Genomic DNA, 144,179 nt, shown 5'->3' with positions numbered 1-144,179 from the left:
CTGCCCTGGCTGGTGTGGCTCAGTGGATTGAGCGCCCACCTGTGAACCAAAGGGTCGCTGGTTTGATTCCCAGTCAGACCACATTCCTGAGTTGTGAGCCAGATCCCTAGGAGGGGACGCTCAAGAGGCAACCACACATTGATGTTTCCCTTTCTTCCTCCCTCCCTTCCCCTCTCTAAAAATGAATAAATATCATCTTTTAAAAAAAAGAATTCTATGAGATGGATGCTTTCCCCTCCATCTGTAACAGGTGAAAACACGAAGAAGGCATAGAACATCTAAGTATATAATTTGTCCAAAATCTCAGAGCAAGTCCGACCAAGCGTGTGTGGGTCAGGAGCTGGGCCACATGATCTCACACCATAAGCTGATTTTGTGAATCTCCTGAACGTTTAAGTCCCCTTTCTTTTCTTCAACCCAGGGGTTCCCTATGGACTGCCCAGAAAAGCAACCTTCAGCTTCTTGTCCTGAGCTGAGGTTAGAATCTTTCAGCTCCATCTCCTCTTAGGGTAAATATTTAAAATGGATTTAAATTTTTCCTCTTCAACCTTTCTAAATGAAAATAAATCTTGCCCTCTGGACTGTGTCTGCAGCTTCCCGTTTACTTAAGAACGCCCTTTGTCACACAGCCTCGAGTGCCAGTGAAGTGGAGCACTGGCAATGGTGGAGTGCCATGGTCGAGGGCGCGGGAGGAAAGCCCCGCAAACCCGGGTGGGCCCCTCCTGCAGCTGGTCAGGCAGAGCTGGGCCTCAGGGCTGCCTGGTCTCAGGGGCCACCGGAGCCGGATCCCCTTTTAGGAAAGCAAGGTTGCTTCCCAGCTCTCCCACAAGCTTTAATTTAGCCAAGGTCTGCCAGCTGCCCCCAGGTGGAAACCTGGGGAGGGTGTCATGTTCCGCACCAGCTTCCAGACACCGGGGTGAAGGCCCACAGTCTCTGTCAGAGAGCACAGGTTGTAAACGTTTTAGTAACACAGAGAAAGGCAGCTGCTTGCTTGGTTTCTTATTTGTTCTGTTTTTTAGGAATTGGATTTCCTGGGCCCTCGGACACAAAGCGACTGAATGAGAAATTGACACTGCCCATTGAACTCCATTTGGAGTCATTTCAGCCCGTTGGATTCCAGAAGATTCCATCTTTCCTACCTCAACTCATACCTTCCCTTTATTCATAATGTAGCTGCAGTTCACCAAGACACGCAAGCAGTGAAGATTCTTGCCCAGAAGGCGCTGCAAAACCAAAAATGAAAGAGACCTTTTCCTCTCCACCCTTCCTCAGATGTCCTCTCTCTCCTCTGTTCTGCCAGAACCCCCACCAGTTTGCCAAGAGCCACCCAGGAGCAGATTTCCTCTCTAATCTGTAGCATCTGTTCACCCACTCCCACTCCCTGCTAATCCCTCCAAGTGCGCTCTTCTTCGCTGGAGAAGACTGGGAGCCAGACCAGGGCGCTGATTCACAGGGCCCCAGCCACACTTGCATTTGTCCTGTTTCCTTCAGAAACGGAGAGGAAGCCACCTTCACTCCACCCAGCTAGGTGACACTGGATGACTCTCTTTCGTCACGGGGCCAGTTCCCAATTCTCAGGCTGCTCAGCCAAGCCTTCCTCATGCCTGTTTGTGTTCATCAATTTCATGCTGGTGACTCAGTTATATTTACATGGGAATGGTTTCGATTCAAGCCATGGGAAAGTCGGGAGGCCGGGGTGGTATTTATGGTTCAGTAAGTGCCTTGTTGTGGGGTCCTGGCCCAGGGACTAGTCCTCTGCGAGCCTGCGCTTCTCCGTTTTGAAAACAGGGAGAAATCTCCCATGCGGCAGCTCTTTGTCAAGTGCACTGGAATCTGCTGATAAAAGATAAATCTTCATTTGAACAGATAAATCTCATGCTTTATTTTCTTCTTTCCCTGTTTCTTTTTTAGTTGTGCTGTAGCACCCCCATGTATCCTGGATACCCCAGCACCTCTACAGACAGTTGGTGCTTATCTGTTATGGACTGGATGATTCTGTCCCCCGAATTCCCATGTGGAAGTCCCCACTCTGAATGTGACAGTATTAGGACATGGGGCCTTTGGGAGTGGATCAGGACTACCCAAGGGAATGCGGGTGGAGTCCCCAAGATGAATTAGTGTCCCTGTAAGAAGAGGAAGAGACATCGGGGCCTCTTCTCCTGGCCATGTGAGGCCAGAAGGCAGCCATCCACAAGCCAAGAAGAGGGACCTCACCAAGAGCCAAATCTGAGGACACCTAGGTCTTGGACTTCAGTCTCCAGACTGTGGGAAATAAATGCCTGTGATTAAGACACCCCATCTCTGTTGTTTTGTTACAGCAGCTGGAACAGACTACAGCATTATCCTTCCACCATTTTTTCTCTACGTTCATATAACCACCTATAAACGTCAATGCACATGGACATCCATGCAGATACATAATAAAATGTTTACCATCATTTTATTATTTTTATATTTTTCTGTACTGATTTTTTCCTCCAATAGCTAATGGACTGAATCCCCCTTAATTCACCCAATTGAGCCTCAACTTATTCTTTTCAAAGGGCACATATGAGGTTACAGCGTAGCAGCACTATAATTTATTTAGCCATCCTCATATAGATGACATTCCCTCTGTTTCCAGTTTTGTTTGTCTACCACTGCTTACAATTGAATCCACTTCTGTGTGAATACGTCCTTAGGTTTTATCCCTAAGGAATAGATTCCTGGGAGTGGGATTTTGCGGTCAAAAATGTATGTATTTTTATTCACAACAAGTGTTGCCATATTGCTTTCCCAAAATTTTCATTAATATGTATTTCTAACCAGAAATTTACTAAGGTCCTCACATCCTTAGTAAAGGATGGAGCCTGCCACGCTCTCATCTTCCCATCTGGTCACTCCCTGTAAACTGATGTCTCATGTTGACTACTTCATAGCTCCCGACTGCACACGAGTTTGAACCTCTTTTCATACATGTGCTCATCACCTGGAACTGCTTTTCTATGAACCAGATTATTAGAAAAAAACTCCACTTGATCATGAAGTTAGGCTTTTGATTCATTGCTGGAGTCTATTGGCTGATTTTTTTAAATATTTTGCATGCCAAATTGATTAGTTGAGTTTTTAAGATACTGAATGGTAGAACATTTACATGCTTCTGGCCTAGAATTGACATTTAAATGTTCTTTTTTCAAAATTATTTTTATTGCGATATAATTAACATGAAACATTCTGTGAACTTAAGGCGCACAGTGGGTTGATCGGCCACAACAGTGTTGGTTGATACTAACTCGCCATTTTTAAACTTAAAACTCAACTGAGGCACCATCTAGCGCTAGTATCTGTTTTGACGGTGGTTTTAAAGTCACTTTTTCCATCTCCTCTATGATAAGTAATGTTCATTTGATTTTTCTAGTTATCTTATGGTTAATTTGGACATTTTATATTTTGTTTAAAAGTTACACATCTTTCTTTTCAGTTGCGCATCCATTTATGTTTGATTTTTAATATTCTGCATGCGCCATGTGTCTCCACTTCTACTTATAAACTCACATGTTTTGTTCTCTTCTATTCTTAATAAAGGTCATTCAATTTGTTTATTAGTCTTTCCAAATAATTCAACATTGGATTTATTTTCCCTGTCATTGCTTTGTTGATTTATATTTCAATAATGTTAGATTCTTGTCTTCATTAATTTCACCTTCTTAGTTTGATTTTTTTTTAATTTTTACAAAGTTAATTTCAAGTTCCAAAGAATTAACAAAATAAGCCCCCAAAATATGAATAGCTAAGCAACAGTAATTCTTGACTAAAATAAGAATTTTTTTTCCCAAAAGTAAATTGAAATTAGTTGTGTAAAATCGACATTGATATTTACTGTGATTCCTGTAATATGCATCTCTCTTTTTCTTTGCAACAAAACATTAATTTCCCTCTGGGGACAATCTCTCATCCTCAGTCTACAGGATCCAAGATCCAAGCTCAAGGTGAAGGCATGTGACTCAGGCATAGCTCATTGGAGTTCTGCATCTTCCTGCCCACAGTGATTGGTCCAAGAATGGGCACATGACTCAAGATGGGCCAATTAAATCTCTTTCCAAGGTTTGCTAGAACTATTAGTAAAGGCACTCTCTTTCCTTCTGAGATTTTAGGTGCTACGAAGCAAGGTCTGGAGGGGCTAGAAACTGCCTCTATTGGCACTGGAAAGAGTCTGCCAGAGAATGAAGTCAACACGGAGGAAGAACAGAGAGAAAGAGATGGATCCTTGATGATAACAGCTGGACCCTGGATCATCATGTCTGGAGCTGAGTCGCCCCCTTTGAACATTCCAGTCACATGAGTAAATTCCCACGTTTGTTCCTTGTGTTTGAATGGGGCTTCTGCCACACAGCACAGGAGGAATCCTGGTAGACACAGACCATGTCGGGCTATTTTCCACCAGAAGCAGGCTCCTGCGTGTCTCTTGGCAGAGTGTGGTCAAGTTACCAGGGGCAGTTACTCTACGCACTGTAAGCCATGAATCTCTGGCTTTCTTAGCTGCACCCCTCACTGTTCCTGGCCCCCTCCTTTTTGGAAACGCTCACTCCCTTGGGCCCTTCAGCATGTAACTCCCACAGGATTTGATTCTCCAAGCCTTCTGGTTGGCTGTTGAACCTGGCTTCTCTGAATGGAACATGCATATTCTCTGTGGTATTTGCAGGGCAATAGGACGAATACAGCATTTTGGGCATGGGGTTGGGGGGGGGGTGGCAGTTAATTTTACTGAAAGATTTAGGGAGGATAGATTACTTATAAATTAAAACAGATATTCTTCAAAACAGAAGGAAAAACTGATGTCAATCTCTAAGATTTCAAAGAAATGTTATGCTTACAGCAGGTGGCTTTCTCCAGCGCACCCTCAGTTTTCTGGTGACATACACTTATGAAGTGATGGCTCCTGGTTTAAGGAAAACCCTCCCCTGACTCATATTCTCCCCTGACTCATGTTCAGCAATGGCCCCTTTAATTGACTTCCTGTCCGGCCATGAATTCCAAGAGTTGTGTCTAAATTTATTGTCTCTACTTCTCTTCATCCTCGTCTCTCCTGAACCTATCCCTCTGGCTCCCACATTGCACTTGCCAAGTCCCTAGTAGCTTCCACGTGGCTAAATCCAACGGGCAATTATCTGCCCTCAGCTTCTTTGGCTCCTCCAGAACCAAATGCACTTTATCAGCCTCTCTTCCTGAGAGCACTCTTCACGTGGCTTCCAAGACACGCATTCTGCTCGGCTCTCGTCTCCCACAGTGGCCACTCCTTTCCAGCCTCCTTTGCTGGTTCTTTTCATTCCCCAGACCACTTAGTGTGGGGCGGGGAGCTCGCAGGTCTCAGCCCTTTACTGCCTGCCCTCTGCATGTGTTCTGACGGGGTGATCTCATCCAGTCTCACGGCTTTATATACTGTCTACATGCTGACAACTGCCAAATTCATGTCTCTGGCCTGGACCTTTCCCCTGGATTCCAGCTGCATACTTGCCATCCCCACTTGGATATCCAATATGCATCTCAGACTTAACACACTTAAAAAAGAAACTCTTAATCTTTCCACAACCATCCTGCTCGTCTCCCATCTCATTGAATGACAATTCTACCTTTTATGCTCTTAGGCTTTGTACTATGGAGTCACTATTGATTTCCCTTTTACGCTTACGCTCCACATATGATCAATCAGAAAACATCGTAGTTCTGGGTCCAGAATTTTCACTGGTCCCACCCTGGTCTAAGTTGCCGTCATCCACCATCTCTTGCTCATATACTATCTTAGGTTCCTTACTAGTCTCCTGGCCTCCTTCTCTGCCCATTCTAGGCGATTCTCTGCCTCGCAACTGGAGCGATCATTTCAGTACGTAAGTCAGATCATGCTGTTCTTCTCTTTGGAACCTTCCAGTGGCTTCCCAGTTCACTCAGGGTAAAAGCCAAACTCCCTCTGATGGTCCTCAGCTCTGCCCTTCATCTAGCCCCTTCTTTCTCCCAACGCACTCCACTTCAGCCACGCTGGATTCCTTGCTGCCCCTCCCACCCCACAGGCCTGCCCTGGCCCAAATCCTTCCTTCTACAACGGTCTTCCTCAGCTCTGCACATATCTTGCTCCCTCACCTTCTTAGTTCTTGGCTTAAATATCACTTTTCCACGAGTCCTTCCCTGGTTACCTTATTTAAAACTGCATTCTTCCACTCTCAATCCTGGTACCTACGATTTATTCATCCCTGACTTTTTTTTCTTAATGCTTATCGCCATTTAATGTCCCACGATTTAACTTATTCATTTAGTCTCTATCTTCCTACACTGTACATGAAACTGCATGGGGGCAGAAATTTTTTGCCTGTTTTACTCACTGTGGTCTCCCCTGGTTCACAGTAGGTACTCAAAAATGTTATTTGGATACAATGAATCAATGATTAAAGAATGAATGACACCAGTTCATCCTTCTCTACCACAATGGCTCTTCTCCAGAAAAGTGTGAGGTTTTCTGCAGGAAGCAGCAAGGGCGATGCAGGACTGGAGCAAGAGAGACAGAAAGGTGATAAAGCAGGGTTCGGGCAATTGTTCTGGAAAGAGTGTGCTGGGTGGACTGGAGTGTGGGCAGGGAGGCATGGGGAAGAAACTGGGGGCAGGTTGGCCAGCAGGAGAACATTTTAATAATCAAGGAAAGAACTAGTGCTGGCCTTGGAGTTTAAGCCTTTGAAATTGGCACAAAGAGAGAAACACAAACATCTGCAGAGGGAGCTACGTCGGAGGCAGTTCCCATTATGACTTTCCTTTCCCTCCCTCCCTCCCTCCACCCTTCCTTCTTACTCCCCATATAAACAAATGATTTTAATAATTATTTGAGTAGAAAAGTGAAAGTCTTACTTTTGTATCAACACTATATTTGGTTGAAAAAAAAAATCTGTCTGTCTTATCCAGACTTATCTTTTTGAAGAAAAGGGTAGTCTTTTGTTTTTCAAAAAACAGGAATGTACTAAAAATGCTTCCATGTATTTTTCTGCAATGCCATCTTAGGCCCCCCCAAATGCAAACCCTGCAGCTGTACAGTAAGGGTGGGTTTTAATGTTATCTTGGTGGTAATCTAAGGAGCAAGACCCTGGCCTAAGTGAGATAACTCAGAGAAAGACACATCCTGTATGATTTCACTTATGTGTGGAGTCTAAAACAAAACACAAAACTCATAGAAAAAGAAATCAGATTTGTGGTTACCAGTGGTGGAGTTGTGGGGGAGGGAGAACTGGATCAAGGTGGTCAAAAACTATCAACTTATTTAGTTATTTACTTATTAGGTAAATAAGTACTAAGTACTAGGGATGCAATATACGGCATGATGATTACCATTAACACAGTTGTACGATATATTTGAAAGTTAAGAGAGGAGATCCCACGAGTTCTCATCACAAGAAAAGAGGCACGCATTTTTTTCTTTTTTTCTATTTCTGTGTGATGCAGACGTTAACTAACCCCGCTGTGGTAATCGTGTCACAGTACACGTGAGTGAAATTACGATGTCACACACTTAAACTTACACGGCGCTGCATGTCAATTATTGCTCAACAGAACTGGGGAAAGCCTTCCGGGGCCAACGACCTTCACCATCCTTAAAGATAATTCTCACAGACTCCCTCTCAATATCTACTTGTCTTCCCACCTGTCCATCTGTCATGACAACAGCAATCATGTATATAGCTCATACATACATATATGTATATGTATATGTATAATATATATATATATATATTTTCTAGGCCCTGTTGAAGGAGCTTTGCATATGTTAATTCATTTAACTCTCACAACCACCATATGAAGTAGGCTGACTGCTGGAAACCCATCCCAGCAATAGTTCAGTGCAGGCATTTGGCAGGCAGCTTTCCGCATGGTGACTCGGGGCCCTGGCCTCCTTCCTTTTGGGTGGTTCCATCAACCCCCAAGACTGCAGGGTCCTCTTAGGGACTCTTCGCCAGGGGATGGGATAAGAAAAAATGTGGAGGATCCCCTGGGAAGTTCTTATGTCCAGGCCTGGAATTGGTGCACGTCGCTTCCCCTCGCATTCTGTTTGCTAGAGAATTCAATCACCCAGCAGACCCAAGAGCAAGGGGAGAACAGCCTGGTGTGTGAAGAGTTGGCATATATCTGTCTTTGCCAAACGTGGGTACTCGTATGCTGCTTTACACACAGGAAAACCAAGGTCGCCGAGGTCAGGAAGGTTAAGAAGCTTGCAAAAAGCTGTATCACTAATCAGTGAGGGAGCCAGGATTCAAACCCCAAGCTGTCAGCCTCTGGGGCAGGTGCTCTTTATCGCTACACCTGTGACGCTGTGCCGTGGAAGTCAGATCAAAGTGACAACTGATCATCCACATCAGTGAAAAAGAGCAGCAATGACTCCCAGGCCCCACAATGCTCCCGTTTTCCTGCGCTCTCTCAATCTGCTGTTGCGCCTGAGTAGAGAGCCAATAGGGCCAGAAACTCAGCCACAATCCCACCCCGCTTCATCCCCAGGTACGTGATAATCAGCCTCAGCAATCCCCCCATCGCCAATGCCTGTTCCCTAGCGCATGTTGCATTGTCCTCTTAGTAGAAAGCCAGCCTGACAGGTTGGCTGGGGCCAAGGCGGAGGGGTCAACTGTAGGGAGGAGAGGGGCTGGTGGCAAAAAGGACTTCAAAGTAATCCTTCTTAGCACATTTAGTTTCTGTCTAGGGGGCCATGTTCAGGATCCTACAGAACAGGAGCGTACCTTAGGTTAGGCTCTCTCGTTGGGCCAGGGCAGCGGAAAGGGCCCCGGAGGCTCGACTTCCGCTGCCTTCTTTACTCCCCATTGGTGGACTGACTTTAGGCAAATCACCCAATTATGTTTTCGGGGCAAACTAGGGGGACATGTAGGGCATCTTAGAACCAAAATTCTCTGATGAAAACTATGGGTCCTCTCCCCACAAAATGCAAATACCCACCCAATTTTACAGGAGTCTACAGACTTCCTGAAGGGTACCTGTGGACTACTAGTTTAGATCAGCCAGACTACAGGCACTCTTAGCTCTAGTGCTTTTGTCTTCCCCAGGAGCAGTGACAAAAGAATGGCTTCCTTGCACTCGGCTGCCTCCCGTGGAAGAAAACCTTCTAGGCAGCAGCTAGGTAGGTCCCCGTGTCAGCCTCCAGGAGGTCTGCACAGCCCCTCCCCGCGGGCCCGAGGCCTGCTCCGGTTGCCTAGAACCGCACCCCCGATCGCTGGCAGATGGCCTGCCGCACAGAGCCTTGTGAAAGCATGAGTCACGGCAGATCGCTCTTCTGATTCAGAGGGAGCTTTTATTTGAGGAGGGAGGTTTAAGGGCCTTGTTTCCCTTTGTGCCAGCTAGTCTTTGAAAATCATTTGCTTCTGAATGGTCAGGGGAGACTTTCTGTGCACGGGCTGCTGCCTTTCGGCTGCTCCGCCAGAGAGGGACTTGAGGCTGGCCCGGACTGGCCCACAGCTGTCCCAGGCACAGGAAGTCCAGCCGCTATTGTCAAGGGGAAGGGGAACTATAAATACTGTAAGAAATGAGCGCCTCCAAGTTCAGAGGAAATCCGGATGTTGTCAAGTTCAGGCTGAGGAAGAGAGGGACCCGAGGGAAACTTTCTGCTTCCTTCTGAACCTTTAGTATTCCCTCCTGACCTCCGCGGAAAAGCCAGAACTCCCTAACAGTTCAGATCCTCAAACGCCAGCCTCCGACTGGCCTTTCCAACCCCACAGACCTCAGGCTCCAGTTGGCCCCCCTCAGGGCCCCCAAATGTGCTGCCAGCTTTCCCAGGCACATGCTCTCGTGGCGCTGTTCTGTCAGATTGCCCTCTTCCTCCTCTCCATCTGCCTCCCTCCCACCCTGTCTCCAGGCCCGCTTCCAGCTCCGAGTCCACCTGGCGGCTCTTCCAGACCGTTACTAACACAAGGGAGCCTAATTGCTCTTTATGGAGTGCCTGCCCTGTGCCAGGTGCTTCACGAGGCTTACCACACTCAATTCCTTCAACAAGCTTGCAAGGCAGCTATTGTGGTCGGTGTTTTGCAGGTGAGGAAATTGGGTCTGAAGGGGTTAACTACATATCCTAAGGTGATGCAGCTAGTAAAAGACAGAACAGCAGCTCGCATCCAATTGCCTTCAAAACCACCCAGGCTTGCCCTGAGCCTGTGGGCAGGCTGGGAAGGTACCTGCCATGGCCCTGGATGACCAGGAGCCAGGCCACCATGTCTTCAGGTGACCAAGCCCAGGGAAGGCCTTTCAAAAAACAAAAATCAACAGATGAAGGGCCTCTTTTCAGATTCTCGAGCCAGAGTCTCCGGGAACCCAGAAGAACCCGTTTTATATCTCTTTCAAAACCTTTTGACAGGTGCACACCACTGTCAAGAAAATCCTGCAGCGAGCGGGGAACTTCAGCCTTGGGAATGCAAGCACAGGAAACGTAGTACTTAGTTTCCTAAGCAACCAGATTGTTGTTCTTTCCACCCTGCCTGTCCCTCCGAATTACAGTGGGAGCTCTGACAACTGGAATGCAAATTCAGAATAGTCTTCAGCAGCATCCAATGCGGGTTTTTTAGGTTTTTTAAACAAGCTCCTGGAGACCCTGGCCCTCTGTAGCACAAGGGAAAGGAAACGACCCAAGCAGCAGTGGTCTGAAGCTCATTCTGCTCCTCCTGATGCAGGCAGAGGGGCGGGCCGGTGGTCACTCTGCAGTCATGCACCCTCGCACACACTGGACACCTGCGTGTTGACTGCAGGCTGTGGTCCCACCGGGCGGCCTGCCTGCCCCACTCTAGGTTGGGATCTCTCTCCAGTCCTGGTCACACTTTGTGCACTATCCTTACCTTGCTCTCCTAGGATTGACTGCTTCCTCCACCAGACTGTGAACTCCTTGCGAGCGGTCACTGCATGGTCATGGTCATCATCATCCTGGTGATAGTTAGCATTCTTCAGTGCTAACTGTGTGGCAGACGTTGTGTTAGGGCCCCGTGTGCATTATTGGAATCCAGCCAAGACAATCTTGCCAGGCAGGTGCTCTTAGAGGTCCCTGGGGACGTGCGGCTCTCTGCAGTCCCCACATATAGGTTCAGCAAGGTCTGTCTCAATGTAAAAGCTCTTTTAAAAAAAGCTCTTGAGGAGAAATAGCTCCCCTTTGGCAGAAGAACTTGTCACTTCTGAGATAGAAACTTTTTGAACAGAATTATTAAAGATCTCCAGTGCAGCCCTGGCCAGGTGATCGAGTTGGTTGGAGTGCCTTCTCTTACACCAAAAAGTTGCACGTTTGATCTCCAGTCAGGACACATGCCCAGGCTGTGGGTTCGATCCCTGGTCAGGGCACATACAGGAGGCAATCGATCTACGTTTCTCTTTCTCTCTCCCTCTTCCTCTCTCTCTAAAATCAATAAAAACATAACCTCAGGTAAGCATTAAGAAAAGAAAGATCTCCAGGGCAATGACAAAATAACAACTAGGGGGTGTAGGGAGATAAAAGACAGGCAGACCTAGATGGGAAACTCCCTCTAACACCATATCCATGACCTTGGGCCAGTTCACTCACCATGATGAACCTCAGTTTTAACAAATGCGAAGTGGGGTAATAATACCTGTTCTGTGGTGTTGGGAAAACTAGGGATACTGTAGGCATAGTATAGCATGGTGCGTGACCCAAAGTAGGTGTTTAATACATTGTGATTATTATTAACATTATTTTCAAGCACTCACCCTTGACCATTAGAGAGTAATACAAGCTGGCATTTAACCTGAACTCACACCAAGGCCAGTTTTAGTTCTCCACAAATAATTAGCCATGTTCCCTAAGGCAGAGAACTATTTCTTCCCTCATAAATTCAGAAATTGCTTGGCATTAGAACATGAACTTGCCATACTAGAGATATGAGGGTACTTGAAGATGCTGTTTTGGTCTAGGGCTATGATCTTCTACATCTTCAGAGGATTCGCGGGACCTGCTTCAGACTAGAGTCGCCTCGCACGCGCCTGCGCCGGGTCAGGAGTTACACAGCCACACTGAGCCTGGCCCCGCAGTGGCCGTAGGCCGGGTGGGGCGGGGGGAAGCCAGGGCGGACTGAGAGCCCTTGGGAATGTCTCCTGGGTACAGCCAAAGACGAACTTTGGGAATGCTCACAAACAGTCATTTCTGTTGTGTTTGGGGCTGCATCCGGTGGTCTGCCTGGTCGTTCAGTAGCCCAGGCAGGTGCCCATAGCCCACAGAGGCGAGGTGACGATGCAGCCGGCCCCAGCCTGGGATTCCAGACTGGGGCCATGGGCTCCTGCCAGCTGCCTTGGGTAAGTCACAAGATGACTTTGGGTCTGAGAGATAAGAGGCTTAGACAAAGGTCTTTAATCCCTCCCTGGCCTCCCCACAAGATTTAGGGAGCACTAGCAAAGTCACAGCCCCCAAGATTCTTTACTGGGGGAACCACTTGGGACTACAGGACCCCTGGGATTCTTGGGGATCCTTGCTCTGCTGCTGTCGGTCACCAAGCCTTTGTCTTGGCGTGGGCAGAGGAGAAGGGGCAAGGTTAGTCTCCCTGCCCCCAGCTTAGGGTGAACAGGTTTTATTCAGGTTGTTTTCTATACCTGGTAAGGAGTTTGGAGTTCTTATTGAGGCCACAACACAGGACAGGCGATCTGAAGCCAAAGCCATAGAGCAGCTAAAAATCTTAGTGAGGTTAGCACCTAGGACCTTTCGGAAGGAGCATAACTGCGCTCTGATGTTGCACGTTTGAGGGGCGTGGGCGGGACTTCCTGGAGAGGGCGGGACTTCCTGGAGAGGGCAGCCACCAGAAGGAAGGGCTGGCTCCAGACGCCATGCTGCCAGGGCAGGTGAGCCACCCCTCCTGGGGGACGTACCAGGAGCACCAAGGTCTCTAAATTAAAACCGGCGAGGAGCATTCCTTCTGTTTAGTCACCCTGCCTCCACCCTCCTTCCCGTCTCCGTTCTCACCCATCTAGCTCTTATTTTGACATTGTATTGTCAATCTTTACACTTCAGTTCAAAAGGCATACCCACTAAATTTCTCAGGGATGACAAGTTCTTTTGCACTAAAGGGGAAAAAATAGGATTGGCTGATGTTTCTACCAAATAGCTTTAAAAAAAGAGGGGGTGTTTTTTTTTGTTTTGTTTTTAATCTCAGAATATAACATTCCACTTTGTTCTGATCTTCCCGGTCCATTCAAACTGTTTTCCAGTGGGCCTTCACCCTGACACCAGATTGCTGCCACTCACACATTTCAATAGAAGTCGTTTCTCCAGCACACGGCCAGTCCTCCTCAGTGATCAGCATCCAGAATCAATCACTCCTCGTCTCCTTAATTAAATCTTGGAGTTGGAAACTATGCGGTGAGATCCTCTATTCAAAATACCAGGAGAAAACATAAGCAGGCTTCGTTTCTTATTGTCACAATGCCAGTTTTCCGTCATCTGACCTTGACTTGACATCGGTGGACCAGAACCTTCCTTCAAAGCTCTGTCTATATTTGTGTAATCTAGATGCACGAGATGACGACAGAGGATTATCTTCGGTCATTAAAGATGCTGGAACGTTCTTCACTGCAGATGGAAAAAAATAGCCCCGCGGCTAGTTAAGATTCCTGTTTGAATCTGACTCGAGTTGTCTTCTGTTGTCGTAAGGTGTGGGCTCTCACTGTAGGATTACAAGCACCTCTGTTATTTAGGACCAATATTTAAAAGTAGATTAGGTATGTGACTCACAGGTTCTGCAGTCATATTTTGCAGAACAGTTGAGAGTCGCATGTGATCACAGAAAATGCAAATATACTCACAAACAAGAAAACGAGCTGCATTCTGTCCTCTGAACAAGCTGTATTTATTATCAGAGTAAATTTATTGATGCTTTGCCTTCAGAATATACGCTATGTTTTATTCTTCCATGAACTTTTTGTTGTTGTTTTGTAAGAAAAATTTTGTTTTTAATCCATACATCCTTATAAATAAATAAATGACCAGCTACAGCGGAAACTGGCATTGCCACAAGATGCCATTGTGCAAACACATTTGACAATAAAGCTTTTCGCCACCCTTAAGCATAGAACTTTCAATGCGAGATTTAAGACAAAGATGCAAAAGTGGGCAAGTAATGAAGACTCTAACTCTGGTTCTGATGTCTGGCTGTTGACAACTCCCAAGCCCACTGCTCCCCTGATCCTGTCGGCCCCGCCTCTGGACAAGCTGCTGAGGGAGCCCAGGCCCGTCCTCAGGGCTCCACCACATGTTCAGAGCCACGAGAGGCCCGGCAGTGCGCAGCTGTGCAGTGACGCTCACCCAGCCCCACTCACCCAGCCCCACTCACCCAGCCCCACCCGCTACCACAGTAAAACCCCAGCCAGTCTCCTTTCCCTGCTCTTCCGAGACATTTACAGGCCTCTGGGAAAGCCTGCCTTGCCCTCCCCGGAAAGCCTCCTAATGTGTAACGAACCCGCTCATATCCTGTCGGTGTGTGCGCAGCATCACCAGTTTTGACAACTGAGCTAAATTTTGTGTGTGTGGGTGGGGGGGGGGCGCGGGCCGTCCTGTCTCTAAAGGGCAAACATACAGCATGATCCTATTTAAAAGGTTTATATCTGTGCACATAGTAATTACACCAGTGAGCAGAAAACAAAACCACAAAGCAACGGACTGAAACACTGAGAGCGATGACCTCTGAGCAGCAGGATATGGGCCTTCTCTTTCCTCTTTACATTTCTCTGTTTTTTCTAAAATTCCTGCTATGAACATATACTTCTTTTTATATAACAAAAAGCAATAGCACACAATAAATAGTCAAAAACATTCTGCCTGAACAGAAAGGAAGGAAAATGCTCAAATCATTTTGATTAGCTTTGTTAACTTGACCAAATTCTGATGTACATACACAGAAAAAGCAAATCAAGCCTCATGCAATCAGTTCTTCCAGTCTCTTAAAAAGAAAAAAAAAGCATCATTGCACAAAGTTTCACTTTTTAGGAAAGTTTTCATTTAATCTTTGAAACTATGTGGATGGAAGTCAGCACGATGAAATATATTTCTGCTGAAAACAAAAAAAGCACCCTTATCCTTGGGACTCAAAGGCTGAACTGAATTCTTGTAAACCTGAAATCACTCAAGAATGTTAATTAAAAATGTATTAACATCATCATCTCTATGTGTGTGTGGCCATTCTGTCTCTCAGATTTTCACTCTAAGGACAGTAGGTCCTGTTCTGTAAATTTCCTTAGAAAGATTGTGGCAGCCCTGGCTGGTGTCACTCGGTGGATTGCGTGTTGGCCTGCAAACCGGAGTCGTGGGATCGATTCCCGGTCAGGGCTCATGCCTGGGTTGCAGGCCAGGTCCCCAGTACAGGGCGCATGAGAGGCAACCACAGGTTGATGTTTCTCTCTTTCTTTCGCTCTTCCCCTCTCTAAAAAAAATCTTTTAAGAAAAAGGAAGATGGGGATAGGGAAGCACACTCATGACCCCCTGTGGGGGCGTGTGTTCCTCTCCATCTTAAAGCCGGGGGAGCGGATGCGCAGGTCCTGTGACTGGGAAGGTGCAGAGCGAATGATCAGAACCAGCAATCTGACGTGAAAGTCCCACTTTGTGACCCAACCCCTTCCCCTTATCTGCAGCCGGTCCCGATTCAGCCTGATATAAAGGGGCTGCACAAATTGAGTTTTCTCGAGCCTGCACCAGAATCACCTGGTAGACTCGTTGAGACAGATTGCTGGGTCCCGCTGTCAGACACCTGGACTCGGCAGGCGTGGGATGGTGCCTGAGAACGTGCCTCTCTAACATGATCCAGGCTGGCGCTGAGGCTGCTTCCTGGCGACTGGCGGGTGAGAGCAGGACCCGAGTTCTAGAGCTGCGGCCTGGATACCAGAGCCCTTGCGGTGTTCCTCTGATTTATGGGATGCTTCCAGCTGCCAGACGGCGAGGGGCCCTGCTATCTTGGAAGTGGCCAAGTCTCACATAGTGGGCTATCTCCCTTGCGGGGCCTTCCTGCGGAATTGCTTAGCCTCTGCTCTCTATTGGTCCAATAGCTCCTCCCCGCTGTGGGGTTTCCTTAGGCCAATTGCCCACATAGGGGCCAGAAAATGTGTTTTGTTTCAGTCCTCAAATACCTACATTTAAATAGTGCCTCCATGGGGTGTCATGGGACTTGGGGAAGATGAGAGAGGAATGTCAAGTCTACTCAATCTAGTCATGGGAGACCAGGGGCTGATCCTGAGAGGCGGGGCCCAACCCACAAGCACTGTGGGGACTTGTGCGCTTAGTAGCTGGGACCAAAGTCTCGGGGAGATGGCTGAACTACCTCGTCTGTCCTTTGGGGAACAATGAGGATTGGTTATGCTACCAGCAGAGAGGAGGAACTTGCTCAGGTTTTGAGCTGAACTGACTCTTCGAGGACCCGGGGTCACTTACTCTGAGTCCTTAGTAACTGGCAAGAAATTAGAGTCTCAAGAATCTGGGGAGTGGAGAAAGAGGTGTTATTCTGTAGGATAAACAGATTGTGTTCGGATGCCCAGTTTCACCTGGCATGCGATAAAATGCCTTGTAAGTAGTGCTTAGAAAAATGTCCATGCACAAGCCCCAAATGAAAAAGCACCGGTGATTCCAATGTAGAACTGAGATTTAAAGAACCCCTCTTTCGCTGCTTTTGCATGAGATATCCTGAGGCACAGGTTGCAAACACAAGGCCCGCGGGCTGTCGGCCCCCCACCTTGTTTTATCCAGCCCGGCACCTTGTTTCTACCTGGTGGCAGCACCGAGCTCACTTAACTGTTAAGGAACAGTTAGATTTACAGTCCTAAAATTGCATTCGGCTCTTTGAAGGCAACCACGAGGCTGATGTGGCCCCCGGTGAACATGAGTTTGACACCTCTGCCCTAGGGTCTCAGCTGTCCTCTTCCCTTCCCATGGTTTGTTTTGTTCTGTCAAACCTGAAAAAAGGTGAATTAGGTTGCTGTGTTGTAGAGGTTACCTTCCGGCCCATTGGGATTCTGGATAAGCCTCACACCGTCTCAGAAACAGGGCTGGGTAAGGCTCTTGGGGACCCCTCGGCCTCCAGGTATCTGGAGGGAAGCCCTTACTCAGCCTCTGCTTCACAAACCAACCAACCCCCCCCCCACCCCCCGCCGCCATCCCGCTCCACCCCGCCCCACTCAGCTGCAGGCCAAGGGATTTGAGTCACAACTCTGGGCACCAGGCCCTGGCTGTGTAGCTCCTGGCTGTGTAACCATGATTAGAGCATCGTGGTTATTGGTTTGATCCCCAGTCAGGGCACGTACAAGAAACAGCCAATGAATGCATAAATAAATGGAACCACAAAATCGATGTCTCTCTTTCTCCCTCTCTCTCTCAAATTAATAAAGTAAAAAAAAAAAACCTTCTGAGCGACAGCTGAACCTAATACAAGCCTGCCTCGCATGCAGACGGGTCCACACACCCTGCTGATGACAGTGGCTGGGTGCTTGCCACGGGAGAGAACTATGTAAATTATAAGCTCAAGTGAGAACGGTGCGTGTTAAGTCCTGTCAAGCCACAGTTGTCAGACCGAATCTTGCATGTCACAGATGGAGCCAGGGTGAAAACAAATCGAGTCCCGTCATGCCATGTCTCTTAGGCACTCACCCGGTGGCCTTGGTGTCCTGGCTGTGGTCCCTCAGTGTTGGGGCTTGAGCTTTTGCAGTTTTGACTGAGTCCAGAGCCCGAGTAAGCACCCAGGGGAGACTGAGCAAGTGCTCCAGGGACTGCCAGGATGCCCAGACACAACACTCCAGAGCCAAGAGAAGCGAGGGCAGGCTAGGGACAGATGGGGCACAGGCACCCAGAGGGAAGTACGTCCTTGCAAAAAGCGTTTCCCAGGGCTGCAGGAGAGCAGTCCTGCTGGGTAGCCCGGTGGCCCCAGGAACCACAGACCTGCTCAGCCCAGCACCAGGTGCGAACTCACCTGGAAACCCCAGAAGAGCCTGCAGCACCCCCTCACCTCCAGGACTGTGCCTCGGGGAAGCTGGGCTCATTACTATTTGTACTTATTGGTATTAAAACTACCCCAAGTAATTTCACTTTACTTCAGAAAGTCCTCAGACCAGCAGAGTCTGTCATCTGGGGACCTGGCAGGAATACAGAACCTCGGGCCCCACCCTGGATCCATGAGTCACCTTCTGTACTTTAAGATGCTCTCAGGTGACTCCTGTGAACATTAAGAATTGAACCAGTGCCTTAGTCATCGGTTCCCAACTTGGCTGTACTTTTGGGAAGTTTTAAAATGTACTGATGCCTGGGCTCCGCCTCCATAGGGTCTGACTTAATTGATAGGGGTTGTGGCCTGGGTACCAGGATTTTTGAATGATTCCACGGGGATTCTAATGTGCTATAAAACTGGAGAACCGATGCCTGAACTGCCTGCGAACTTTCCGCCTAGACCAGTGCCAGAAGACACCAGTGCTGCTGGTCCAGGCACTTTGCTTTGAGAAGCACAATTTTAAGACATCTCAGAGTGACTGTCTGGAAGGACATGCAGTGAAATCAACAGAGGCAGTAGGGTGGTGTGGGAGAAAAGACCTCGGACTTGGAGTTAAGCAGACCAGAGTTCTAGTCTTCCCCCCACCAGCTGTGGAAGCTTCAATTACATAGTCCTTCTGATCATCAGTTTCATTACCTGAAAAACAGGGGTAAGAAGGTCTATCCAGTAGAACTATGTAAAGATATAAGGTGACCTACCATTCCAGGGTTGCCTATGGAAGACCAAAACAAGGAAGTAAAAACAAACATTAAAAATTATATTATAAGCAATATTGAAAAACAAGAATAAAGCTGGAAATATCATGCTACTCAATGTTAAACTGTACTACAAGGCCATAATAATCAAAGCAGCATGGCACTAGCATAAAAACAGACATATAGATCCCTTGAACAGAATAGAGAGCCCAGAAGTAAACCCACGTTTATGTGGTCAATTAATATTTGACAAAGGAGGCAAGAACATACAATGGGGTAAAGACGATCTATTCAATAAGTGGTGCTGGGAAAATAGGACAGATACATACAAAAAATGCAACTATCCACTTTCATACGCCAGGAATAAACTCAAAATGGATTAAAGACTTAAATGTAAGACTCTCTGAACCCCCTAGAAGAAAACATAGGCAGTAAGATCTCCGACACTTCTCTTGGCAATATTTTTTCTGCTACATCTCCTCAGGCAAGGGAAACAAAAGAAAAACAAATGGGACTACATCAAACTAAACAGCTTTTCCACAGCAAAGGACACCATCAACAAAACGAAAAGACGACCTCGTAAATGGGAGAGCATATTGGCCAACGATACATCTGACAATAGGTTAATATCCAAAATTTATAAAGGACTCATACTACTCAATACCAAAAAACTCCCAAATAATCCAATTAAAAAAATGGGCAAGGGACCTGAATAGACACTTCTCCAAAGAGGACATACAGGGGGCCAGTGTGAAAAGACAGAACCTCAGGCCCCGTGTGGTCAGCCACCCACACATCCGTTTACTCCACACTGCATCAGCGCGCCCTGCTTCCCAGCCACCCACAACCTGACCTATTCCCACCCACCCTTCCCTGTCTCTCCTCTCTAGTAAACCATTCCCTTCAGCCTCTGGAATTCCCAGTTCCCAGTGCAAGGTCAATAAACGCCTGTATTTTTCCATCTCTTCTCTGAAGGTCCCCGTCACCTCCTCACTCATCTAAAAGCAGGGTGTATCCCAGGGGCTGGGTTCCTCTGCAGCCCTTTCAAACGGATGACCTATTTGCTCTTGCACCCAGAGAGCTTCGGCAGCCTCTGTCCTCAAAGCCAGCTGTAGAGTACCGTCCCCCCTTCCCTCTTGCAACCCCCTTCTGCTCCTTGGAGGCTCACCCCATCTGGTGATAGCACTCTTCCTCCTCCTCCAAGTGGCAGTCACCTATGAGCAGCTTCTGGGTCTTCCCTCCTCATTTTCAGTACAACTGACTTTTATAAGTCACTTGGTTTTCTTCCTTATCTCCGCTCCTGTCCTTCTTGGTGACTTCGACATGTACGTTGATGATCCGTCTGACACCATGGGCTCCCGGTTTCTTCCTCACGTTTTCAGTGATGCGTTCTTCCACTTCAGCTCAGCTACCCACCATGCTGTGGATCTCAGCATCGACAAGAATGGCACCAGAATTTCAACTGCAGGTGTCCCATTCTGACTACAAATATCCTTCCACGTTGCTTCCACAAGTATTCTTCCTTCAAAAGTGCTTTTACATTTTTGTGGTCACTTTCAACCCCTCCCTCCCCCTTTACTCTTATCTATCGCCACCCCTTGTTACCCTTCATTTCTCCTTTTCTGTCTTATATCCCATGGCCCACTGCAACAGTTCGCTCCTTGAGACCCCTAACATCTTTGCCTTGTCGAGTGAGGTTTACAGGCCCAATAAACAGCATCCTCCTTCCTGCCTGAGTTCTGAGTTCTTGAGAGGAAAAATTAAAATCTAGGCAGATGAAGATGTCACCTTTCCTATGGATAAAGTTAATCCTAGGGAATCTGACTTAGTTTTACAGCAAGGATGGGCTTTTCAAAAGCAAGTTGTGGGTGTACACACTCAGCCATCATCCCGTCCCCACTGCGGCCTCCCACACCATGGGGTCCATACTTCCTGGAGCTCAGGGCACGGAGGAGCGGCACAAAATGGGACTGCTCTGGGCGGCTGGACCCCAGGAGAAAGGTGAGAGAAAGGGGCTGGCGTTGCGTGCCCCCTCCCTGATCCCAACCTTACCAGTAGTATCAGTCACTCCTCTGCACCAGAGGAAGGAGGAACATTACCTCAGTGAATTCTCCGTGGAAAGAAACGTCACGACTTGGTGATGTTTCCCCTACTCCTCTTCCTCCGTTACACTTGTCTCATAAACAAGCCCAACTTTCTGGGGTCTTTTCCCTGTCAGCACCAGAGCAGTAGAAGGTAGTGTTCAACATACTTTTACACATTCTTTTATTTGATCATTACAAAAACCACAGAAGAAAGGGAGAATCACCTATTTTTATAGGTAAGAGAATGGGAACAAGGTGAATTTGCTGTCCTATGTTACAGGTGATATGCTAAATCCAATTTATCTGAGAGGAGGTTAATTACAGCATAGTACCTTGTCAGGTCAGGTAACATACTCACAGGATTCAGGAGTGGGGATATGAGTGTCAGTAGGGGACCATTATGTTTCTTACCAGAGGACAGATAACACCATTACTTCAAAAGAGAGGTGTCAGTATTCTATTTCCATAAAAAAGTACTGTCTTTTCAAACACCTGGTGCCGACAGAGTAAACATACAAATATACTTATATAAACATTGAATTCAGAGCACAGTACCTCCCTCAGAGCAAGCATTTGATGTTTGTTGAATATATGCACACCACATACCTTTTTTAAAAAGTTGTAAAGATACAGAGATAATACAAAGACAATGATCTAATTGTCATTGATAACAAATTATCAGTACCTTTGTCACGTTACTTAACATGATAAAGGCATTGATAATACCTGACGCCAAATGGTTAAAAGGTTAATTTGGCCCTGGCTGGCGTAGCCCAGTGGATTGAGAGCGGGCTGCGAACCAAAGTGTCGCAGGTTTGATTTCTAGCCAGGGTACATGCCTGGGTTGCAGGCCATGACCCCCAGCAACCGCACATTGATGTTTCTCTCTCTCTCTCTCTCTCTCTTTCTCCCTCCCTTCCCTCTCTGAAAATAAATAAAATCTTTAAAAAAAAAGGTTAATTTGAAGAAGCCATTTGAATGATTAGCAACAAAAAAAATTACACAATTTATCTTGCATATCAACATCTCCCTGCCCCTCCTTTTGCATGTGTCCTTTCCTCCCACTGTTTCATCCCTAACTTGGCCAAACTTTTAAGTTGATACATATTTAAAGTATTTGTTGTACTTATTCAAAAAAGAAGTATATTTAATTTAAAATTAGGTGAGCTGTAACACTTCCGCGTATTCTATTGCAGGTTCTAGTCAGTGAATAAAAGGGAAAAAAGAAATAAAAGGCATATAGATTTTTAAAAAAGAAGTAAAATTGTCTTTATTTACAGATGACATTTATATGTAGAAAATCCTAGAGAAGCTACAAAAAAAAGATACTAGAAATAGTAAGTTTAGCAAGACCTCAGAATACAAGATTAATATAAAAAATCAACTGTATTTCTACATATTAACAAACCATTAAAAAATGAAACTAAAATACCATTTATAATAACATAAAAATGTAAAATAACTAGGAATAATTTTAACAAAATATGTGCAAGACCTGTACATGGAGAACCGTAAAATATTGAATGAAATTTAAAAAGACCTAAAGAAACAGAGAGATACACCATATTTATAGAAGACTCGATATTGTTAAGGTGTCAATGGTCCTCAAACTGATGTTGAGATTCAATGCTAGCTCAGTAAGAATCACAGCAGCTTTTTTTAAGTGCAAATGGAAAATCTGATTTTAAAAGTGATTTAGAAATACAGAGAACTGAGAAAAGCCAGAATCCTTTAGACACAGGTAAAGAAAACTAGGGGACTTACACTGCTTGATTCCCAGACTTCCCCCAACGCTGTAAAAGTCAAGGAAGCGTGGCGCTGGAATCAGCACAGACATCGGCACATGAGACAGAACAGAGTCCAGAAATAAGCCCCCCCCCACACACACACACGTATGATCAGCTGACTTTATACAGAGGTGCTGGCGTAAAGAGGAAAGGTTAGTTTTCTCAGCAAACGATTTTGAACAATTGTACATCTACATGCAAAAACATGATCCTCAGCCCTTACCTTGACTTGTACACAAGAATTAACTAAAAATAAAAGGATCACAGGTGTAAAAGTAAAAGCTAAATGAAAAAATTTCTAGAAGAAAACAGGAAAAAAGTCTGTGACTTTGATTTATGCAATGACTTCTTAGCTAGGACATACAATATGAATTGTAAAAGAAAAAAGTGGACCAACTGAACTCAACAAAATGAAAACTTCTGCTCTTTAAAAATAGTTAAGAAAATTAAGAGACAAGCCCTAACCCTAACCCTAACTTACAAACTGTACGTGTTCCCAGAATAAAGAATTAACAACTTAAGATACTGACTAAAGATATGCAAAAGATTTGAACACTTTCCAAAAGAACATGTATACATGGCAAACAAGTACAAAAAGATGCTCAACATCATTGGTAATTAGGGAAATGCAGATTAAAATAGTGCATCAGAATGACTAATGCGACAACAGCAAGAGTTGGCGAGGAGTCAGAGCAACTAGAGCTCACACCTGCCAGTGCGGGCGTGAGATGGTCCGACTAACCACTTCAGAAAGAGCGTGGAGCTCCCTTAGCAGGTCAAACTGATGCTTTCACGTGACCAGCAATTTTACTCCTAGGTATTTACCCAAATGAATGAAGATATATGTCCACATGAAGGCTTGTACACACATGTTTATAGTAGCTGTGTCCATAATACACCAAAACACAGGAACAACATGGGCATCTATTAACAGTAACACATAAATAATTTTTGAAATCGTCATACACTAGAATATTCAGTGATAAAAAGAAATGGACTACTAATCACACAACATGGATCAATCTCAAAACATGCTGAGCAAAGGAAGCCAGAAACAAACCAATATATGTAAACAATTCCATTTACATGAAGCTCTAGAAAAGACCAATCTCATCGTTAGGGACAAGCGTATCGGTGGTTGTCTGGCGTGAGTGTGATTATGGGAAACTGAAAAGGAAGGGGCACAAAGGGAATTAATTTAGGTGGTGGAAATGGAAACGTTCTATATCTCACTGTGATAGTGCTGATGTGGGTATATACATTTGTCAAACCTTAGAGAACGGTATGCTTAAAATGCATACATCTTATTTTATGTAAATTATACCCTAATAAAGTTGATATAAATAAAAATACTGAGTGAGCTGAAGCATTGACATTGTTTTCCCTCCCAAAATATTCTTCCCTTTTGGACTTCTCCGGGCAACTCCACAAATCAGCTGAGTGGGTACAATAGTTGTGTGACACTGGACAAATAAGTTATTCTTCTGAGCTGAGCAAGTTTCCTTATCGGTGGAATGAGTGGATTATACTATTAAGTGACTTCATTCACTCATTCATTCATTCATTCATTCAATAATCAGTTATGAAAGCCCACTGTGGGGCAAGCGCTACACCAGGTGCTACCACACAAAGCTGAGAAACCATTTTTGCCCTTAAGGAGTCACAGTCTAGTAGAAGAGGAGGATACCCAATATAATTATGGTACAACTTGTGCCTACTTAGGGTTTGAGGAGCGTTCCTAAGAGAAGCAGTCTTCCCTGGTGATGCAACACCTGAGCTGGGTTTTGAGGTTACAAGTACGAGTCAGGTTGAGAGGGAAGAGAAGGCATTCTAAGCTGAGGGTACTGTATGGGTGCAGGACCAAAGGAGAGAGACATACTATGTGTTCATGGTATTTCAGGTAGCTGAGTAGGTCTGGAACATAGAATTCATGCTTGTAAGGTCAGGGTGTATCTTGATTTTGAAAGTTAAAAAGGATTTCTTTTGTTTAAAGTATACAAACAGGGGTCCTACCAGATAGTGATACCCATGATGCAGTGGACCACCTAAACGGTGAAACAACTCTGCCTTCAGTGAAGGTCCTTCCTGTTGCAAAGAGAATCTTTGGGCTCACATGATGAACAGTCCGGGGGTGCCTTGGGGATCAACAAGGCCAACAGAACAGCTTTCCATTCTCTCTATCCCTAGGCTTCCGAGGCTCCAGACCCCACACCCTCTCCTTTTCATATCCAGCTTCCCTGGAGATGAAACGAAGCCTCGCAATCCAGCTACACCGGCCATCTTTGGTCTCGGACTGCGTACTGACCCTGAAGTACAACCCCTCTGGCCAGGAGGCCGGCATACGGAGACTGGCCTGGCCAGGACCCAGACATCCTGGCGCTGGGAGTCAGCCTCACCTGAAGTTCGTGGGTGCGGAGTAGATTACCAAATAAGAAACTGAGCCTTTGTGGAAGAAGGGGACTAGATACTGAGGAGAAATTATGTGTTAAGAAAAACAGATCCCAACCACTTTCAGAGTAAGTCAGGAGCTACAAATGCATACATATGGACAAACTTCTTTTTTCATCTCCCGTATCAGGACTTGTCAATGAAGATGGACTGAGGTGAAATAATGTGAGACCCAGAACATGCATACAGAAGGCTACCACTCAATATTCTCAGCACCACATCAGTGGACGAACAGCTGCGTAAGAACAAAGACAAGGGCATACTTCTGATTTACAGCTCTAGGGTATCGTCACGAAAGAGGTCTTTTTTACTGGGGCCTTGGGAAAGGAGGTCCTTCTGGCAGAGACAAAGAGAATGGGCAGAGCTGGTGGCGGACCAGCATGTGACTGGGGAGGCTGAAGTTCAGGACACAGGCGTGGTGTGGCAGCACAGCAATGGGAAAACCGAGTTGTGGAGAACTCCCCCGCCCCTTTGCCACAGAGCCCACACTCTATCTGTCACACAGTGGGGTGCCGCGTAACGTTTTAAGCTTGTAAGTGACCCAACTGAATCTGTATAGAGAGAGCTGTAGGAGTTGATTAGAGATTTCCTGAGGTAAGAAGGAAGAAGATATGTATACAGGGGGTAAAGCTAAGTTTCAAGGTGGAAGGTTGAGAGGGAGTTCAAGGCTAATGGTCCCTCTCTTCCCTATGAAATATGGAGAGTGCCTGCTGAGTGTTAAGGGGGCGCCATGCAGTGAGAAGAGCTGGAAATGTCAATCAGCCTGCATGCTGCATTACCAAAGCATCACGATCAAAAAAACTGTTCAATGAACTCTTCTAAAAGGTCATGCACATGACATTGGTGGATGAATTGAAATCCATAAGATTTCAATTTGTCTTTTAGTCTATGTCACCATCAGTGCCAACGCCATAGGCAGAATAATGACATGAGCATCCATGGTCACCCAGGTCCATGTGGAGCACTGGCGGAGCAGAGGAGAGGTGCCGGAGGATGGCAGGGCCTGGTGAGGAGAATGCAGGAGAAAGGAAGCCGACAGAGGCAGTGTGAGGAGGTGCCATTAGAGTTAAAGATGGAGTGGGCAAGGCAGCTGACTGCCCTCGATGCAGCGTCTCCACAGGCAGCTCAGGGCAGCACACGGCCGAGTGCGGTTTGTGAGCGGGGTAGCAAATAGTGTGGCAGCCTCCAGGCTTGGCTTTGGGACTCAGATCCTGAACTACTGGCTGGAGCCACTTGTTCCAAATGTGAGCATCTGCTGTGCCAAGCTACATTCTTTTTTTAATAGATACAGTCTCAAATTACCAAATCAAGTCATGCGGACGCCAATGAGGACAGATAGTCTTCATGCGTTCTCTTCTGCCACTGGACCTCACAACGCCACCCTTAAAGCCAATTCCCAGTGCTTTGTATTTGCTTGGTGCTTTCGCAGTTAAAAAAAATCCCTTTCAAATATGTTTTCCCATTTGGTCTTACTGAGTCCTGTGAGGTAAACAGAGCAGATAAATAATTTCCTGCCGCCTGTCCGCCCTCCCCCCGCTGCGAGGGCAAGAGCGAGAATGCTCTCCGGACTCACAGCTGGAAGCAGATCCGCCTGGCCCAGCGCGCCTGTCCGCTGGGTCACTGGGCTGCTGCTGTTAACAGGCGTATGAATGTTCTCCTCAAGAAAGAGGCCACAGATGGGCGTGTCTGCACAAATTTGGCCCTGATCACTTAAAACTCTCTCTTCCGGACACATTTGTCTCCTCATTTTCTCAGAGCGAGGGAAGGAGGGAGATTACAGTCACAGACGCGCACATAACCATCCTCGTGAGGAGCGTGCATCTGCACACACACGACAGCACAGCATACGATCTAAGTGCATGGCCTGCAAACACAATGAAGTGGAGTTTATTAGGAATCAATTGCTGAATAAATTATTTAGTCCTTAATAAGTCAACAAGTGCTTGATGAATAAAAATGTATATTTTCAAATTAATACCTAGTTATAGCAAACTCTACCACACTTGCAGTATTATGCTAACCCTCACATCATTCTTTATACATACTCTATAAATAAATGACTCATGAATACATTTGGATAAAACCATACAATTCTAAGCATTCAGTAAGAGTATCAACCTATTGATTTAGAGTTTTGTTAAAATGATCAGCATTTGGAATTTGAGCCCAAAATCAAGACAATGGTTTTTGGACTTTTTTCTTTTCCTCTACTATTACTCCATATTACATAAATGGTAGGCCCTTAGGAACTAATATACAATAATATTCACTTACAATAAAGACCAAATAAGAGCAATGCCTTGCATAATGTCTTCAGTTCTGGAACGAACATCTAGCATCTACTTCTAGTCTCTCTGAGATGCTCTTCCCTAGAAGTAAATCTCATTAAGCCAACTGTCTGCAAAAGCGAAAACGGTTTGGGTTTTTCACGCCCTTCTTTGCCTCCTTAGGTGTCCTCTTTGTACAACTTGCAAAGTAACAGATTCTGGCAACTGGCCTCGGCAACGTCAAGTCTTGTAACCAAGAGATGGAAGGTTGAGAAGTTCGAACAGATCACTCCATCATTTTGACTTCTTTTTCAGAAAATAACGAGTGTAATATTGTCAGAGGGACCCAACTGTATCTGACGCTCCCCAGTACAAAACATTGAGGGAGAAAATAAATAGACAGAAAATCTCTGATGAGAGAAACATTGTTAAAGACACCAGAGCACATCTGAATCTCTACTTAAAAGCATTATCTTTTTCAAGTCTTCCCCACATCCTACCCCACGCCTGGTTCCGAGGAAGAGCAATTTATAAGACAAAACAATACAGTATCTAGAGATAAATTTACAAACTGACATAAGAGAGTTGTCCCAGAGGCTACATTACCTCTTCAAGTTTATTACAGTATCTTTAGTTCTTATTGCATATATTGTTACATGCTTTTTCCAAGTCAGGATTATATACAAAGTATGCTCACTTTAGCAGAAGTTTAGTCTATTGCTTCTCTCTTGAAAAATCAGCAGCATGCAGTGCAATATTTGGTGCGCTGAGTTATTTTCTCAAAAAGTGAAAAACTACCTAGGTTTAAGGAGGGAACATGATCTTATATTGGCATATATGCGAAGTTTAATTTTGGTTTTATGCAGACTTTGCATAGTTCATGATTAGTTTCTATTGAAAAACTAGATGTGTTCTCAGTGACCTTGAAGAAGATCAGGTAACAGTGGCAAACAAAAAAATTTGAAGAAGAGGCATAACTTTTAAAGTAGAAAGGTCAGCAAGAACTGCCTGAAACAAAAACAAAGAATTATTAATGTCAGTATTCTGATCAGCAAAGTGAAGCCTACACAATAAGGTACAGCAGAAACACCATTACAATGTAATCCTGGCATCAGCACACACTCGAAGCTCTTCAGGTTTGTCCTAACCCTCCGTAATAAAGCTACAACTTTCCTTCTCCTTTCTGAGTATCTTAATGTTAGAACACGTTCAGAATGCTAACAAGGACTGCAGCCTTGAGCCTTCTTCAAATATACAAGGTAGCATGGGTTTATAAGAGGTCTAACATTTCAACTTGCTTCTATAAATAAACGCACGCTATGAGTCCTAGCTCTGTTGTAGTAGTATGAGGAGGAGCTGACTTCAGGAAATCATTCTGAGATGGAACTGATGTTTATTCAGTTGCAAGATGCATAAACATCCTCTTCCCTTTAAACAAAGAATGTAGGCAGCTATTTTAAGGATAAAATTTAGGTTTATTTGAGAGATAACTAAGTAATACAGTAAGCCACTACTTAATTTACGCACATTTCAGGTCTGACTTTTACTATTAAAAAGAAAGCAGCTTTAAATAATTAACTCACAATTAAAAATAACCGGAAAAGCTCATGTGTCTTTACTGCATCATCCAAATGCATGCCCTCCCACTTTCTCGGCCGGTTTTTCCTTGTTGTATGAGCGTAACACATGGATTGGAACACTTAATACGAAAGCACAACCTAAGACCCAGTGGTTTCTGTTAAAACTACTAGGTTTATTGTTTCCCATAATGGTTGTAATGGTTTTCTATAATAGCCTTGTTTATGACTCCCTCACAAGAAGACTACTTTCAAGTCATTAAAGAGCTTTGAATACTTAATATTACTTAGCTCTGAACTCGCAGGTTTCACCCAAGTTAAAAATCAGGCTGCAAGTGAAGTGTGCCTTGTGCGTCTGGGCTGAAGTGCCCAGGCTGGCAGAGTCTCGGGAGCTATTTCCATCCACAGGAGTGAAACTTATCCTTACTTCAGCTGCAGCCAGTGATGTCACCTCCATCAGGTTGACCGCGCGGAAGGCAAACACCGCAGCTGCCAGGACTGGAAAAGAACGCACACTGGTTTGACTGCTGGCCTGCACGCATCGGGCCGACAAAGTCACGGCTGCGCCCACACGCCCTGCGCGAGCTGTGGACTAGTGCTTCGCCCGGCCACACGCCTGCATGGGGAGTGCTGGTCTGGCCACGAGTGGAGAGTCTGTCCTTTGGAGAACAGCACCTGGTGGCTAGGTGAACCCGATCTCAGAGTGGCGGGGGAGGGGGGTGGAGAAAGGGCAATGCAATGGCCTGAAAAAAGCCATTTGAGAAACTGTTCCTTTCATGCTTGCAAGTTAAACTGTAACAAACAGTTTTTAAATGGCATGAAGCTCTAATGACCATCTTAAAAATTACAGTTTATTTTGATGCAGGTGTTTCTTATTCATGCAATAGAGAAAGTTACATGGAGACTGAATGTATAAACACAGCACATCATGTTTCCCATGTATTGAGGTGGCATCCTGATAAAAATGTGGCAATAACACCTTTTCTTAAAAATATCCTTGTAATGTGTCATATTTCTCTTTTTATCCCTGGCATTGAGCCTTCCTGAGGTGTCACAAATGGATGCGTCTGCGGGGAGGGCTGCTGTCAGTCTGACCTGGTGCTTGTTTTCATGTTGGCTATAGGGACTAGTTGAAACTTTGGAAACAAACAGTAGAGGTGAACATTCTAGTTGGAGTGGAAGACAACACTTGGATTTTTGTTTCCATTAAACATGTGCATTTGAACAATAAGCAATGCTAACACATGAGGGAACGAGCCAGCACGAACAATGGAAGGACCCATGTAAGAGGCTGGCAGCCCTGACAAGGAGCCAGTCCTCCCTGGGGTGACTAGACTTCTGCCCCACCCTTTCATTTCCTCACCAGTGGTGGCGATGCACGGACTGCCCAAGGAGTACTGAGTTTTAGGAAGTGAAATCTACTCCATTATCTAGAAGACTGGTTCCCAACATGCTGCAGAGCTAATGCAAATACATGAGCATATGCATACACACATACTTTTACTAGGGGAATACTGATCATAGCAGTTAACCCTTATACCAACTCTATGAGTTAAATACTGCTATCAGCACCATTTTACTAACATGGACACTCACTGAGGCACAGTGAGTTTGGGTGGCGTGTGTGAAGTCACACAGGTTGAAAACAGTGGACCTAACACACCTGGCTCTGGACCGAGCACCCAACTACTACGCGATGACACTGCTTGGATGGAAGGTGAGCGGCCACGGCTTATTCCTGACACGGAAATCTGTGTGCCTTCCCAAGAACGGTCTCCTCAGCTGCCCCTCAGAGTGGTCTGCTGGGGATGGCATGCAGGTGATGCCCCCGTGGCCGGGCTCTCACGGGGAGTTTGCTGTGCCTGAGGAGGAGAAGGCAGGACCCAGGCCTCCCGGTTTCCCCTGCACAGGCAGAGTGCAGCCAGCGACCGGGAAGTGCAGGCGTTTTTCTAGGGGACGACAGATTTTGGAGAGCTTGGCAAAAAAAAACATTATAATTAGAAAAATTCTGGGGGAAAAATAGTAGTGATAAAACAAAAGTTTTAAAGTTAATCAGCTGGGGTTATTTAATATGTAACAAGGCATTCAAGAGATCTGGGATGAAGAATTTACCCTTTGACTGAAAAAGAGGAAACTTAAGTAGTTTGAAGTCACTGGGCTTCTCTGGTTGCAAGAACATCGACGAAAACCATTTACGTGGACCAGCCACTTCTTTACAGCTCCCTAATACGCGGAACTGTACTTGACAATGGAGACACTCCAGGGGCTGAGGAGCGTGAGCACTACTTCCTGTTCTGTGTGTAACTGAACAGAGTTGGTGAAAGCTTGGCAGGACGGTCACATTTTCTGCTGTGGCAGGAAAGAGTTTTACGTGGCGGGAAATTACTTTTCCAAGTGCAGATAAGAGGAGGAAAAGAGAACAGCTCACTAATTGACCTCGGCATCCAAAGGCTCATGTGCTCACGACCTCTGATTATCTTGGTGTCACATCACAGGAGTTCCTTTCCGACTGCTGCGTGCTGGCTGTGCCCTGCCCTGCCAACAGAACAGGCTGCTGTGCCAAGGAGAAAAGGTCTATACTTGAGCATATTCTCAGCTGAAAACATGTTTCACATGAAATATAGAAATGCTAATATTTACTTTGGTCTTTTAAACTATTGTTATTACTTTTATTTTAAGCAACTTCTATCATGAACATTAAGGCATCTTTGCTTTAAACCAGGGGTATCAAACTCATTTTCACCAGGGGCCACATCAGCCTCGCAGTTGCCTTCAAAGGGCCGAAATAATTTTAGGACTGTGTAAATGTAACGACTCCTTAACCGTTAAGGAGTTAAAACTACATTTGGTCCACTGGGGGCAACCACAAGGCTGATGTGGCCCTTCAGTGAAAATGAGTTTGACACCCCTGCTTTAAACTGTTCTTCAAAAGGCTCTAATTAATTCAAAATGAAGCCAGTAATATTTACTAAAATATTTCTAAGGACTATACATAATAACTCAATTAAGAAAAGTGAGCCCAAAATATGTAGGCCAAAAAATAACAGCATATTTTAAATAATCAAATCCCTGTGGCTCTTTATTTGAATGTATCTGAGTTGCATTTCTAGATGTTCTAAAATTCTTCCCTGTTGATTTTTAAACATCATACAAGGAGAGCGGATGGATGCAGCACTGTGGACTGAATCTCTACCCAGTCATCAGTAACGTTTTCACTAAGGTACTGAGTTCACAGCACTGTGCCTGCTTAGAGCAAATGTAGTATTCAGTATTTATTTATTTCTGTTTCAATTCAGTTTGCTGAGGGGTGAAGAGTCACAGAATGAAAGAATTTAAATTGGAAGAGGTCTTCAAGGTCTTCTGATTCAACATTTCTTTCATGGTAGAAAACCCCTTAATCCTTCAGGTAACAATCAGAAGGTTCCATTCTACTTTGGAAAAGTCCTAGTTATTGGAAAGTACCTTCCTATAGTGAAACCCTTTCTTTAACATACTCCAGTACCTTTTTGGAATGAGACAAAAAGCTACATACAATACTTTCAAAACTTAGAACACACCCTGAGGAGAGGTATTCGGTGGAATGTCTAAAATCCTGAGACATTCCTGAGACATCGCTGAGAAATGGTAGCGGCAAACAAATCTGTTCAGCCGGGAAGACGGAGGACTCTGGGGAAAGGAGGGATCTGTGTGAGCAGAAAATAACGTGAGGCTGATGCTGGTCTCGGACGATGCTGGTCTCAGACGTGTGTGTTTCAGCAAGTCCTGCCACCCAGAAGGGGAAGGGAACCGGTGACCTGCGGAGCCAGGAGTTACTCCACACCGGGGTGTTCGAGCCTCGGGTGAGCACTGCCGGCCAGACACACGCCCAAGGGGTTAAACCCGATGACTTCTAAGGTTCCTCCTATCTCTAGCTTGTGCACATCACTGCCATTCGGCCCAGAGAGACAGGGCAGGTCACTCTTTCCTAACTCACATTTGGATGGGCACTACAAACAACTGAGATGGGAGACTTCAGTGTGTGACACTGCTGATTACACCGGGGGGGGGGGGGGACGGGGACTTATCTGCTCGGCGTTTTATTGTAATTCCAAATTTCCTTTTCAAAATCCCACCCAATTACTCCAGACCCCTTGGTGTTCGACAATGTGTTAACGTGGTACCTAGAGAATCTTCTACAAGAAAAACGTCTTCTTCGTTTCAGCATTACTTCCACAATACCCCAGAAAAGTGTCTTTATAATAATACCAATATATGGTAGGGAAACAAAGGCTCGCACAGGTTAAAAAATTTATCCAATACCACACAACTGGAGAAGGTCGGACCCAGCATTCTGCCAAGTTTCCTGCTTTCCATCCATTGTTGTGAAATCCATGTGATGTTTATTTTAATTTTTCAGATAATCCCAATGATAAAAATAACTGAGTCTACTTTGTACTACAGAAGCAAAATCATATAATCAAGAAGAAATCTGTGCCCTATGTGTTATCATGCAGCTGTTTTGCATGACATCTCTTGTAAGAACTGCTTAATTATTAAATAAGAGGTGAATCTGTGGCTTCCAGAAAAAAAACATGAACTGATTTTGGCTTAAGAGAATACCTGAAAGAGTAAGTGCAGCCACGAGGGCAGTGGGCAGCCCGGGGGCAGAAAGGCAAGGGCGCTGAGTTCAGGACAAAGTGCAGTGCTGAGCGCCGGGACGTCAGTTGTGCAGCGGGGCTCGGTGTCAGACCGGACTTCGGGTGGAAGCCCCGAAGGGCACAGAACAAACACGAAGGCAGTCAGAGGAGTCCCGGGTGGAACTACACACACCCACGCGCTGTGGCACAGACCTCCCGGGCGCTGAGGGGCAGTGAGCCCGGGCTGCACTAAAGGGGGGGGGGGGAGAAAGGGCCCTTTTGGGGGGTGGAAAAGAAAGACTCGGAAAAGACTGTAGGGCAGTAACACAGAAGTACAGTATCCACATCACAGCATCTCAGTACGTGTCTTCTAAGGCAGATAAGCCCACTAAACGGTCATGAATTAGCAATGATAGGTAACTGTAGACTTAAACTCCAATCACAGATGCTGAATGTTAGGAAGGTAAAGGGCTTTACTACAGAAACCACACGTGTTTTACAAAGAAGCACTTACTCTTACCAGCAAGAAGTTCCAGAGAGTTGTACCCTAGGATTCTATCCCACAAAAGCAGGAGCTGATCTGTAGCTAAGTATCCGGAGAACGCTCGAACCATCCATTTAAATGATATGCGAAGTCTGTAAGCAAAGGGAAAAGAAAATATATTTTACTAGTGTTTTTTTTTTCTTTCAAAAGGCAATCATCTCACAAAAGGTTGGGACCGATTCTACTGTTGAGTGTTAGAAATGACCTGGGCACTCACAACTCCAGCACTCGCTTAAAAGCTGCAGAAGGACAATGATGAGAAGCCATGAGTGCTCGAATTAGTGGTCCCCAAGTACCGAAGGGATGATTAGGCCCACTTGGCCCTCCTTCGAGCTACAGTTCAGCCTTGAGCAGACTCGCTTCTGCCTTCTGTCTTCAGGGTGTGCACTGGTTAGCTACCAATGAGGTGATCTCATCGCCAGTTTCAGGCGAGCCACCATCATTTGAACTTTTTCTGAAATACTCGAAAGAGTGCAAGATTGCTGCATATTTTTCCTCGTGAATAAACTATACTCCTACATTCCAGTTAAATGGCCACATAGGATAAATGCAAGTTCTTGAAGACCAAGAAAAATACTTCTCAAGTTATAAGGGAACTTAGAAATAATTTCTAATTTCAAACACTTTTAAAGAGGAGGTTATCAGAACTCTGAAAGATCAACTAGAAAATGCAATTAAATTCCATTGGCCCCCTGCCCCTAAACCCACCATTGCAAAGAGGCACAAGATCCCACCATTTAGAAGTAGGTTATGTTACAATAACAATTTATCTCTGGAACCAGGAAATCAATTCCTTGGCTTCGATGCTTTAAGAGATAAACCAGTTCCTCACATTTCTGTACTATCCTTTAGTGTGCGAACGTCATTTTTCTGCCCGAGACGTGCTAGCCAAACTCTTTGCTGGGAATGGTATAATATTATGTAGGTAAATACCTGTGCTATTTTCTTAAAGCAAGAGATAGGGACCCAGAGATTGCGTTTGTTGGTGTCATATTAAATTCCTTAAGAGTGAAGAAGACCCTGAAGTTCTAGAAATTCCTCAATATGAGAGAGGTAACTATTGTTCTAAAAAAATAATATTGAAAAATGAAGTGTTTTGGTTGATTTTAAATTATTTTTAGGATGCCAAAAAAACTTTTGGTCACTAGATATTTAAAATTTTTTAATTCATTTGGTTTTTAAGTCTAAGTTATTAACGTCAAGTAGTTGCACTTCACTGGACCATTCAGAGCACCTGATTAGAACCACAGTACCACACCCTGCGCTCTCCCCATGCACAGCATGGAGGCAGTTTCTCAGAAATACAGTTTTGTGAGACGTAATTTAGGGATGGTAGAATTTACCCTTATCGATGCACAGTTCTATGAGTTTTGTTACCAACCAGTGGAAACTTTGGAGCTGAAAAATATAACAACAAAAATGACTCCTCACTGGATGGCTCCAACAGCAACATGAAAACGACTAATGAAAGAGCCAGTGAATCTGAGTCTCCATCAGTAGAAAGAATCCAATCTGAACCAGAGTGAAAAGTACTGAAAGTACAGGGAACAGAGCTTCAGGAACCTGTGGCATAAGGCTAAAAGTTAACATTTGTATCATTAGAATCCCAGAAGAAAAGGAGAATAAATGTGGTGGGGCGGGGGAAAGAAAGCATTTAAAGAAGTAATGGTTGACAACTTCCTAAATTTGGCAAAAGACATAAATAAACCTACAGATTCAAGAAGCTCAGCAAACCCCAAACAAGATAAAGCCAAAGAAATCCATGCCCAGATACAGCCTACTCGAACTTCTGAGAACTAAAGACAATGACCGTGATAGAAGCCAGAGAAAGCGAGAATTGATATTATTTATCCCTAAATGTTTGGTAGAATTTGAATAGTTAAGTCATCCAGGACTGGAATTTACTTGGAGGTAGAATGTGATTAATTGAAGATATATATTATAAGCCGTAGGGCACTATTAGAGACTGAATGTCCGCATCCCCCCACGCAACAATTTATATGCTCACGCACTACCCCCAATGTCAGGTTACTGGAAAAGAGGGGACCTCTGGGAGGGAATTCAGAGTAGATAAAGGCATGAGAGTAAGGTCCTCGTGAGCAGGACTAGCATCCTCACAAGAGCCAGGAGAGACCTTGTCCTCCTCTCTGCTCTCCACGGCATGAGGATGCAAAGAGAAGCTGGCAGGCTGCACCCTACAATGGGGTCCTCCCTGGAATGGCTGTGCTACCATCCTAACCTTGGGCTTCCAGTCTCCAAATCGTCAGAAGGAGATTTCTGTTGTTTATAAGCCATGCAGTTTATGGTAATTTGTTACAGCAGACTGAACTAAGAAAGGCACCTATGAAAAGAACGCTTTTTATCCTCAAAAAACTAAAAATGGAACTGCCTTTCGATCCAGTGATCCTACAGCTGGAATTATATCCTAAGAATCCTAAAACACCAATTCAGAAGAATCTATGCACCCCGATGTTCACAGCAGCATTATTTACAATAGCCAAGTGCTGGAAACAGCCTAAGTGCCCATCAGTAACTGAATGGATCAAAAAACTATGGTACATTTACACAAGGGAATGCTACACAGCAGAAAGAAAGAAGGAGCTCCTACCCTTTGTAACAGTATGGATAAATCTGGAAAGCATTATGCTACGTGAAATAAGCTAGGAGGCGAGGGACAAATACCATATGACCTCACCTATAAGTGGACACTAATCAACAAAACAAACAAATGAGCAAAATATAACCAGAGACATGGAAATAAACAACAAGCTGACAGCTCTTTTCAGAGGGAAGAGGGGAGGGGGATAGTGAAGGAAAGAAGGGGAAGGGGCAAGCAAAGGAACACGAATAGAGGACTCGTGCTCACGGACAATGGGGGGATGGACTGTGGGGATGGGGGACAGGGTAGGGTGAGCAATGGGGGAAAAGGCGGGACAACTATAACTGAACAACAACAAAAAATAAATTAGTATACAATTAAATAATTTAAAATATGTATAAATAGTAATTCAGTAGTTAAGATAAATGGAATAAAAATAATTTAAAAAGATTTTTCTGCTTAAATAATTTAGGCAGAAAAAAACAGAGAACATATAAAACAAATAAAATATGCCTAGCAAGATAGTAGATAATATCAACATTACTTAAATCTAATGATGCCAATTACATTAAGTGTAAATGGAATAAACACACCAATTAAAAAACAAACTGCCACATTCAAAGACCCAACCTTATTTTGACAAGAAAGTCACATGAAAAATAAAGATGACAAAAATGTATTAACAGGACAGAAAAGACTACATGACCCAAACTGTAATGAAAAGATAGTGGGACTAGCTCCATCAGACACAGTAGATTTGTTACTAGGAATATAGACAGTGCATACTGATATGGTATCAATTCTCTTAAAAACAGACCTTTGACACAGGAAATAAAAATTCATATACCAATAAAGAAACAGATAATCGCACAGTTATAATTGGTGACTCCATCATTTCTTAATCAACAAACAGAAAAAGTAGACAGAAAACTAACAAGTGTGTAGATGGCTTAAACATTATCAACAAACTTGATTTCACTGCCATTTATAGGACATTCTGCCCAACACTAACACGATATAAATTCTTTGCAAGTGAACATAGAACAGTTGCCAAGATAGATCATCTTCTGGGTCATATAACAAATCTCACCTAATCTGGAAGAACTGCAATCTCATAAAGCATGGTGTCTAATATAAATCAATGACAGAAAGGTAACAGATTTTTATAAATATTTGGAAATTAAACAACATGCTCTATATAGCCCATGGTCAAAGAGAAAGTCACAGGAGAAGTTAAGGACTATTCTGAATTAAATGACAATGAGAACACAATGGTCAACACGTATCAGGCAGAGGGAAAGCAGCGCTTCGAGGGCAGTGAGTACCGCCGTGAGAAAAGAACGGTCCCACACCACGGGTCCACCTGTCACCTAGAGCAAGCAGGGCAGAGGAAATAATACGTCCAAGGGCTTATGCTATGAAATTTAAGCCAGAAAAAAACAGAGGAAATCATCGAAACCGAAAACTGGCTGTTTTAAAAAAGAATAAAATCTTTTAAAAACTGATTTCTATCTTGACAATTGAGTTTTATACTTTCTCCTACATTAGAATTTTAATGTTTATCATGTCATTAAAATAAATTTGTTACTTTTCATGATTAAAGTGTATAAATTGGCTAGAGAAAACACCAGACTCTTAGTTTCTAGCAATAAACGGTCTTCATCCTAGTAAACTCTGGTTCTAGTCAATATAAAATATTTTTGCCACATTCTTGTTTTATAATTCTAATGAACAGATTCCTGATTTTCAATGGCTATAAGGGAAAGAGTACCAGCTTAGTATTATCAATGTATGATATGAGGTATTGTTTTATAAAAGCCAGTTCTAAGATCTAAGATGTCTGAAATTCATGGTGCTTTATAGAAAAAATTATAGATAAAAATATTATATATACACACACACAAAGAAAGAGAAATAGAGACAGAGAGATCTATATGTTAGAGGCATATATAAATCTATATATTGTACATCTATCTATCCATCTATTCAAATGAACAACTCCATGTGGTAAAACTTCTCTTGATTTAAAAAATGAGGAAATTAATTATCTTGATTTAAAGAAAGAAATTGAGGCTTAGATAAATTAAATAACTTGCCAGAATTATACAACTTCGTAGAGATAGAATTTAAATCTGGGTCTGACTGTAAAATCCACCCACTCATCCACCCATCTGCTGTGGATTCAAGTACAGAGAAGACGAACACTACTAAACTGTTCTATTTCTCATTAACTCCTTTTGGCCTCAAAGAGTTAATGCTCCTTTCAAATGCCCTCCTGAGTAGAAGAAACTGGCTGCACAGAGTAGCAAAACATTGATAAATCATTTGGAAACTTCAGTTGCCTTAGACATTGTTTTTTAAAAAACAGAGAAGAGGTCCAATAAAATTGAAGTCCAGAGGCGGCGCCCTGCATACTCACTGATAACTCATACTGAGAAATATGAATAAGTATTCAAACTTCTGGAAGAAAAAATCACAGTGTACAACCACTGATAGGTAATTGATACAGTTTCCTTCCCCAAGATAGCAAACTTTAACTTATATTGTTTTCATAACTTGTTCTCTAATCAATTTAGCCTAAGCTGACTTAATTTTAGTATTATCACATTTCTCACACAATATTTGTTTCCACAAACTTTTGCTTCCGTTTTGGCCAAAACCTTTCATGATAAATAGAAATTAATTCATTTTGGTGACTTTTATGCCAGGCACAAAAATCCTGCAAATAATCCTCCCAAGAATTTTTGGCACAATGCATGGTTACAATTTACTACCTGGTAATTGCTTTGTTGGAAAAATTGTTAGTTTAGTATCTCGGAAAAACTACTGCCTCTTTGAAGTGATCTACAGTGACCAAAGAGCCTCCTAATGTCAAATGATCGGTCCTTCAGTTAGGAGAGAGAGATACTCACGGCTGAGCCCCGATTTCTCGGAGATGGTAGAAGAGCTGGGGGAGGTGAGTCTGAAGGAGAGTTTCAAACAGCAAACACAGCGACACGATGCCCTGCGTACAGTGACACATCACAGGAGAAGTGCATATTTTAGTATGTACACGTTAACTCTGTTGATAAATTATTCAAGTGAAAATGAGAAAATGATTATCAACATAAATATTTTTCAACATATTTTTCTAGCATTTTTAAGAGTCAAAAACAGGAAATGCACTAATGACCTCCAACATTTTGTTTAGGACATAGTTCATCCTTCTTTATGGAAACCTACTGTTAACAGATACGCAACGGAGCCTCCTTTTTAACACAATGGGCTCTCTGCATAACTTAGTATGTAATTTTCAGAGAGTCCAAAGAAAACATCATTTTATAGAAAAGCTGCTAGTTTGCAAGCTATGCATTATCACTTAGGCCCAGCAAAATTAGTTTTTTCTGGATGCATTCCAGTTTCCAGGTATTTCTCTGGTGCTATAGCCACACCCTTTACTTTCTCTCCCCATATCTCCCTTCCCTGCCAACTACCTCACCCTCCAGGGAAAGAATTTCCTGCTCCCCCCACCCCACACTTTCTTTGAAATCCATCCACAGGGAAAGACTAACTGCTGACTGCTTGAAATTTGTACCAGAAAGTGATCAAATAAGAATTTTGATTATTTTGTATAATGGTTAATTAATTAATTTTTTTTACTGAAATCTACTTTCTTAAAAGGGCATTATTTGTAGAGTACAGGAAATAACCAAATTAAGCAGATGGTTTTTCAAGTGCATTTATTACTTGACAACTCTGAATAAAGTCTTTCTTGCAGCTAGGCATTCCTCAGGGTTGACTTTGGTAAGGAAGTTTTAATCCTCTTTCTGAATTTCTAAAGAAGAAGGGCTGTAATGCTTCCAAACAGTTCACGGTGGCCACACGCCAGAGCCAGAAACGGAGAGGCCGCCTGTAAGGCCTCAGTCCACTGAATAGAGAGCGGGCGGAGGCAGGGCTGGCCCAACCACTTAGCCGAAAAAGGGCACCTCAGGGTCAGTGTGGAGACAGAGAAGGGATACCCGGCATTGCTCGGCGTCCGGCTTCAGTGCTCTGCGCGGGGAAAACACCACGGGCGTGTACACAGCAGTCAGCTGAAAACAACTTTTTTACTCTGAAGCATAAAATGGTATAGAATATGAGTGTAAGAAATCTGATGCTAAGAAGGGGGTATTAGGAAAAAGAATTATTAATATATTCCTGATTATTCTAGATTAGACATTAGTGTAAGATGAGCACTAAGTCAAGCTGTCTCAGAGAGAAGGAACCCAAAACAGCGGGCGGTGCTCCACGTGTTCGTCGGTGACACCCTGGTTTCTGCCGCTGGTCAGCTTTCACTAGCTACGCGCCAGAGCAAAACGGAGATGGAGGAAGGTGGGCTAGGGGTCCGTAGTCAGCGGGAGTGGGGGCGGGGGAGGGCGAAGGGCAGCTGTCTCGTTTAGTCTCCTCTTTGGGGCAATTTGGTAGCCCGGACACATTCTGATTCAATGTTTCAGTCAGCTGAGTTACTCACAAGTAGACCAAAGCAGGCCCAAAGATGGAACAAGTAGAACTGAAATAAAGTGAACACTGCTTATCCTCAGGCTCATAGTGGGGAAGAGATTTTGGAAAGGACCAGCCAAAACAAAACAGATAAAAATGTTCAACTCCCAATATGTCTCTCCTTGACTTTCATATTGAGGCCAAAGGAGCTACCTATTGAATAAACACAAAGAAAATATCGAGTATGATAACTGATAACTAGCCAACAGGAAACTGAAAAGTAACTGACAAATACAAATTTGGTTTTCCTTAACAACAAAGAAGAGCAGATGATGGTGACGATGATGATCATAACAAGAACAATAAAAACAGCAGCCGTTCACTGGACACCCGCCGCGAGCCAAGTCCTGCCCAGGCGCTCTGCAGCCGTCTCCAGAGCACCACAGAACCGTCTTCCAACCTCGCTGCGTAGGTGCGGAGATCGGCGTTCAAAGAAGGTAGGCGTTTTTGCCGAAGGGAATGATACAGAAATTTCTGTGTTTTTCTTTCAACACATAGAAGATCATTTCAATGCAATTGATGAAGGACTTTTCCCTCTTAATTATTACCAAAATTTTCAAATATCAATTGCTTATTCTCTTTCATTTATTCTATAGAAACACATTGGTGACACCACAAATTAAAATTAGTTGCTTTATCATTTCATTGAGAGACTTTTTATTTCTCTTGAGTAAGAGAAATAAAAACAGATTTAGAGTCTGATCCGATCCAGTTTTCCGTGAACTTACGGAGGGGTGAGAGGAGATGGAGTGGAGTCTGAAGAAAAAGCGCACATACATCTCACGGAATATCTGGTACAGTTTGGAAGGCTCGTGGTACAGGAAACACAGCGGTGCAACTGAAAGAATACAAAATCCATCTATAATACTGCAGGATGACTAAAAGTGTAACGTATAAACTCTGCATCATCTACTTCTTCAGTGAACATTTTCTCCTTGGGCGTATAAACTTTAGACTATTTAAATGACCAGAAATGTGAATAGGCAGGAGCTGATGTATTCTGTACTCTTAAGAATTGGAGGTTTACACTTTCTGACATCATTAACTGTCCTCCAATCATTCCAGTTCACCTTTAAAAAACTACTTACTTGAAAAATTCTTGCAGGTGCAATTATTACGATAGGATAAAAAGGCTAGCATTTTTATTATTAGAGGTAAAAATGTATGTCTTAACCTTTTTAGGTTTCCTATTTTAAATTCCTCACATGTTTACATAAGAGAAGAGAGCAGAGTGCTCTGTGGTCCACGATTTCTCCAGACGACTGGGTGCACGGCGAGGTCACACCGAAGTGCTCAGTCACCGTAATCAACACCGGCAAGGACAACACAAGCAAAGTTCCTGGGTCCTTTGCATCATTTCATTTACTTTTTATTTTTCATTTTTTTAAAGATTTTATTCATTTATTTTGAGAGAGAGGGGTAGAGAGGGAAGAAGAGAGGGAGAGAAAGGTCAGCGTGTGGTTGCCTCTCGAGTGCCCCACACCGGGGACCTGCCCTGCAACCCAGGCACGTGCCCTGACTGGGAATCAACTGGAGGCCCCTTGGCTCGCAGGTCAGCACTCAGCCACTGGGTCACACCAGCCAGGCTCACTGACTTTTTATTAAAGTAAAGCATCAATGTGTTTCTGTTGAGCCTAAAGGTGGAGAGACAGCAACAGTGGGGACAACAACCTTCAACAAATTCATGTATAATATACGAGCATTTACAAATGAAGTAATATTAAAGTGTAGAGCATTCCTTCTCTGATAGTCTTCCGTAAGCCTCTTGCAGTCCTCATTCAATGACTTGTAAGGCACCGCAGGGGAGGGAGAATTTTCCTCTGCCCTACAAAGGTTCGTTCGGGAGGTCTAATAACCAGACAAGCAGGAGGCATACATACAGGAGAAAATCAAATGAAGTTTTGTACATAAGGGAGTCCCCCACACATGAGAGAGTCAGAGACCCCACATGCACGAGAGGCTCAGGGACAGGAAGGGAAAACAGTGATACGGCCCCTGCGCTACGGAATGGGAGGGCGTCCCGAGGCCCCAGAGGGGAAGAGGGCGCAGGCCAGCAAGAGCACACCTTCAGTAAATACAGGGGTGGCAAATGTAGGTTTACAGTTGTGAGTGAACGAAACACAGAGTTCGCTCTTGTGTTATCATTTATTAATTCTTATGTCATGTATTAGTATTAACCGACTTCTGCCCGCCCCTGTAGATGTTTGCCCTGACACACAGATAGGTCACATCATTTCTGGTAGTAACTCTTTTATGAACCATGCCCCAATTTAAATTCTTCAGGGGAGAGGTAGAAGTCACTCTTGAGCCTTGCAGGGTCTTAATCGCCTTTAGCTCAAAACAACCCCCATGTTCTGAACCCCTTGAGCACTCAGGGCTCCCCTGCCTGCACGTGTGTGTCTCACAGGCACTCGGGATGACCAGGCTTTGCACAGCACTCTTCTGGAGAAATCATGGACTCAAACTCAGTGTGGTTTCTCACTTTGCATTCTTTCTGCCCTATTAGTTTCTCAAAAGACTTATAAGAATTAGTTCAGGAATTTAAGCCACTTCATCTTGTATCTATTAGAACTAAATATTAACACATGTCCCCGGTTTCCACTGGACTAGAAAACGGTAAGGCACTGAACCACTCCCCCAGGATGCCTCAGTTCTCATTTGTCAGGCGAGCACCATTTGAGCAATTACGGTGATACTTTCTTCCTCTGGACACATAAACAAATACTAAACTCAGTGTTCAAAAACGTTCACAACAACTTCAGTGTGTGGGTGATGTGCTGACAGTGTGATCTTCATGTTTCATTTTCTAAGTGTAATAAAACAGTGAATTATTTTCAAGCCCAACTTACCATACATTGAGAATCCATGAAAGGGGATGACACCTAAAAAAATAAAAGAGAATTTCCTTTTGATTAGCATGCCCACTGAACTAGTAGGTGAACTTCAGGATTAAAATGAAAACAGAAAGCCTCCCTATCTTTGTTTCAGCGTTGTTCGGGAAAGTCACACAGACTTGGCGATGGCGGCGACACAAAGCTAGGCCTTCCGATGCCTTTAGAAAAGCACACTAGAGATCAGCACTATCTAGCCAGTTAGTTTTCTACTGATGATGTTGAAACCAAACTTTGAATATATATTACAAAAACAGAAAAAACAGAACAAGGCAGTTCATAGAACTAAGTTAAAGAACTAACTATAATGTTCTCAGAAAGGCAACAGATTATGTCCTTCCTGAAACAAATTCATCTTGTCCATTTTAATTCAACTTGTTTAAACGGGAAATGAGCGTGTCAAAGTACCTCCCGTAGAGATGTATTTCTCTGTAAACTTACCGAAAATTATATCGCAGAATGTGGTTTAGAGAAAGTAGTGGCAGGAGTATGGTACAAGCAGTGTAATCTTCGGCAAGAATTATACACAAGTGAAGTACACATCTGCCCCAAGGAAATACTCGAAGCCTAACTCAGTGCGCTACACAGCCTGTCGCATGGCGAGTGAAAACTCAGAACCTGGACAGCTTCGGTTCAAAGCACAAATTCTGCAACATGCACACCACTGTACATCTATCACTGTACCAAATCAGGTGCGAACACACTACAGACGAAAGCTGAGACGTTTCCCGTTTTGAAAAATAGCACAGAACTTCCTTCATCCGACACGTTCAGAGGCAGGGACTTAGAGGTCATCTAGAGTCAGTTGTAACAAATGACTGTTCAGTCTCCATTTAAATGCGCCCAGCACTAGGGGATGCATTAATTCCCAGTGTGAGCAGTTACTATTTTGAACAGGTTTAATTTGGGAGGAGATGTTTCTCACACTGAGTCAAACTCTGGCTCCGTGTGAGCCTCGCTTATTATTCCTGGTTCTGGCCGCAAAGGTCACACAGAACGAGTCTAACTTGTCCTCTTTGAAAACTTTCAAAAATATTTAAGGGCATTTTTCTCTCCCCCCGCCCCCATCACCACCAGTATTTCTTTTTCTCTAAGACTTCATGAGTTTCTTTTCGGTGAAATTATTTTTCAGCGACAGGGGACTTCACGGGTTTCTGCAGCCGTCCCTCAGACAGAGCCCTGGACAGCCTCCTCGCTCGGGTTTCCTGCGGACGGGCTGCAGGTCCCTGCGGTCCTTACAGGGCGGTGACTGAAACCTCTGAGCCCCTTTCTCCCTACAGACCGCACAGCTACGGCTCGGCGCACTCGTGCTTGTCTGGGACCTACACGAAGGATTACATTCTTCTCGCTACTGCATTTGTCTTCTGGTGAACCATTCCAGTAATGTGTTCCCCACTCTTCCTGGTTCCCCAGTACTGAACGACTCCTAAGTACACTATCTGTATCTCCCTAGGTACACTGTCTACATCGTCTCATGAAGCACTGTAAAAATGCCGAACAAGACGGAGTGAGGAAAGGACCTGTCACTAGAGACCTTCCCCCACTCTGACAGTTATTTATTAATCAGCACCTTATTGAGGCTTTATTAAAAGCACAGGCAGACTCAGCTGGATTCATCTAGCTCTATCACTTAAGAACTTGGTGCCCTTGGATGAGTTTAACTTCTCCAAGCTTCAGTTTCCTCACCTGTCAATCAGAGATAATGCTAGAACCTACATGACAGGATTAAATGAGATATGGCTGTACCTTAGCCATTAATAAATAAATACTTAGGTCCTTAATAACAGTTCATTATTAATATTATCACTTACAAATTAGCTCATATTTCTGTTGTTTCCAGAAGTAATTTTATCAAAAAAGAGTATGAGAAAAATCCAGTATCATTCTGAACTCTATATACAGCATGCCAGGCCAACGATCTTTAGAATTCTGCACAGCCTCACTGGCTGTGACCCTCAGGATCTGCTCCCCCACTCCCCCCATCTTCCAGAGCATCCACATTCACGCCGTCCATCTCTGGCTGGATCCTGTGGTGCCTACCCATTTCCTTGTTCGTCTCTGTTTATCAGCCACCCTGCTCCCTTCACATGCCTAACACGCAACTACAGACCCACTCTCCTCCTCGCCAGGGGGCTGCTGCCGTGAACTCCCTCACGTGTCTGTTCTTCATCCCGAATGCTCCTCACATGTTGCACGTGTCTTTTCATTTCCTGTCAGGGAGGGTTTCCAATGAACATGTTTCCTTTTTCTGTTCCAGAGCGGAACACCTTTGTCTGAGTCTTTAATCCCATTTCCTCGAAGCTAGAAGCAGGTTTGTGGCTTGTTTTTGTGCAGCCTGTGAGCTAAGAATGGCTTTTACATTTTTAAAGAATTATTTTTTAAAAATTCAACAAAGAAGAATGTGTGACAGAGACTGTCTGTGGCCTGCAAAATTTAAGATATTTACCACCTGGCCTTTTTTTTTTTTTTCCCAGAAAAAACTTGCCGTCCTCTGCTTTGGAATCCTGCACCATCAATTCCCTATGACCCCAACTTCTGATTGGGAAATCCAGGATCTCCTCTCTGGGTGTCCTGGCCCCTGAGCACCTGAAAGTCCCTCCTCAAATGTGAGCCAGCCAGAAAATTCTGCCGCTCACCCTTATTGTTGTGCTGTGTTTCTGGCTCGTTCTCTCTGCGGCCCACTCATTAACTGTGGCTACTGCCCTAGGCACTCGGTCATATTTGCTTCCTCTCTCCTTCCACCGGTATCTCTCTATTAACCTGTGACTCAAACGGGGAAAGCCGGGTATGTTGTGCCTCCTTCCGTATTCCCTGTTTCTGTAGAGGACTCCCTACCTCCCTGGTCTTCAGGGAAGAAAGCTGTGCGTCATCCCTGCTCTCCAGTTCTGCCTCAGCCTTCAGCCCTAAGTGCGGCTGGTTCCTTTCTGTCCCTTTAGGCCCTAGCGTAAAGGACACTTAGCTGTTCAGGATCTGGCCACATCCTAAATCAGCAGCTTCTTTCTCTTCCCTACCCATAAGCACAACTCTAATCCTGTCTAGTTCATTGCCACTCAGGCTTAGGACCAGGGCTGTAATGCTCTCTTCCACCTCCAGCCCTGTCCCGGCCCCACCCCTTCAAGATTTTAACAACACTCCTCCTCAAAAGATCTCCCCAACAGCCCCCTACTGTTTGCCCCCATCGATTCCCCAAGCAGCACTCTTCTATCAACTGACTTACCCTGACTGACTGAGATCCCCTTTCTCCTCTCTGCGCCTAGACTACGCTGCACAATTTGGACTCTACCACTTTCTACCAGAGGACACTTGGGCCAGTTCACTCGCCTGTTTAGACCAAGGCAGGAGCAGGAAGGGGTCTTGGAGTAAGGGCCCTGCTCTGGCCCTCCTTTTAGACCACAACCCAGGTACCCAAGACTGAAATTCCAAGCCCAAGACCCCCCACCAGCTTCCAGGGTCTGCATGGCCCCTGTGGTGGGGCCACCTCTCCATCAGGGCGGTGGCCTAAGGGTGGCCCTTTGTGGAAGTGTGGGACGGAGCCATGCGTGAGAAGGGGCAGAGACAGCACAAGCTGGGACTGCTAGGAAGTCTGAGAATTCTGAATTTGAACCTGGCCTTTCAGATTGTTATAAAAGTATACAGAGATGGGCAATAGTAGGTTTACAGTTGTAACACAAATAAACAATCCAATAATTAAAGAATAATACTACAAGGATAAACAATGTTTCACATACTCACAACTGTAAACCTACTTTTGCCCACCCTGTATTTGTCAAGACAAGAAAACAGAGTAGACATTATCAGTTCATTAGTCTCATTTATAACATTAAAATATCCACACTATGGTAGGTGGGCCTCCATTTGTACTCCTGCTGTGGACCCTGCAAAAGTTAGGGATAGACCTGTCTTCACATATAAAATCAGGACAATACCGGTGAGGCTGTGAGGATTAAATATCTATGTAATGCGACATAGATATAGTAACTCAACAACTAATGTTTTCTTCTCTTATCACAGTGTGTTGTAACCATTTTTTGTTTTTCTCTCTCCCAATAGAATAAACCCGGAGTACAGAAACTGTGCCTTATTTATCTCTATTCCCGGAGATTAGCACAGTACCCAGAATTTAATAGGTACTTGTTAAGTGTTGGTGGGATAAAGATATGAAACCCCAGAGAATCTACCTCCACCATTTTTCAACCATTCCTTTCCTTCCTACTGCCAGGGCCTGAATTCAGGCTCGGATGAACTGTCACCTATGGTCCTGCTAAATGATGTCCCTTCCCCCGAACTCTCAGCCCTCCAACCAGCTTTTGTATGGTTCAGGTTGTCTTCCCCGAATGCTGGAGAGACCGTGGAAAAGGCCTCTACATCACACCCATGGAGGGCTTTCCACCGACCACTTCTTCATCCACTAAATATTTGCTGAGCTCCAACTCATCCAATTAACGGATGTTTAAAAACCTACTATGTAGCCCCTGGAGATATTAAATATATTTCACCTATATTTATGGAATTTACATGTTAACCTTATGATATAGGCTAAGTGTCTACAGACTAAAATTCAAAAACTTTAATCTGGTTTTAATCATTCACGATGACAACTGAGACACATCCCCCACCCCCACTTTTACTGACATACAATATTAGTTCAGGTGTTCAACGTAATGATTTGGTGTTTTTAGACATTGTGAAATGATCGCCACAGTGAGTGCAGTTACCATCTATCACCACAGAAAGGAAAGAGAATACTGGTAACTCTAGATGCTGCATGCTGCATCGCTGTGACTTCTCTTAAAAGTAGAAGTTAGTCCCTCCTGATTCCCATCGCCCGTTTGCCTGCGCCACCTGCCTGCCTCCCCTTTGTCACACATACCCACTGTGTATAGCCACAGGTTATTTATCACCCCAGAACTCATCGTGCATTTTCATACTTCGGTAGTTTTCAATTTGGTAATACTATACCCTACCATGCTTTTGTTTCCTACTCAGCCTATCGAAACCTTACTAATGTCAGGTACTAGCTCAGGGAAACATATCCTGATCACTTAGTCATAATTAAATGCTTACTCTTCTACGTTCTCACAGCATTTTGCTCCTATTTCCATCACTATAATTTCATTATATTTTATATTACAACTAGCTGTTTAACAGATTGCTCCAGAGGACAGGAAGTATGTTTTATTCACCTTTGTACGCATTGCACGATGCCATGAACACAACTGATGACAAGTACACGTTTGCCGAGTGGACGAATGGTGGGTGGGATGGGCGATGTGTGATGGACAGAGATGCAGCAGGACGAGCGCCAGTGTCTCATCCCCAGATCAGGACTGCACGGTGAGCTTACCGCAAACCAGCTGTGTTACCGTAGGAAAGTCACTGGCCCTCCCGGGGCCAGTGAGACTGTCTCTGCAACATTATCTAACTAGGATTCTGTGTTTAACAATTACAACTAAAGTGAATGCAAACAAAATTGCAAGAGCTGAAGAAAACGGGACGTATGATGATTTTTCCAATGCTTAAGATTCCTTATCAACTTAAAGGTCTTTCCTTTCTAGAAACTAAAAGAATTCAAAACTACACTAGATTCATATTAAGGGTCAATATTCCTAGTGACACTTCAGCGACCAGCTCTAGTCCTGCAGGGCTTAGGAGGAGGCCCCAAAATTGCACCACTTCTTGAAGCCCCTCTCTGTTTACGTCTCCGGCTGCGTTGCTTTTTCCTCCTGTGAACACCCACCTGTCTCTGCCCGTCCTCTCTGCTGCTTCATTTATTTCCTTTAATGACTATAAACTTTTAACAAATAAAAATCTGTCTTTCCTAACTTTCTACAATAATCATGTTGACATGTGAAAGAAAAACTAAGTATGAGAAACATAATTTAAAAAGTAGAAGGCATATTTTGACATCTTGCAGAAATTTAAGTATATATTATATCTTTCTAAATACTAAGTCTCAAAGCAGACTGCTATTATACAAAACTATAATCAGACTGCAAAAACATTTTTTGTTTTGCTGTTCAGTTACTGCAGAAACATTTGCACAAGCAAATGTTTAGTAAAAAGTAAAAGCACAAGTAAAAGATTAAGGTAGTCAGAAATGAGTATCTTATTATTATGATTTTCATGCTCTACAAATATTTATTAAGAGTCTACTAAGTGTAAGAATGCCTTAGTCAGGACCAGGCACTTTTAATTAGGAAGCTCACAGTAAGTGAAAGAGTGAACTGCCAAGCAGTGAGAAAGGATGCGTGTACTGAGATGACTCACAGTTAATCACACTTTCACTCCGTTTCCCCAAGTTCTGAACTCTGTAGCTGCTCTCTAAGCAGCCAAGGCATAAGCTATACGAGGCAAGGGCTATGATTCATACTCTGCATTATCTTTACTATGCAGCACAGTATCTTCTGCATGTGAGATGCTCAATATATGTTGTTAATGAGCAATTATAAATATAATCAAGGCTTATAAATAAAATATTAAAGTATAAAAATCATTTATGAATAAGTAATCACCTCATAGGATAGGAAGCTCTGAAAAACGCAGTGCTGACATATAAGTGGCCGACGTAGTCACACAGACACTGAATTTGAATTCCGTGTGACTCTGGGCAAACTACTGGCACTCCCAGTCTCCATTTTTATTTCTGAAAACTGCAAGCAACAAGACCACCTCCACTGGGCTGCACAATGCACCAATGAGTTCATGTATCCAAAGGGCACCGGGATCAGGATACTATTTATTAAAGAGCAGGTGCTTCCATAACTGTGGCTGTTTCAGGCTCTCAGAAGGGGGACTGCCACATTTCAGTATCAGCTTAAACCAAACAAAATCTTTTTTTTGTCAGTGTTAGATAAGGATTCACTTCAGCTTAATCAAGATTAGCCGGGGCTTAAGACTCCAAGAAAAGGTACACAGTTTACTCGGTGGAAGACAGGCAAATTCAAAATTCTGGCAAACAAAAGTAGGAGGCGTAAGAGGCACTGAAGAATCCATTAACACTCTAGGGCATATACCACCTAGAACAAGTCTTTGATCTTAGAGGCGGTCATGTTCTTGGCCAGTTCTTTAAAATCCTTTCCTTTGGCTCTCATCACTTCGGTTTTTCAAGGGTCGAATTTCACCCTCCTGGCCGTCTTCCAAGAGTGCTACTTCTGGCAGCCTTCAGGACACTTGGGACACTGTCTCTTATTTGGCCCAAGAGTTCTACAAGTCTGCTGTGAGTGATTATTTTAAGATCCTAGCCTCCCCTTATCAATTTGAAGAAAGTCTAAAATATTAAGTGCCTAAAATATTAACTGTATTCAATGGGAATAACTTCATAGAGTAATGATTTAATGAGTCTTTGACAAAGCTCAGAATGATGATTATTGTCAACAAAAATAAATCTTGAACTGGATGAGATATAAATAGGAAATGTGACTCAGAAAATACATCAAATATCAACATGCTTTGTACTTACTAAATATTTTCCCTTCCTTTCCTGTCTCTATTAATATTTAACATTTACAGTTGTACCATAACTCTTACTTCTGATTCACTTTAACATCACTCCAGCTGAAAGCAAATTTTTACACTTTTTCATTTGAGATTACTTAGTACAGTTTATTTAATTCGTTTGTTGAAATAATCATTTCCTCTGTTTATTCTCATTCCACATGAGCCTACTGGTCAGGAAGAATAGGAATTAGGACAATGGATAAATTATTTTCTAAGTATTTCCGTTATCTTTCTAAATTAGAACTTCGGAATATGACTTTGTCACTTTCTAGTAGCTAAAATTTCCCAAAACATCAGAACATATCCATATGAAACTCCAGAAAAAGAACTAAGTGATGAGGACATAGCTAATCTATCAGATGCACAGTTCAAAGCACTGGTAATCAGGATGCTCACAGAAATGATTGAGTATGGAAGCAAAACAGAGGAAGAAGTGAAGGCTATGCAAAGTGAAATAAAGAAAAATATACAGGGAACCAATAGTGAAGGGAAGGAGACTGGGACTCAAAAACAAAAGGAAGAAATAAACATTCAACCGGAACAGAATTAAGAAAAAACAAGAATTCAAAAAAAATTGAGAAGGGCATAGGAACCTCTGAGACAACTTTAAATGTTCCAACATCCAAATCATAGAGATGCCAGAAGGAGAAGAGGAACAGCAAGAAATTTAAAACTTGTTTGAACAAATAATGAAGGAAACTTCCCTACTCTGATAAAGGAAATACACTTCTAGGAAGTCCAGGAAGCTCAGAGAGTCCCAAAGAAGTTGGACCTAAGGCGGAACATACCAAGACACGTCATAATTACATTGCCCAAGATTAAAGATAAGAACAGAATCTTAAAAGCAGCAAGAGAAAAGGAGACAGTTACCTACAAAGAAGTTCCCATAAGACTATCAGTTGATTTCTCAAAAGAAACCTTGCAGGCAAGAAGGGACTGGAAAGAAGTATTGAAGTCATGAAAGGCAAGGAAGGATCTACATCCAAGATTGCTCCATCCAGCAAAGCTTTCACTTAGAATGGAAGAGCAGATAAAGTGCTTCCCAGATAAGGTCAAGTTAAAGGAGTTCATCATCACCAAGCCCTTATTATATGAAATATTAAGGAGACTTATCTAAGAAAAAGACCAAAACTATGAGCAGTAAAATGACAACAAACTCAACTATCAACAACCAAACTTAAAAAACAAAAGCAAACAACTAGAACAGGAACAGAATCACAGAAATGGAGATCACATGGAGGGTCATCAGGGGCGAGGGGTGGGGGAAGAGTGGGGGGAAAGGTATAGAGAATAAAAAGCATAAATGGCAGGTACAAAATAGACAGGTAGAGGTTAAGACTAGTATAGGAAATGGTGAACCAAAGAACTTATATGTATGATCCACTGACATGCACTAATGGGGGGGAGGATTGCTAGTGGAAGGGGGTTGCAGGACAGAGGGGGATAGAGGGGGAAAAATGGGACAATTGAAATAGCATACTCAATAAAATATACTTAAAAATATCCATTATTGTACATTGAAATCTGAGATAGAAAATTAAAAAATAAATATCAATCTAAAGTCATACTTTAAATAAAATTTTAATTAGGTTTTCAATTTATGTGTAAAGTTACACATCAAATGAATTTTAGATTATGAGATGTTTTGAATTTATTTATTTAATACGGATTTCAAAGTACATTGCTATTCATCAACTTGATGCCTGAAGGCAGATGTAAAATGACCTATTTTCGTTATTTCTTGCAAGAGCCTTTCCTAACCTCCTTGTGAGGAACCTGTCCCATGCACTGTAGGATGTTCGGCAGCACCACCGAGATGCTGACCAGCAGTAACCTCTCCCCCTGTTTGTGATAGTGAAAGCATCTTCAGACACCGCCAGCTGTCCTCTGAGGGTGGGGGGTGGAGACAGATTTGCCCTTGGTTAGGGACCACTCCCTGCTCTAGAGTCCTAAAACTCCTCTACTTAATGTTCACTGGTAATTAATGACCTCCTCTTGTCCTGCAAGAAACAAATGGTATCAGCAAACTGTGATACTTGTTTAAGTCTCAGTCAGACTACGTGTAAGTCTTGTGTCTTTGTTTCTGTTTTTGTCTTCTGTTTTCTTCCACATTCATTCCCTCATCCGTGGGGTAATCTTTACTAGTCCGTGGCTTTATGCCATGTGTGATTCCAAGTACTAGATACGTGTGTTGGTCATCCGCCTTTTAGGGTCCTTGTTCTCGTGCAGCTTATAGGAGAGTGACGAGGAGGCCCCTGTGCAGGCCACCTTGTCTAAAACACCCATGCCCTCCCGCCCCCGCACCCTATCTATAATCAGTTTCTTTTCCCTTTTCTTGTTCACTTCACCACTCCCTGAAGTTGTTTTCACCAGCTTTTGTTTACTTGTTTTTCACACGTCTCCCTGGCTGGCATCAGCTCCTTAACAGCATGTGCTTTTATGTGGATCGCTCCCCAAGAAGAGGGCGCCAGAGCAGGGCTAAGTCACTGTTTGTTAAATGGATAAATAAGAGACAAGCAATGCCTGTTGAACAAAGAATTAGAAACAAGAAAAGCGTATAAAGTTCCTGTGAGGAATCTCCCTCAGCTCAGAAATTTTGCTCACGAGTTGTCTGATGAACCTACCGGAGCAAACCTGTCTGCGGACAGGGTCCTGGACGAGGTGAGACGCTAACGTCTGACACACCATGGCCTGTCACATCCACCCTAGACAGGGGGTCACAGGTGGCGGCTGAGCGAGCAAACCTCTGCCCCCTTGGATGCACCTGTCTGGCCAGGGACAGGAGGGAGTCAGTGTGCGGCCGGCAAACCTCTCTTTGTGGCCACCGAGCCCAGGAAAGCTAGACCAGTTTGGTGGCGGTGGTGCGAGAGGCACCCTGGAGACTTCAAAGTAACCCTGACTTGGGCAGGGGCTAAAAAACAGGGTGAGTGATACAGAAATGTTGCTGAGTATTGCCTTGAGCAAAAAACAGAGGGATAGCAGACCGAGCAGCGGGCTCTGTCTCCTCCTGTGCTACTGCTGCAGCCTCAGGGCCCAGAGCAGGGAGCCCTCCCCAGTCCTGGCGAGGGTCTAAACCAACCGGACAGAAGGAATAACTCTGAAGAATTAAGTTTATGAACAGCTGTGGGGTTACCCCACTAGGCATTTAACCATTTTTACTCTGGGTGAAAATCTTTCTAGAACCCATTGTATATATTTTTTACTTTTTCAATGTGTTAACCACTTTCTTTTCTTCTAGAAGACACTATGATAAACTCAGTAATGTTTGCTGAGGCAACAGGGCATGATGACGGCGAGCCTCGCTTCTGAAGGCACAGAGCCTGGGTCAGAGCCTGGCGCGGCCGCGGACGAGCTGGGCAAGTTAACGTTCTGGGCCTCAGGGTCTTTATCCATACACAGGGGTAACAGATAATATTAGTAGCTCCCTCAGAGGCTTCTTATCAGGATTAGATGAATTAATAAGTGTATGTAGCAAGCAGCTTGGTGTATAGTAGTCTTGAAAAATGTTAGCTACTGCTGCAGTGACTACTATTATTACTATTACAACAACATTTTTTCTTGGTACCTTGTGCCCGGTCTAAGTGTCTTGCATTATTATAATACACCACAGCCCAGGGATTCTGGTTTAAAGGCACAGGGTTACTGGCTCTCACGTACGCCAGTCCTGGACAGACTTGCAGAGCGCTCTGACATGCTGTTGTATGGTTTTTCTATTCTCCTCTGTAAGGTCTCTGATTTTTCACTTCTCCTGTTGTCAGTCGTTTTTCCTGTCCCTGTTAGTCTCCTCCCATGCTCCCGTGTTTATACAGGGCATAAAACAGTCAGCCCAGCCTGTCAGACACGTGTGTTAGTAGGAGCTAGTATGTTCTAAGCCAGGTTGAAAAAGCTCTCCTATGAACACAGAGACGGAACCTGATTCCACAGACATCCCTTTCGGCTCTCCAGAGGTATTTCATTCCCTGATTCACAGATCAGCATAAGTAGTTATCTGAAAATTGAGTTTCTGGGGACAGATATAACTATGGCTATACATACATGTTAAAATTAAAAAGCCTCTAATTAGTTTAAATAAACAATCATTGAACTCCTTCTAGAGATGGATGCTGGGGGAACAAAAATGAACGATACGGTCCTGAACCTCGAGAACCTTGCAGTCTAGACAGGGAGACGAAGCATCTGTAAACCCCGTCCAGCTCACGCAGAGACCCAGCACTTTCACACCGGGGCTCTCTCTGGGGACCCAGAGAAGGGGCCCCCCACGAACCTGGGGTGCAGGCCAGGCTTCCTGAGGGGGTGGTGCCTGGACAGAGATGGATGGCCCAGTGACAGAGGGCCAAACGGGCCAGTCCAAGCTGGAACCACAGAGGTAATGGAAGCAGTCTAGTGCTTTTGTGAGAGTAGGTGGGTGTGTGCGAGTAATTAATAGTTTGATATTAATGTGATAAAAAATATGTCCTCATGTGCCATACCAAGAGGTCTGGACATTACTTAACAGGAGATGAGGAGCCATTAAGATATTTTTAAGGAAAAAATAGGAATTTTCATATTTCCCTTTTACATGTCTAACTCAGACAGCATGGTGAAAGGTAGAGCAAAGCTAGAGAAGACTGGAAGAAGAGAGACCAATTAAGTGTCTTAGCAATGACTAAGCAGCAGAGGTAGGAAAGCCGCAGTGAGGACAGCGCAGCAGTTGGGATGAGGAAGAGAGCATCCCGCGTGTGTTCTGAAGGTGGAACTGGGCACTGCCAGAGGCTGTGAGACGAGAAGAGTCCATGATGGAAAGGAATCAAGGATGACGGCCAGGTTTTAGGTCTTGAATTACTGGTTACATGAGAGAACAGTTAGCTAAAAGAGAAACAGTGGGGTTTCTTGTTAGTTTTAAAATTTAATTTAGTTTTTTCTCTCTTTGAATAGTGGTCATAAGATCAACTAATGAGTTTAGGTTGAGACATGTTAAGTTTGTATTGTATAAACTTTAGAGTAATTAACAAATAGAGCAGATAGAGCAGTTAAAAAGCCCAGGAAAACACGCGGACAGGAGAGCCGCAGGGCAAGGGCAGGGTGGGAACCTGGAGAACGCTGGCGCTGACGGAGGGGCGCAGGAGGACGGCCGGGGGAGGACCTGGGACACCACACTGAGGAGCACTGAGTTTCTGACGGACTGGGCAACACAGACGCTCGATACAACTGCAACTGCTGTGTTTTCTGAGTACTCACTACGTACACATCAGGCACTGTGCTGTCTTATACACTGTACCTCAACTAATCTATAATCCATATGCGATCGATGACAAATCTGAAGATCAGCAAAGTCATGAAACTTACCCAAGGTCACAGGGTGCGCTGGCAGAACTGGGATCAGAACCCAGGTCTGATGGCTTACAAAGCCCATGTTCTTAACTTCAGAGTAAAAGAACTTCTTCAGGGTGCAACTTAACGTTGTAACAAGGACTTCTACACTCGGCTTTACAACAAGTATAAGTTAAAAACCATCTAATACTCTCAAAGGATTATTTAATACTTAAGAAGGTCATTATACATTTGATCACTTTGCATAATGAAAATAGATTATTTCAGTGATATATTCTTTAACAATCTTTTTATTTCATAAACACTACACTCACCAAATTGTAGAACAACAAAATACAACATAAGATAATCCACTCCTTTGAGCTCTGCTCCAGGGAAGCCAGCAGAAAGGTCCTAAATGGACTAGCGCTCTTCAGAGAGAAACTGAGTGCCCTGCGCCCAGACACCTGTCCGCTTATTTTTCCCACAAATGTTACTATCGGTCTCACGGAAAACCAGAGAGGCTATGCACAGTTTAGCACAAACCTAGCACATGAAAAAGTTAATTAAAATAGGTATTCTGCAGAAGATTTATTTCAGATAATAAATTACTATCTTTTTTAAAGATAGAGAATAAGAAAATTATTCCTATTATTAGGGTTGTAATTTTCCTATTTCCCACTAGAGGAAGTAACAGCATTGCTCTTACCATTTGGTGGATAAAAGACAGCATATTCTTCTATTCCTAGTTTTCCTATAAGAGAAAGCCAAAGAGGGTTTCAGTGTGATTAAATAGACAAAGCCTGAAAAATTAACTTATTTTATAAATGTACTAATAATTAATGGAATTTTTAAAAACAACAATAGTAAAACCTCATTTCATTTTATTGTATGGAATTAATTTGAAAATATGCTAGCCAATCTCTTTATTTTACTTTTATTTTTGATTTTAGAGAGAAGGGAAGGGAGGGAGAAAGACAGGGAGAGAAACATTGATGTGAGAGAAATATTTAACAGCTGCCTTCCTAACCTACCCTGACTGGGACTCGAACCAGCAAACATGCAAATGGCAGGACAAGGCCCAACCAAGTGAGCCATACCAGCCAGAGCCAAACTTTTGATGTTAGTAAATCTTTTATTCAATTGAAATCAATAGTATAAACTTAAGTACAAGGTAAGCAATACAAAATAATTAAAAGAACAAATGCTTTTAAGCTTCCTGAGAAGCATCTATTTATAAGCTTAGAATTGTCTTGCTAACTATCAACAATTCTAATGTGTTCATTAAAGCAAGTCCTCAGCTTTGTAATGCCTCATTAGTTTACATTTTTATAGAAAGTGCTGAAAAGTTACAAATTAAATGTCTTTAACTACTTGGTGGTGGTAATATTTTCTGAATCCCAAAACAGTTTATATGTTTCAAGAATGAGGCTAAATATTTCAATCAGAATTGTCTCAAAAAATTAAAGTATATTCCTCACATTTAAATGTTTGAAAGAGTTTTTCAAAATAGCTTTTCCTCAAAACTTTTAAGGCTCTGAGTTTTTTCCCACATTCCACTTAATATCTCCAGGAAGTTTTTATTTTTATATTGATAGTTTTTCTAATGCCTTTTGTCTATTAAAAAGTCACATGCAATTTTGCCCTGAGTTTTAAGGCAATATTTTTAGTTAAATTAAAAAAATGTGTTATTTTTTTCTGGGGGTGGTGGCAGAGAAGAGAGGAAGAATAAGAACCATGATATTTAAGTTAAGATGGAGACAACAGAACTGATTTTTTTGTGTGTTGGAGAAGAATGGAAGAATGAAAAATAGAGAGAGAGAGAGATGCAGGTGGGTACTTGATACTGAGCTAGAGGTCAAGCAGCAAGTAGAATAAATATATAAGACCTGGTCCCTTCACCACCATGTGGCTTACAATCCAGACTAAAACATGAAACATTTAGGACATAGTTGCTAAATTTTCTGGCACAGGCTTGAAGGGTCTTAGAGGTTCAGAGGAGAGGGAAATTGATGATGGACTGATGGACTCGGTGAGAGATGGGCTAGTCCTTGAGGACCGAAGGTTTTGGGGGAGGAGGCCAGATGACTATGGGGCATTTCGGAGTAATGCAGAAAGTGAAGTTAGTGAGGTTAAGACAGGAGCAACTGATGGACGGCCTTAAATCCTGGCTGAGTCTAGAGGTGATTCCATTAGACAATTAAGCTGTACAACCAGGCTTGTAGCAGATGGTGTTGAAGAATCAAACAAGAGGCTCAATTTAGAAGCAATGGTACAGAAAGAGCCCCCAAGCTGGGGGAGGGAGGGGCGGAGCCTGATCCCAGCACCAGGTGATGTGGGCTCGTCCTCGGGCCTGGCAGGAGGAACCAGGCAGGCAGTCTGAACTAGGAGATATAGGAGAAACTCTTTCCTTACGGGAACAGCAGAGGGTTAGCTTTTAGTGCTGGGTGATGGGAAAGGGTTCCAGCTGAAATTAGTTCAGTTGCCAGGGGATGGGCAGGGTATTGAAATAGTGATATATCGTAGGCAGCTAGTGATAAAGAGGAGAAGAAAGCACTAAAATAGGAATTAGAGAGAGCTATTAGCAAATAAATTATACCAAAATTTTAAGTGTTGTAGATTGAGAGAAGAAATACAGAATGTAAAAAAAATTAGAAAAAGCAAACCATGATAAACTCATAAAAGGGAAAATAAGTCAACAGATAAGAAAAACAGCAACAGAGCAAACAGTCTTGGTATGATAGTCTAAGTGTTAAAAATACTTCCTTTATGTTACTAAAATTTTACCTCGTATGTATGATTTCGGTGGTGAAGCACTGTTGTATGCAAAGTGACCCAACACAGATGTGTCCCGGGAAAAACAAAGTAAAACCTGGGTATAACATTGGAAAAAAAACAAACAATTAAGCACTGTTTAACTCATGGCTATTTCCTGCTTGGGATGCACTGACCGAGGCTCTGGCAAGTTCAGTACTGTGCCTCTCAGTGGGAAGAGCGCCCTCTATGGGTACGCCTGTGTAAGTGTAACAGTGAATGTCAGGTGTGATGGCCAACGTTCATCTGAAGATTTCTTACTGTTAGCTACTGAAACCTTGAACAGCAGCAGAAAATGCAAGTTGCTAACCACCAGTTGGTTCTTTCATTGTGTTTTATAGGTGAGAGGAGAAAAACCTGGAAAAATTTTCATGGATGAGAATAAGTGGGGCCCTCGGGAACTACAGTGGCCTGGAGCAATTTGGTAAGTGCAGCAAACTGGAAGGAGGCTCATCGCTGGGAAGCAGCTGCAGGCAGTGAGGCATGGCAGGGTGGGAGGGAAGGCAGCTCAAGATACTGAGAAGGCACAGCAGCCATACTGCTGCAGCCACAGCAGAATGAGTGGAGCCCACTGATACAGGTTAGAAGCTGGTCATTCTACCAGCAGGTGGAATGTAGCCAGTCCACCTGAATCAAGGATGTCCATTAGGAGGGGCTGGATTGCTGACACCAGCCTGGAATTTTAGGGAGGGGGCCAATCCCTGGGAAGGCAAGTAGTGACAGGAAATCTGGGTCTTGCTATTGGGCCTGGGATTCAAAGGTGTTACTAGGAAAAGACGTTGGGAATGACTGGAAAAGGCAGAAGCCCAGTTAACAGAACAGGGACATAAAAGTCGGGGCTGGGCTGGCAGCCAGAGTGAATGAACAGGGGAACTGTGGGTCCAAGACACGAGTCCAGGGCCAATCTAGAAGGACAGGTATGAGGACCGCATGTCAGTCAGGCCTAAGGGTGGAATGTGTACCAACCACTGCCACTGATTTATTTGTATTGTATTTTAAAATTCTGTACCAAGCAATACATATTCATGATAAAAACTAGAAATACAGATCCTCAAAATAGGAAAAACACCAATAGTCCCACCAGTGTTAGTCTTTTGATGTATATATTCTTTCAGACTCTTCTTAGACACACACACGTAAATTTTTCAAACAAAATAAGATTATATGCATACTATTCTATAGTCCATTTTCTTTCAATATTATAAAATAAATATTTCCTACCCACACTTTTTAACATGCAGAATATTCCACTACATGGATGAACAATAGCTTATTAAACTTGTCTTTTTGTTGGTCATTTAATTATTTCCACTTTTCCGAAACTAGAAACAATATTGCAGTGAACTTCCTTATAGCCAACAGTTATGTACACCTTTAGTTAAATCCCTAAAACTGGACTACATGTCAAGTGATGGGCATTTTAAATCAAACTTTTTGATACGCATTGCCAAACTGCCCTCCAGAAGGGGTTTCTTGTATTTAAACATATCCAGCAGCAAGGTCGTACACAGTCTCTCCTATTCTCATCGAAGTGAGTTATCATCATCTTACAGGTTAAAATAATGGCCTCTTGCTCTAATTACTAATGAGGTTGAACACTCACTCATTTGCATTTCTTTTATTTTTCTGTTTATCATCGTAGCCTATTTTAAAAATGAATGTTTTGGTGTTCTGGGGAGCCAGGGGGGGCCAGCTGCTGCAGCCGTCCGCTGAGGGAAGCAGCGAGAAGGGCCGGAGAAGAGGCTGCACCAAGGAGAAAATGCCCGAGTTGCCACTGGAGTTTAGTCCACTGTCCAGCAGCTGCCACCGGCGAGGCCTACCCACCCGTTCCCCCGTTCCCCTGCCCCGGTCACGAGGCAGCCTGCTTTTGCAAAGTGGTACAACTGCAGGGGCGATGTCTCCATTGAATTTTGTGTTGAAGACAGTCAAGATGTTAAATTTTGAAAAATCCAAAGTTACATTCAGTTGTCTTAGAGGAAGTGATAATTTTAAACATTTAAATGAAATTGATCTTTTTCACTGTATTGATCCAATGATTCCAAGCATAAAAGAATGGACAGATCAGTTTTATGCTGTTTACAAAAAGGAGAATCTGTCTGGCCGGATTAACTATAATTAACTTATGGCCAAGATTAACTATAGAAAGGGCAAAACTTAATTGGCATTGCGTGGGTTTCAAAAAGTGCAAAGACTGGGAAGATGATTCAGATGAAGACATGTCTAATTTTATTGTTTCTCAGAGATGAGGAACACCACGGCGGTGATGAGGATGTAGATTTACCAGAAGTAGATGGAGCAGATAGTGACTCACAAGGCGGTGACGATAAAAAAATGCCAGGTCTGGAGTAAGGAATGTTGTCGTCACTGGATTTTGAAAAAGAAAATAACTTCTCTGCAAGATTTCATCACTGGATTTCTGAGTTGATTGCTCTAAAGGCAGATGCTGCATTTGCTTCTTTTAACCCGTTTTCCAACCTGTTTGTCTTCTTCAAGGCTTCACTAAAGCCGATAGGTCCCATTGTAGGGGGCACTTTTAGGTCAGCTAAGGCAATCACCTTATGCATGAGCATTTCCCAGACTTTCATGACGCTGCTGAGGTCCTAAGCAATTGATACGGAAGTTGTGATAAATAAAAACATTTTACCTAAGTCTCCTTCACTTCGTAACATAGATACTGACATGATAAGGGAGCTCTGGATAATGGAAAGATGGTTCCAGATTTTAGTATATGGGCTCAAACTGGCTGAAACAAATTGGTTGATACCCTAAACTGGTAATTTGTTCCTCTGGTATATTCTTCAGGATTGTCCCACTAAAGTTACATTTTTCAAAATATTTACTTCACATTACTGTACATAGTGATAACCTGTCAGTATTCCACATGTATCTCAGCTAAAACTAGTAAATGCCCTAACTTAGATGGCTTTGAAGCCTGTACATTTGGTATTGTTTGGCCCTTGAACTTTTGCATCTCTTAGCATAGAGGACAAAGAAAGGCTACACACTGTTGCTTAACAGTCTGTACATTTAGACCAAATTTGTATTTGCACTGTCAGTATGGCAAATGAGTAAAAAAAAATGTTAATACACAATTGGATTTTTTTCTTTCTTTTCTTTTTCTTTTTTTGTTTTTTTGATCCAGCTTGTACCAGGGCTGAAAACCTCAATTTATGTTCATGACAGTGGGGATTTTTTTAATGTCTATATTCTTTCTAATAAACTGTTGGAAGACTAAAAAAATAAATAAATAAAAATGAATGTTTGAAAATCTATTGATTTGTGTAAATTATTTGTATTTTAATGATTCTCATCTTTGGTCTAATTACATGTTACAAATAGCTTTGCTCAAATAATCTGTTAATTATTTTTGACAGAGATACTTTTAATGTTTATATGCTCAAATCTACCAATATTTTCTTTCATGTGTAAAAAGCTCCTCCCCACATTTATAATTTATAATACTCTCTATATATTCACCCAAATTATGAAAGTCATTGGTGCTGTTCCTCAGATACTTCTGGTTATTCCCCTTTGGGGACAAATGTCAGCTTATCTTTTCAGGCGTGCAAGTCCCCGTCTGAGTCTACTTCCCTGGGAACCTATCTCTCAACATAGTAAACGTTGAGGGAAATGGTCAAATTCTAAATACAATGTAAAGGTAGAACCTTTCTGAGTGGGAATCGAACTGACAACCCTTCAGTTTGTGGGATGACACCCAACCCACTGAGCCACACCAATCAGAGCTCTTAGGACATTCTTATCAAGAAAAATACACTTGTAAAATCTTTCCCTTTTCTGTCCTCCTAACCTCCAACCTATACAGCCTTCCTGTTTCTAATCTTAACTCCCAGTAACACCGTGCTTGGACCTACCCGAAGCCTGAAAAACCGCTCATTCTGGATTCTTCAGTCTCTCTCAGCCTGTGTATTTATCCAGTCACCAAAATCCTCCTGGTTCTACCTTTGATAGCTCTTTCCTTCCAACAAGTATGTATTGAACTCTTAGTATGTGGCATCCACTCTTCTAGGAACTTAAAATACGGCTATAAACAACAATAACAACAACAACAACAACAGAAAACCCAAGTCCCCATCTTCATAGTGATTATGTTTTTATGAAGGGATTCAGGAAAAACAACCAAAATATATATTACATGTCATCTGGTGTTACATGCTACGGAGAAAGATAATGCAGACAGGAAGGATAAGGCATGCATACACCACATGTACATATAGGCAGACGTCTGCTATATTAATTAGGGACCTGAGAGTGGTCAGGAAATGAGCTCAGCGTGATAAGGTTTTTCGCACAAGGACAGCTCCCTGGGAGCAGACAGGCAAGCCTGGAGTTGAAGGGAGAGGTCCAAAAAGAGATAGAGAAGTAAGAATTGTCAGTGCATAAATGGTATTTAGAGCCAGGAGAATAGGTGAGATCACTAAGGGCAAGAACACAAAAAACAGCAAAGGTCCAAGGACTTGTCCTTGGGGTGCACCAAGGCAAGACAGAGAGGTGAGGAGAAAGCAGCGAAGGTGACTGTGAATGAGAAGGAAACCAGAAACCGTGATGTCCTCGAAGCTGACTGAAGAAATCAAGGGGAATCAAGCAGAGAGAAGGACCAAATAGATCAAGTCAGATGAGAAGTGGGAACGGCCCACTGGATTCTGCAGTTTGAGGTCACTCAGGACCTTTGTCAGAGCAGTTGAGCCAAAAAGTCTGCTTTAAGAGAGAATAAGAGGATGGGATGGGAAACAATATCAATGGTTTTTAAAAGAGTTTTGCTGAATAAGGAAACAGGGTGGGGCAGTGGCTGGAAAGGACATACTATATGCAATACAGGATCAAGAAAATTTTTTGTTTCATTTTACTTAGCTTTGACTTTCAGATGAGAGGAGTAACAGCATGCCTATAGACTGAGAGGAGTAATCCAAGCAATGAAGAAATTGACAGTGGAAAAACTATGCTTGCACTGCCTTTGAGTTCCCAGGGCAGATGAGGGCCAAATGCAGGGACTGGCTCCATCATCAATGAAAGCAAGGGCAGTTCAAGCAAGGGCAGTTCATCTGTGGTAACACGGAAAGCTGAGTGTACGGTGCACATGCGCGTAGCTGAGGCGCACGTGGTGGTGCGAGTGTGAGGGGTCCCTATGCAGAGATTTATTTATTCATTTATTTTTCAAAAACAGGACTCAAAGTCATAAGCTGAGAGAGAAAAGACAACAGTTTGAGGAAAGAGGAGGTGCTAAAAGTCATCTAGGGGAATGAATGAAACTGGACTAGGAAATGCAGAATTGCAGGGCAGAACTAAGAACTCTTGAGGTTTGTGGTCATGAATTTAAAGTAAAGCTATAATTATTATGGTTGCATGTTTTTCTCCAGCCACTTGCAAATACATGCTACAGCCACAGAATTAGTGCAGAGTTGTACTTAAGCAAGGTTAAGGTTTTGTCTAGTAATCACTAGTAGAAAGTGGGAGAGGGGCAAGGCCGTTGAACAGGTACTTACGTGGAAGTGATCTAATGATAGACCATGTTATTGGTAAGTCTTTCACATTTGTTCTCTCTGGTTTATCCACACAACCTTGCTCTCCATCAAGGGCACAGTGACCCTAACCTGAACCGCTTAGCGGGCACTGCCATACTGAGCTAATCTCTCCACCTGTCACAGCACATACATGGCTCATGCATGGTTTTCGTTTTTCCCGTTCTCCTCCTAATTCCCTGCCTTCGAGAACCAGACATTTCTTACAACATTTCCATTCTGAAGCCCTCACTAAACTACACCACTCCCAGAATTTATTTCTCCTTTAACTATATTTGTGTGGAACATTACAAATTACAGAGCCATCAGGACAATTATCAAATTATAACTATGCATTTGCATTTCCCCTCATTTCCACTGAAATGTGAGCTTAATAACATCATCTTATGCAGCACCTACTACAGTGCCTTTATCAAAACAGACACTAATTTGACTAAACGGATACATGAATAAAAGATATGCGATTGCATCTGGGTCTTTCTTCGACTCCACTCAATGACACTAAACTAACTATAACTATGGCACGCTCTAGTGTGTCAGTACCGCTGCTAAGCACACGCCACCTAAGCCAAGTGTACGATACAGGATTTATCACACACCAGAAAGAGTGAATCCCCATGCTTTCCCTTCACTGTATCGGAATTCTTCCCCGGGAACATTTTACGAACTTTGGACAAGTTAGCTTATAGTTTGTCATGATGACATTAAATACTGGAACCTGAAAACGATACTCACACTATCCAGCTTTCTTCCATGGAGTAGGGGGAGCCTTCTGTTTGAACATATTTTAAAACTCTCACATAATTTAAGACTTTCAACACCCCCAAGTTTTTTTTAAGAATTTCACGCAAAATAAAAACTAGCTAAATTTTGGAATGATAAAAAGTTGACCCATTACTCAAAACACGACTTCTATAATATTCAATGTTGCTGCCAATAAAATTTAGGTAACTACCACGACTCGTTCAGGAGCAAACACGGGCCCAGCTTTTCCTTAAAGAGGGACTGCTGCGTTTTCCTCAGCTATGTGTGGGCACGGCACTGCCGCACGTCATCTAGTTGTGCAGCCTAGTCACAAACTAACAAATGGGTCAGACCCAGAACACGGCCAGAAACATGGAGGCCCTCCCTTATCACCAGCCCTCTCCCCACAGAGCAGCTACACTGCTAGGCCACTCAGCCAAAGGAAAGTCTGTAATTAATGATAAAAAGGCTTTGTTTGTCTTACACACACATGCACACACATGCACACATATGAGAATAAGTTTTTTTCTCAGAGACAAGTCGGCACCCAGCTACATATTATCTACGTAAGTAAATAAACTTAGATTTTTGTACTTCCCAGAGTTTATGTTTTTTTATCTCTGAAACATTTTTATCTCCATTTTCAGAGTATGTCTGCTTCTAGATATTAAACTATTGCAAAATAATGAAATTATTTTCTAAGATCTCCAGTGATTAAAACCCAACACAAACCAAATCATTCAGATTGTTTCCTAGAGAAACAAATCTATCAGATTATTAAAAATATATATCCAATTGCTTTAAATTACCTATTTCAATTAAAACTTAAGTGGCTTAGTGTTCTTTTTTCTAACTTTTAAAAAACTAAATTTATATAAAAGAATGGGATTTTACAGCTTTACTATTTTTTAAAGTAAAAAAATTAATTACATATTTGAAATTGTTGAAATTCTCTTCAAATGTTTCTAGGGTACTTTCAAATTTTACTTTATAGATAAATTTTATAAAGTCTTTGGACTTCAGTTATTGAAATGTATGATTAATTAAGCCTTCTTGAGAGATTCTTATTTAACTGTCTTTTTTCTTAAATAGATGCATTCCCCCAGAACTACTGCCAGAGAGAAACCTGATAATCCGGATGATCTTATTTACATCTAATCAAGTAAAAATGCTAAGTGGCATCTAGATATTTTCTCCGTGACATTTATATTGACATCACACAAAATCAAAGTATATGTGATCTTTAAAAAATCATCCAGGCAATTCTGTATGTATATGTTCTCTTTATGATAAGATATTTTTATTTCAGTAGACAACAAGAAGACCTCAGCGAGGACCCAACATCCACAGTATCAGGGCGTGAAACAGTCTAAGGGCAATCATGACATCCAGCAAATACCAAATCGTTTAATTATCTATGTAAGACCTTTAACAGAAAACTACTATGTAAAGTGCGTTCTCTAAACATCTTGCTACGGCTTAAACACGAACTCTACACCCAGTTTGAAATCTGTGCCTGCACATCTCCTGCTGTAGCGGACATGACCGAAAGGGACAGTCCAAACTCTCACTTGGGAGCACCTGTTCTGCACCCCAGTCACACACAAGAACAGAAGTTAACCTTATCCCAGACTTAGCCCATTTAATTTGAGAAAAAATAAACGTGGCTTGCATTTCAGGAGGATTCAGTTCATAATGTGAGAATGACTTCCCAAAGCATTGTGAGCCAGAGAACTTAAAACAAGAACATTATATATGTTAATTTTTTAACTTACCTGATATAAATAATCTTCAAAGACAAAGTAATAATCATCATTGCTTGCTGTCAACTTCACATCCTATAATTAAAAGTAGAGACTACTGAAAAGAACCTATATAAATATGTCTATACTACTAACACACAAATGCGATTCCTAGAATACTAAACTAGTTTCACTAATTTATTATAGTTATAAAATTCTCAATTATATTTTAATCGCTGCTCTAAATTTACTTGACTAATACAGTATGTGACACATCATTTTACATCAAATCGTTGGCACTTTTTTAGATTTGATTAGTAATACCTTAGTATTTATTTCAGTTTCTTCTGCTTTTAACCTAATACTTAGGTATCTTAAAACTGAAAAAGCAGATGTAATCATAACATCCACAAACAACCATAACAATCTGGCCCCAAATTACTGTTCCAGCCTCATCTTCCACTATACAGGTCCACCTTGTTGCCATACCCTCAAAACATCAAAAATCTTTCATGACTTTGTAATTATTCACTTACAAGTCATCACTTATTTCCAAACAAAAAATAAGAATGTTTATCTTTAAGAAGTGCAATCGCATCAGCAAAAAAACATACAGAGTAGAAATATGGGAACAATTTCAAACAAACCTTGAAGAAAACCCTGATAATATTGCTCAGTCTACAAAATTCAACTGTGCTGCTAGGCAAAGTAGCAAAAAAGGAGAAGATGAAATTGGATGACGCTGGAGATATCTGAATGTGTGTTAAGTCTGGCAAAACTTAGACACAGATCCAGAGAAAAGGAAGGGGCGGGTTTTCTACGCCAGAAACAACATGGGCAGAGGTGGAGACCATGCATTCTCAACGGGGATGACACTGCCTCTGAGAGGGTGACAACTGGTTCTTGGGAACCAAAACTTTTGCCTATTAGAATGATTTGTTTATCTCCAAGCTTATCCCTATCCAACAAAATCCTTTCTTTGGTATTTAATTTTTATATTAGAGAAAAATTAGTTACCTTCAGGGGGTAATAAAAAGGGCCGTGGCTGGTGTGGCTCAGTGGATTGAGTGCCGGCCTGCGAACCAAAGGGTCACTGATTCAATTCCCAAGGCACATGCCTGGGTTGCAGGCCAGGTCCTCGGTGTGGGGCACGTGAGAAGCAACCACATACTGACGTTTCTCTCCCTCCCTTCCCCTCTCTCTAAAAATAATAAATAAATAAAATCTTAAAAAATATATAGTCCAGAGAAAACCATTTAATAATTTAGCTTAGGGAGCGTTTGATGATATTCTATATTTAATATTGCCTGTTCCATTTATTCCTTTAACTACTAAAATAACTGACTTTTTTTTTCAGTTAAATTAAAAATGAGTCTTTGCCAAAGGGAGCTGTAATGAAACTTCAAATAATTTTTTAAAATGTTCATTCCCTCAAGGACTGACTTTAATAACGTTTGGGGTTGTTTCAACAAGACCCGCAGAGCTCAACTAACACGAATGAGGAACAATCAGAGACAGATTTCTTCCTAAAAAACTCATGTTGTGGGCAGTCCGGATTGACTCTATCAAAACTTGTATTTAATTCGGCAGACACAAACTGCTCACCTCCTTCTCACAGCAGATTTCCTTTACTGATTCAAACTGAAACGCGTATTGGCAGTAAGGAGAGCTCTCACGCTAGCACTCCGTGGTTTTCTGAGTTCCTCTTGTGAGTCTTCCCTCATCTGAATAGGAAAGGAGCTGCAGGTCTTTGAGCCAAAAGCTCTCTCACGCTGTGGCTCACATAACGGCCTGAGCACAACCACAGCCGTGAAGCTAATAGTTATACTGATGATCCAAATCTACGTAAAACCCTGTGAGAGTCAAAACTTTTCACCAAAAGCCCGTACGCTCTTCTTGCACTGACTGGTGTGGCTCAGTGGGTTGAGTGCTGTCCTACAAACCGAAAGGTCCTCGGTTCAACTCCCAGTCAGGGCACAGGCCTGGGTTGTGTGCCAGCCCCCTATCTGGGGGTGTGCGAGAGGCAGCCAATTGACGTTTCTCTCCCTCTCTTTCTTCTACCCTTCCCCTTACTCTAAAAACTAAATTTACAAGTTTTTAAAACAACAAAAAAAGACTGTATCCCCTTAACTCTCTTACTCTTTGCTTTCTGTACAGCATAGTTGTTGAAAGTGTGGTTGAGAAGTCACACTGTCTGGATTCGAATCTTGACTTTGCTGCTTAATATGTAAATTTAAACAAATTTCTTTAATCCTTCTTTACCTCAGTTCCCTCTTGTGTAAAATGCTAAAAGTAACAGTACTTCCTCTGTTGTCACAACACATGTCAACATGAGGCCAGTGAGTAAGGGAATGATGTCAGTATCAGGTGGGATTGTATCAGTTCATATGCAATTTTTCTTTAAAAAGGAGAGCCAAAACAGCAGGAATTATAAGAACAGAAAGAGCCTTCAGCTCAGCTGCTGCACGAGCACACTTCCCCTAACTGCATTTAAGAAAATTCAGAATGAATGACGGCACGGGGTGCCCCCTCTAGAAAGGCGCGCCCCAGCCTTGCACGTCTCCTCCCCTGCCCGCCTTAGCAGCAGCCCCAGGAGCTCAGCCGACCACCTCCACCTGCATTATTTTAGCACTTCTGTCTACTTTAGTGTTTTTGTACATTTTAACCGCTTCTGCAGGAACAGCCTGCCTGAGCTAACCAATTCATCCTCCAAGCTACCAATTATTGTCTTCGTTAGTGCTGACTACAAATTTCAAAAGCTACCCCCACCCTATTCTTCCTATATGCTCTATTATACCTAACGCATGATTTTGTAGAATGCAAGCTTTTCCCCCAGGAAAAATACATTTATCATTTATAGCCTAAATGCTGGTATCGGCTACTCTTAAGGCAGCTGTCAGGGTCAAATGGCACCCTGTGTAGCGCTGGCACACTGCATGGTGCACAGCGAGCGGCCGTCACACGCCAGTAGTCGTCATGTCTCCCAGACACGTCTTCAGGTCCTCAACGCATGATCTTCCCTTCCCCGTTTCTGAGACTTGCAATACCATACCCTTCTCCTCTATCATACAAGTTCTAAATTTAAAATCCAAGCATTTTAAATAGCTTAATTATTAATCCTGAATCACTGATTTCCTATATCATGCTTACGGCATCTACATCTTAACTTCATATCAGATACCTAAAGTCAAAAACTCAATGTATCCCTGTCATGACACTCAAGGCGTGTTTAACCAATGTGTCTAGAAATTGAACTAAAAACAAAAATGACTTTAATACCAGAGAACAAACAAGTAGATCCTAAAGAATGAGATAAATAAGAAAAAATATTATAGTCTGATATTTCTTTCAGCTGCTTTGTTAGTTTGTGGGGTAAACTTGAATTCATAAGGATAAGAAATGCTTCTCATTCTCTTGATCAAAAACTGGGAGGACCCGGAAAGAGTCACGAGGACAGCTTCAAAGGGAAAGGAGACAGCCCTGGATGGAGCCTGTGAAATCTGAAGGTCAGCCTTACCTGGGTAAGTATAATGATCACTTACACTTATTTTTCAAGGTTGATATGTATCATCATACACAGTGCAGGCTCTGCATGTTAAACACGCTCAAAAATACTTTAATGATAAGAATGTTGAGATGAAAGAACTATGAAAACGTTTACTTACTTTATAAATTAGACTGTCCACCAAAAGGTCATGTTGTATCACATTGGTCTTAAGCTGCTCATAGTATAAGATATCCTGGAGTAAAAAGTAAAACAAAAAATTAAAGGTCAATCACATTTATAAAGTCAAAGTCAGCTCCAACTTTACTGAATAAGAATCATTAACAGTATTATAAACACTAAGAGGATAGGGGCTTCGTTATATTCAAAACTACATTTTCTGTTTGGCCAACACTAGATGCTCAATAAATTATACCTAATCCTGTTACTCAGGATAAGATCTGGCTCCTGATGGGTATTCAATCAATGTTTGTTAATTTGATTAACTATAATTTAACTTTCATAGCAAATACAATAATTATTAAGTAATAACTAGGTACCAGGAACTGTTTTACCTGATATACATGGGTTAACTCATTTAATTCCATACCAACAACATACAATGGTTCAGTGGTTATTATTCCCATTTACATTTGAGAAACTGAGTCTCAGAGAAAAAAGTAAGTTGCTGTTCCAGGCCACAAGGTAGTCAGGTCTGATTCCAGGAAACCAGGCCCTAGAACCCAAGCCAAAGACAGAAGGACTATTCTACTGCCTTTCTTTTTTTTTCTTTAAACATGACTTTTAATCAAGAAACAAATACACAGCTAACTTTATTTTGACATTTTTAAAGACTCGAGCATTTTATTTAATTTTTTCTATTACATCTATCCCCCTTATATCCATCTTCCCCCTGCAATCACCACCCTGTCGTCCGTGCCCATGAGTCCTTCTCCCTTTTCCCTAGATCCCTCCCCCTAAACACTGCCCTCACAGCTGTCAGCCTGCTCTCTATCTGTGAGTCTGTCTCTATTTTGTTTGTTAAGTTCGTTCATTAGATTCCACATATAAGTGAAATCATATGGTGCTTCTTTCTCTGACTGGCTTATTTCACTTAGCATAATGTTCTCCAGGTCCCTCCATGCTGTTGCAAAGGGTAAAATTTTCTCCTTTTTTATAGCTGAGTGGTATTCCATTGTAGATATATCCCATAGTTGTTTTATCCACAAATTATTATAAAATAAAAAGCTTAAACATACTTAATCATCCCTGGTAGTAAAAGTAGTCATATAGCATATGAAAGATATCAGTTTTTTTATATTAGAATATGGTCCCATAATCCTATAAAATCTGATTAATTTTCTACAGTGATAAAATTCAGCTGTTTAATTGAGAATAAGAAATAGAAAGAAGAGAGGGAAGACAGAGAGAAAAAGGGAAGAAATGAAAAAAGTGGAAGGAGGAAGGGAAGGAAGGAGAGGAGGGACTTGAGAATGTAGTCCAGTCAAGCATCAGGTTAGGGCCCTCAAAATAAAGGTTAAAGAAAATGAATGCAGTGGGTAGCAGCTGTGTTAAAGAGAGATGGAAATATCATCTCATTGCTTTAGCTGACCCCTCTGTTCCTCCAAATCCTTCCATTCATGTCTCAGGTACTTTAGCCCTGATTTTCTCCCATATCCAGAAACTGCTTGGCTCCACTAGCACACACCAATCTGTGTGATTCTTCCTGAAGACAGTTCCTCAGACAAGCAAGAGTTGTTGTACGGGGTCGTCTGGGGAAAAGATGAGTATCTGTTGCATAGCTGCCTTGGCTCGGGTTGTTGCAGTCAGAGGGGGCGTTTGCCAGACTATGATACAGTGAGTAATTAATGGGATTAAGGACGTAAGAGCATCCACCATAGACTTTTCTTTTGAAAGTTTAGCTGTAAAAGTAGAGGAGGCAAGAACAAGTATTGATGTAATTAGTTTACAGGTCTGGCAGGAGGAATTTGAATTAGTTTCTTATGATGACTTCTGTTTTCTCTTAGTAGGAGGAGGTGAGGTCTTTTGGTATGGCTGAGAAGAAGGAAGGTCAAAAACACGCACTCTGAAGATCAGGTGAGGTAACTGGGAAAATCAAGGCCAGGTATTGTTGTGGACCCAGGTAAAATGAAGAATCTCATAAAGGAATCACTAAAGAAAATCTTAAATGTTAACACTAGTCTTGGCTATTTCATCACTAAGCAAGTACCCTAGAAAAGTATAAAAATTCTTCTGTCTTCTTTTGAATTACCAAGCTTAAATTAAGCAAAATATTTTAAAATATGAAGAATAATTACTAAATGTACATATATTGACACATACATAGGAGAAAAAAATCAAAGTTAGATAATGTTTTAGTGAAAGTACTAGATAAATTAACTACTAGGAACTTAAAGCATTAGGATCTAATGTCTTTTCATTGAGGTAAAATTTAAAAAAATAGTTTTATGGGTATAAAATATTCCATTTATCTCTTTGACACCTCAACTATGACTGCACTTGTATGTGTAGCTCATTTTAAGTGATTTAAAAGTAAGTGAACAAAAAATTCTCATTTAGTATTCTTGATAAGAAGTATTCTCCCCGTCACCTAATACCACCTACAATTATTTTGGAACTGCTATATAGTTCACTAAGGTCACACTATTACAGCTGAAAATAAGTGTAAGTGATGGAAATTGTTTTATTCAACAAAATCACTATCACTTTTCTGAAAATATGAATTTCTATTTTCAGACTTGTCATTCTGCATTAAGTAAATTAAGAGGACTATTAACTCCCAGGATGCAAGCGTAAAAAAGTGCTTATATCATTATATAAACAATCTTTACCTAGGATTATTACTTTTACTCTAAGGTGACATTTCTGGAAAGTTGTTTTGAAATGGCAGTAGTTAGTTCCGCTGCAACCTCGCCCCTGATCTAGGAAGGGGCAGGTCATCTACCCAAGGAGATCAGGATGAGAGCTACAACCACTTCTACAAGAGCTGATACATTTACAAAAACTGCCCAACACACACTCAAACCTATTTTGTGAACTGTTACTTCTAAGCATCACCACACAAAACTGACAATATATCATTTGGTCTAAAACAACTATGAAATGAATCACAAGCTTTATTCTTTTAAAAAAGCAGCAGGTTATTTTTGGCAGTGTTGTTCACAGAAGTAGATTTAAAACACACATGCGCATGCATGCACAACTTATAAAGGTTAGAAGTGTAGTTTTTATAATGATAATATTTGACTTCTTAAAAACTGATTATAGATTATAATTAATTTGTAACATAATTACATGTAATATGTAATTATTATTATTACTACCATTAACGTGACCACTGATGTGAGGCAGTGTGTTAAAAGACTCAAAGCATTATTTCATTTAATTTTCCCAACCACTCTGGGGTATAAATAGTATTACTTAGATTTAAGTATGGGTAAATTGAGGTTTGAAAAAATTTAAGTAACTCACTCAGTGACATATTTCAAGTAAGCGGGAGAGCTAGGAGTTGAAACCAGGACTATATAATTCTAACACCCCCGCTTTTAACCACTAGGCTAGGGAACTATTACTTTGCATTTATTAAAATATTTAAATGGATGACTTACAAGAAAAAAAGTCCCCACTAAAAAAATTTGAAAACAATGTCTTCTGTAATTTTTCTTTATCAAATCTATTACCTGTTTGTTGGTGATTTCTCTTCATATTCATTATCTTTCCTAAAATAAAATGTTCTTATACTTAAATAATATTCCCACATAGTCTGTCAACTTTTAGACCCGAAAAAATAGTACACATTTCAAAAGTAACTGCAGCCCTGGTCAGGTTGCTCAGTTGGTTGGAGCATTGTCCCATACCCCAAAAGTTTGTGGGTTTGATCCCTGGTGGGGGCGCGTACGGGAGGCAACCAGATCCGCGTTCCCTCCTCACACTGATGTCTCTCCCTCTCTCAAATCAATGCACACGTCTGCAGGTGAGGATTACAGATGAAAAGCCAGTGCAGTGACACAGTACTCATTTGCTTACACTGAGCCACCTGCCTTTATTTCTCCCAATTCTAACATCCCATTGCTACCACACGCCTTCATGATCTAAATCGGCAGACTCTATTTCTTAAAATTTTACTTATTGTTTTGTTGTTGTATAGAAGTTCACACTAGCTATTCATAACAAAAACTTTCATGTTAAGTACGGTGATTGAATTATGTTAATCTTGTTTTCGACTCAAAACTGTAGTGATTTTTTTTTTTAAACTGAAGGCTACTTTATTTTTTTTAATATTTTATTTATTTATTTTTAGAGAGGGAAGGGAGGGAGATAGAGAGAGAGAGAGAAACATCAATGTGCGGTTGCTGGGGGTTATGGCCTGCAACCCCGGAATGTACCCTGGCTGGGAATCAAACCTGGGACACTTTGGTTCCCAGCCTGCGCTCAATCCACTGAGCTATGCCAGCCAGGGATAAAACTGTAGTGATTTCAAAAACAAAAAAGAGGGTAAATATTAGACTAAAACCCCAAAGTATTTCCATTTTAAATAATTCGTCTTTGAAAAATAAATACCAACAGGTCAACTCTGGCTAACCCTGTTTTCTTCTCACCTCGGGCTGACTGGAGATGTTCAAAATGAGGGCCCACAGCTCCGCTCTCAAGGCCGTGGGGCTGCCTTGCCGGACGTACTGCTGAGCGGCCGCACTGTCTTGTTCTGCAAGAACTGGCAACAGTACATGAACATCTCATTAGAAACATCACAATTTAAGAAGTAACACTGGAGTCTTTCATTAATAAAAAGCCTTGGGGAAGCTAACATTCTGTCCTTTTATCTAACGTATTTTCCTCTGCCATGACAGCCTCCTTTCACGCTCTGCATTCTGAGGGGTCCTACTTACAGGCCTGCCCTGTGAGGTGCGGCCTGGTGACAGTGGGGGCTGCTGACCTGGACACAGCTCCGCTTCAACTGCAGGTGCGTGCACCTGAAACCGGGGCTGCACGTACGTAATAATGTCTGGATTCCATGATCAAGTGAAGTCATATCTACAGAAACCCTAACTTTCTTGTGCGTGTTCTAGTAAGTCATGAATGTTGTAGAACGTTGGAATTACTGTGGTGTTTGAAATGTTTATTTGGCTAAGAATTATAAAAGATGTAATCTCTAAGGTGACTTTTTAGTTATCTGCCAAAAACAGAAAACAGGGATTTTTAAAAGAAAACAAAAAAGATCGGCTAACATTTTAAGAAGGCCAAAACTTATTCATAAGCAGTCAAGTTCACAAAATCAATATATTATACTTTGGCTCTCATTTTTGCTTTTGTTTTCTTTGATGAAAATACCAGTTAAGTCTGGAAATAAAGCGCCTTCTTCCAAAAACAAACAAACAAACAAAAATAGACATACAAGACAACTGCTGACATTTGTCTAACCGGACTGTTTTCTCATATTTTCTTCTTAAAAGGAAAGGGAAAAATCTTATACTAAGTGAAAATGATAAAACCAAACCAAACAAAGAGATATGACATTTTAAAAAGAAAACATTTTAATTTACAATTGTGTTTAACAAAGATACCAAATCATACAAATGAAGTTTTTAAACTACACATGACTGAAAAATTGTATCAGGGAGTTTAGAATATGACAATATAATTTCCACAGAAGGTTCATTCTGACACAGACTTATTTGTACTTCCCATTCCAAAGATGAAACAGCATTTACAAAAACAAAGAAAAGGTCTCCAGAAGATGGGGAATAATTACCTCCCAGAACACTAGGAGCCGCTTCAGTTATTAAATCTTCCATTACGAACAGCGCGACGGTTACATTTTCTCCTCAGGCCGGAGCATATTTCCATTAACACTAATGAGAAGTGTGTGGGCGCATCAGAGAGAGAACCAGCCTCTCTGATTTTAAAATTAAATTCTACTGCTGCATGGATTAAGCTAACGTCCTTGAAGAATGTGTGTCTGCATTTATTTCCTTTTAGTGAACCATCTGCGTGCCTCTTTATCTAACATTCACTGATGAGCCAAGATGATGCATTTCCCCTCTTCTGAAAGATTCCCATTGAAGTATTTATGTAGTTAAATATTACTCCCTTCTTAGGTTTGAGGTTTTCAAAGATTACATTTCAGCTGGGGGCATACAACACAGACATTTACTTAGGGCTGCCTCATTTTCAGAAATTATGATAAATATAATCAAAAGCTTACCTTTGTTCCCAATACGTACATGCTCATTTTCAAAAAGTTCTAGAAATGATCAAAGAAAAGAAAATTATTAAACATAAATATGAACAGCCACATTTAGAATATTAATGGGTATAATTTTTCTGATATTGATACATTTTAATTACATTTTATGCTGAATGGCTCTATACAAAACTACAATATTTGTATTTATATACATAAAATCCTTTTTCTAAGTTGTTTAAAGTTTATACAAATTTAAAAAGTTAAGTACATTTAGTCAGAAGAAAATAGCTGACAAACTAATTTTCCTTTGTTAAAATAAAAGAGTATCTTCTCAAAACACAAATCTTTCTGCCCATTCATCTTTTTTTTCCTAAAAAAAAAAAAAAGGCAAAACTTTGGATGACTAGTAGATGTCAGGGTAGAGGTGGGGGGTGCAAAATGGGTGAAGGGAGTCGAAGGGTAAAAATTTCCAGTTATAAAATAAATAAATCCCGGGCATGTCATGTAAAGCATGGTGACTGTAGTTAACACTGTATTGCACGTTTGAAAGCTGCTAAGAGAGTAAATCTTGAAAGCTCTTATCTCAAGGAAGAAGACTGTAGGAATGTGCGGTGAAGGGTACGGTGGTCAGGCCGCAGTGTACCCTAACACCGGGTCAGCATGCTGTGCACCTGAAACTAACACAACATTGCATGTCAGTTACATCCCAATTCAAACACCACGTTGACAGCTTCATTTGCAAAGTCCCACTTCTACTCTAATCTACCAATAAAGCAAATCTAATTTTAAAAGCCTTAATATTACATTGGTTAAAGTACCACTATACAATGCCATTTAAAAAGATTATATGAAAAAAGCAAAGATTTTTTTCTAAAATACCAAATCAATAAAAAAAGACTCATAAACTAGACCAAATGAAAATTTTAAAACTTTTATTCATCAAAAGAAACCATTGAAAGTGAAAAGGTAAGTCACACCGTGGGAAACATCTTTCCAATACATATATGCAGCAAAGGACTTGTATCCGAAATACATAAAGAACTCCTGGTAAGTCAGTAAGAAAAAAACAATGGACACAAATAGGCAAAAGATTCAAACAGGTTTTTTTTACCAAAGAGGATATCCAAAAGACCAGTAAACGTGAAAAGGTGCTTGACTATACTAGTCACAGAGATGTGCGATTAAAATTGTGTGAAATACACAGCTGCTACAACGGCTAACATGAAAAAGACCGACAATGTAAAATGCAAATGAAATGGAGCACATGAACTTCTCATACAAAGGCAGTGGGGGTGTAAACCAGTACAACCACTTTGGAAGACTATTTGGCTTACTAACACTGGATACAGGCATATCCTATAACAAATTAGCAATTCATACTCAGGTATAAAACTAATACATATACACATATATGTCAAGAGACATATGCAAAACTCTTCACAGCAACACTATTGATAATAACCAAAAAGTGGAAACAACTCAGATGATCCAGAATAGAATGAATGAAGGTGGTATATTCATATGATTCATACAGCAATGAGAATGAATGATGTAACTGCACACAATACAAGAGAGTACACACTGTACGATTTCACGTCTATAAAATACAAAATGAGGCAAAACTAACTTGTGGCGTCAGGAGCCAGGAGAGTTGTTTCCCATGGTGCGCAGGGGTGGCGGGGGCAGAGTCTGAAAGCGTGCCTAAAGAGCTTTTGGGATGCTGACAACATTTTATTCTTGATCTGGTTGGAGGTCACACAAGTGTGTTCACTTTGTAAAAATCCTTTGATCTGTTTACTTATGATTTGTGTCCCTTTCAGTATGTGTATCATATCTCTATAAAAGGTATTTTAAAAATTAGGTCAAAACAAACAAAAAAGAATTATAAAATCGAGAGGGGGAGAACTTTTAGCTCTTCTCCTCAGCCCAGAGAAGCTCAGTCTCTCAACTGCCTGCTCTCCTCCTTCCCCCCACCACCTGAGAACAGAGGAGCTGTTAATTGGGTTTGTTAGATTCTACAACAGCAACTAGTTAACCTTTTTTGGTAATAGTCTGACATTATTTAACATAATTGGCAAACTGCAAAAATATATTGGTTTAATTTCTGAACATAATTTCAGACGTACTTTAGTTAAAAATAGAAGTAAACCTAAGTTCATCTAAGTCAAATGGCGATTTAGTGAAGAAAACAGCCAAGTAATTAATGGCTGTAAAAGTATAGTGATAAAATCAACCAAAATATTGATATAAAACTCTCCTTAAACACTACTTACAACATTTGATTCAAATGAAGAGTACTGAAAAATCCCCTTGTATTAAAGAGGTACATGAAGAATATTTAACCTATGCTTTAAAATTAACTGGCCAAATTTAAAACTATTTCAATAAAAGGCACTCATTCAATTAAATTCATATCAGAATTTAATATTTATGGTATGCTCATACAAATAACAAATAAACTCCTGAATATGTAGCAAAAATAGAATCCAAGTTATCTGGATATAAAAACAACAAATTCATAACTGACTGAAATGATATGGGTGGGCCAGCATGCAACACTTTATAAACAGTAAAACTAAAGCTGTCTAATAAATAATTCTATGAGCCATTAGTTTTTTATGTGCCAAACAACATAGTCATTTAGCACATCAGCTATTTTCAAATTTTTGTACGTTATTTCAGCTTTTCAAATTTAGATCTCATACATCTCACTGCACCTTAAATGCAGTAGTGATGAATTACTTTAAGTTCACTGATATTTTCTTTTGTGCTACCTTCCCCCCCCAGTTCTAGAACTGTCATTTCAAACAGCTCCAGAGACTTCACTGCTCCCTTCAGTCCGGCTTAGCACCCCCACCGCACCCACACCCCTGGTTTCACATGCCCACAGGTCCAAAACTCTTGCCCAACATGCGGCTCAAGAACCTTCCAGCTCCAGTGAACTCCAAAATGCAGCTCCCAAACTCAGCTTTGGAACTGCTCTTCCCAGTGCAAGCTTAAGGCCTCTCTGACTGAGCTTCAGGTTCAAGTTCAGTTTCAAGTTCTGAAACTGCAATCCAGCAGGAATGCTGGGTCCCCTGCCCCCATGATTCCAGGGCTCTGTGCCTTCCCACGGATATGAGCTCCACACCCCAGAACCAGAACAGCCCATCCTGAACCACTTCCAGAGTCCTCACCCTCAACCCTGAACCTAGACCCGGAGAAGCCTCACTCCCTGTTGGTGTGGGCTTTTGTCTCCCTGGGTAAAGGATGTCTGTCTGCTTGTGGTACCCCTACTGCCACCATCTGAATTAACAGGTGGCGGTGTCTGTGGTGGTCAGGTGCTCCAGGTTTAGAGAGAGCCTGCTGCTGGAATTCAAGTCTCAGTTTTGCCACTTGCTAGCTGTGACACTGGGAATAAGCACTTAGTTTCTGCCCACCGTGGAGGGTGCCCTTTAATATAGGGTGGTTATGTAAGATGCTTTCTTCGTTGAACATTAGGACTCAATAAACAAGGGCTGGTGTTGCTACTGTTGTCACCATTGATGATGATGATGATGGTAAATTCATAATCCTCTGGAAAGAGCACTATTATTCCCATGGAAGAGACGAAGAAACTAAGTCAGAGAGGACCACAGAGAAGGGAAATGGTCCACCAGGATCGGAATGGTGCCCACCGCTGTGGCAGTGTGTGCGCTCGTGTGCGCATGCAAGTCTCCGTGTCCCCCACGGCTCCCCTTCTGGGTGGGCCCTTCCTGCTGCCGGCAGCCTTGCGTGCCCCTGCCCTGTACTTCCTGTGCTTGCCTGTTTGTTTTTGAGCCCGGCAACAGAGCCCTTTTGTGCTACAAGAGGAAAACTTCTCTGGCTATATCATTCGTTTTTATTAATCATATTTTCAATTTATTAACCTTTAGGATTATTATATCAAGAGTTAAAAAAGCTGGGAATGCAGACTGGCATAGCCACTATGGAAAACGGTATGGAATTTCCTCTAAAAACTAAGAGCAGAACTGCCTTTTGACCATCAATTCCACTGTTGGGATTATATCCTAAGAGCCCTGAAACACCAATCCAAAAGAACCTATGTATCCCAATGTTCTTAGCAGCACAATTTACAATACCCAAGTGCTAGAAGCAACCTAAGTGCCCATCAGTAAATGAGTGGATCAAAAAACTATGGTACATTTACACAATGGAATACTATGCAGCAGAAAGAAAGAAGGAGCTCCTACCCTTTGCGACAGCATGGATGGAACTGGAAAGTATTATGCTAAGTGAAATAAGCCAGGAGGTGAGGGACAAATACCATATGATCTCACCTTTAACTGGAACATAATCAACAAAAGAAAAAAGCAAGCAAAACAGAAATTAAGAACAATTTGACAGTAACCAGAGGGGCAGTGGGAGAGGACAATGGGGGGAAAGGGTTTTCAGGAACTACTATAAAGGACACAAGGACAAAACCAAGGGGGAGGGTGGAAGCAAGGGAGGGAGGTGGGTTTGGCTGGGGTGGGGGGAGGGGTGGTGGTGGTGAGGGAAAATGCAGACAACTGCAATTGAACATTAAAATAATTATTTAAAAAAAAATAAAAAATAATACCTATCCTGAAAAACAAGATTTGTATGTGAAATACTAAGCTCCCTGGTTCAAAGTTGGTGCTCAACAAACAATAAATTCCTTTCCTTCCCATAAAAGAAAAAGAGTTAAAAAAGCTATTGTATGTTTATACAATGGAATACTACTCAGCCATAAAAAGAAAGGAATCCTAACCTTTTGCAATAGCATGGATGGACCTAGGGAAGAATATGCTAAGTGGAATAAGCCAGTCAGAGAAAGACAAGTACCAGATGATTTCACTCACATGTGGAATCTAATGAACAAACTGAACTAAGCAGCAAAATAATGACAGACTCCTAGATGGAGAGTGGGCTCACAGTTGGCAGGGCTGGGTGGTGGATACGAGAGCTCTGGTAGTAAGGGGTGGAGGATTGAGCAAAAAAGAAAAAAGGAGAGGAAAAACCATGGGCACAGACAACAGTGTGAGGACTGCTGGGGGGAAGGGGATGGAGAGAGGTGTCGGAGGGTAGGGGGGACAAATGGGGATGGAGAGAGACTCGACTTGGGGAGGTGAACACACAACACAGTGAACAGATGGTGTGTTGTAGAACTGTGCCCCTGAAAACTGTATCATTTTGTCAACCAGTTTCACCTTAAAAATTCAATAATAAGGGAGGAGGGAGAAAGTTTGATTTTAAAATTTAAATAATCACAAATGAGAATAAGTTAAATAAGCAGAAGAGAGTAAAACAACTAAGAAAAAAGAAAAAAGAAAAAAACTGTAATGGAGGCCTAATCTAATACATATTTTTATTTGGTCTTCAAGTTTTACTTCCCGTTTCTGCATTTTCTTGCTTAAAGCCTTCTTTGGTTCTTACATTAAAATGTTCTCCTTAACCTCTTTCTAATAAATGGGATCACTAAAGGTCACGAACTTATGTGTGACTCTCTGACACACAGGGCCTGGACTCCCTGGCAATCCAGTGGCCACCTGGACACCTGACTCTCTACTGGGCAGAAAGCTCATGCGCAGGCACTTAGGAGCTGCTTCTTGAGTGAGGTCTGGGCAGAGAGGGAGAAGGAAACCTGTCCTGGGCTCAGATTTTCTAGAAAGTCTGTTCTGTGACGTCCAGGTTCGGCCCAGTTAAATATTAAATGCACTGCACTTCCATTTTCCATTTGCTAACATTTTCATTGTTAGATCATTTTTCATAAAGCTGGCTTTACAAAATGGAATATGTAAACCGGAGTACCCTACTCTTTTAGTTTATTTTGGCTCTGAAGTAAATATCTGAGCAGATCATACAATGATCAAGTGAAATGTTTGGGGTTCCTCAGAACATACAATCATTGTCTAATGCTAAAGTATTTGAACGTATTTATTTCAAAGACTGCATATAAAAGAACAATAAAAGTTTCATTTTAATTAGCTATGACTGCTGAGTCTTAGTAACCAAAGAATCAAAAGTTATCAGCCAGTTCTTTCTTATAAAAGTGGATGATACTTTCAGGTGGTAACAGTGTTTGATCACTGGAAGTGGTGTGAAATGAAAACAAAAAAAGACTACTGAATTTAATTATTTGATTATGTGAAGTACAATAATTTTGCTTTCTAGTACAATTCTCTAGTCCAAGAATAAGAAACCCAAACAAGTCAGAATCAGAATTTCCAATCTGTAATCTATGTTTCTCAAAAAATGCTCTGAGAACCACTATGTCAACAGACATATTTATATCAATAGATCTTGCGCAGGAAAAAAGGTTCTCTGGTAAAATGTGACTAGGAGAGACCAAGCTAAAAGTTTTCTTAGGACTTCTCATAGTCTTTAGGATAGGAACACACACTATAACCATATATCTTAAAAAGGCATAGCACAGCCATTACTAAGCCTTCTTTGGGAACAAGATCCTCTGTTTCACAGGGTATACGATGAATGCTTTGTGGAACGCACTTCAGGAAATGCTGCTCCAGATGAAGATGCATTTTTCTTTCAGAAATAACAAGCTGAGAGAATGTCTCTTTAGCAGAACTCTCATCTAATAAGATTCATTACTATGTGTATTCAGACAATAATATCAGAAATATGACCATCCTCCTTTCTCATGAAAGAATGCTGATTCTGCTCAGCCTTTCCCTCTTAGCGTGGGTCTTATAAATGGTTTCCAATATAATAAGTGTGTGTGTGTGCGCGCGTGTGTGTGTTTAAAACAAATGCGTGTTCGTGAGTTTACAGGAATAACAAATATGCCTGATTTTTAAAATCACTGTAAAATAGTGATTCTATATTACAAAGATAAGGACTCTTCTCCTGACTCTTATATAAAAGCTGACAAGTTAGAAAGTGAGAAATGCACTTCAAATATAAAAACTGAACAACAGCATTGATAAAACATAGGTGGTACAGGGTTTCAAAGATGATTAGGAAGTGAGGGGAACATTATGTAAATTATATGATGTCTAACCACTAAGCTATACACCTGAAACCAACACATAATAAAAAAATAAAATAAAATATATTTTTGAAAAGATGAGTAGGAAGGATCTAGTTCCTTTAAGTCATACTTAATCCTAAATATAAAACTTGTCTCTAGCCAAAACAAGTATTAGCACCATTTTCGAAACATTTAGCGTTACATTTCCAATTTTACCAAACCCCATTCTTTCCAAGTAATACTGTTGCCTAGCAATCTCAAGTCAGGCAAAAATCTCGGCACTATACCACTAAAAACAATCTCATTGATGAACATGAATTCACCCCAATTTTTAACAGTCTTGCTTTGAGAAGTCAAGAGAGCAAAAATAACCGCATCAACTGAAGAGATTTACAACTTCCTCCAGGCAGACTTAGTGCTCTCTCCTCTACGCCAAATGCCCCTTGTATGCAATCATAGCCAATGCCACGTGATTCTTATCTGAATCTTATACTATATGCTCCCTCAAAGCAAAAATTATGTCATATCTGTGGATTCACTAATCTCTGGCCCTTATCAGGACCTCACACACATTTGCTGTAGGTACTATGAGGGAACCAAACAAGAACTACCATATTTTGCTGTGTATAATGCACTCCCCCGTATAATGCACACTCATATTTCCCCCCCAAATTTTTAATTAAATTTATTCATCTATATTTAGAAACAAAACCGATTATCATATTCCAGAGTATTATTTTGCATACACATATCATTATTGCTTTCTAGAGTTACGCTTTTAACTCTAGAAAGCCATATAAGCATAAATAAAAGAATTAAAAACATTTATACAGATACAGAATTAGTACTACCCATGTATACTGCGCATCCTTATTTTTCCCTCAAAAATTTGGGCAAAAAAGTGCATATTATGCATGGCAAAATACGGTATACTCTAGATTAAGGGAAAAAATTAGGTTTTCTAAAGCAGAACTATTATAAGGTATAGAATAATTTAAAATAATGCTTAAGGATTAATTTCAAAAGTGAAAAACATAAATATCATTCAAGGTTATATTACTATTCTTTTCCCTTTTGTTAGTTCTATACGGCTGTCACGGGCCATGAAAAGAAGTATAAGGTAAGATACCAGCTGTCTTAGCCTGTTCAAGCTACTATAAGAAAACCACCACAAACTGGATAGCTTACAACTAACAGAAAATTATTCCTCCCAGTTCTGGAGGCTGGACATCCAAGAACAGGGTCCCAGCACAGTCAGGTTCTGGTGAGGACCCTCTTTCGCGTTGCGCTACCAACTTTTCACTGTGGAACAGGCTGGGGAGCTCTGCTGGGCACCTTTCATAAAAACACCAGTTCTCATTCATGAGGGAGGACTGCTTAGTTTTGAATCTTGGTTCCACCAGTTACTAAGTTTGTGACTTTGGGCAAGTTATTTAATATCCGCACTTCTCCAACTTTAAAATGGTGGCATTACTTCTAACTCACATCATACAGGAAAATTAAAGCCCTAACGCAATGCCACTGCTTACCACTGTTCACCACTGGCATGACCGAACAGAAGACGGAGTGCACCGGGCACTCACAGGTGCACGGAGCCACCTTGCTCTCGCACACCGTCAGTGGAAGGGGAAGCTGGTACTCCCACTTTGAAAATTCTTTGGCAGTTAGTCATCTACTGAAGCTGCACTTATGCAAACCCGAGGTCCGAGAAATTGTATTCCCAGATGTACGTATATTCCACATATATTTACCAAAAGACACATATTAGAATGTTCATGGCAGCCGTATTTGTAACAGCCCCACAATTGAAGCTTCCCAAATACTCAATGCTAGAATGGATAAATAAAAGTGTCTGGTATGTTGATATAATAGACATTATAATGCAAAAAAACCCTCAAAAGATTTATACACACAGCAATATTGCTAAATCTCACAAACACAACACTGAACAAAAACAAGTCAAACATCAAAGAGGACACACTGTGTGTTTTAATTCATACAAATTACAAGAACTGGTAAAACTCATCTATGCTGGGAGGAATCAGAATAGTGGTTATTTTTGACATGGGGGAATAAAGATCAAAAGAGGTTAAGAAAGGGCTTCAATTTATCAATCTGTATGTGTCCAATTAATAAAAATTCATTGAGCCATTCCCTTATGATATATTCTTTCTCCAAAACATTAAAAACTAGTAAAGTTTTAACAGCAGTAACAAACATACCTTCTAGATTGCTGAGAAATTAAAATGAGATAATACACATATAACACATAGTATATGCTCAACAACTTTATTACTAGATTTGCTATTATTAGTAGTAAGTAGCCAACGTCCTTATCTGATAGAGGAGGAAACAAGCGCAGAGACGTGAAGCGACCTGCCCACCAGGCAGCGGACCAGTGGCAGGCGAGAGGCCCGAACGGCTGCCCAACACCGTCCAGTACTATCTCCACTCCACTGCAGGCCTCTGTGTTTTAAGTCAGTTTTTACTTCCTTTTTATTATAGCTAAACATCAATCTCATCTTTTATAAAAAACACATTGTGCTTTTGCACAAAAAGAGAAGAGTTAGGGAAATTTTCTGAACAAGGTCTAAAAGATACTAATTTTAAAGCCTAAGTTTATTTTATGTGGAATGCTGTGTTTACTTAATTTGATGATATGAAAAATAATAAAAATAAATAGTGATGGCCAGTAAAGGGAAATATGAGTGCTGTCCATGAAGATTTTGCCAACGAAATAACTTACATATGTCTAATGACTTCTCAAAACTATTGTAAGACCTTCAAATAAAGACACGATCTACAATATACAGGACTCCATTCAATAATTAATAGTAACCCAAGAGAGGCAGAAGCATGCTTTGTTTTCAGACATAAAAAGGTCACTAGATTCGGAAATGACAAGATGAAACCGAACCTCACTCTCATTCATCAGTACTTACATGCCACATGGGAGAGGTACTCACCAGGAGGCACTTGTGTAGCATCATCTATACCTAGTTGTCCTGTAGTTAAGCCGAGCTCTACAAATAATTCTTTCTGAAAAAATAACATACATAGAATTAACGTACATTTCAGACTTTGCTACTGTAAAAAAAAAAATCACCTTCACCTAAACATCAGCATAAATAAAAATCACAATATAAGAGGAATTTTTGCTTCCTTCAAAAATCTAAAGAAGAGGACATTATGGAACCCTTAAATAGTAATACATTAATTTGAAATTAAGGAGCAGAATAACCATAATTTTTTACTACATGTATTACTATGTAAGACATTTATTTACATGTGAAACAAACATGAATAGAAAAGAAACACACTTTTAGGAAAAATTAATGTATAACGGGAAAAGAAACTTAAATATAATAGTTCTCCAACTGTAGAGCCTTTAGTAGTATTTTTCCCTCTCCTTTCTTCTGCCTGAGAAAAATTTTTACTTTGATGCCTTATGACCAATAGGAGTGATGCAATATATTTTTTAAAAAACTGTTTTTAATATAGTTCTTGATTGTTTTTCTTTTTTAGGTAATAAGCTAATCAGTAAAGTAAGAAATGACTTATCCTTTGAGGAAAGGTCTACTAACATTCAAATCTCTGGAACACACATACACACACACACACACACACACACACACACACACACACACACACACACTATGTGCAGCAACAGTCAACTTTATCTTCTAACATCATTGTCTAAATTGCCAGTGTGATTCTGCATCTGTGCTTTCTATGGTTCTGTACTTCACTCAGCTCTTAATTAACTATACACTGAAATATCCCAAACAACTTAAATTAATTTTTAAGTAAAATTAGACTATCAAGTACTCTGCTAAAATAAGAATAAATTAGATTTATTCTCCAGACTTCCTCTACTTACCCAGTAATGTCCAGGGAAAGTAATAATGTTTGTCTGTTATTTTTAAAATATATAACAACCCCATGTTATTTGTATTATTTTTCTTCCCTAAGTAATTAAATATTTCTATTAATATTTGCCTCAGTGTTTTGTTACTATTTAATTGCTAAAACCAAACTTCCTTCTCCTTTACAAAATAAAATTAGTTTTAATCCTTCCCAATTACCCATTATTATTTAAGTTAGTACTTTATTAATGTCCCTCACAAGATAGTTTTTAAGCCTAATACGTACACACATTTCATTTTTGTATTGATTTTAAATAACTACCATTTCTTTTTTTAAACTGTTGTTCAAGCACAGTTGTCTCCATTTTCACCCCACCATGCCCCCCATCCCACCCGTCCCTGCCTCCCACCCTTGAGCCCACCCCTTGGGCTTCGCCCACGTGTCCTGTATATGTGCTCCCTGATGGCCTTTCCGCTGTGATCCCCTACCCCCGTGCTGTCAGTTTGTTCGTTATATTTCAATTTTTAACTAAACTCGATTTTTACCTATACTTTAAAAAAGCACTGCATCATATGTCACCAATATTAGATTAAAGAGGTAAACACTTAATGTTGTTCTTCCATTTTCAACCACTGTCTTCCATTTATTTTTAAACTCTCTCTTCATTGAAATCATTAGATTTAATGACAATGTATTTGATTTTTTAAAATAACTTTGATCTTCATACTTGAGAGGGACTTAAGTACTACAAACATTTCAGTATTAGGTTCTATAACCACCGTGGAGAATTGTACTTATGCTAAGACACGTTAGGAGCATAAGAAGCTCTGAATATCCACTTTCTACTTCAGTGCTCTGGGCTGCTGTTTACTCCATATCAGTAGACCTGGCCTTCCTTCCCAGATTTCCTTCAAAATTCCCAAGATGCCATGCCTTCTAGGACCCCTTCTTTGATATTCCAGGCTGATTTAGGCAGCTCTCTATGCACGTGTTACCGTTTGTCAACCTCTACACGCCCATAGACTCACATCACATCAAAATGATCTTGCTACTGTCCATCTCCCCACTATCCTGAGGTTCTCGGGACACAGACACTGTCTCAGACACATCAGAACCTAGCGTGGGGCTAAGTGACACACAGCAGGGGCTCCATAATATTAAGCCACACTACTGAGCTTCAGTTCCACCCAGCTGTCTCTACATGACTGAATGGGTAAACAGAAATTCATCAGCAACTTCATGTTAGAGATAATACATTTCAGTTTCAAGGAATTTCCTTTTACCATGGATGAGTCTACATAACACTGTGAACTAGATTTAAGGGCCATCCAGTATAAGAACACAAGACTCACTGAGCTTCACCAAGTTCAATGCTCATACAGACAGACCAGGGTCACAGACAAACCATGCATCCTGCAGTCAGTGTCATTAAATACTCAGGCCATGTAAATCAGGGAAGGCAGGGACAACCATCCCTACTGACCACAGGAAGAGAAGGACGAACTACACTCTTAGTGGGTGTAGCCACAATTTCTTGAAAACTAGTCACAGGTGTTCGTTCTTCAATAACTAAGAACGAATCCACGTCAGCTCCAGGTCCCTGCAGACAGACACATGATGTAATCCGTCCCGCTCACACACATGCTGAGCCTCTACACACATGATCCACTCGCCCTGCTTCTTTATCAGCAAACTCCTTCCAACCCGTTCAAATGGCAGTCTCTCTGAGAAGACTTCCCACCACTTCCAGGGGAAGAATCTGCACTTTTTCTGTACAGCCATGGCATTCTGTACAAACCGCTACTAACACTGGCCTTTTAACACTTTTAAAAAAAACTTACTTCTTAAAAATTAACTTTTTATCAAAGTTGTAGTAGTCACGGTTAACAGTTAGAAACTGCTTACCATGTTCCACTAACTGGGTGGCTTTAAACAACTGAAACTTATTCTCACAGTTCAGAAGGCTAGAAGTCCAAAATCAAGGTGTGCCCAGGGCCATGCTCTCCCTGACGGCTCTCGGGGAGGAGAATCCGGTGCATGCATTTCTCCTGGCATTTGATGCTGTTAGCAATCTCGGGTGTCCCTTGGCTTACAGATGTGTCACTCCAATCTCTGCCTTCATTGTCGCAGGACATTCTCCTTGGGACTATCCTTCTGTGTCTCTTCTCTTCTTACAAGGACACTAGTCATATTGTATTTAGGGCCCACCCAACTGCAATAATCATCATCTTGACTGCATCTGTGAAGACCCCATTTCCAAATGAGGTCACATTTATAGGCAGGTACTGGGCGGGTAGCACTTCAACATACCTTTTGGGGGGGGCACAATTCAACCCATAACTTTCATCTTAAGTTGTTGATCTGCACAACACCCCTATGAGATATTATTATCCCTATTTCACAAATAAAACTAAAGCTCAAAGGCAAAAAGACTTGCTCAAAGTCACATACCCAGTAAGTGGCAGAGCAAGAATTTAAACCCAGGTGAGTTGGCTTCAGAATCTAATTACCTATATTGTCTCTGCATGTGGCAAAGAAGTCAAATCAGCTAAAAGACTTTTTTTACAACAAAATAGCAGTCCTCTATCTTACACTCCTTCCCAGGACACACACACACACACACACACACACACACACACTTGGCCCACTATCCAGGGACGACCACATTCAGCTTATTCTTCTGGCATGTATCTGCATATTTCAAGTAACAAGTGTATATTGCTATTTTTAATGTACCAGTTTCAGATATCTATTGATTTTTTGTGGTAAATGAGGTGTTCAACTCATATACTTCTTTCCATCATTTCAAATATATATCAATCCTTGATGAAATCTATAAAGAGTTTGCATTATTATAACTATTTAAATATTATTCACTGCTGAGCAACATAATGTTATAGATGTGTTCCCTTTCATACTTTCTTTCATTCAATTCCTAATTAAACTACTTTGTCACTTACAGAATTTTCTCTAATCATTTACCTCTTCCTACACCCTGTAACAAGTCTGAAATGACCCTCCTTGATATAATTCTGTTTGTGGTCAAATGTGTCAGCTCTTCTCTGCTTTTGATGTTTCCTTGTAGGCACTCATCTCAGAACCCTCCAGCCTCCTGCTCCCCTCTGGAATCGCTCCACTCTGGTCCTGTTATACCGCCTCTATCCTAGAGCTCCTCATCATCATTCTGGAAATTCTTCTTCTGGCAGTTTGAAATCCCATTCCCTAAGTGCCCTATTTGTTCTTTTTATTTATGACTTTATTTTGGAGCACTTGTACCAATAGCTCCCTGAATAACAGTAAATATTTTATTTTAGATTACATACATCTGAAAATGTCTACTCCAACTTCACATTTGATTGACTGTTGGTTACATACAGAAGTCTAGGCTAAAATCATTTGAATTTTTAAAGGCATTATGGCAAACTCTTCTGGCTTCTAGTCTTGCTGCTGAGAAGTCAGATGCCACTCTCTGACTCCTGACATTTACCTGCACTGTTTTTCTCCCACAAAAAGTTTCCAGTCTTCTTTCCAGGCGCCTTGCTATGGCTCTTCGTTCGTTCATGGCATCGGGTACTAGGTGGGCCTTTCCATACTGGAGACTCCTGTCTCTCAGTTTGGGGACCCTTACCCCTGTTTTCTCTTTCTGGAACTCCTACTGGCCAGATGTTAGCCTTCTGGATTGATCCTCTAATTTAAATCTTCCCCCCTTATTTTTTATCTCTGGCTTCTTGCTTTTGCTCTGCCTTCTGATAGATTTCCTCAGCTTTGTTTTTAACTATTATTCTGATCTTTTTGATTCCTAAATGCTCTTTTTCATACTCTACTGTTTGTTTTGTTAGTTTAATAAAATTCTGTTCTTGTTTCATAAGTAGTATATTCTCCCTGAGAACATTAATGGTTTCTTTAAGTTGTCAATTGGAAAGAAGTAGTTAACAAAAGGCTCTAGCAGGGGTGTCCAATTTTTGGGTGTCTCTGGGCCACACTGGAAGAAGAGTTGTCTTGGGTCACATATTAAATACTCCAACACTAACGAAAACTGATGAGTAAAGAAAAGGTTTTTAGTAAACCGACGGTTTTGTGACCTCATTCATAGTCATCCTGCGCCACATGTGGCCTGTGGGTTGGAAACCCCTGCATAAAGATGACCTTGGGTTTACCTTCTTGTGCACTGCCACCTTGAAAATGTATTGACTCACACAAATACACATACAAATGTGAAAAGGAATGCCGGCTGTATTAATAAGCAATGTTACTTACTGGGAAAAAATATGACCCTTGGCTGATAAGTTACATCTGAAATGGAACACTATGAATCAACTATAGAAATCTATTGGAAAACACATGCCTCATGCCACATGTGGTGTCCCTGGAGGGGACTTGGAAGTTATACTCACATTCGTATAATGTTCGTATACTTAGGTTCAAATGTGAGTATAACCTCCTCCTATTGTGTAAGAGACTTTCCTGTGTTACACCTATATGATTCATCACTTCCAACTGCAAGTACCCCTTGTGCGACTCGGAAGGACCATCTGGTTGGCTGTAGACTCCCAGCAAAGAGCTACCTGCTAGTAGCTTGCTGATATACTGACATGCTGTGTTTTGTCCTGTATCACTCTACAAATTTAGGTGAAGCTGGTGTCAGCTTATGGCCTACTGTACCTTGTGAGTGTGAATGTAAATTCAAACCTGAAACAACTACTGGTGGTCATGATAAGTGTTTATTCTATAAATTGACTACTTTAACTATTATTTTTTTATTTCTCTGTTTTAGTTTTAGTTTTGTTTCTCTGCCTTTCAAATGGGAGGATTTCAAGTTCCTGGAGATCCCAGGCTGGCCATTCACATTTAGGAATGAGGCAGAAAGAAAAGGACTGGAAGGTCCGTCTGCCAGGACTGGGAATAGAGTGCGGTGGGCTTCCTTCTGCGGTAATGTTGTAGCCAGCCAGCTATCTTTTCATAAGGGTTCTCCAAAGCTCTGGCAGTCTTTTCTCTGGTATTCTAGAGTTGGTGGGGAATGAGGAAGGAGAGAACTGGGTAGGCGTAGCGGTAGTGACTGGAGATAATCTCACCATTCAGCCAACTTCCATTTAACTCCTCTGTTTTCAGTGCAGCACCTCATTCCTGCCCTGCTCTTTGCCTGAGGTCTCCAAGTTCACAGCCTTTCCGATTCGTTTCTCCGGTCTCTGGTGGGGCAGGAGGAGTCACCTGACTCTGCAGGGTGGTAGGAGCCTGGGGGTCTAACCTGGCCTAATACAAACAGTCATGCAATCTCCATTTTCAGCCCTCTGATTCACTATGGCCTTCTATAACATGCAGTTTCTCTAATTCTTGAGCCTTTCCAAACTTCTGCATAGAAAATCATCCGACTTCTTGTATCAGTCAAGTGTTCAATAAGGAAACAGAAACCATAGCCCATATGTGGACACAGAAAAACAGAATTAGCAAAGGCAGAAAGCAACTCTGACTTCCAGGCTGAAAGAGACTGAACCGCAAAGGGACTAAAAACTCAGGAAAAGGACCCCCACCCTCAAAACAGAGATTCAGGCCTCTATGAAGAGGGAGTGTGTGCCTTAGGCATGCGCGGACCAGGGGCGGTAAAGACACGTGCCCGAGGACACAGGCTGGAGCGGACTGGTCGTGGGCTGCCGCAGTGGGTGTTAGCGGGCCTTCCACATGCTGGCCTGTGGGCTCCCACACTAGGGAACCTGGAAAGGAAGGCTCATTCTCCTGCCACACTGGGCTTGCTGTTTCCTCCAGAAGCCTCTACTAACAAAGCCTAACATCAAGCCAGTTGGCAAGAAAGAAATGTTTACAAGGCCCAGCTCCAGGATAACAGCAGAACAGAAAAAGATAGATCTGGAGTTGGAGGATAATCAAGTGATTACTGGCACACTTCTTGTCCATACCTCCCGTTTTCTCCCAGTTAGGCTTGAACTTCCGCTTCCATGTTGAAGTCATTTATCATTCTCCCATCAGCTCTCTATCTTCACACATGAAACCTCTGAGTTACAAATTGTTTGCTTTAACACACACAGTATTTACATTTCTGTGCTCCTTATTGTTTTGCAATGATAACTTCTCAAATCCACCATCGGTAAATCTCATTTTTCTGTAATGACTCTCTACTTTAAAATGAGCTTCCTCACCCAACGTGAAAGTCTCCAGGGCAAAGACAGTCTCGTCCTTACTTTCACTCATCTCCTTCAGTGCCTCACCATGTTAGAAGCTCAGTAAATGCTGGCTGAAGTAAATGAAATGTACTTTTGTTTAAAAATTTTAGGAAATTCACAATTTGTTTCAACCTGTCTTACAGACATACATCAGGCACCCAAATCCCAACAAGCTGTCTTGTAAATCTATGCTGTTTACTAAGATGGGGAATAAGCAAAACCATTTATAGCTCAATGCAAGTTCATCTTCAGTCCTACTAGAAGAGCAACTTTTTCTCTATGTAACATATTTACAATAAAAAAGAAAGCTTCATTTTATTTATTTAATGAGTAGATTGTCCCATTGTTTGGATATATGCTACACTAAAATATTTTTCTAATGGCTATCTTCTAAACTATGTTAACTTATTTTTAGATGCCTATACTTACCAATTCAGGGATGTCTTTTACTTTCAGTGGAACTTGAATTAAACCCAAATGAGTCCTGAAACTAAGATAATCACCATTTTCATAATTTGGGTTGCGAAGATTAATTAATACCTTAAAAAACAAATCCAACAAAATTGATTAGTTTTTAATAGGATGTCTACACTTATAAAATGGGCAGTGATATTCTTAGTGTATCATCACAAAATTAAAAGCTATTTGGGGTTATGCATATACTTTAACAACATCCTAAAATACTATCAATTTGTACTAAAATGTGAAATTACTAGAGACATGATTTTAATTAGGATGGCTTAATATTGCAACTGATAATCTACCATATAAAACTAAAAAGAATTTAATAATAAAGAAAAGCTTTCTGATGATAAAGAAAAATTGTTTTATTATAATAATTTACCAGGGAAGGTGATAGAAAAATAAAAATTGCTTGATTGTAATATTTACCAGGAAAAATTTTAGAACCAACCCTCTTTTAAAAACAAATATTGATTGGCATTCTCCTAAATTCTAGCATTCTCCTAAATTCTATTGAACAAGCAACGCCTAGCTGAGTGAACCCTGTGCCTCTCACTAAGTGGCCCTAGGCCTATTACTAGCAACAACTGGCCTTGGTTAACAGCTTGGCCTTGCCTGGGCACCTCTAAGCCAAGAAAGTAGCATCTATCTGCAGATCTCTTGGTGGCTTATGCCAGGTGGCCCCAAGCAGATCACAGGTGGTGGCTGACCTTGGCCTGCACCTCCCAGGAGGCCCCAGAGCCAGTATACCCAGTGGACAGCTTCAAACCACACCAAAGCACCACCACCCAACCACCTCCACAATGACACACTCAAGGGTCAGACTCAATGGGCAGTGGGCAGTGGTCACAGGCAGTCCTTGCAGCTGACTGGCCTAGTAAATCCCTCCTACTGACATGCCAATTGAGCAATCAAGGCTCAATTACGAGAGGAGGTTGTGCACAGCCTTGAGTACCCAGCTTGGGTGAAAGGGGAGGCTGTGCCACTGGACCCTACAGAACACATACTACATTAGGTCACTCTTCAAAGCCTGGGAGATGTAGCAACTCTACCTAATACATAGAAAGAAACACAGGGAGGCTGCCAAAATGAGAAGACAAAGAAACACATCCCAAATGAAAGAACAGAACAAAATTTCAGGAAAAAAAAATGGAGACAAGCAATCTACTAAATGCAGAGTTCAAAACACTGGTTATAAGGATGCTCAATGAACTTAGTGAAAACCTCAAAAGCATAAAAAGGAACCAGTCAGAAATAAAGGATGCACTAATTGAAATAAAGAATAATTTATAGGGATCAACTGATGAGTGCATGAAGCCAAAAATCAAAAAAATCAGCAATTTAGAATATAAGAAAGCAAAAAAACCACCCAATCAAAACAGCAAAAAGAACAAAGAATCCAAAAAATCAAGATGTGTAAGGAACCTATGGGACAACTTCAAGTATTCTAACATTCGCACCATAGGGATCCCAGAAGGAGGACAGAGCGAGATACTGAAAACCTATTTGAAAAAATAATGACAAAAAACTTCCCTAACTTGGTGAAGGAAATAGACATACAAGTTCAGGAAGCACAAAGAGTACCAAATAAGATGAACCCAAAGAGGCCCATACCCAAACACATCATAATTAAAATGCCAAAGGTTAAAGACAAAAAGAGAAAATTAAAAGCAGCAAGAGAGAAACAGTCGGTTACCTACAAGGGAGCTCCCATAAGACTGTCAGCTGATTTCTCAACAGAAACTTTGCAGGCCAAAGGGGATTGGCAAGAAATATTCAAAGTGATGAAATGCAAGAAACTACATCCAAGATTACTCTACCTAGCAAAGCTATTATTTAAAATTGAAGGACAGATAAAGAGTTTCCCAGACAAGAAAAACCTAGAAGAGTTCATGACCACCTAACCGGTATTACATGAAATGTTAAAGGGTCTTCTTTAAGAAGATCAAACATATGAACAATACAATGGCAATAAATATGTACCTATCAACAATTGAATCTAAAAAACAAATAAATGAACGTGAGGACAGAAACAGAAACACAGATATAGAGAATGTTTTCACAGTTGCCAGATGGGAGGGGGATTAGAAGAGGGTGAAAATGGTAAAGTGATTAAGAAGTACAAATTGGTTGTTACAGAAGTCATGGGGATGTAAAGTATAGCATAGGGAATATAGTTAAAAATAGTCTAATAACTATTAGATGGGTGCCAGATTTATGGGAATGGTCACTTATTAAACTATGTAATGTCTAATCACTGTGGTGTATGCCCAAAACTAATATGTCGAATGTAATTAAACATTAAAAATTAATTAAAAAATAATTTGCCATTATGCTTTGATGCATATCTATTTTTATTATAGATATAGATAACATACACACTGTTTTAAATGTCAAACCATTAATACATAACATAAAATATTAAAATTTTAACTTATCCCAATATATTCCTGAGTAAATCTTTATGAATAGTCTTTCCTTTTAAAAAAAATATTGCAGTGTTTTCAAAAGACAGTGAAGTAATATTGGAGGTTATCACCTCTAAACCAAATGCACATGGGAAAATGAAAGAAAATTTCAGAAGCTAACAAAAAAGACAATTTATATACTTTTCAAAATTAAGCAGATAAAAAAAGTCTTTGAAATTTGCATATCCTTTAATCTAGGAGTTTCATTTCTATGAGTACAGTTATGGAAAAAATGAAAGATGTTTGCAAGAATAGTGTGGAAAGAATGTTAATGAAGTGCTGTTTATAATGGAAAAACATATATAACTTAGACATCCCATTAGAGGGAATTACTTAAACAAATTATAATCAGGTCATAAAATAAAATACAGTGTAATAAATAATGTAGGTAATGACATTAAAAATGTTCACAATAAATTAGATTTTAAAAATTATGATCACTGTAGTGTTTATTGCTGTATGATGGTCTTATGAATAATTTTTGTTTAAATTTTCTTCTTATGGTGTCTTTTCTTTTTTTCCATCAATTATGATTCATTTTAGGAGAAGAATAATACATTTAAAAAACATTTTTAAATTGAAACTGTTGAGGGAACAAAACCATCAAGAATTCATGGAAAGAGATCATGATGACAGAATCACTATCGTATCTGTTGGAGAACTGATTAATTAATGGCTCATAAAATGCAGTGTGCCATAATGCTAAGTTTCCTAAAATTGCAAACACTAAATTGTAACTGAAAATATCAGTGGTATTTGTTTTAAAAAATAAAAGATTTAGCAAGGAATCAACAGTGTAAAGTACAGACTAACTCACAACAGCACAAGTTCAGCCTAATCACACAAATCAGGGACCTGCGGCGAGGGCAACTCATGAGCACCGACTAGAAAAGGAGAGTCTGTGAATACGTGGGTAACAGAACAGAGGAACTATTAGAAGTGCAGAAACTATAACAAGGAAGCAATTACGTAAAATGTTCTTGAATTAAAGAAGAATCTTAGCATGAATAATAAAAGGATCAATTCAGCAACTGTTCCTAAGGAAATAGAACGTATGACTATTATGGAGAAAACACAGTTAAAGACAACCATATAAAAACTGCATGAAATTTCAGTCATCGTGCTTGAAAAGGAAAGAGTTTGGAAGAAACCTTTAATAAGCTAAGAGAAATAATGCCATCACTATGAAGGCAGCTTCTGACCCACCTAACTTCTCTTTCAAGTTAAAAGAAGACTATTTACAATTCCAAACGGCCTGAAAAAACTTTCTAACAATGTTTAATCCTGGCAAACTGATATCAGAGAAAACAGGTTCAGAAAAGAAATAAAAATGAAATGTGAAAGAGTAATTCATTCATTCATTCATTCGACAACTATTTAGTAAGCAAGTATATGCTAAGCATTGCTCTACCTGTCGGGGAAAGAGGAGTTAAAGAAAGGATTAACGTACAGCTGAGTTTCCACCCATGCCTATCCCCAGGGACACCTGGAAGTCTGGCAGTGACCCTTGGTCGAGATGGGACAGAACATATGAACCAGTCGCTTACAAAGAGCTATTTAATGACGCCTGTGTGTACATTGCTTATTGCCTGGACGACTAGAACAAGGAGGGAAAAGATCCTCTGAGCACCTGTATGTTCCAGACAGCAGGCTACATGATTTGCAGTCACTATTTTTAAATAAAATCTTTCTAATTGATTTACTTGCCTCTAATCTTTCCACTTTCCAATGCATTTTCCAAGAGCAATTTCCAAACACAAATTTGATCATGTCATTCCCCCGCTTCACTGGCTCAAGGGCTGTGTACACAGCGATTCCTCCGCCTGGAGATCATCTCACATCATCGTTTCGTTCACATTTTCCCTTCATTAACATGCAGATATTTAACCAATAGAACCTACCTCAAGAAAATCCTTAGGTGCATAAACAGGTCTGAAAAGGCTTAAATCTAGAATTAAGAAGATAGATTAAAAATTTCAGTTAACATATTATATTAATGTTTATTAATAATAAATGTTAATAATTCTTTCATATGCTACTGTGCAGCTAGATTAATTCAAACACGTCCAGAGTACTGTTTTTTTTGACATGTATTGTATTAAGTACTGGAAACACAAAAATAAAAAGTCCCTCCCATGGAGAGCCTAGGTGACATATTCTGAAAGAAATTAAGAGTCTCCCTTTCATAAATTTCTAACAGATTATTTATAACTGAATTGAAAATATAATGTCAGTATAAAAGTTCTATATGAGAATTCTCAAAGTACATAAAATACAAACAATGGATCCTCAGTGAACTCCTCTAGTTGTACTGAACTGTTCTCCCTTTTGAACTTCTGTAAGGGCTTTCTCTGCTGTGGCACTTATTTCTTGCCCAGTCCCCTACACTTATTTGTAGAGGAGTAGTGGGCAATTATGTACATGTCTACACACATATGTAAATTACATATAGTCATCACTCATTATATATTTATAAAATTGATTCCATTTTAAACATTATAATGATCCAAAAATAAGTTCTTAAAAACATTTCAGTAGTTTTAAAACTTTTCACCATTTAACCTATCTTTGACATCTCAATGGAATTAAAGCTTGAAAGATATTTACCTTAACTATGAGTCTAAGAAATCTAAGAAGTATTTAATTTACCCTTTTATAAAAACATTTTCAAATGCTGCTTTAAAAACAGGGTAATTGAGTTAAATATTCTCAAAATAATGGAGAACACTGACTGAAGTGAGGAGTTTTCAAACAGCAGAGCAAACAAAACGGATGACAGTGAACAGGAAATTAGTGGAAGGGAAAGTCCTTCTCTGTCCAAAAGAACTGTTAATATTGTTAATTGTGGACACACAATTACAGAGACAATTTTTTCCCCACTACCACATTTTTTCAAAAAGTTCTTCATATACCTGGTTCATCAGTTCCCATTTCATTCCATTTACTGAGGAGTTCTTTCTGTTCTCCAACGGGCCGCTAAAACAGGTAATTTAAAAAGTGGTTTCATTTTGCACAGTTTAGCAATACAGCTGAAAAATAAGAATCAATTAACTTCGCTAAAAGTTTAAGTAAGCTAATATAACAGATGGAAAAATAATTTCATTACACATAAACTTTTTTGGAATCACACTTAAATTATTATTAGTTAACTATTACATTGAGTTTCAGTGGCTCAGCTAATGAGCCCAAGAAAAGACGGCAGGTGATTTGTACTGGCCAGTGAAATTCCACATGCAAAACTGCTCCTCAGCCACACACTGCCCCTCTCACCCCACCCAGTCATCCCCGAAATGCACCACAAAGGGGACGGGCCAGGAGAGTGTGGCCGTGAGTCAGCAGCAGCATCTTCCTACATGAAAAGCAGTGTGTTATCCAGTACTAAGTATTCAGACAGTTTTTAATATAAATGTATCCTTTTTTAACACCATCCTTCCTGTGTCTTCAGTGACTTGTCCTTGGATATTATCCAAAGTACATCCATTATGTTCTGTTCAACAGCAGGGAAAAAATAGCAGGTAGGGAAAATGAAGTAATGAAGTGAAGAGAAACTTGTTCTGTCCTACTTGCGAGCAGCTATAAAGAATCCAGAACATTCCTCAAGTGATTTTTCTCTCCTTTTTCATCTCCCTGCCCCACACAGCCCAGAATGGGGGATAAATGTTGAGTATTAGACCTAACTAACACTAATCATATTCAAACTTAATAGTTCTGCAGAGATAACAAATCATTCTTTCCATTCCCTGTGTTAATCCTGTAGGATGGTACCATGTTGGCTGTTACAACATGATAGTATGCCTGAACTCCAGCTCTAATTAAAAAATATAGCAATTGTGCTAATTAGCCAAAAAGCATGGAGTCTGAAGGTAATTCAACTCTTCAAAGTGCACTTATAACCTTTACAGCCAAATCCTTAAATAATCTATACTACAGATTCTATACTTTATTTCTATTTACTCTCAAGTTATAGGTTTACTACAAAAAGCATTACAGCATACATAATAGAAGTCTATATCGAATACACCCACATAATTAGTCTTTTACAGAATTTTGTTTCAAAACAAACTGAAATGCTAATAAAAATAAGATAAATCTGCCTAAGTTATAACTTCATGATGCTTCCTAATACTTGATTTACAATAAAATACTTAAATATTAAAAGTACCTTTCGTGCCAATGGGATACTCAGCTCAGTGCACATACTATTTAAACTCTTCAAAATTCTTTTTTCCCAACTTCCCTGAAACATAAAGAACAATTTATTATCATTTCTGATTAACAATACTGAAACTGATTTTAAAAACTGGTTAAAAAATTAAAGATATTATGAGCTATCCACAAATGGTGAGGCTGGTTAAGACAGGTTATCGTCATACTTGAGCTCAGTCAGCAAACACTGATCACTGCCTATTGCGGGCCAGACACTACCCTCAGTGCAGTGCATTAAGCCAGGAGTAACAAAGTCTCAGTCCTCACAGAACTGACATTCTAGTGAAGAACAGGAATGAAAACGGATTAACAAAAATCAATGTCATATGGTAATAAACACTATGAAAAAAATAACAGATAATAAAACAGTAAATTAAAGCATTTTATAAGTGATTAATATGCAGAAACATTAATGACCTGTAAAACTTTATAGAAATTATTATACTGTCATTTTTCCAGACATGAGTTTTCACCCCTACATACTTTAGCATGGTTGCCTTCAAAGGGCTGAATGTAATTTAACAGTTAAGGAGTAGTTACATTTATACAGTCCTAAAATTATTTCGGCCCTTCGAAGGCAACCATGAAGCTGATGTGGCCCCCAGTGAAAGTGAGTTTGACACCCCTGGCCTAGAGACTCTTTGCCATTTTTTTCCACGATACTGACTTTTTGGGGGCAGTCAAGGCAGTTATATGTTAGAATGTGTCACAACTGGATTTGTTTTACTGCTTTTCACAGTATTGACTACCTTCTTCTCTATCCCCTACATTTCTTATAAACTTGAAATAAGTTAATTTGAATAGTCATTGATTATTGATATATATATATATAATATTTTAGTACACTATATTCTTTCTAATGTTAAAATAAAATGTCATAATTTTATACTAAAATATTCCTAAAGATGACTTACAGAATCCAAAATAAAATAGCAAAGTTCCAAAATTTAGACCTAGTAAAGAAAAAAGGAGAGAACTATATACTACATTATTCATAATGAACAGTTATAACCAGTCAATAAAAGTAGAATAGCTCCTTTATGCAGTCATTATAAAGGTTAAATATGTAAAGTACTTTGAATGGTGACATAGTAATGATGATAATCTTTCAATAATCAGTGGCTTTTCCTATAGCTATCATTATTCACAGCTGCTTCTCTAACACACGTATTTAAATCTACCACTCTCCTTATCTGGAATATACTCTCCGTGCTGTACTCCCATCCCCACCAAACTTACTCCTACGTTTTCTGGACCAATCTTACTCACCTCCCAGGTCTTGGCCTCATTAAGCCCTCTCTTCCCTGGGGCCCCACCCCCGCTGGTACCGGGTGCCTGCTGCTGATGGCCCTCCCAGCACCCCGGCCTCACCCCCATGGCACATCCTCACGCTTGGTCCAGCACATAACAGATGTGCAACATCTGAGCAGACTTCAACTCCAAGCAATGTTGTAAGCATTTTAACATTTTTGAGACAATGACCTAAGCAATGAATGAACACCAACAACAACAAAAGCAATCATCTGTAGGAGAAATACAGAGCTGTGTGAAATGTATAAGTCTTGCTCTATTAAATATGTAGAAATAGATTTTCAAGAATAAAATACTCAATAAACAGCATAAAATGCCCCCCAAACTAATTCCACTTACTGGCTTATTTTCCTTTTTTTTTTTTTTGTACTGTAGATAATTAATTCTCTTAGGTCCAAGACTTAAAATACAGTTAAGTACCTTATTCACAATCAAACATTGATTACAACAATACAGCCCACTTTCACCTCGAACATCCTTATTCACAATTTATGCAAATCTTATTCGACTTTCAGATATCAGCTTAAATATCATTTTTTCTATTAAGCCTTCTGTTCCGTTACACCCCCGCCCTGACTCCAGACTGTGGCAGAAGCTTAATTTTTTAACTTAATTTTCAACTACAGTCTACATTCAATATTATTTGTATTAGTTTCCAGTACACCGCATAGTGATTAGACAGTCGTACACTTTACACTGATCCCTCCTATATTTCCAGTACCCCTCTGGCACCACACGCAGTTATTATAATACCACGGCTATACTCCCTATTCTGTGCTTTACATCCCCATGACTTCCTTGTAACTACACCTGTACAGTGACCCCTCACCTATCACAGGAGTCACATTCCAGAGACCCCAGAATAGGTGAAAATCCACAAAGTAGCGGCGTTATATTTATTTTATTATTTATATATATTTTAAGGCTTTATAAACCCTTCCCACACTCCTATAAACCTTTCCCACTCTCTTATTAACCTTTCCCACACTCTTATAAACACTTCATATGCTCTTAAACACTTTCTACACTCTTAAACCTACGTAATTTTAACTACATATAAAATTCTATATGGGTACTCACCAGTGAATTCTATATGGGTACTTATGTATTGTTTCAAAAAACCTACGCTACAGTGAGGCCGCAATAAGTGAACCGCGATACAGTGAGGGACGACTGTACTTCTTAAGGCCTTTGTTTTTCACCCAGCACCCGCAACACCCCACATCTCTGGTGACTACCAATCTGTTCTCTGTTTGTTCATTTATTTTGTTACCTAGATTCCACATATAAGTAAAATCATATGGCTTTTGTCTAATGATGTGGACCCTGGCTTGTGGGGTCCGTAGTGTTGTGGCTGAGACTAGACAAATTCACACGGGCTACCGAGTCCTGTGGGGGAAAAGGGATAGCATGGCCACTGTCTCGAGAGGAGACTGCCCTGACCCCTGCCTTGACAGGCTTTTATTGCTTCTTTGGGCACATTATATTGAAGATGGTCCTCATTTACTATGCACAGGTTTGCCCCAGGTGGCTACCCCTTCACAGAAAACAAAGGAGAGGATGTTGCTAACCACACCACTGAAGAAGGATATTTGCAAATGCAAAGGGAAAAGTGGTTGAACTGGTTCCACGCATCCCTGGAAGGTTTAGCACAGACTTCAGGAAGTTACTCCAAAGACACACAGTAAACGTTTGCTGCCTCAATTCAGGGTGAGGGAATTTTAGCAAAAAGCAAGTCTCAAAGAGGCCTGGGCACAATGCAGGCCTGATTCCCCACAGAAGAACCTATCTGTGGGCGTGGGTCCTGTGCACTAGACCTTGCTTTCCACTGGCCTTTCCAAGTGGGAGCTGAGCCCACACCATGCAGAATGATCTATAGTCTAAGAAAGCTTATTTTTTTTAAAGTAATTTTAATTTAATCATTACTATAAAAATTTGCCTAAAGATTAAAAATCCATTCCCTAAATTTATATTATTTATCTTATTATATAAAGAACCAAGTTGCTATCTATTGAACACTCATAAAAAAGGCTCTTAAATTGATAAAAAGATAACTCTCAGATATAAAAACAAAATTAAAGTAACATTAGACAGCAATATGTGACTCATAATATACACTGTATATATTTTCAAGACCACAAAATACAATTTTAAAACAGCATAAAGTCTACTAAAATCTCAAACATAAAATCCATTCCAAATAGAATGGCACCTTCTGGAATGACACCTGAACAAGATACTCTAAACATATTTTTAACTTATCCTTTGAAAAATTATTTTGGCAAAAACATCTCATTCAGATGTTTTCTACAAAGTACCATTTTAAAATGACTAACCATAGTTTTTCTAAATGAATACCCCACTGTTCCAAGTATTTCAATTTATCTTTAAATTTAACATTAGATGTTAGATACATAGAGAACATAGCTTTTATTTTTATTTTTTAAAGACTTTATTTATTTATTTTTAAAATAGCGGGAAAAGGAGAGAGAAAGAGAGGGAGAGAAACATCAGTGTGTTGTTGCCTCTCATGCACCCACTACTAGAGACCTGGCCCACAACTCAAGCATGTGCCCTTACTGGGACTCGAACTAGCAACCCTTTGGTTCACAGGCTGGCACTCAACCCACTGAGCAACACCAGCCAGGGTGAGAACATCGTTTTGTTTTGTTTAGGGTTTTTTTTTAGTATTTTTAAAATTTTAATTGTTATTCAAGTACTGTTTTCTACATTTTAGTGCACCACCCCAGCCCTTCCCACCTCCCCCTTGTTTCCACCTCCCCCTCGTTACTGTCCATGTGTCCTTTATACTTGTTCCTGCAAACCCTTCCCTTTTTCCCCTGAAATTCCCTCCCCTCCCCCTCTGACACTGTCAGCCTGTTCTCAATTTTAGTGTCTTTGGTTATATTTTGCTCATTTTTTTATTTTGTTGATTAGGTTCCTGTTAAAGGTGAGATCATATGCTATTTGTCTTTCACCACCTGGCCTATTTTGCTTAGCATAATGCTTTCCAGTTCCATCCATGCTGTCACAAAGGGTAGGAGCTCCTTCTTTCTTTCTGCTGCATAGAATTCCATTGTGTAAATGTACCATAGTTTTTTTTGGTTTTGTTTTAAGATTTTATTTATTTATTTTTAGAGAGGGAAGGGAGAGAGGAAGAAAGAGAGAGAAACATCAATGTGCGGTTGCTGGGGGCCATGGCCTGCAACCCAGGCATGTGCCCTAACTGGGAATCGAACCTGCAACACTTTGGTTCACAGCCTGTGCTCAATCCACTGAGCTATGCCAGCGAGGGCTTAAATGTACCATAGTTTTTTGATCCACTCATTTACTGATGGGCACCCAGGTTGCTTCCACCACTTGGCTATTGTAAATTGTGCTGCTATGAACACTGGGCTGCACTAGGTTCTTTTGGGTTGGTGTTTCAGGGTTCTTAGGATATAATCCTAGCAGTGGAATTGCTGGGTCAAAAGGCAGATCCATTTTTAGTTTTCTGAGGAAGTTCCATACTGCTTTCCATAGTGGTTGTACCAGTTTGCAGTCCCACCAACAGTGCACTAGGGTTCCCTTTTCTCCACAGCCTCGCCAACACTTGTTGTTTGTTGCTTTGTTTATGATGGCCATTCTGACTGGTGTGAAGTGGTATCTCATTGTGGTTTTAATTTGCATCTCTCTGATAGCTAGCAATACTAAGCATCTTTTCATGTGTCTCTGGATCCTCTGAATGTCCTCCTTGGAGAAGTGTCTGTTCAAGTTCTTTGCCCATTTTTTAATTGGGATGCTTGTCTTCTTAGAGAACATTGTTTTTAAAAGTTACACAGAAAAGAAATCAGACAACCAGAAGAAAGCAATCTGAATGAAAAGAGTTTAGAAATCAGATGTAATTTATATGGTTTACTTTACTAATTTATATGGTTTATAAGAATTATTTTATTATTCTTATGAAATATGTTATCATTGCCTTCATTTTATGAGTAAGGGAACTTTCAGAAAGAACACAGAAGAGTAGAATAAAAAATATTAAGAACTGAAGCAATGTTAAGCAAATCTTTATTCAATTATTTTTTTCTGGGCTCCACAACTAAAGCAAAATCTTAGAAATAACCCAGAAGAGAAGAAAAAACAGGACTAAAAATTGAAGGAAGGAAAGAGGAAAACTATGATCAGTTCAAAAAACAGGATTTTTGTGGCTAGATCAAGGGAAAATGAGGTGTAGTAGCTGAGTTTTCAAATATTAAAAAGACAATGAATGATTCAACAAACATTTACCAAGCATCTATAAAACACATGCCACTGGGGATGAATAAAAATAACATCCCTGCCCCTAAGAAACATGTCACTTCTGTGGAAGGGTTGAGAGCATAAGGCAGACACACAAATAACATGAGACAGTTTCAAAAGGTTCTAAGGGCTGTATCATGTCACAACTGCAGAAAGAACATAAAATGAGCAAAGAAAAACACAACAAAACTTCTGGTTGTCAAGACAACACATGCTACTTTCCTTAGAATCCTAAAAATCATGAAAGTGGTCCTAGTGGTCCACCATGTCCTCTCCACCCCCTGTTCCATATTCAAGACACCATGACAAGGTTGGCAAGACTTCTCCAAGCTACCCCTGACAAGAACTTCAGTCAAATGGTTAGAGGAGTCATTTCCATAGACATCAGAAACAGAAATAGAGTATCCCCACAATGAGGGGAAATCCAAGACAAAAAAAAGTGGCTGCTTCCAAGCTGGGTCCTCCTTAAGGTTCCCTCAAGAACTCTAATCTTAATTAAGTGGTTTCATTCATTCCCTTGCTTACTCGCTGACCCCCTGACTAAACATGTATTGAATACTTTCTATATGCCACACACGAAACTAGGATGAGTGGGTAAACATTATAAGGAGCCCATGGCCATTTAAGTCAGTGACATTGTGCACTCCCTGCTTCCAGCAGTACTTAAGCAAAAGCAGTTCAACTCCGGAGGTTTGAATGGGTCAGCTTGAAAGTCCACTTCAGCTCCAGTTTTACAGATGCATCATCTTTCTCAGGCTCTATTTGTAAAAGTGACTAAACAAGCCCTAGGTCTCAAAAATAAATGTCAAAAAATCACAGCTATTTGTGTGCTATTATTTAAATTAAAATGTCAATATATAGTTAACACCAAAAAAGAGTGTGGAAATAGCAACTAAGTTCTTGAAGAATGACAGTGCAAGAAGGGGAAGGGTCACCAAAGAACATGTATAAAGGACTCCTGGACAAAGATTACTAGAGGAGAGAGGACTGAATTTGGAAGGTGGGGAGTGGGTAAGGCAGGGGAGAGAAATGGGGGAAAAACAGGGACAACTGTAATTGAACAACAATAAAAATAAATAAATGCAAAAAAAAGAAACATAACAATAATACAAAACAAAAAGAAATGTTTTCTACCCAAAAGACTAACAAAATAAAGCTTTGAAATGTCATGTAAAAGGAAAATAAATGGCCTTTTACATTTAAAATGTTTACATAGGAAGACATTACCTTTTACCAAACTCATATCCTTGCAAAATGAAATTATCATTGCCTTCAAGTCAGTTTCCCTAATAATTGAAATGTATGATATTAACTCAAAGGATTTCAAGAGTTTTCTAAATAAGGTAATTTCTAAGCCATGAGAGGCAAAAAAATTTATAAAAGAAACATAATTGTATAGAAATCTTTAAATGGGGATTAGCTATCACCTTGCTGCATTTTTATAACAATGGAAGTAAATAAGTCTTTAAAAACTGTGTAACAAATATATAGCATGTAAAAGAAACTATGAAATTATAAAATTATTTTCCTCACCCTGACAAAAAATAAGTTAAAACAATCATAACTCAATTCTTCTTTGTTAAAAATGTAACACATTTATTTAAGATAATTTGGAAAACAGAGTATGTAAGAATAAAATAATAAATAAGCACCCACAAATTTCTATCAACCCAAAATAAGCACTATTAATATTTGGCTTTCTTTTTTATTTTTTCTCTGCATATATACAATTGAGATATGTATGTATGTACATACACACATTAATGTACACATTTAAAGTGGGATTACATTGCTATACAATATCCTTTGTCCATTTAAGATTACACTGTATGCACTTTTCTATTTTATAATATTTCTTCAAAAATTATATCTTTTTTGCCTGTAAAATGCTGTCTTTTGGAGATGTCATGTCATATTTAAGCAAACCCTATTGCTTGCTATTCATTTAGATTCTTTAAAATGTTTTCCTTAGATAAGGTACTGGATGTGTAATTATACTAGGAAAAGGGGTACAACTATTATTTAAAAGGGAACATTTTCTATTTCTTATTCAATTCATTCATCATTGTAAGTAGTATCTATTGGGCATCTGCCATGGGCCAGGTACCGTGCCACACAGTGGAGTTACCATTGCAGAGAGAGGGACACTCAGCCCGTTTCACAGAGACTAGACTCCAGGTAGCAATACAAACAACCCCAGCCTTGTGGTAGGAAGTACAGGGTGCTTCCCATATGGAGGTCTGGAGACCCAGGGAAAGCACCTGAGAATCTGAGATCGGGGGGACAGAGAGCTGTGCTAAAGAACCTGCCATCTGACTGGGTACCTGTGGAGTGCGCATAAGTTGGCCAGAAATACCTGGGATTTGTGGGAAGACAGTTTCAGGGAGAAGCAACAGCGTGAGCAGTGGTTCTCCGGCTGGAACAACAGAAAGAGGTCAAGTGTGAGTAGACAGAGAGAATGTATATGTGTGTGGAACTGGGGAGTGGCAGGACAGGGAGGGACAGTGAGAAGGCAAGAGATGAGATTTGAACCATAAAAAGAGGCAAGACCATTCATAGCCTCGTAAGCAAAAGTAAAGGGTTGGGATTGTATTCTGAAAGTCATGGAAGTTTTAAGAAATGGAGCGATAATACAGAAGGCAGAAAGACCAATCGGGAAGGGGATGAGAACTAAAATCATATAAAACTAAAAAATTTCTCGTTTCTGCTTAGGTTACTGGATTGAAAGAACAGAGTAAATTCAACCACATAGCATATCTTGAGTTTGCCTGGCGATTTCTGGACTAGGTAGAGAAATAGGATGAATACCATCCATAGCCAGACTCCCAGGTTCAAATCCCAGCTCTTCCACTTACTAGCTCTGTGAAGGTGAATGAAAGACCCTAAGAGTGACTCACCTCATAAACTTGTCATGAATATTAAGCGAGTGAATACTTGCAAAGCACTAGTAAGGGTACCTGGCACATAATTAGAGCTCTATGTGCTTACCAGTATCATTTCGCAAGAAAATTCATGAACTTATTTCTATCATGCTGTATATCAGTTTCCTCAAATCTGCTCTCTCTGAAAGGTGTAGCAAAAAAAGTAGTTCCCGAGGTATTTTACATGGAAATAGGTTTCATGGTCACGTAAGTTTGAACAACACTGGATTAAATAAAAGTACACAGTTCCTTCACTACAGAACTTCTCTGAGCCTTTAACCTGTCCGAACAGACTGTAAGCAACAAAATTAAGGAGTTTTAGATTAAAACTTGAAGTATAGAATAAATATCCATGAGCCTATACTGGTATAAATAAGAGGTTGAATAAATAAATGGGGGCAAGGGACAGAGACAACTTTTTCATGAAGAAAAACTCATCCAAATAACCTGCTGATACCCCCTCCTCAAGAAAGTGGAGCAGAACTACCCCTCCTGACGTGCAGCCTACGCACAGGAACTGTTTCCAAAGAGCACAGGACACAGACAGGGGCAGAAGAGGCTTGATGGTGGAGGAACCTCACCAATACTACCTGATCCAGGTGATCAACGTCAACATTAACAGTGACAAACCATGGTGACAGTGTGTGCACTCTGACACGGGGAGCTGAATGTGTTGATAAACAGCATTTGCCTATGGTCTTCCTCCAAAAAAACCCGCAACCCCAGTCTAATCACAAAAAAAAGAAACACCAGACAAATGTCAGCAGAGGGATACTCTACAAAATGCCTGACCAGTACTTCTCAACACTGTCAAAGCCATCAAAAACAAGGAAAATCTGAGGAACTGTCGCAGCCAAGAGGAGGAGCCTGAGGAGACAGGGCAACCAAATGCAGTGTGGTGCCCTGGGTGGGATTCCAGAACGGAAAAAGGACATCGGGTGAAAACTAAGGAAATCTGAATCAAGTAGGAACTTAATATAATATATTAATATTGGTTCACAGATTATAACAAATGTACCTTACAAATATAAAATGTTAGTATAAAATGTTAGTAATAGGTAAACTGATGTGGGATCTATGGAAGCTCTCAATTTTTTTGTATATCTAAATCTCTTGTAAAAAATCAAGTCTGGCCCTGGCTGGCATAGCTCAGTGGATTGAGCGCGGGCTGCGAACCAAAGTGTTGCAGGTTCGATTCCCAGTAAGGGCACATGCCTAGGTTGCAGGCCATGGCCCCCAGTAACCGCACATTGATGTTTCTCTCTCTCTCTTTCTCCCTCCCTTCCCTCTCTAAAAATAAAATAAAATCTTTAAAAAAAATCAAGTCTGTTAAAAATAACAAAATAGACCGTGATTCACCAAGAGGAAGGCAGCGAGTGCCTCCATTCCGAAACGTATCTGTCCCTAGAACCATTTGTCATAGGGCACCCCTCAGGGCTGGTATTCAGCAGAAAGCACTCACGGAAATGCTGACGCAATGTAAGAAGGCCCAGAAAATTAAACACCAGTCCAGTTTGCCAAAAACTGCTGAGAGCTGATTTGCACTCCAACTCTGAAGACACGAGCTACAACTAAGCAAAGTTAAAATGACTCCTAAAACTTAAATAGGAAAAAAAATGAATAAAAATTTTCCAGAGTACAGTTCCAAAATGTTTTCTGCCCACATATTTTACTGAGTAAATGGGGAAGAAAGCACTACTGAAATTTTTAAGTTCTTTTTCATTTTAAAGAACAACTTGATCAGTAACCACCTGCCCCCAACTCGTTCCTGCACTCCTACAGAACGTCCTAGCCACCTCCCCTACAGCGCACAGCACTCCCTGCCTTGCATTGCAGCTGCCTGTGTCCAAGTCTTCTTTCAATAATTAAACCATGAAGTAATCTAAAGGCAGACTCCAGGTTATTTCTGAATCTCCATAGCACAGAGCACAGTGTCTTCTCTGAGTAGGCATTCAGTAAGTATCTTTTAAGTGAATATTGTCATTGTTGGTAGAAGGGATAGCAAATACCTTTATTAGTCATTCAACATAAACTTACTAAGCTCCTACGATAGTAGATGTAACGGGTATACAGAAATATTTTTAAATTCTTAGTGCTTTCAAAAGACAGAACAAGTTTCAGAAAGATATGTACAGAAATTACCGTAAGGAAATGCAATTTGTTACAAGGGCCGTAAAATGACTGCGTGCTACAAGAGTTCAAAGGGGGAGTGATACTTCTCAATGGGGATAATAACACCAGAGAAGAAATGTCACCTGAGCTGATCCTTACAAAATAAACATGATTTTCACAAAGCAAATCAGGCAGAAAGGGCTTTCCATGATAAGACAATAAAGTAAGGAAAGTGTCAAAGATGCAAGAGGGGAGGCAAAATGACTCACTTGGATGGGCACACAGGACAGCTGTAAGACAGGGGAGACTGGTAAAGTGACAGGGGAAGCTGGGGACGAATAGTAAAAATCCTTAAATGTTGGGTTTTAGAGTAGCAACTTCGTTTTAGACTACTGGGAATCACTAAAAGCTTCTCAGAAGGCAGTGAGATGCATTATGAAGGTTCCTATGCTTGAAGGTAAAGTTAATTGTATTGAGATTACAGACGGCGGTAGGGAAAGAGACTCATTAAGAGTAATGAGGCATAAGAACAAGGCGAGGATGCTAATTAATGTCTAAAACAAAGTAAGCACTCAATAAGAGAGTCATCATTATCATCATCATGGTCACTGTGACCACTATGACCTTCATAATGAAAACAAACAGAAGGTTTTAAAAATATGGGAAAGCCCATATTCCAGCCAAGATGGAGGCATTGGTAAATAGCTTTGCTTCCTTGTACAACCGAAAGAAGGACGACAACAACAACAACAGAACTGCCAGAAAATCGAACTGTATGGAAGTCTGACAACCAAAGCATTAAAGAAACATTCATCCAGACCAATAGGAGGGGCAGACATGGGCAGCCAGGTCGGGGGGATGCGACAAGGCAGTGGCTGGAGGACTGGGGCAGTCCCATATTCACCTACTGATAAGCCAGGAAAAAAAACTGGGGAGTGAAACAGACCACAGAACCCAGGGTTTCGGTGTGGGAAACCAAAGCATCAGAACCTCTAACTGTAAAAATCTGTGGGGGTTATGGCAGCAGGAGAAACTCCTAGACTTGCAGGAGAGTTCATTAGAGAGACCCAAAGGGTCCTAGAATGTACAGAAACCCACCTGCCCAGGAATCAGCACCAGAAGGGCCCTATTTGCTTGTGGGTAGTGGGGGAAGTCACTGAAAGGAGAGTGAGAGCCCAGCAAGTGGCACTGTTCCCTCTTGGACCCCTCCCCCACATACAGCATCACAACGCAGCAATGTGATTGCCCAGCCCTGGTGAATACCTAAGGCTACACCCCTTACTACGTTACAGGTGTACTGAGACAAAGAAATATATGGCTCAAACAAAAGAACAGATCAAAACTCCAGAGAAAGAACTACACAATGAGGAGATAGCCAACCTATCAGATGCAGAGTTCAAAACACTGATAATCAGGATGCTCACAGAAATGATCGAGTATGGATGCAAAATAGAGGAAAAAGTGAAGGCTATACAAAGTGAAATAAAGAAAAATATACAAGGAACCAACAGTGAAGGGAAGGAAACTGGGATTCAAATCAACAATTTGGAACAAAAGGAAGAAATAAACATTCAACAGAATGAAGAAACAAAAATTCAAAAAAATGAGGAGAGGCACAGGAACCTCTGAGACAATTTTAAATGTTCCAACATCTGAATCATAGGGATGCCAGAAGGAGAAGAGGAAGAGTAAGAAATTGAAATTTTATTTGAAAAAATAATGAAGGAAAACTTGCCCAATCTGGTGAAGGAAACAGACTTCCAGGAATTCCAGAAAGCTCAGAGAGTCCCAAAGAAATTGGACCAAAGCAGAAACACACCAACACACATCATAATTACATTACCCAAGATTAAAGATAAGGAGAGAATCTTAAAAGCTGCAAGAAAAAAGGAGAGGGATACCTACAAAGGAGTTCCCATAAGACTATCAGCTGATTTCTCAAAAGAAACCTTGCAGGCAAGAAGGGGCTGGAAAGAAGTATTCAAAGTCAGGAAAGACAAGGACCTACACCCCAGATTACTCTAACCAGCAAAGCTCTCATTTAGAATGGAAGGGCAGATAAAGTGCTTCCCAGATAAGGTCAAGTTAAAGGACTTCATCATCACCAAGCCCTTATTATGTGAAATGTTAAAGGGACTTATCTAAGAAAAAGAAGATCAAAACTATGAGCAGTAAAATAACAACAAACTCACAACTATCAATAACCAAACCTAAAAAACAAAAACAAACTAAACAAACAACTAGAACAGGAACAGAATCACAGAAATGGAGATCGCATGGAAGGTTATCAGCTGGGAGGAGGAAGGGAGAGGATGGGGGGAAAGGTACAGGGAATAAGAAGCATAAATGGCAGGAACAAAATAGACAGGGAGAGGTTAAGAATAGTACAGGAAATGGAGAAGCCAAAGAACAACCCATTGTACAACCCATGGACATGAACTAAGTGAAGTGGGTGGGGGGAATGTGGGTAGGAGAGGAGGTGCAAGGTAGAGGGGGATGCAGGGGAAAAATGAGATAATTGTAATAGCATAACCGATAAAATAAAACTTTAAAAATTGTGCTTGGATGTCTAACCAATCACAATTGAAAGGAAACAATGCACAAAGGAAAAAAAGGCTCCCAGATATAAGTGGAAAAAAAAAGAACATGGGAAGGAATAATTTCTAGTTTATAGAACTTAGCGACTATTTGGATATGGAAAACTGAGATAAAAGATATTTCATGTCTAAATTACTATAATAATAATAGTGGAAACCAATCAACAGAATAGGAAAGTCAGGAGGAGATACTCATTTTAGGAATGCCATCATAAACTCGGTTTTAGGCACGCTAAGCTTGATCTACAGAAGAAATGCACAGTGGACAGATGATCACAGAGGAGTGGAGCCAAAAACAGATGTAGCAGCAAAGAGGCACGCTATGGAAACTCAAATGAGATAACCTGAATATCCTTCGTAAGTGACAAATGTTTCAAATGAGTGAGGCAGAGGGAGCATTTCAGGCTACACCAGCATGGAGAAACATTGGGAAAACCTAACTGTAAACCAGGTAATAGACAATGAATCATAAAAGGACTGACAGGCAGCAAAAGTCCACAGAAAGACAAATAAATGGATTTAGTACAAATTAATGATAAATATAAAACTCACATTGTTTTCCTCCTAAGCATTCAACAGTTTAGGAGAGGAGAAAAAGTAGACAGTAGAGGTAGCCTCAGGCTGAGGACAGGAATGGCAGACAGAACGGAAGTCTACAGAGGCAAGAGATCACGCGGTGCAGGGGAGAACAGGACGGGATGGGAGTTGCCATCCAGACTAGGTAGCTCTGATGCAAAGATGAGAGAGCTGCCCCATAAAACAGAAAGCTGAATACCAGCTGACTGGAGACCAAACATAGGAAGACAAGCAGACACTGAACTGGCAGGGGAGATATCTAGTGTGACTGTGGTTAAAGAGCTGACTATTTCAACAAATATCTGTTGACAGTGTTGTGTGCGGAGAACATTGTGCCAGATGCTGAGGGTAAAAAAAGTAAGTCTCTGCTCTTAAAAAAATGAATTATTCAGTGCAGGGAGGGACTGGCAAACTTTCTGTAACAGGGCAAACAGTGAATATTTTAGACTTCGCAGGTCATCACGTCTCCACTGCAAACATAACTCCAGCACTGTAGTACAAAAGCACACAGAAACAACATGCAAATAAGTGAGCAAGACTATTTCCAATGAAACATTTTATTAATTCATATGATTTTCATAGGTCACAAGATATCATTCTTCTTTTGATTTTCCAATCAGCTGAAAATGTTGAAAAATATGCCTAGCTTGCAGCCGTATAGAAACAGGCGGCAGGGCACATTTGGCCCCCGGGCTGCAGCGTGCTGGCCCTGATTTGGCGGGCTGGTCTGGAAAGGAGGGAGAGAAGCACCATCCATTCACGCCACACGTACACTTCCCGGTCCTGTGCGTCCTCAGCCGCTCGCAGCAGGCTGCGAGAACGGGCCTGCGGCTCACCTGTCTCCTCTTTCCAGTCACAGTAGGAGGCTGACTTTTGTGTTTTGTGTCCTATACCTAATACGCTACAACTAACACTTTCTCCAAACCTTTTGGAAATTTTCAAATTTCACCAAGAGATATTTAGACCTAACCTTTCTATTTTTATTGTTTGAGCTTACATCTATACAACAAAAGATAAAGCAATTCTTTCACATGTGTCATTTAATGAATATGCTTTATGACACAGCAATAGTAAATAAATACTGTCTGACTGCTAGCCTTAAAGGTACAACCTAGAGATACAAATATATGACGTACTTCCTCAAATATCTCCATGTTTTTTTATATTGCTTCCTCTCATAATCTAATTTTGAGGGTTTTTAAATGAAAACAAAACTGGGAAAAAATAAAAACCTGCCGAAAGTCCACTGCTGGGGACTGTGGAAACACCAGGCATCACAACATTCCTTAGGGGCAGCGGAACCGCCCTGCTGACCACTGAGGCTGGCTGGCAGGAGGTCTTCGGTGAATGTCTGAGAGTTCCAATAATGTCTGAGACGGTCATGGAGAAGGAAGACCAGCTTGATCACGACCACTAAACACTTTGGCAGCAGCAGTCACAGAGTCCAACCCGGCGCCGTGGGGTTCAAACAGTGTCACCTGGCAGGCAGGTGGACTTGGCTGAGCCAAGGCAAAGGACAGTTCAGAGTAAGGACAGGGGTTGTTTTTTTTTTAAGAGCTTTGTACAGTTTTTTTGTTTATGTTATTTTGTGTTATCCTCGTAAAGTTATTTTTAGTTATTTTCAGCCCATTTTAAATAGCAGGTTCATTTGAGTTCTGCCACAAAACATAGTTAGCACATCACAGCTGCTGGGAGAACAAGTGTATTTCACACATGCCAGCAGCAACACTGGCCTCAAAAGCCAAAACTTTAAGGGAAGACTGTGTCGGTTCATTCCCGTTTCATCCCTGTAACACCACAGAGCATGAGAACAACGGCTGTGCAACATTTCCGTCATATTTTAAACTTCAGGCCAGTGTGGTACACAGTATGTTTTTGCTATTCAACAGTTTCAGGATCACTTTAACTAGGTGTGACCCCTGGTTACTGAAAGTAAAAATTGTGTAAATATTAGTCACATCACTTTATGAGTTCTTACCCAGTTTTTCATATAATAAATACAAACTCTGACATCAATAGGGACCTTTTATTCTGCAGTAAATAACTTGGAATGGAAAAATAAAATTAAAAATGAACAATAGCCAACCTGTGCTTTCCTCATGTATGCCAAAGGTTCTTTAAGATGCTCAGGGGGCGCTGCAGGGTGACGAGGAGAAGGAAACCTAGGGACGAAAAAAGGCAGCTAAATGTTGTACATCACCGTGATAATGAACTCATTCTCTTGGTTAGAGATTACTTAACCTCTGTAGCCCATGTTATAAGTGAAATATTGAGTAGAATACTTATTAACAGTTATATGTATTCACACAAGGTGCAACAGCCTAACAAAACTGTAATTCTTATCCTACTAGTACTGCAGTTTTAGATTAGCAATTTAATTGTTAAACTGCATAATAATCTGATTTCATAATTAAAGTAATTTTAAAATGATTTGGCTCTGTAAATGCTCATGAAATTATCATAACTTAATTTTAATACAGAAATATAACATTTAGAGAAATTTTATAAGGTTGAAAAAATCCACTGACTTACCAACATAGCAACCATTTTCATTTCCCACAATTTCCTTTTCCCTATGATTATATATTTCACATAGTTGAAACAATAATATAAATATCTACTGAAATAGCCATATTTTTATATAAAAACATTCACAAATTTAATAAAATTAAAAAATTTTAATGTCTTATGAATTTTTTATTTTCTAAGTAACTTTACATTTTATATTCAAAATGTATTATTTTTATTAAGAAGACATTTATTTATTCAACAAATTTTGGGGCCATTCTAGGGACAAAGTACATGGTGACGATTAAGACAATATCCCCTATTCTCAAATACCTGACATTCTAGTAAAGAAAGACAGTCAATAATTACACAAACAAATAAATACATGGAATAGCGTCAGACAGCAAGAAGTGCCGAGAGAACCCGAGAGCAGGGCGGTGAGAGAGCAGTGACCGGGAAGGGCAGGGAAGGCATCCGGGGGAGCTGAGATCTGAACTAAGACCCAAGTGAGAGGAAGAAGCCCGCCGCACAAAGATCTGGGGAGAATATCCCTGGCAAAGAGAAAGCAAGCATGAGACCCTGAGGTGTAAACATTTGGAATGTCTAAAAATCAGAAAAAGCCAGAATGGTTGAAATATAATGATCGAGGCACAGGGTGACTGACAGGAAATCACAAATAAGGTGATAGAAAAGCATGATAGTTCAACATTTATTGAGAGGTTCCAATCTCTTTCACAGAAAAACACAGACCTCCTATTGAAGTCAGTCATAGGACCTGTACCTACAGCAAACCAACCATGTTCCAATAATCAAGAAGCACACACTGAGTCCTCAAGAAACTCCTCGTTTGAAGTGGGACATCAGCATATGAAGTGTTAATTAATGACATACCAAGCTACTTGAACCTGTCCCAGAACCTATGTGTTAAAGGCTCAAATGTCCATACAGACATGTCTAGAGTAGACAGAAGCAACCTATCCTACCCAATTTTAAAGATAGTTTCACTTCTTATTTCTAGCTAATTGCTCTTCCCATTGAAATCCACATTCCATGTACCTAAATAAATCACCTTCTCAAAGGGAATAAATGATAATTTCTACAGACCTCAGTATTTCTTATGTGCAAGATAGTTTTAAAAATGCTGTTTCATACTGCTCAGTGTATCATTTGCAAAGGGACATGTGGTTTAGAGTTAAGTATCACTCTAAAGTCCTTCTATTTGCACAGTAATCGTTTCCAAATTAATAAAGCAGAAACTTCGGGTGGAAACTTGAGCGCACTACACAAGAGGTGAGGGCCCTCAGACAGGAAGACAGCGATGGAACTTTGCACCCTGCTCGACTCCTTCCCCTGTCCCTAAATCCCTCAGAACACCACTCAGCTTTTCCTCCCCACTGATGCCGTTTTACACAACCAGCATCTCTCATCTGCACTCATCTGTCAGACACTTCACCAAGGTCCCCAGCTTGCACACTACTTTCAGCCTACGTGCCAAACGGCCTGGCTGTCGGCCAGGAGCAATGTCTTCCTTCTTCACCTGTGATGGCAATGCCAGTGCCCAGCACAATGCCTGCAGCACACCAGATAAGCGGTGCACGGCTGAATGAATGAAACACAAATACGATCACGGCACTACACTGCTTAAAATTCCAAACTGACACCCAAATCCTATTAGGACCCAGTCTACACAGCCTCGGTATGGAGCACATTCCTGCCTACGTATCTAACATCGTCCTCTACCACGCCCTTGTGCCTGGCACCATCCAGCCATCCAACTTCCGTCCCTCCAGTGTGCCGCATCCCCACCTCTGAGTCTCTGAGCCGCTGCTCCCTTCTGCCTAGGCACCGTGTTTCTTGCTCCACCCCGGATTCCCAGCAGTGCGTGCAGGGCTGGCACACGGCAGACAGTCAACAGCTACAAAGCTAACATTCTAGAGCGACATTTTTTGGGATGACAAATAGTTCTACACACCTCAACAGATGCTGAGGGCAAGTCCACATGAACAAAAAAGTTAACTGTTGTTGTTTGATGTTCTTAATAATATTGGTATCATTAAAGAAGTTAAATTATGTTTAGAATGGTCATTCATAAAGAGAAATATCCAAAAAGCGGGGGAGGGGTGATATCCAAAGTGACAACAGTAAAAAGAATGTTGGTAAACTTCAGTTTTCTGAAATAATAATTTACGAGAATTATATCATTCCCTAATTATACTGAATAAATGAATTTTTAATATAAAATTCTTGGTACTATAAAAACTCTACTTATTCATTATTATTTCTCAGGTAAAACTATAATTTTTAAAAGTATTAATATTAAATGCCATATAAATATTAATGAGAAATATTATGAGAACTTACAGCAATACTGTACTCAGTACTTACAAAGTAAATAATAGCTAAACACAACAAACAATATTTCAACAGGGATAGGAAAACTCACACACTCAGTTCACTGTAAACAGCATTCTGAAGTTTCTTCTCCCAGCCTGTTTTTAAAAAAATACAATATAGATACATATTAGTTTCAAAAATACATATACATTATAATTAAATGTACCTCACTAAAACTATAGCATTATATTCATTTGTGGAAGAACTTTATCGACTGCCAATTGCTGTGTGAAGTGTTACTAAGGATCTGGTTCCTGTGCATTCACCGTAATATCCCCTGGCAAATGCTGAGGGGCCAAGCTGTCAACATTCCATTATTTATTAGGGAAAACTATTGCACCATTTTCTCAAGATGGAAGGAAAAGTTGCTTCTTCTACCATTAAGTAGCTCAACAAATGCTGAAATCTTTAGCTATTGTACCACACTAGGGCTATGAGGGCTGTTCCAAGGGCAGGGCAGGAAACAGCAGGGACAGGGCAAACACAGACCACAGGTAATCAGTTCACTGCAAACTCTTGAATGACAGGGGTGGATTATAAGGTACCACTAGTCACAGCGGTTATGTTGGCTGCTAAGCACTTGAACTTTTCTGGGTAAGTAAATCACTTAACATCTCAGTTTCCATGTGCAAAGGTTAGAAAGGGGATCTCTCTTAGCTCTAAAAAAAAGTAAGATTTTCTTTTGTTCATTGAAAGGGTAGAAAGAGTAGGGAAAAGAAGTATAAAAAGCAAAAGCCACAAAAAAATAAAAGACAAGATGCTTAGTAACTAGGGATATTTTTTCATATATTCAGGATGTATTCTGATCTGGAAGATAAATAGTACTTAAAACTAATTAATGTAAAGTAGCCATTCCCCCAGTGCCCCTAAATTTTTATAGCATTTTATCGAAATGTCTGAAAGTTCTAATTCTTACCAAATAGAAACCTATCCAGCCACAGTTTCACAATTTTGAATAAGTAATTAGACGGCTGGGGATAAAATACTCCCTTCAAATAGAATTATTTCCTTATTTTTGCCTTACAGAATTAAAGAAAAAAAAGCAACTTACAAACCTGATGTTTTAAAGAATCTCTTAATATCTTCCTTTAGTGATTCAAGTTTAATCTCAGGTCTCTGAAGACTGGCCTAATTTAAGAAGAAGAAAAAGACAGAGGTCAAAAGTAATTCATTTGGGTTGATATTTAATGCTAATAGAAATTTTTAAAGGAGTGTCCAAATGTACATATTTAAAAACTATCTAAAAACTCCCCTTTGAGGTCCGAGCACCCTAGGATTAACTGGGCAAGCTCACAAGAGAGATTTTTTTCACCTACTCTTAAATAGAGGATCTGTGATAGTACATAGTACACTATAGTAAAAATTCAAAGCCTTGCAGCTTATGAATATTTAACATCACTGAGGACTTTCATCTTTACGCATATTTAACATCTATTTTTCTAGTAGAAAAAATACTGAGATTTCATAAGCTCATTCTTTTAATATTATACCCAAAGTATACAGCATCTACATACACCTAATGACCAAAAAACCAGTTGCATCCATAAAATGGATTTTTGAACAGCATCTTCCTCTTTGGATGGCTGCTCAGCGCGTACCTGCACATGTTGTGCATATTTACGGAAAATACATAAAACTAGTATTTCCCAAATGCTTATTAGTGTCTCTTTCACCTTCACATGCAAGCTTTTTATTCTACAGATTTTCATACTGTAATTCTTACCAAAAATAGTAATTCTCCAATTTGTAATGGCTTCAATTACTTTCAGGTGATCTTTCATCACTTACCCTATCAAATTCTAGACATCTATCTCTTAAGAAGGCATTTCTATTAGAGTATCTCATAAGCATTTCAAACCTACAAAATAAAAACACTGGTCTTACGTTCCACTGATTATGTTGCTCCTTCTCTTCTCTTTTTTAACCCTCAACCATGCAATTCTACCCACCAGATCTTCCACACCATAAACTCCAGTATTCTCAGTTCCACTCTAACTCTTCCACCATTCAACCCATTTCTGGGAAGACGGCATTAGTAGCAGTCAGCTGCTTTTTTTTAAATCTCCCTAATTTCCACATAAAAACAGGCCAAGCAAGTAGACAGCAAGACCAAAATACCATGAAAAACATACACAACATTTGGTGATAAGCTATCCCCCACAAACCTAAAATACAAGCAGCTGGGACAAACCGACAGGCACAAGATCCACAGTGGATGGTACTAGCATCTGTGAAGGGAAGCAGAGCGAAGCAGTGAGGTATCTGATATACGCAAAACAGAAGAACTCCAAAACAGCCAACAAGTGTTTGCCAGAACATAGGAAAAGCCAATTTTAGAACAGGGACTGAAAGTGAGAGGGCTTTTGCCTAATCCAGGGCAGCAGATGAGGTCGGAAGAGGCCAGAGCAGTCCAGCACCTATGAATTCTTGAAAATGAGCAACCAGGCACCCTTTCCAGACTAGGCCACGTTAAGGAGGAAATACAGACAAAGTAATAAAAATGGATGATGATGGGAAACCAACTTATCGCCCTGAAAACTGGTAAATAAGTCATTCATCTTGCCTTTCCTATGGAAACTGTACCACGGGGTAGAAAAGAAGAAATGTCTTCTTTATTAAAGTATTCTAGCTAATCACTAAAACAGATGTGCTATAATTAGAATATCACTATTTTGCAACCCCTAACAAATTACTAAGTCTAGGCATTAAGCACAAACAGCAATTGACATTGCAAAAGACAAGCAGGCGTCATTCGCTTCTCGATGAAAGAACACGGGCACCCGACACGCAAGTGCTCTGCTGGGACACCGAGTCTGCTGTCAGCCCTCGAGTTACACGGGACAGCGGAACACGTTCAACTGCCCTGAGAGTGCGCAATCAGAAAAATCCAGGATGTGGACATTATAAAGGGCAAACTACCCAGTTCTTCAGGGAATAGATTATAAGGAAAAAGAAAGGAAGGAGAGGAAACCAGTCGATTTTTAAAATTTTTATATGTTTTGTTTAATCTTTATTGTATTTTTCCCATTACCATTTATGCCCTTTATAACCCCCTATCCCCAGCAATCAGCACACTGTCATCCATGTCCCTGAAAACCTGTAGATTTTAAAAGATTTTAAAGGTATATCAAAACCTTTTTTAATTGGCAATACTAAGCTAGAGTGTCCAGGGATATACATTTGGTTAATAAAACTATCAAGAAATACAGGAAAGTGGTTACCAAAATCAGGCTCTGGGGGAGGAAGGGGCCTGTGATTGGGATGGGGCAAATGAAGGGGTTCCTGGCGTGGCTGGCAAAGTTTCGTTTTTTTTACCAAGGTAAATTTTACAAGGTTGTTTATCTAATAATAATTCGCTACATTACAGATTTGTTTTGTGTGTTTTCATTTGTGTTTTATTTTATGATAAAAAGTGTAAAAGAGAAAAAGAAAAATATGTCCCCCAATCTATTCCTTCTCCCCATTCTCAAGTCCCACACCTAAGTCCAAGCCCTCACCACTTCTCGCTTGGATCACGGCAACGGCCTCTGCACTGGACCTCCGGCCACCTCACTGAAATCGCAGCTGCCAAGCACTCCCATTCTCACCCCCCCCCCCCGCCCTTACTCTACTGGTTCTTCCTACTTAGCGCTTATTCCCTCCTAACATGCTACAGGAATAATGTATTTGCTGTGTTTATCGGTCTATCTCGCTGCTCTAGAAGCGGGAAGCCCCACTGGGGCAGATATCCTTGTCTATCTGTTCACTGTTGTATCCTAAGTGCCTAGAATAGTTACTTTCACAAGCAGGTGCTCAACAAAAGCTTATTAAAGAAATGCACCCATTTCTACTTTTTCAGTCCATCCTCCAGTGGCTCTTCCCAAACCACACGTCTTTCCTGGCTTCGGGTCTCCACAGCATGTAGAAGCAGCCTAGACTTTTCAGCAGGGCGGGCACATCCGGCCCTTCGCCGTGTGTCCCAGCTTCTCTCTCTAGTTGCATCAGGTGTTCCTCCACCAAGCTGACGACACCCTCTCTCGTCTCACACCTCCTCCCTACGCCCACCCTACTCTTTAGTCACAGTGAACTCTATTCCCTGATTATTCCCCAACTGTCAAGTATGTTGAGGGTCCAGGCTTTTGTTCATGTTGTTTCCTCAGATGTGAATGCTCCCTCACCACCTTCGCAAGCACCTGCTGCTGGCTTCCGAGTCATCCTTCAAATGTCACCTGCTTTCCCTACCCCCGCCCCCCATGCAAAGATGGCACTCTACTCCTCTGTAGCACTCACCAGGTTAGACTGTCATCTTCACCTTGCCTATTTATCTTTCTGACTGTTAAATTAAAAGGCAAAGACCACGTTTTCTTCATTTCTTGGCCTGAATTGTTGCTTGACAAAATTATATTGTCACACGGTATATCCTTTTTAACAGATTTCCTCCCAAATAAACAAGGACTCTGTAAAAATTACTTGTAACTAGAGAGACTGTTTTCTAGTCTATTTTTCCTAGGATTTTAAAAACTGCAACATCTTATTTATTATTCAAAAGCACCATGGCAAAAGGAAGCGGGTTTTCTTTCACTAATCCTGTATTTGGAAATGACTCAGATTTTAGCATAATTTAAAGAACTTTAAGAGAGAAATCGGTTATTACTTCTAAACATTTTCAATCCTTCCAAGTTGCTACGCCTCCTAGATATACTTTTCAAAAATTTTTAAAAGATTTTATTTATTTATTTTTAGAGCAAGGGGAAGGGAGGGAGAAAGAGAGGGAGAGAAACGATGATCAGCTGCCTCTCGTGCACCCCACCCAAGGACCAAATCCCACCCAGGATTGTGCCCCGACCTGGAATCGAACTGGCCACACTTCACTCTGCAGTACGACACCCAACACACTGAGCCACGCCAGTCAGGGCTCCATATACTTTATTATATCAAAGGCAAACCACATGAACTAATCATCTCAACTAATTATAAAAATCTTGAGAAACTTGAAAATAGGAACAGGACAGTGAGAGGAGGACAACATGGTAGGCAGAGCAGTTCTCAAACTGCTTCAGCAGCTCAACACTGTTTTCAAACAGAATCGGGGCCCTCCTAGGAAGCCCAGCATACAAAACACACAGAAAGTGAGATTTCTAGACAATGACAACAGCGAGTCTTTTCTCATCAAGTAAGGTACGATTAACATTAAAAAGACACAGCTTTATTCTTATATAGCCTCGATATACAATTTTTTTGTATTTTGTTTGGATTGCTGAATATAAAGAAAAATCCTGATTCCCAGAGATAAGTGTTTGCACGTTTAATAGCCTCCCTGGCAGTCTCAGTGCACCCCACAGTTGAAGTATTGTGGGAAATCGAAAGAGAGTGGTTGAAAATTTTTATTTTGAAAACAAGTCACAAAAATTATTTATGATATATACAAAAATCAGACAAAGAGTTTCTGATAGTTGTAACCACTAAAACTGTGCATTCCATGGCATTCCTAGAACACGACACATTACCGGCTCACTGGTCCCACGCCGCAGCGGCACACCACAATGAGGGGTCGTGAGGGCAGCCGTGCCTGCGCTCTGCGTGGCCTGCGCCCAGCACCACATGCGCGCTGCAGCAGTACACTCCCTCGTACGGTGTGCCACGAAGGGTCAGGCACAAGCTCAAATACTTTGAAAGGCCAGTGCAGAATTACATCCTGTCTCATTGATGACACATTTGTAAGTGTGTCATCACTTACAAATATAAAGAAATATGGAAGAAGAGTGTTCCCCACCCCCCGGGGTCTACCCAGAAACAAGTTAATTTGGAAGCACCTCAGTGGATTATGAAGAATTTGATATAACAATGCATTTGAAAGAGTGTTGCTTCTTATCAAGTATCTTTAAATGAATAGAACATTTTCAGACTCCTTGATGTAACAGAGTAGAGTTTATAAACCACTTTGGACTAAGGGAGAGTGGGATTTGTAGTGGAAGACCTGGAACCATCTCTCAGTCTTATGTATTATGTCTTAGTCCAGTCATGTAAACTCGCTGTATCTCAGTTTTCTTTTTTTATCTTATAGGGAAACTCACAACTGAACTAGGTTATTTTGAGACTCAAATAGAAAATGTTTCTACATTATTTTTAGGCTGCGAAATCCAGTGTAAGTTAAAGTTGTGTTATAAAAACAAGATGTGCCTGGATGGCAATGGACTAACGCAAAAGACTGGGAGGGAAGGGGTGATTGGAGGTGGAGGTTTTTAAAGTATCTACAACAGTGCCGCCTTCTTTTAAACAAACTGCCTGTAGCTCATTGTAAGCGCTGGCACAGAATAGGGTCAGAAACACAACCCAGCGAGGGGCGCACTGCACATTCGTAGCCATGGCCCCGTGAGCACCCATCCTCCACCCACTGACTTATGTCGACGTGCCTGACATCCCCCACCACTCCACACTCTAAAAACACAGGGCCGTCTTCACTCCTGCCCCTTCCACACATGCACACACACGAATCTTTCCAGTTTCTTTCTACCTCCAGCAGAACAGTCTTAATCCAAAGCACTGGCCACTGGCCATCTTAAATCTCTACACTTATCAAGTAAGGGAAACCAGAGAAGCAAAGTGGCTGAAATCACAGCTGAGTCAAAGAAGCTGAGAGGTAAACTGAGGCTAAATATCCCATGAAGTACAAACCGGGACATACGAAGGTCTACAAGAAAGGTTCTGAGGGTCCTTTAATTCCCTCTAAGGAGGTCCCATCCTCTCCATTTCTTACTATGTGCCACTATGCTAGTCCTGGACTTCCTCGCTCTCTGCCTGAAGAATCACAGAATTTCAGGGTCAGAAGAGACTACGGAGTTCTTCTAAGTCAACTATTTACTGATTGACTCTCCTCTCCATGTGGCTTTCTAGCTCTGACCTAGACACTTTAAGCTACCTTTCCAGCTTACAAACTCACTACATCTCTACCTTAGCCACTTCCATCCTTGAACTACTCTGTAAGAAAATTCTTGCCTTGCACAGGTGGCTCAGTCGGTTGGAGCCACTGTCCCATGCATCAAAGGCCGCCTGCCTGTGGGGTCCCTCCACAGTCAGGGCACATACCTAGGCTGCAGGTGCGATCCCCAACCAGGGCTCGTACAGGAGGCCAACCTGTTGATGTTTGTTTCTCTCTCCCTCAAGCTAAAATGGACTCCCCTTAAAGTCAGCCACCATCACCCCAACCCCGCTCCAAGGTCACAGAAAATAAGCCTAGTTACTTTTCTGTGAGACAACCATAAATATTCCAACATGGCTTTCCTAAAAGCTTCCCTTCCCAAGGTCACCTGTATTTCCGGGTTCTCCAAGTTCTCTTCATGTGACAGATACTCCTTATCACTCCAGCCATTCTTCCCTGAGCAAAGTCCAGTCCAACCTGTCCCCTGCTGCAGACACCCCTGCTGAGCTCTGTGCCTCACTCACTCCACTACACCAATGATCTTCAAACGTTTCAGTCCCAGGATCCTCTTAAACATTATTAAGAATCTAAGAGTTCTTTTGTTTATGTGGATTACATCCATTGATCTTTACAGCATTCGAAATTAGAACAATTAAAGCTGTTTGCTTATTAGTATAGCAGTCCCTCAAAAAAATAAAAAGTGAATTATCATATGACTCAGCAATTCTAATTCTGGGTACATACTCTAAAGAACTGAAAGCAGGGACTTGAACATATATTTGTATACTCAACTTCATAACAGCATTATTCACAATCGCTAACATGGAAGCAACCCAAATGTCCACAGAGTAATGAATGGGTAAACAAAACTAGTACGTACATACAACGGAATACTATTCAGCCTTTAAAAAGGAAGGAAATTCTGACACATCTAAAACATGAATGAATGTTGAGAACATCATAAGTAAAAATAAGCCAATCAAAGAAAAACAAATATAGCAGGTCATCAAAAAATATCGTCATTCTACCCATTTCATTATAACATAGATGAGATGCCACAGGACTTGTTTATGTCAATTAGCCTAAAATTGGTTTCATTATACGTCATTTCACTTGAAATCACAGAACCTAATCCATGAGGTAAGTGAGGACTGACTGTACTGTGTAATTCCACTCACAGTGAGGCACCTAAAAGAGTCCAACTCAGAGAGGCAGGGGGCAGATGGCAGGTGGCGGGGCCTGTGGGGACGGGGAGTGGGGTGTTACTGCTTAGTGGGTGCAGAGTTTCCGTCTGGGACGATGAAAAAGTCCTGGAGTTGGGTGGTGGTGGGGGCTGTGCGACAATGTGCATGTATTGTACGTAATGCCACAGAACCGCACACATGACAGTGGTTAACATAATAAATCTTATGTATATTTTACCACAATAAAGATTTAACGCTTTAAAAATAACAATACAAATCCATTTATTAGTAGTATAAATATTTTTATTTAAAAGCACTGAATTTTCAGAAATTAAAAATTAATGAGAAAAAGAGACACTGTCTTAATTGTTTGAAAACTTGACGTTTGGTTGAGGGAAAAATAGTTGGGTTCTTCAGCCTGCTGTAACATTCCATTAACGCTGTTTGATTGACACATATGAAAAAAATAGGGGTCACACAGATGTGTCACTGGAAAAGAGAAGGGGACTGTAGTATATTTTTGTAATAATGTTGACATCCCCCTCTGCTAGCACACCAGAACTGGACAAGTAGTTGCTTCCTAAAGATCTGCTGCAAAGTTGAATCTGAATGTCAATAAATTTTTAAATATTTTATTACATAAACATGTATTTATCTGCCTTCCTTTTTGAATCAATCTTTTAATCTCTACATGGTTTTGTAACATTAAGTGTTGATCACTTCAAATGTATTAACTAAGTGACGCAGTGGACACATTTCATTAAACAATATGAGAAAGTAACATTCGGTAGCATCCCCACCAAGAGCATCAAAAAGTCTTCAAGTATTGGAAAGCCATCAAGTCCACAGTGGTGGACACAGTTTTACAGGATCTAATTTTTATTTAAAGTTTAAATTTTATTGGCAACACATAATGGTTTTCCTTGAAGTGAGGCTCACTTTGCTCATTTTAGGGAAAATATCTACCAAATACCTAAACAACAATTTGTCAATCACTCTTTTGAGTAAAAATGGCATTTCGTTAAAAAAAAAAATTCCACTTGTAATTCAGTCAATTAATTACAAGAGGGCTTTTCCTCTTGATAATCGTCTCATTTCAATATACAGCAGAAATGCCTCCTGCATACTTCCACTTCCTCAAACAGAATACTAAAAAGATGTGTCTTCAAGAAATCAGACTTAAGTAAATAACAGTTTGCTGTTCCACCAAGAGCCCCCGAATGAAGCTGGCTCCGTCACCGCACGTGTGGGTGGGGCCCAGTGCAGCACCTGCCGGCGCAGTCTGGTGCCCTTTCCCCTTCCCCGGTGTGCGCCGGGGCGCCTGCGGTTGAACCCACTGCCACTGCCTTTTCCCATGAGCACAAATGTCAGCACAATAACATTTCATCTTTAAAACGGCATTGTTGTGTTACACACCATATACATTATTTATTGCATTATATAAAATAGCTTTAACCTGCACACCAGTGATCCACAGATCATGCTTCGAGAACCAGTGCGCTAGACTACAGGACAGGTGCCTTCCTGAGGACAAGTGTCCTTCGTCTCTGTACCCCCAGAGCCAGCACAAAAGCCAGCCCATGGTAAGTTCTTCATAAACATGCCTTCAACGAACACATCTGCACTACAGATTCCTCAGATCTATACCTGCAAAATCCCTTGGGGAACACAGAACGACTGAGACATGGTCCTTGTTCTCTAGAATTTTTGGTCTGGAAAATAGCCAATGCAAACAGCCAACTCCACTATAAAGAAGAAAATGTCACAACAGAGGTATGATCCGTAGAGAAAGGGACAATCAGTTCTAACTGAAGAGACGGGAAAAGGGAGCACAGGCTGACGGGCTCGGTGCACAAAGGCAGGGGACGCTCCGCACACCAGCGGTGTCCAGAAAGGCACTAGCGTGTGGGAGGGATTAAGGGAGAAGGAAGCCAAAGAGTCTCCTCTTATTGCTGAAAACCACCTTCATGTCTCCACCCTCCTCAAAATGCCTCAGCAACCCCACTCACTGCCTACAGAACAAAAGCAAGTTCATCCTGGCACTTCCAATCCTGTAAAACTCTAGTCCCGCACAGCCTGTGTAATCTCGCTCCAGAAGTGCCCTGCACCTGAAACCTGCTCAGGCATCCCGCTGTTCCGACATTGGGAATTCACTCCCATCTCCCCACCTTGAACGCTATCCAAGCCTTCCCCACCCCCAGCCATTTCCTTTCAGTATATTTATACCTTAGTGTATGTCTTTTCATTTGCTTTCTTCTTTCGATAATTAACTGAACACCTCCTATGTGTCAGCTGTTGGATATAGAAAGAAAAAGAAGGCAGCGTCCCCCCTTACTCTCAAGGAACTCACTCACCTGTGAGAAACATACACACAAAAAGCTAAGAGATACGTATGATTTTAAAAAAAGATATAACACCCTTTGTCACATGAATCCCCAAACATTCTTTATCATTCATATCATTGCTTTGAACTTGGGCTATTTTCTGCTGAGCACCTATCACCACCACAGAAGAGAGGCTCATTAGAACGTGTTGAGTTGGGTATCCCCATTTCTTCCGAGTACTCTTGGTTCTTCCTACAACTGTTGGCTAGATCCGTTTCTATAACCCTAGCAGTCCTGTAGACATGCACTGTGGCCAAGAACGAGTTTTCGTTTCCAGCTGGAAATTCTGGCTCTGTGCAAGCTGACCATGCCTTCTCCTCCATCTGTGTGGTGTGACGGGACCCCTGCTCCGGTTTCTCTCACCTGAAGACGGTCCCTCGCTGGTTTTCTTGTGCTGACGTCCCAAGCTGACCCACTTCTCTGGAGCACTGGCTGTCTTACCCCCCTTACTCCACATCTGTGTGTCTTAGCCTCTTTTTGTAACATACTTTATGCCTGAAACAGTCTTCAGTTCACATTTACTAATCAAGTTTTTCCCTCTCATTTTAACTTGGCCTTACCTAATTATTTCAACAAGAATCTTACATGACCTTCTCTAAGTAACTCAGTGCTGAAATAAAGTATGAAGAGATATACTTACACAAAGCAAACCCACATTTTAATAGGTGTCTTATCCCTCCAGTCTATATATTCTATGAAGACAAGAGGTTCCTTATTTTGAAATCCTATGCTCCCTTTTCCACTTCTTCAGTGTCTTACTTCCCAGGATGAAAGGGCATGACCACAGCCAAGGTAGGTATGATCTCCCTGGTTCACACCAAACTCAATCGGAGTCCCTGAGCTACTCATCTACGTATCAACTACAGTAGTCCAATCAGGAGGGTCCCCTAGTGTATGCCACATCCCACCCCGAAGAGACAGAAAGAGGGGGAGAGATCCAGACAATACTAAGCTCTAATCATGGCACAGGCTTTTCAATACAAATATATGTTCTATCTACCCATGCCTTGCACAAAATGTATTCAATTAAAATCTCTTCAAAGTCACTGAATTTTATTTTTCCTAAAGGAATAATAAATGAAGGTCAGTTTCTTTTCTCCTGTTTATGATCTCTAAATTCTCTCTACGCGGTACATACTTCTGGTAGCGATGACTACAAAACAACATTGGAGACGCAGCCCTCCAAGTCTGTTAGCAAAGAGCAGCAGCCTGAGACGCTCTGGGTTCCAGACTTTGACGACATGCCATCGTTTATGTTCCTTCTCTCTCCGAAGCCTATCTTCTTTCAGGTTCCTTCCTTTCACAATTCTATTATTTACAATAACAATCTGGGCACCAAGACTTATTAAATACTTAATGGAATGGAAATCACATTTGAGGTTTTACCAAAACATCCATTTTTAATACAAATAATGCATGATTAAAAAAAAAAGTAATGATGTTGAGTCGGTGCTAGACACCAAATTTGGATTCAGGCTATTATTCTAATGTCCAGAGGATGAGCGAGCAAATGCAATCTGAAGATGCAGGGTGACTTCATAACAAAGTAACTCAGGAAACTTAGAAAGAACCCCTTTCTAGAAACACAAAATTCCATGTTATCACATTAATATCTTAAATAATTAAACGTCAATATATAAAAGGATACACTAAAAGAGTCCATGTTTAATCATAATACTAAAAGAGAATCACCAGTAGGGAAGAAGTCTAAAACTCATTTACATTGGCTTAGAAATGTTCTGTGTGGTTTCATTTTTCTAATTCGGTGGGACCACAGCCCTCTAGCGCTCTCTGTATAAACTCAAAGAGATGAAATGCAGGCAGTCCAGAAAATGCTGATATAGGAGAATACCCTCTAGATTAAAATTTTAAAGGCATGTAACAAATACAGCCAGTTGTTTAAAAGTACATTATCAAAGCTGATTGTAAAGTTGCCTTTTAAGAGTTAGCCTATTTCTATTGAATGTCTGAGCTAATGCATATAAACTAAGGCAAAGTTATCACATTTTTTCAAGTCCAAGATTGCATTACTTTAAAAAAACCTATAGTAATATTTTTATGAATCTGTAACATTATAGGTCTGTTACTTTATTTGTCTAAAGAACCAATCAAATATATGCCTTAGAGTGTCCCACGTAATCACCCCCTTACCCTGCTTTATCTTTCTATTTCTTTGCCCTACTTTTTACTACAGCAAGGCAATAAACTGTTGGATGTTACAGGTACAGATACATAATCCTTTACTTGAAATTCCAAAACCCAAAAAGTTTGAAAACCAAAGTTTTGTGTAACTGAATTGGTGGCAAAATCTGTCCTGACGTGAACTCTTTTGAAGGCAACATCTGATCTGACCTGAATTGATGGGAGACTATTTATAGTCCTTATTTATTACAGAGTGTGAAAATTCATACATTTTGCTACATATATGTTAATGTGTAAAATTACTGGGTGTGACAAGATCACGATAGGGACATTAAATACCATACAGAATATGCAGAAATTACGTTTCTAAAGTTTGGGGGAAAATCTGAAATCAAAACATATTTGGTCCCAGGTTTTGGGTAAGGGATTGTGGACCTGTATTTATCTGCAATGTATCATCTCTTCAGGAGGGCACTACTTCATCCCAGTCAGTGTTGTTTGCCCTGGGCCTAGGGTTGTGCCTGATACAAAATAAATACTCTCAAAACTCAACAATAAGAAAACACCCAAATTAAAAAGGGGCGAAAGACTCGAACAGATATCTCACCAAAGAAGACATACAGATGGCAAATAAACATATGAAAAGATGCTCAGTGTCATATGCCATTAAGAAACGACAAATCAAAGCAACAGTGAGATGTTACAACACACCCATTAGCATGGCTAACACCTAAAACACCAACCTAACGCTGGTGCGGATGTGGTGCAGCAGAACTCTCATTGCTGGCGGGAATGCAAACTGATGCGGCCACACTGGAAAACAAGTTGTCAGCTTCTAACAAAAGGTGTCCACGCAAAAGACTCGGGGCAGAGCAGGGGCCGCAGGGCTCGTCCGAGGCACAGGTGTTCAAGGGACAGGCTGCCGCTGCGGAGGAGCATAAGCCACAGGGCCCACCCAGACTCTCCTCTCCTGTGAGGGAGGGGAACACACAAAAGTTAACTGAAAATGGGTCACAGATCCAAATGTAGAAGCTAAAACTATAAAACTTCCAGAACAAAACGGTTAGGAAAAGATTCTTAGATAGGGCATAAAAAAGCACAAATCATAAAAGAAGAAACTGATTAAAAAATGTGTCATCAAAATTAAATTTTTTTGCTACTTGAAAGACCCAGTTAAGAAAATGGAAAGATAAGCCACAGACTGGGAGAAAATATCTGCTAGATGAATATCTGATAAAGGACCTGTGTCTTTTATACAAAAAATCCTTACAATTCAGCAACAAGAGAATAACATAATTTTCTTAAACGGGCAAAGAATTTGAACAGACCGCTTTACCAAAGAAAATATAAACATGGTAAGATACTCAATATCATTAGTCATTAGGGAAATGCAATTAAAATCACAATGGGCTATCATTACTCTCCGACCAGAACACTACAACAGATAAAAACTAATTAATAATAAAATGACATCAGAGACTTCAAGACGTCAGCACAGGTAGACATGGCTCACCTCCTCGCACAACCACATCAGCATTAGAACTAAGCTGCAGAACATCCGTTATTCAGAACTGCCAGACATAGAGTGAACAGAAGTTCTACAACTACGGAATGAGAGCAGAAACCACACTGAGACTGGTAGGAGGGGCAGGGACACAGAACGGGCTGGTGCCGTACCCACGTGTGGCGGTTAGAAATTGGGAAGGTGTATGGAGAGTGAGGGGGCCCAGACCCACGGCAGGGCCCCCAGCCAGGGCTCCAGTGCCTTGAAGGTAAGTGCCCATAACTTCTGGCTATGAAAACCAGAGGGAACTGGGGCTGCGAAGGACAAACTCCTCGAGTCCCAGCCAGTTCCTGTTAAAGGGCCCACGCACAGACTGACTTGGACTGACTCCCTGAGCCCCAGCATGGGAGCAGACTGACAAGCACCGGAGGCATACGGGGAAGAACCGAAGTGTCCGGTGTCAGGGCAAGAGCTGGGGGGCAGCTTTCTCCCAGAGAGAAGTGCTGGCAGACGCCATTTCCCCTTTCCTGGGCCCTTGCCCAGCGGAGTGGCCAGGTGGGTGCCATATCTGAGACTCTATCAACTCGGCTCACACTGTTTGCCCCACCCTGGTGATTCCCCGAGGCCCTGCCCCACCCAACCTTTGGACCCACCCAACATGTTTCCAGAGGCTTTTCCATACAAATGGCTTCTCTTGGTTCATGCGTCAGATTTTCCTAAATTCTCTCAAACATGTAGCATGTGTCCTCAATGTGCCCTGTGCCTATGGGTAGGTGGCCCCAGGCCTGGCACTAGCAGTGGATGGCCTTGGTTCACAGCTTGGACTCACCTGGGCACCTCCAAACCCAGCACAAGTAGCAGCCAACTGCAGATAACTTTGCACCTTACGCGGGGTGGCCCCAGTCATAACACAGGTAGTGGCTGATCTTAGCCTGCACCTTCTGGGAGGCCCCAGTGCCTGACGCCTAGTGGACAGCTACAGACCATGTTGAAGCACTACCACCCTACCACCTCCACAAGTGACTCACTCACAAGGCAGACTCAGTGGGCACCAGAGCCCTGCTGAAGTAAGTCCTGCGCTGTGGACTGGGCCCCTGAACAGCCAATCCTCTACAGTGGTCAGAGGTTGGTGGTCAGTGGTCACAGCCAGTCCTTGCAGCTGATCAGCCTGGGTAAATCTCTTCCATTGACCTGTCAACAGCAATCATGGCTCAGCTACAAAAGGAGAGTGTACACAGCCTACATGGTGGGCACACCTCAAGTATCCAGCTTAGGTACGGCCACTGGACTCTACAGGACACTTACTACATTGGGCCACTCTTCCAAGCCAGCAAGTCATAGAAACTCTATCTAATACACAGAAACAAAAACAGGGAGGAGGCCAAAATGAGGAGACAAAGAGCATGTCCCAGATGAAAGAACATAACAAAACTCCAGAAAAAGAACCAAACTAAATGGAGACAGACAGTCTACTAGATCAGAGTTCAAAACAATCTACTAGATGCTTAGTTGAAAATACTGGTTATAAGGATGCTCAATAAACTTAGATGAACTTAGCGAAAACTTCAACCACATACAAAAAGGACATGGAAACCATAAAGAAGAACCAATCAGAAATAAAAACTGTAATAACAGAAAAGAAGTTACAGATGAAGCAGAGGATCAATTGAGGGATTTGGAGGACAGGAACCAAAAACCACACAATCAGAACAGAAAAAGAAAAAAGAACACAAGATAAAATGACAGTGCAACCACCTCTGGCACAACTTCAAGCACACCAATATTCACATCGTAGTGGTGCCAGAAAGAGAAGAGAAAGAGCAAGATATTGAAAATCTATTTGGAAAACTAATGACAAAAAAAAAAACAACAAAAAACAACCTCTGTAATCTGTTAAAAGAAATGGACACACAGGTCCAGGAATCCCAGGAATCCCAGGAATCCCAAACAAGATAAACTCAAAGAGGGCCACACCGAGACATACCATAATTAAAGACAAGAGAATCTTAAAAGCAGCAGAGAAAAGCAGTTAGTTACCTACAAGGGAGTTCCAATAAGACTGTCTGCTAGGATAGAAGGGACTGGCAAGAAATATTCAAAGTGATGAAAAGCAAGGAGGTACAACCAAGATTATTCTACCCAGTAAAACTATCATTTAGAATCAAAGGAGAGATAAAGAGCTCCCCAGACAAGAAAATGTTATGTAGGAATTCAGCATCACCAAACCAATATACATAAAATGTTAAAGGGTCTTCTTTAAGAAGAAGAATATCAAAAATATGAACAATAACATAGCAATGAATGCATATCTATCAATAATTGAATCTCAAAAACAAAATTACCAAGCAATTAGTAGAAACAAATATAGAGAATATTTTGACAGTTGCCATATGGGAAAGGAGGTCTGAGGGATGGGTGAAAAAGGTGAGGGGATTATGAAGTAAAAATTCATAGTTACAGAATAGTCATGGGGATGTAAAGTACAGCATAGGGAACACAGTAGCCAAAGAACATACATGCGTGGCCCATGAGAGAGTGGGGGTGGAGGGTAGCAAAGGGAAAAAAACCAGGACAATGGTAAGAGCATAAGCAATAAAATATAATTAGAAGCATGTAAAGAAAATAAATAAACTGCCATCAAGTACTAGGAAAGACGCAAAGCAACTGAAACTTTCGTAATTGCTGGTGGAAATGCAAAATGCTTCAGACACTTTGGAAAAGTTTGTCAGATCTTACACAATTAGACATACACTTGTTGTACAGCTCAGTAATTCTAATCCTAGGTTTTTATCCCAGAGAGAGGAAAACAAATATTCAAACAAAAATCTATACCACAATGTATGTATCAGCCTTACTCATAATCTCCATAACTGGAAACCCGTAACTTTATAACCAAAAACGCCCAGCATCCAAGGAATGGAATGAACAATTCACAGTCTACCCAAATAATGAAGTATTACTCAGCAATAAAAACGAACAGAACTCATATGGGAACTAGACTTACCGGGGTCACCACTTGGTAAGATATATTGAACAATATAAATATCTAATCACTATGTTGTACAGCTGATACTAATATAACATTGTATGTCAACTGTCACTGACAAAAAAATTTAAATGTACATACTGTGTAATTCTATTTCCATGACATTCACACATATACACAAAAAGAAAATATCTCTTGATGAATCTCTGCATTAAAGAACCTAGCACATTAGAAAATACTCAAATAATGCAGGGTGGACATATAGAGGGTGAATTATTGCAGGGAGAGTAGAATGCAAGGCGGTTGATGCTAAAGCAAAGAGGCACCTGGGATTCCAAACCCATGAACAGAACAGAAAAAGTGAGGGGAAAAGCGTGGTCCGAACTACCTCCACTGATTCCAGCAGCTTAAAAATGTAGACCCTGCAAAGGGCTATAATATGAATGAACAGATGTAGCGTTTCTCTGGCCTCAAGAAAGGCATGACGCGCCCCACCCTTCTTCAAAAATCTATCACCCCGCGTGCGAGGCTGAGCGAGTGGAGCTGGAAGAGAGGGTGTTCCGTGCACAGGAGCGGAGCGAGAGACAGAGGCGGGCTCTAGCTTAGGGCAGCGGGGTGCCAGGGGAGACCGGAGGCATCGCCGCAGCCCGTCCCCACCCGCTTCCACTCGGCCTCACTTACCCAGGCCTGCCGTTCCAACTGAGAGTACAAATTGGAGCCCTTGAGTTTTTGGACTATCTGAGCAATAATGAGAGACAGATCCGACTCCTCCTGCAACATTTCCCCTGCCCTAGCCCGCCAAGCGGCGGGGACAGGCCGCCCGGCGCCGAGAGAACGACTACGGGGTCCCACGTAGGGCTACAGACACTTCTCCCGGACTCTATTATGCTGGGACTCCTTCAGTGGGCGTTACCAGGCAACTGCGGGCTGTGTGTCCGTTCCTCTCTGGTCCCCCCCGCGCCTGACGGTCCCAGCATCTGCGTTCCGACAGCGGAAAATGACCTGAGAGGGAGTAGATTTTCGTTGCATTGTTTCTGCTTAGTCTGTGGTTGAAAGGCAAGAAGAGGAGCTCTTTCCTCCAGAGCAACACCACCTCCAATGCAGAAGGGGAACTCAGAGAGATGTTTGTTTTTGTGTTGTATTATATAGGATCCGTCATCTTCCACTTTTCAATCTCTGCAGAAATAGGGCTGTGGATACAATGGCACAGCCAATTATTTGCAAAAATAATGAGGCTCTGACACTAGCTGTGTGAACTTGGCTGAGGCACTTAAACTTCAGAACTCAGTTTCTGTCTCTGTAAAATAATGCCCAATTCACAAAATGTGGTGACGATTAGCTAAGGTAACAAATATAAAGATGCCTAGCACTGTACTTAACACTCCATTTGGTTTGCATTTCTCCTGTTTCTACTCTCTGTGGGTTTGTGCCAGGAATAAACAAACAAGGTCTTCTCATCTAACAATTTAACCAAGTTGTTAGACAAAGTACTTATTTTTCTGGGAAGCATTGGCAATTCAAGGATGACTAAGACAGTGTATCAGTCTTCAAGGAATGTACCATTTAGATTCCTCTTCTTCCATGTATTTATTCAGTCACTTACTCAGAATTCATTCAGCTTTCAATTTATCGAGCATTCACATACAGGAAACTGTGGACACACAAAGGTGAATGAAACATGGCCCTTCCGTTCAAGGAAACATTAAAGATTTTTAGGAGAACTGGAAGTAATGGATTTAACTGATTGAATGACATTCCCAAAGACAACTAGAAAAAGGCCTATGGAATAATACACATGAGAATAACCATGCTAAAATGATCAAGAATTTATTTCAATTGTGTTTATACATATATTTTAAGCAAAGCCAAGGTAGGATTCCAAAAGAACAGACCAAGATTGCTATAAAAACTCAAGCCTAACTACCTTAAACTTGAATGCGCTTAGGAGTCACAAGATAGTTTCTAGTTCAATAGGCCTATAGTGAGAATCTGCTAATTCGAATCTCTGGAAACTCCTAGGAGACTGTGACCCTGTTGTTCCAAGGTCTACATTCTCAATAGCAAAGGACTAGAGCAGGTAAGCAATAGACACTCAAAGGGACTGGATCTCTGGCACCTATACCAACAACCTGACATTCATAACTGTAGTGGACCATCCTGCGTGGCGTGGGCCCAGCCTCCAGTGGCAAACATTTACTGCAAAAAAACTTCCTGAAAACCATCCTAAACCTTCTAAGGACCAGTGTGACTGGTTCAACCACTTGTGCCTTTTCATTTGCAAATATCCCTCTTCTGTGATGTGATTACCCAGTAAGACAATAACAGCTCATTGAAGCAAGGGTGGAGGCTTTTGCTCCCCTTGAGAGAAAAGCCACTAGCCCCTTTCCTTCCACAGGATTTGGTAGTCCGAGTGAATTTCTTTTGTATCAGCTACAACGCTGTGGACCCCACACGCGGGGGTCCGTGACACATAACACCACTGTTCCAAATAGTATGATGGTAATCACAGATTCCAAATAACCTACGTGGTCAGGTTTGTTTATTAAAACAATTTTGGAAAGAGGAAGGCAGGAAAAAAGGAAAAGACTAAACAGCAATTAATGACACTCTAGAAAATATGTATTTTCTCTACAAAACCGTTTCCCACAACTCAGAATTTCTCAAACTTACAGATGAGAAAATGTCTTCTACTCTTTTGTTTTTTTTTTTTGAGAGAGAAAGAGAGATCAATTTGTCGACCCATGTATTTATCCATTCACTGGTTGATTCTGGTATTTGCCCTGACCAGGGATCAAACCCACAACCTTGGTGTGTTGAGATGATGCCCTAACCAAATGAGCTACCTGGCCAGGGCCTAAATCTCCTTAATTCTCTTCCATCTCTTCACTCCAACACATCACTCATTCACGACTCTCTCAGCACAAACCTCAATTTAAACAAAAAAACTATGAAGACAGTTACTGTGAGATTAAAAGGGGTGAGGTGATTAATAGCTAGAAAGATAAGGATGCTTATGTTCAGAAGACTGGAAGTCCCAGCGGGGAAAGAAGATGACACTGTGGAGCGGAAGAAAAGGCCTGGTGGCTGGAGTAAGGAAACAGCCGAACTCCCCTCCCGCGGAGTCCCCTTCCCCAAGTTTCAGCTTTCTCAGCTGTAAGGAGAGGGTAAAACGCCCACCTGAGGAGCTATTATGAGAAACAAATGTACTTAGCATTAAAATATCAATAAATATGAATAAATTAAGTGTTAAAATTGAGAAAAGTAAATAAAATGAATGCTCTGTACTATTGAAAAGGAACAATGGAAAGTAACAATCAGTGTAGCAATGTATACGAAAGTGCCCCGCACAGATAGAGGCTTTACAAGGTTTTTTTAAGGAAAGAACGGTTTGCAGTTATAAAGCAACGCTAGGAAGTTTGGATCTGGTTCTGAAGACATACCCAAACAAAAAACAAAAAAAAATCTTAATTCCAAGATTAAAAAATTGTTTCTTACATAAATAGGAGCAGATGTGTTGGAGTGTAATACAATTCTAGAATGACCTCTGTTCTCTCTTTCCGATTCAATTTAGCAAACCTTTCAGAACAAGTGGTCTGTGCTCAAAATGCCAGGAATACAATGAAGAGAAAGAAATGGTCCCCTACCTCAAGGAATTCTCTATCTCAAATGGATGATGAAGCTGGTACACAAAGAGCTGCAATGTAGAGCAACCCCTTAATCTCCCACTTGTGCATCTGGGGATCGCACAATCATTGCATAAGAAACAGAAGGTGTAGGTTCCCATCTCCATCCCACGAGGGGGAACTGTGACTTGCAAACCCTTATTCTACCCAGAGCGGGTGGGGATTGGGAACACATTCTATTCCTGGCGTTTGGAAATGGAACCTGACTCAGCTTAGCAGATGAATAGAAAAAGGGGTCAAATCTCAGCTGAGTAGTTAAAACTATATAAATAGAGAAAAAAGTAAACTAGAAGCAGAGGGAAGCTCAAAATTCCCTCAGATCCAGAGGAGGGGCACTTCTGGGCCCACACGGAAGGAAGGCCCTCCTCTCTCAGGCCTGCTCTGCTTTGCTCTGTCTACACGTGATGTGTCATACTTCGCTGTGAGCGACAGGCTGGGGGAAGGCCTTTGAAAACCACTGACCAGTGGCCTCACATGAGTCTACAGAACAGACTGAACTGTGTGCTGTCAGAAATGTATTTAAATGAAAAGGGTTATGTGTGTTGTATCATGAATGTCAGAGGCCTCCCTGTCTTTGGGGGACAAATGAGCTCAGGGTGTTGAACAACGAGCTGTCACTGAATGCTGGAACAGGACCAGGGTCCCCGTTTCGAAGTGTCTTCCTGTTACTTCTGGGAGTCCTCAAGAAGGAGCACTTCCGTGGTTAAGAAAAAGCCTGCTTGTGATCTGCTCTGCCTGCCTCAGTGATGTCTGATACCCCAAAGCCAATGTCTGGGGTGCTGCTTATTGGTGCTCCCCAAATTGCAAAACCCCAGAGGTGCTTAAATCCCAAGGCTCACAAAAGCCCTCTGGAAAAAAGCCCCTTCCGATTCTGCTGGCCACTTCTCTTTACAGTGTTACGGAAAAGACGACTCAGACGGCCTCGGAGTTTGCCAAGTGGGGTTTATTCACGCGTGGGCACCCAGAGGAGATAAAAAATCCAAATTCTGGGCAATGAGCTCAAGCTGGAGTTTCCTTTATATGCTTGTTACAAGGCAAAAAGGGAGGGGAGAACAGCTGCTAAAAGCAAGCATACAGAAGCAGAAGCGAAGGTCAGTGTTTTGGCCTTGAGACAACTGCTTATTGGGGAAAGGCTGCTGTCTGGGAACAGCTGCTGGTCAGCTCCTACCTAACAATGGCTACTGTCCAGCTGTGTCCCGTCACAACAGAAGTGGCCGTACCCTGTTTGTAAGTCCAGGCTGAGTACCAGGCTGAGTACCAGGCTGAGTGAGCCCTCCTCCACGTCCCCATCTTTCCTGCCTCCAGCCCCGGGCACTGGTGTGTGAATGGGGGCAACTGGGTCACTGGTTCCGTGAGCAAGCTCAGGGACTGTGCTGAACCCGTGCAAAATATAAAACTCACTGAAGAAAATCCAAGCCAGTGATTTAAACCACAGAGTATTTACTATTGCCAGCAAGTCTGGAGCAGAGTCCAGGGTTGGCTCAATAACTCAACAACATTTTCCTTTCTTGTCCATTCAGCCATCTTTTTCACGTTGGCCGTCACCCTCCAGTTTATTGCCTCCGCCTTAAGATGACCACAGTTCCAAACACCACCTTCTCCTTCTACCACCTGCACAGGCAAGCGTGAAGGCGGCCCAATAAAAGAGTTCTCAATGGCTGTCTGTGTCTCTTTTTTGAGGAAAGACTGTTTCCCCAAGAAGACTTACCCATACATCTTCCTGCCCAAAGCCATGTCCCATGGCCACTACTAGCTGAAAGAGAGGCCAGAAATGATCTGGTATTTTATCCTCCATCCTGGTCGCAAGGTAAAGGAGAAGAATAGTTTGTGGGTCCTCGAGAGGAAAAGAACCAACAGGAAACAGATGATAGATGATAGATGAAAGATGATAGATGATAAAGATAGATGTAGAGGCAGACGTAGATATATAGATATAGATAGATTCACTGCAAGAAATTGGCTTACATGGTTGTAGGGACTGGAAAATCCAAAATCTCTGCAGGCTTGAAATTCAGGTAAGAAGAGTTGCCGTTGCAGCCTTAAGCCCAAAATCCACAGGGCAGCAAGTTGAAAACTTGGGCAGGACTATGTTCCAGTCTTGAAGCAGAATCCTTTCTTCTCCAGGAAACCTTAATTTTTGCTTTCACAACCTTCAGCCTCTCGGATGAGGCCCACGCACACTGTGGAGAGCCGTCTGCTGTGCTTCGAAACAACTGATGGCCGATGCTAACCAGCTCCACCACGGGTCTTCACGGCAGCATCCAGATTAGCGTTTGACCAAACCACTGAACGCTGTAGTCCAACCTTGTTAACGTACAAAATTAACCATCACAAGAGTTGTGTGTCTTCTTAACACAGTTCTTTAACAGCCTTGTCCTGGTCACTCCTTGCTCGACAGAATCCCATTCTCCTTTGACCCCTCTTTGCCTCCCTAACAATCTTTCTCTAGAGTACTTCAGTTCTGATTTTCTGTTTACGGGGCTCTTTGGCCCCTCCCACTGCTGTGTTGTCCTTACGTTACTAGTTTGTCCCTGTTAAACTGCCCTCCACTCTTGGGACTAGACTGCTGAGCCGGGTCCAGAGGCCCTTCCAGGTGCCATTTGTCAGGCATCTACGTCCACCAGTCCATTGTACTGGGCCCCAAACCAGGTGTGATGCTCTGTCCAGATTCCCCAAACAAAACGTTTGATTCATGGAACTAAACAAGAAATACTCATGTCAAATAGCACTTTCGTTAAGGGAAAGGGAGGGTGACAGAATCAAACCACAGCCTCTAGGGGAGCTGGGGGGGGGGGTGACTGTGAGTCACCACTAGTACTTTAGTCAGACTGGGTGCATATGTGATGTTATTTAATATCAAAACACACTGGAAAGACTTTAAAAGAGTATCGTTGACACACTACATCAGAGTGACACATGTTTCCATCTCAACTGACTTGTTTGCTGTAACAACTTGAGAGTACAAATAAAGAAAGGGGACAGGAAATGTGGATGATCAAAAAGCACATGTTAAGGTTTTCAAGATATTAATAAAGGTGTACAATTTTTAAATAAATTTCAAGAATTGCTTTTTGAGCTCCTGCAACATGGAAAGTCAGAATTCAAACAAATCTGGGAAGTCAAACATTCCTTTTTTTCCTCAAGCGTGAAATGTGCTCTTTCTAGCAGTAAAACAAAGAGAGTTGTTTCCAGTCTCATAAGAA

General features: G+C 41.2%; 1 protein-coding gene and 1 pseudogene across 5 annotated transcripts; one reads left to right on the top strand and one right to left on the bottom strand.

Annotated features, from left to right (window-relative positions):
* Positions 1-27,877: 27,877 nt before the first annotated feature.
* Positions 27,878-138,178, bottom strand: TBC1D19 (TBC1 domain family member 19). Of its 5 annotated transcripts, none has more exons than XM_045834574.1 (21): positions 137,975-138,178; positions 121,251-121,323; positions 120,245-120,290; positions 117,380-117,455; positions 101,452-101,526; positions 100,202-100,265; positions 99,191-99,237; positions 94,789-94,899; positions 87,286-87,358; positions 77,368-77,406; positions 75,764-75,876; positions 71,326-71,400; positions 67,694-67,756; positions 59,611-59,695; positions 57,533-57,577; positions 43,996-44,028; positions 41,875-41,984; positions 39,541-39,632; positions 34,006-34,121; positions 29,297-29,367; positions 27,878-28,300 (listed from the first exon to the last, which is right to left on the bottom strand). In XM_045834574.1, the coding sequence occupies exons 1-21, from the start codon at positions 138,071-138,073 to the stop codon at positions 28,226-28,228; spliced, it is 1,581 nt and encodes a 526-aa protein (XP_045690530.1). In that variant the 5' UTR covers positions 138,074-138,178; the 3' UTR covers positions 27,878-28,225. The 5 variants fall into 5 exon arrangements, with proteins under 5 accessions (XP_045690530.1, XP_045690532.1, XP_045690534.1 ...); XM_045834576.1 differs by having other exon boundaries at positions 121,247-121,323; positions 137,975-138,003; XM_045834578.1 differs by having other exon boundaries at positions 120,249-120,290; positions 121,247-121,323; positions 137,975-137,994.
* LOC123815724 lies at positions 59,745-61,986 on the top strand (annotated as a pseudogene).
* Positions 138,179-144,179: the final 6,001 nt, after the last annotated feature.

This window comes from Phyllostomus hastatus, unplaced genomic scaffold (genome assembly GCF_019186645.2).
Source record: "Phyllostomus hastatus isolate PE091 unplaced genomic scaffold, TTU_PhHast_1.1 phas_contig_196, whole genome shotgun sequence".
In the NCBI taxonomy this organism is placed as follows: domain Eukaryota; kingdom Metazoa; phylum Chordata; class Mammalia; order Chiroptera; family Phyllostomidae; genus Phyllostomus; species Phyllostomus hastatus.
The sequence above is the reverse complement of the archived record's forward strand: the minus strand, read 5'-3'. Positions and strand labels throughout refer to the sequence as shown.

Excerpts from the sequence above, each read along its gene's own strand:
- TBC1D19 (XM_045834574.1), bottom strand. The coding sequence starts at position 138,073 with ATGTTGCAGGAGGAGTCGGATCTGTCTCTCATTATTGCTCAGATAGTC. Across the intron at positions 59,696-67,693 it reads TTGAAGATTATTTATATCAG|GTTTTACTTTGTTTTTCCCG; the intron begins GTAAGTTAAAAA and ends TGTTATACCCAG. Across the intron at positions 57,578-59,610 it reads ACCGAAATCATACATACGAG|GAAAACTAGGAATAGAAGAA; the intron begins GTAAAATTTTAG and ends TTTCTCTTATAG.